At 46.7% G+C, this 144,179-nt stretch overlaps 2 protein-coding genes and 1 long non-coding RNA gene across 7 annotated transcripts; 2 read left to right on the forward strand and 1 right to left on the reverse strand.

The window, feature by feature from the left end:
* Positions 1-609: 609 nt before the first annotated feature.
* Slc41a2 (solute carrier family 41 member 2) lies at positions 610-75,227 on the reverse strand. 5 transcript variants are annotated; one of them, XM_087902103.1, is made up of 12 exons: positions 63,276-63,463; positions 54,888-55,091; positions 51,601-52,313; positions 49,454-49,561; positions 40,304-40,375; positions 37,285-37,429; positions 34,358-34,504; positions 27,716-27,863; positions 25,644-25,723; positions 10,729-10,860; positions 9,091-9,239; positions 610-4,188 (listed from the first exon to the last, which is right to left on the reverse strand). In XM_087902103.1, exons 3-12 carry the CDS (start codon positions 52,150-52,152, stop codon positions 4,003-4,005), a joined length of 1,719 nt encoding a protein of 572 aa, XP_087758229.1. In that variant the 5' UTR covers positions 52,153-52,313; positions 54,888-55,091; positions 63,276-63,463; the 3' UTR covers positions 610-4,002. The 5 variants fall into 5 exon arrangements, with proteins under 5 accessions (XP_087758229.1, XP_085539455.2, XP_048274844.3 ...); XM_085683329.2 differs by lacking the exons at positions 54,888-55,091; positions 63,276-63,463 and adding an exon at positions 75,093-75,227; XM_048418887.3 differs by lacking the exons at positions 54,888-55,091; positions 63,276-63,463 and adding an exon at positions 74,560-74,705.
* Positions 75,228-75,333: 106 nt separating this feature from the next.
* On the forward strand, positions 75,334-77,363 carry LOC148117792 (uncharacterized). The gene is made up of 2 exons (XR_015736775.1): positions 75,334-75,446; positions 76,539-77,363. It is a non-coding gene; the product is annotated as an uncharacterized LOC148117792 (long non-coding RNA).
* A 22,270-nt stretch (positions 77,364-99,633) lies between these two features.
* Positions 99,634-107,444, forward strand: Nopchap1 (NOP protein chaperone 1). Its single transcript, XM_087901941.1, has 4 exons — positions 99,634-99,786; positions 102,510-102,596; positions 105,391-105,527; positions 106,577-107,444. The coding sequence occupies exons 1-4, from the start codon at positions 99,672-99,674 to the stop codon at positions 106,793-106,795; spliced, it is 558 nt and encodes a 185-aa protein (XP_087758067.1). The 5' UTR covers positions 99,634-99,671; the 3' UTR covers positions 106,796-107,444.
* Positions 107,445-144,179: the final 36,735 nt, after the last annotated feature.

Raw genomic sequence — 144,179 nt, forward strand, 5'->3', positions numbered from 1 at the left:
GCCCAGTGGGTCTCGAACTGCTCGTGGTGGGTCCTGGGAGAGCGGGGCGGGCTGGTCCCACCATGCGGCGAGTGGGTGTGAGCAGGCGGCTAGAAGGCACATGGGCAGACACATCATACAGAATAGAATTGGATATTTATTACTTAGAGGAGAGAAAAAGAGAGAAGAGGAGAGAGACAGAAAAGGGCGAGAGAAAGAGAGAGAGAGAGAGAGAGATATGCGGGTGTGCGCCCAGAGTCCAAGATGGCGGGGCAGGGGTTTGGTGGGGGGGTCCCGGGAGTGGGCGTAGCTTGCCCCTTAAAGGGCCAAAAGAATAACAACAGCCGTATGCCATGGCTCAGGGCCAGGCAGAGACAGAGATAGAGAGTTCTGTCTAGTCAGAGCGGGGCCTCATCGAGAAGAGTGATGGCCCAGGACTCTGAGAGGGATGGTGGAGCACAGGGGAGCAGTGGGCTGGAGGTGCGGCTGCCATCAGGGCCCAGTTCCCACGTCCCATAAACACGGGGAGGGGGCAGCAGATCAGCTGGACCCTTCCGGGGGATTTCCAGACATGTTCACTGTTCTGCAGCTGACAGGGTAATTCACAAAGAAACCACCACAGCACAAGGATAGGGCTTCTCACATTTTATTCTGACTTGGGTTTACAATAGTTCCAAGGTGCCAGAGACCACTATCAGTGGGTAAATTATACCTTAGATGCAGGGAAAGAAGGGACGCCCCACCACTGAGAGACTTTGAAAGGACTCATTTGGCTACATCATGAACAGTTTATGGTGTGAGGTTGTTTGATGTCTCCACAAAGGTACATCATGTGTTTCTATTTTATTAGATTCTAAGAAACTCTGGAAATTTCAAAAAAAGGTGGATGGCCAAGAATAAAAAAATATGATTTTTTTTTAAGCTATGTGTATAATGTGCCTGGTAAATTAGTGGGAAAGGAGTTTTGGAAAGGTAGGATTTTGTGTGGTATAAAAATACTGTTTACCTAAGACTGATAATAAATTTTATGCCTAAATAAAACTTGTAAGACTTTCAAAGATCTGCAATTGTTTTTTAAAGAAATGTGTATCCCTTTTCAATTCATTTGCCCATTACGTGTGTCTTAGAGGTTCTGCTGTTCTGACAAAGGCTGAGCATCAGCCATGCACTGTCCTGTGACACCGTAGGTGGAGGAAGAGGGTTGGTGCTGAGCGGCTAGAGGAAATGAAGCATCACCAGGTGGTGGTGCATGCCTTTAATCCCAGCACTCAGGAGGCAGAGGCAGGGGGATCTCTGTGAGTGTGAGGCAGCCTGGGATACAAAATGAGTACCAGGACAGCCAGGGCTACATAGAGAGGACCCTGTCTTGAAAAATAAAAACAAAACAACAAAAAGAAAGAAACAAGGCATTATTCTTTAGTCTAAAGTCTTCATTACAAGATGGAAAATATTTTATAAGGTAAAGCATTTATTATTTCATCTGCAGTCTCTCTGACCCTAGGACCATGAATAGCTCAGAGTTGGCTGTGCTGACCACCAAGACACATAAGGTGGAGGCGTCCCTGCAAGCAGTCTGAAAGACTAGTAACACTGGCCCGGACTTTCTCCAGCCGGCTTCCTCTCTGGTACCTAGGTGGATATTCTTGGTGCATTTGGGGGTGGGGCAGAGCTGTGCATAACAAAGTCTACTGATCTAGAACAATCTGGTCACTCTGCAGCTGTGCAATCTTAAAATGTCACTCTGCACCCCCGTGACCCTGCTATAAAATATAGATGGGGACTCTAGACTCCATTTAATCCACAGCAAGACAATGCTGTCAGCATTTGCGTGTGCTTTGGAATGCATGGCACAGCAGCCTAAGACTGCTGGCCAGCACTCACACTGGGGCTTACTCTGCATGTTTTGTGAGTTAAAGATTCCCAGTAGGCTAAGGCAGGTGGAGCTCCACTTTAGGCCTCACCTGGGATACCGAGCAAGACTGTCTCGAAACAAAAGAACATACAGCCCAAATGCAAAACCCAAATTCACAAATACTTTATAATAATATGAAAGGTAGTATCGATTTCTTAAAACATAAAATAATCATTGCAACTACATATTCATCAACGTAAACTTTAAGCTTATTTTATCATAGTGTTCACTCTGTGACGTGACTCTCTAAAGGAGCAGTCCCAAAATTAGTTCAAACTATGCCTTCAAAGTTTGATAAGGCAGAAGAATTAAATGAAGTTTAAAAATGAGCAAAAATATATAACTCTAAACCACAGCCTCCGTAAAGACTGAGTAAGAATACTTGCCCAATACATAGCAAACCACCTGCTAGTTACACAACACAAACTCACCATGACGATCAACGCCATGTGAACTTTATTCCCTCAGCAGCTTAAATTATTAAATATTCAATGGTCTTAAAGATTGCACTACGGTTTCCTTAAGTGCTGAGTGATCTAAAAGAGCTTCCTACTGACTAGCCAGGTGCCAGTCCAGTGCACAGGATATTGGCCGGAGTTTCAGAAAAATGTTTGAGATGGTCTCTGCAGATGAAGCCCATGATGAGATGCTAATGAGGTCGGCCAGAACTTCTCCTTCAGAGGGACAACTAACAGGCAGGGTGCCTTACAGAGCCACAGGGCTGCCTGCTCTTCCCAAACCTTAGGTCTGCGTTACATCAAATGGTACTTATTGTAGAAAAAGCAATTACTGTGTCTCTCTGTGTCGTTTTCTCTGGTTGTTGTCTGTCTCTTTTTGCATATGCACACACACACACACACACACACATTCATACATGCTCAAACACATGCTTACACATTCTGGAATGCAGGCCTACCTACACACTCACACACGTTCACATATATGCATACATACACATGCACACATGCACACACGCACGTGCACACACACACATACTCACACATGCTCACACATGCTCAAACACATGCTTACACATTCTGGAATGCTGGCCTACCTACACACTCACACACATTCACATATATGCATACACGCACATGCACACACGCACGTGCACACACACACACACACACACGCTCACACATGCTCACACATGCTCAAACACATGCTTACACATTCTGGAATGCAGGCCTACCTACACACTCATACACGTTCACATATATGCATACATACACATGCACATGCGCTCGCAGGCACGCACGTGCACACACACACACACACGCACGTACGTGCACACACACACACACACACACACACACACACAATCTTGTGCCCACAAACACAGCTCAACTCATCTTCTGCTTTGAGGACTGTTTTCTAAATCAGATCAAAGCTTTCCAACCCACGAATGAGCGAAGGCCCAGTGCTTTAGAATCAGGAGGACGGAACCGAAGCCAGAGGACTGCAAGTCCAAGGCCTGCTGGGGCAGCGCGGTCAGCCCCTTCTCCCAAGACAGAAAGTAAAAATCGACCTCAGGGGTTACCTGTTGAGAATGGAAATGAGACGAACACTGGCAGTTTTAAACAAGAGCAGAAGTCAGTCTGTCGTTATGCTCAGCAGGACAAATGTAGTCAGCTTAGGAATCGGTGACTGCCAACCTCAGCTCCCACGGAGGAGGGCAAGCTCGGCTGGTGCCTTCAGGTCATGGTATCTTTGCAGCGGGACACAGCCGTGAGACAAAGCCCGCTAAAGCTCCCTGGCCTCTAACCTTGCATTACAACTTAATAGTAAAGTACATGTCTGCTAGGTCTGTGGTTTGAAAACAATTCATTGTAAACATCCTATATTCTTTCCTAAGTGATTTTAGAGTGTGAGCTTGTATCTCTGTCTGTGTCAAATTATTTATTCTACAAAAAGCAGCACAAATACCGTTCATTGTGGTTCCAGCACAAATTCCTTAAAAAGTACATTAAGGCCATGTATGGAGTCAGGGTAAACCGCAGACGACCCTGGCGTAAGTCACACAACTGATGAAGAGCTTTGGGGGTGGGAAGGGCAGCAGTGGCTGCCTCGTGTTCTCCTCCGGGTGACCCTGCAACAGCTTCGAGGGCCCATTAGTCCCCCACGTCACCATCGCGGTCTCCAATAAGCCAGAGAAAATGGAAACTTAAGGCCAGCAGAGCTGTCCCAAGCAGGTCACCCAGTGCCGTCAGGTAGGGGATGGAGAAACTGTCCGGGTCCTTCCCTTTCCTCCAGAAGCGATGGACCATCCAGTCGGCAATCCACAGCAGGGTGAACACCTGTAAGAGAGAACCAGGCATGACCACTGTCATCTCCCTGCATCTCCTTGCCCTTAACACGGCCATGGGTCTGAGCTGCTTGTTTCTGGGAGGAACAGCATATGTCCGGGTCAAGAACCACGCTTGAGAAGAGACAGCTAATTAACAGGAATGTAATCTTTTCCTAACAAGAAAAGCCTGGATTCCAGAGGCTAGCGCATCCCACTTGTCACAAGCAGCGTCTTGCCTCCATCCAGCTGTGGTGTGTGGCGTTTTCTTCTCTGGAAAACACATACAGCACCAACCTCTGCCTCGGGCTTCAAATGGCCAAGGACAGCCATTCTAGCTCTGGCCCCTTTACCAGGAAGGAGGGTGGCTTGTCCAAATCTGAGAGACAGGTTCTAAAGGTAAGATCCCCAGGGGTAAGAGCCAGAGACGGCACGCTCTGGGCCCTGGCACCCTTGCATGAGGCTCACTTTCCTTACTGCTCCACTGGCAAAGGTCGCCTGGCAACCACATCAAGCTAATTCAGATGCTGTTTTGAGTGTGTAGGAAGCGGAGAATATTAGAATCTTGAACTTATGTGCTCCAAGATTTGGAATTTGGCTTGTAAGTTCAGCACTTGAGAGACAAAGCAGGATTGCTATGAGTTCATAGGTCACAGAGTGAGTTCAAGGCCTGATCTATGGTACATAATGAAATTCTGTCTCAAAACCACTGGATTTGAATCTCAGTTTGTTCTTCTGGCAGGTTCCTTATTAATCTGAGTGTCTATCTTATTTGAAGAAAACAAAACAAAACAAGCCTCAAAGCAGAAAGATACAAGAATCCCAGACCAGCTGCCAGAGCCAGCGGCTTGTCCTGCCTCAGAGCACCACAAGCTTTAGACCCGGTTCCAGGAGCTGGCTGGTCTAGAAGAAACGCCTCTGCTCCAAAAAGGCACTCGCCTTGCACCTCCTCCAAACCCAGAAAATACACCATGACAGCCACTGCCAGACGCAGCCCCCGCCATCAGCCGAATGCCTGGCTTGCCGGAAGCCTTGGGTCAGTGTGGGCCTCACTTGGTGGAAGAGTCCCCTCTGGCATTCCGTAGCCTTAAGACTAGCTGCAATAGCTAAAATCCTGAGTTCACCTATGCTGGCCCCAAACGAATTAGGGAATGCCTCCTCCCCCGCACCAACACCGACCATAATGGCCACACAGCAAGCCAGGGCCCCGAAACCAAATTCAACTTATCACCTACTTCTACAAATAAAGCTTTATCGGAACTCAATTCCATTCATTCCTTTGCTTACCTCCTTATTAGTCTACTTTGTAATCCTTACATTTTGTTACTCCCAAGAGTCACTTGGAAACACTGTGGCAGAGAGTTAAAACACCTATGCAGTTGTCACAGAGGAGAGGCAACCCACAGCATTTCAGGAATTTATTATCTGGCAATTTACGGAGAAAGGTGTGGACCTATCCACAAACACGTGACACCGAAAAATAGGAAATAGCTAATCCTAGCATGCTGGAGTTCAAGGTCAGCTTGGGCTATATAAAAAGATCCTGAATCAAATGCTACCACCTCTCTCTCTCTCTCTCTCAAAAAGAAAAACTAAGAAAAGAAAGCTGGGTGGTAGTGGCACACACCTTTTATACCAGCACTTAAGAGGCAGAGGCAGGGGGATCTCTGTGAGTTTGAGGCCAGCCTGGTCTACAAGAGCGAGTTCCAGGACAGGCTCCAAAGCTACAGAAAAACCCGCCTCGAAGAAAACCAAAAACAGAAAGAAGGAAAGAAAACAGGAACTGCCGCCATTCCCCAGAACCTTGACAGAGTCTCTACAATGAGCCACTGTCACCGACCTCGTGGGGCTGGTTGCAGCAAAGAACGAGATGCTATATAGAGCTACACCTCTGCCTGACTCAAGTCTTCCATAAATGCTACCACTGTCAGTTCAGAATCCATGGCTTTTATTTAAAAGGTAATTGGAACAAATATGTGAGTACTGGCTCCTAACACCAGTGACGGCGGTGACATTTCACCTCCGAGCCTCTCTAAAATGCGTGGACTTGCCTTTGCTGTATGGACCAGCTGTGAACCACAGAGGAAGGAGCCTGCTGTCACACGTGATCACACACAACAGTCTCTTTCCCCCTCTTTGCTCTCTCTCCCACATTCTCCTTCCATTTTCTCTGCACCACAGGCCACAGAATCAAACCTACTTCTAACATGGTGTCTTTTTAAAAGTGTTCAGACAATGTTCAAACAGGTTTCAATTTTTAAAACTTTTTTCTTAAGGTTATCAAGATATATTAGTGTTTTCTTGGACCTCTGGGTGTAAATTGTGAGGATCGTGGTATCAGAGTCTTCTTATTGCAATGTGTTTTGCCTCGAAGTTAAACCACTGATCAAGGCACAGATGCTTTCCACACCAGATACCAAACCAAGGGTGCACTGTGTTCTAACATCGTCTGCTCTCTATGGAATATGCATAACTTCTCTGGGTAAATATGCCTCCTCAAAAGGCAACTTTGTAGCCCTGGTTAATTATGCAAGTTATAAACGTACTGTCTGGAATTTAAATAAATACGCAAGCACAAGATTATATATTTGCTTTGGATGCTATTGACTTTCTAGGCGGGCTCCTCCTTTGGGCCAGACCAACACTTGCATGCATTAGCATCTCTTTACTGCTGTGACTGCCAACGGCAGCCTTGTGCGCTGTGTGAAGAAGGGTGACTGCTTTGGGGGAGGGCCGCTTAGGAATATGACACAAATAAACCTCAGGAATAGAAACGAGGACAGTCCTTCCTAACCGGGCTCTGCAAAGGTTGAATTCATGTCCCTATAAGACAGCCTCCTCTAGTTCGGTCTCCAGGATGGAAAACGTTGCTGAAATCTAGTATTTAAATGTCTGGGGTAATTAAGATTATCGGTCAGCAGGAATTCAGTCTACTTCTGATCTTCAGATAAAATGTCATTCTGATCCGATTGTTTTTGTGGGGTTTGGGGGTGAGCGGTGCTAACGTTAGGCATTCTTTGCTCCTGAGGATGATAGTGAGAACTGTTATCAGAGAATTCTCCCGAGGGGAAACCTGGATGGAGAAAAGGTTGAAGGGGCTTGTCCGGTCAGACGCCGATCGAGAATGAGGTCCAGCCGAGGCTGAGAGACTCCAAAGACCACACTGTTCTCCCATCCCACCCCGCTCTGCCAAACAGAGCCTGAGAGTGACTGGGAAAAGAGAAATTTCTTCCTGTGGATTAACACACAACACAGTCGGACCCAAGCCTCAAAGAGGTGCCCCCTCCCAAACGAGGGACAAGAGGCCTAACATTTTAGCAGCGCTGCAAACACCTTGATTGTGAAGACCAACTGCAGATGCTCAGCAAATTTTGGAAGGCAGTGTCCTTTTAAAGGCATCACTGAGCAGCCAAAAATCCTCAGAGGGAGAGGGGCAGAGGCAGGCTGAGGCTACTGGCCCCTAAGCAGCCTTGAGCAGGATGCTTCACTGGGCACAAACCACACCCAGGCCTCCCCAGCGGCCTGAGGAGCCTTCTAGGTTTTTGTTTTCTGTGGAGGGAAGGGTTTATTCCGCTCACACTTCCATATCAGTATTCAGCGCTGACTGGAAGTCAGGGCAGGAACCTGGAGGCAGGAGCTGATGCAGAGGCCATGGAGGGGTGCTGCTTACTGGCTTGCTCCCCATGGCTTAAGTGCTCAGTCTTCTTATTTATTTTTTGAGCAGCACGGGGTACAAGGAACAGAAGGTAAAGACAAAGTCTTTCCCAGGTGGAGCATCTAATATAAGATTCGAAGACTAAAACTCATTCCCTCTATAAGAAGTAAACCTGTCCTCAAAGAGGGGCATTTGTCTGACTACATGGAGAGAAAAAAAAATCATACCTAAGAAAAAATCCATAACCACAACAGGGCCTTTCAAGGAACTGAATCCAGCATCAAATGACCCACGTGGCCCGAACATCCTGGGCTGAATATTTTAAAAGGGTCTCAGATTGACAGTGCCCTAAGGCTACTGGAAAAAATGAACAAAAATCTTTTCTGAAGGTCTGGAGAGATGACCTCAGTGTTTGTTAAAGCCACACAGGCGTGAGTACCTGAGTTCAAATCCCCAGAATTGCAAAGCCGGCTGCAAACCCTTTGCTCTACAGCCAGATGAAGACAGGGACCGGGCGATCCCTGGAGCACTGCTTTGGCATATGCTGTGCAAACAAGGAGAGGACCTTCTGACCCACACATGCAACATGGCACACGTGCATCTGTATCCACACACATAAAGCAATGGACCTTCCATACTGAGTTCACTCTCGAAGGAGAGGACTCTTGCAAGTAAGTACTCCTTTGATCTACACACACACACACACACACACACACACACACACACATAAATAAGTATAATTGATAAAATTTTAAAAGGCATATGTAAAAAGATTGAAGCTGAGCAGGATCGTGACCTCTGGTAACTCTGCAGGCGTTCTCGACCCTGCTCCAGTCCTTAGCTTCTAAGAGAGGCAAGCCTACAAATGTGCCCCTCGGAATTCTGCGTAGCACCAGACAGCCTAGACTGTGCCATGCTGCGCTCATGCAAGGCTTGGAAGTGTGCAAGGAGAAAGCTTTAGCTTCTCCTGTGGAAGTTCAGTGTGGTGGAGACGGAGCCAGACTCCACAGTCCTCCTCCGATTACCAAGTGCAAGACCTGGAAACAGCCGCTATGACATGTAGCTTGGACCACAAACTGAAATCCAGAGGTGACTCCTTCCCTCCTCCCACCTGCTGTTAATGCTTCTCAGCATCATACTCTGCCATTCCCATCTGCATCTCTCAGACAGATTCTAACTGTGCTGTGTGCTGTACAAGTCCACCACGACAGTTCCCAGCCATTCCCGAGCCTAAGATTTTAGGGGGTTTGTCCCTCTTACCTGTAGCACAGCAGCAAGGAGGTACACTACAACGAAGACAACAGTCAGAGAGGTGTGGCCACTCTTCATCAGGTGAATCGTGTAGAGGAAAATCAAGTGGCCGGGAACCACCAGGAGCAGAAGAACTTGGGCAGACTTATTGTTCACACCTGTAGGTGAAACGCAGACGGCATTAAAGATGGCACTGAAGGTTACCGCTGGGGATGCAGCTCAGCTGGTTGCTGGTCTAGCACTCACAAGGTTCAAGACCCAGTACTGGTGGAAAAATAAAGTGACCCTAGGAACTGGGCGTGGTAATCCAAGTCAGAGGACAAGCGTGGGTCTCTGTGACCCCAGCACTACGGAAGCTGAGGGAGCAGCAACTGAGTTCAAGCCCAGGCCAGACAGACCCTATCTCAGAAAGCCAAAACAACAAATTGGAGGTTACGTTCTCATTACTATAGCTCACAGTATTACATCAATTCAACTGCCAAGAATAAATCCCATTTACAATTCACATAATTCTTGGGAATTCCACTATTAGATGCAATTATAAAATCAAATAAAAAATGGTTGTTTAAAAACTTATTTTGAGCCAGGCATGGTGGCACATGCCTTTAATCCAGCACTTGGGAGGCAGAGGCGGGTGGATCTGAGTTTGCAGCCAGCCTGATCTACAGAGTGAGTTCCAGGACAACCAGGACTACAGAGAAACCCTGTCTTGGGGAAACAAAACAAACCTTGTTTGTGTCTATCATAGAAACAGGAGGAGAGCGGGATGCTAACTGCACGCCTTCTTTAACTTCCCATCACTGGTAATAAAAGGACAAGCTTGAGCTGCTCAGTGGTGAGGAGCACAGACTGCTCTTGCAGAGGACCCATGTCGGGCTCACCACGTTCTATAAGCCCAGCTCTCTAGGATCTGATGTTCTTTGCAGCCTCTGAGAGCACCAGGCATACCAGTGGGACACAGACACACTTACAGGCCAACACCCATACACATGAAAGAATGACCTCAGCTTTTTGGCGGTCATGTATCTGTTCATATAAATTGTGTATTGTTCCCCGTCATTGGGTTGCCTCCGAATGTCCTATTTCAGAGCAAATGCCCACATTTTAAAAGGTCAAAAGGCAATAACATAGAAAGGAAAGTCAATCTGTCTGTCCTAAGTCACAGGTGCTTTGTATTTGTATGTATGGTTCCCCTTTCTCTGTCTCTTCTTTCCTCCCTCCCTCCCTCCCTTCTTTCCTTCCTTCTTGTTTTTTGTTTTGTTTTTTCAAGACAGGGTTTCTCTGTGTATCCCTGGCTGTCCTGGAACTCGCTCTGTAGACCAGGATGTCCTCAACTCAGGGATCAGCCTGTCTCTGCCTCCCGACTGCTGGAGAGACGGCTCAGCTGTTAAAGGTTGGGCCCAACCAAAAATAGATATGGTTCCTCTTTCTTAACCAACAGAGACAGGAATAAAGAGTGCAAAGGCCCCAGCTGCACACACGTGTGCACGCACGCACGCATGCACGGGCTTGGGGAGGCAGAAGGCCTTTGTCTCCTGAGATTAGCTCAGCACAACATTCACAAAATATCAACTCAACAAATTTTGCCCCCAGATCTCAGCGGGAAGCAGTTCCTGACAAAGCCCACACAACCTACCCCACACTTACCGGAGCCGAAGAACGTCCTAAACGGGTAGGAACACCCTGTGGGCTCTTCAGGCAGCTCTCCAGGGATGCTGTGTAAATGGAGGTAGGTAGAAATCCTGCTGGCCTGAATGGCCACCAAATTGCCACCGATACCTGAGACATTGGGAAAAACAATCAGTCATATTCTTGGCCTCATCAGTCACGTTCTTGGCCGATGAAACAAAACTTTTCCTGAAGTGTTGGTTTCTTTTTCAGATAGATAAACCAAAAATCACTATTAAAAAAAAATCACCCTCATTATTTTCAAATCTGATTAGCTGTTGGAGGTGGAAGAACAGCGAAATGGGTAATTTATAAAAATCATTCTTGCAATCACTTCACAGAACTAGGTAACAAAATATTCATGTTTGTCACCTTAATGAGAGAAGAAATAAGCTAGATTTATTCAAATTGACAGGCTTGCTACCTTCTCAGCTCACGAAAGAAAACAAATGGGGAGCTGAATAAGATTACTTGGGGACATCCCACATTCAACCTAGAAGCGGCCTCTCCGTGACTCGGAGGCGGTAGAGTTGAGGTGACATGGGACCCTCAAATCCTTTCTTCACTCACAGTGAGGAACAGTAAACACACAAATTCCAAATTCTAACACCCTGCACATGGGCCAGCAAAGCATAGAGAAGCTGCTGTCCTAGACAGATTCGCTAGCTAGTGACCCTCAAAGGTTTTCAAAAGGTGTTTCATAGACACAGCGAAGAAGGATCTGAGATTAAAGCGCCACATTCCAGATCTGGAGCCACACAGATCCTCTCCTCCTGTGAGGTGGAAGAGACGCTCCATCTGCCTGGTTCCAGGCAGCGTACTGTTGCTGAAGGAGGAAGAAATGAGACAGCTGACAGCTGGAGGTTTGATTGCCAATGGAGGGGAGAGAGAAACGCTGAGAATGGCCGCCTCTCAGGACCAGGTGTGGGGATTGTGGAGATGAGGGAAGAGAGCCCTAGCCTATGTCAGTAACAGGGAGACCAGCAGCATGCTGAGGAGATGAGGGGAGAGAGCCCTAGCCTACGTCAGTATCAGGGAGACCAGCAGCGTGCTGCCACAAGAGAAGGACAAGGCCCACTTCACGCCATCCACACTCAGCCACACCAAGAGGGCGGCAAGAGCCCGCTGATGAAGAAAAGCCAAGCAAGAATACTGAGGACCCACAATGCAAGGACTGCCCTAACCTCCCTCAAACAAACAAAGATCTGCTCGTGTCTGGGCACAAATAATATTTACCTGTTTCCAGTGGTCTTTTATATACAGCGTCAAGCATTTAATAAAACTTTACAAGTTAGAAATAAAAGGCAACAAAGAAAACAGCACATTGTGGGAGTTAGGACGTCAGCCAAACCAGACCCAGGGACGCTTTGGGTGTTGAGATAATAATTATCATTATCATTTGCCGTTGGATCTCTTGCAGTTCAGACTGGCCTTGAGTGTGCTATGGCCTTGAACTCCAGCTCCACCACCCCCAAATGCTGGGATGACAGGCAATGGCCACCATGCCCAGACATGCCCAGATCCAGGGACTGAAACTATCTGACAGTGATTCTAAAATAATTATGGTTGGTGCATTAACAAATCCATCGGGGAAAGTGTGTGTCACACAACAAATATGAAACACGGGTGAATTAAAATATGAAAAAATATATACCAGACACACATAATGCTTAAGAAAACTGAAGAGGCAGCCTCAGTGTCCAGGAGAAGCATTGTGACTGGGAATATTCCTAAAAATACTGTGACACTCAGCACCACTAGACCCACCTTCCAAAGCACCGGCGAGCTGGCTGCTCACAAACACAGAACGCAGGCTACAGGACACATCTGAGTCTGGAAGGACTGAAACATGTAAGGCTGCAGCTGAGTGCTGCAGTCTGGAGACTGAGGTGTGAGGGCTACTGGAGCCGAAATCAGCCTGGGCAGCACATGCCCGACCCGTTTCAACCAATAATAAGACCGTCAAGGTTGTTGACACCAGTGGGTTACCATGTGATGTTGTGATACATGTTGTAACCTTTAACTGTATTTATCTTAAATGTTTATCATATTGACACCAAATACTAAAATCAGAAACATTAAAGATGACTTATCCTGGCTTTTTGAAATATGTGTTATGTGCAGTCATCTCTGTACAACAACGCACAGGGTTTCCCGCTCTAGCGGGACTTGGTGCCGTCCCCACCCCCTACTGCCGCTCTCTCTGGCTGCTGGGGACCACGATTCTACGGTCAGATTCTAGGACGTTAACTCTCTCAGATTCTTCTGGCTGGCATCCCATAGGTCCTGTCTATCTGTGGTTCGCTTGTTTCCTTCAACACAATAATCTCATTTCATTTACTTTGTCACAAGTGACCCGACTGTTCTCCTCTGACCCTCAACAGTGTCCCATTGTTTGTTTCTAACGCATTTTCTTTATCCGTTCACCCACTGACACGCTTAGATTGCTTCCATTCCTCAGCTATTGTGAAGAGTGTTTCAGTAGACAGGGAAGTGCGAACGTCTCCGACATCTTGATTTCATTCCCTTTGGAAATGTCCCCAGAAGCGGGACTGTTGTAGCGTGTGGTCACGTTACCTCTTTGAGAACCCTTTATACTGTTTTCCGGAGTGTGAACTACTTCACATTCACACCGACAGAACACAAGGCTCTTCCACAGTTTCACCGCTATTTTTCTTTCATCTCTCCGACAACAGCCACTTTCTGGAGTGACAACCTGGGTCACTGTGGCTTTAGTTTATGTATCTCTGACTGGTGCTGCTGGCCACGTGAACCTCTCTGAAGAACTGTCCATTTAATTCCCGTGCTAGAACTGGGATGATAACATGAATTCATCGGGTCTTCACCGGAACAATCTTACACTGGTATGTGATGGGATCACACTCTGCTGAACTCACTTCAGCAGATTAGATTTCTTCTTCTCACACAGCAAAGTGAATAGCTACACAGGCTAAGGCTGCTGTTCAAACTGGTACTGCCACCACACAGGAGGTCAGTTTGCAGTATGTGACTATTAGAGAGGGAGACTTCTGGATACAAGGAGTGAAAAACATTCTCGGAGGGTTTCCGAACCAGGTGCTAAGGGCCGGCAGCTTTGATGAAGTAAAGTCCTCTGCTGGGGACTGTCACTATGGGGGTTTGAATGGGAATGCCCCCCCCACAGAAGGATCAATGTTTGAATGATCAAAGACCCATCCTCTGAGACTGTAGGCGAGTCCCCAGTTAAACGCTCTCTTTTATGAGTTGTCCTGGTCACGGTGCTTTGTCACAGTGGCAGAAGTAACTAAGATCTGCACTCACTGGGAACCCCAGTGTCTCAGGGCTGCGGGGCTCCTTGCTTTCTGATCCGCTTCTGGGGCTGCTGCTAGAAGACAGATTCTTTTCTGGACACTTGAGGAGATGACTTGGAGGAACCAGCAACAGGCGAGTTAATGTGTGTGGGGAAAGCTAATGTAAGCAGCTTCCAGCTAAGCAGCGGGCCTTGGAATACATAACATTCACAATTACTATTTTGGAGCCAGATGTGACAGCACATGCCTTTAATCCCAGCACTCAGGAGGCAGAGGCAGGCGGATCTCTGAGTCCGAGGCCAGCCTGGTCTACAGAGCGAGTTCCAGGATGGCCAGGACTGCATGGAGAAACCCTGTCTCAAACAAACAAACAAACAAACAAGATGTCTCAAAAACTAAAATACAAGTTGAGAGACTATGTCCAACATCTAGTGAAATCTTGGTATTCAACACATTGTAATAAAGCTAATTTATTGTGGAAATAAGAATTTAATTCTTTTAATAATAACTAATTAGAAAGAACATAAATAGAAAAACAATAACAAAAGCATGAACTTGCCACTTTCCAGCAGAGAAGCTAATGAGTTGTTAATGTTACTGGACTAAAAATAAAGAAATTTGTGTTATTTTTAAAAGCTAAAACTATGGCTTGATTTTAAACTAAATTTAGCTTCATAATTTCATTTTTTCGTGTCATTTAGCAAGTAATGAATTTCACTAGAAGCAAGGGTCTGGTTTGGTAGTGTGCACCTGGAATTATAGCACCAGGGAAGCTAAGGCCAGAGAATTCTGGGTTCAGCTACATAACAAGGTCCTGCCTCAGACTGACACAAAAAACAAGATGATTTAAAATGTAGCTCTGAGGGACTGGAGAGACTGCCTGACGATTTAGGGCTTGTACTGTCTTTGCCGGGGACCCTCGTTCGATTCCAGTACAATGTCAAGTTTAGGGCTCGTACTGTCCTTGCCGGGGACCCTCGTTCGATTCCAGTACAATGTCAGGCCCCAGGGTCTCTGACACCTCCAGCTTCTGTACACACCTGCGCTCACATGCAAAGATGGTTCTGTGCACACATAAATGAAAATACAATAAATTTTTAAAAAAAAAAACATAAAGAAAATGTCATTTAGGACCGATGAGATGGTTCACCCCACCAAAGTGAGAACTTGATGACCCAAGCTTGGGCCCCTCATGTATGTGCAACCTCAGGTGTTTGAGAAAGGGTCTCTTTATTGTCATTGTTTTGTAACTGTGTACCCTAGGCTAGCTGGCTACAAGCTTCCAGAAATTCTCTTGTCTCTGCCAGAGGACAGCCAAGAACACAGGTACACTCTATGGCACCCAGCTTTTATATGGGTTCAGGGGCAAGTCGAATCCAGGTCTTCGACATGACACCCACTGAGCTCTGGCCCCAGCCCCTGCCTAAGGGCTTCTCTGTCAGGAACTTGTAACAATCATGCCTTTAAGTCTGGAGTTTCCTAGTCAGAGCTCACCTTTGAGAGCCGACAGCGAGAGCGGAGCGCCCCATAACTAGCATGAATTGTACATGTGCTACATACTACGTACACAAGGACGGTAATTCATTCCCCTAATAGTGAATTAATGTAGCCCAGCAGCTGGAAGTGGGGGTTCATTTGTCCTATAGAACTGAAGCACTGCCGCCGAGATTCTGGGGAGCAGAAAGGAAGAAACTGATTAAAAGGGGGCCTTGTGATCATTCATGGACCTCTGCTCACAGTCTCTCAAAATGCAGCAGAATCTAACAGTAAGAATGTATCTGATACAATGCAGAAGATTGCAGGTAACAGTTTTTAACAGCAGCTGCTTCCACAGAATGCATACACTGCAGTATGTTTTCCCTCCCCTTCACTCTGAGGACTCTGGGGTAATGTTCCATCTGGTGTTTTATCAGACAAGGAACAAGCTTTGGTGCAGATATAGACGGCATGCACTATTAGGCTTCAGCCGATTACCATCGCGGTGATTTTCCTGAGACTGACCTATTAACGATCACTTGTAGCTCTCTCTGAGAGCCACGGATGCCTGGATGGAAATCTACAGAAGCACCGATTACCACTGCCATGTTATCATATGCATAGGAAGTCATCTCAAAGCCGTCCTTGGTCGACATCAGAATCACACAGATGCTGCTTCTCCAGATGAAGTGGATACAATGTTGCTAGGGAAGAGACTAGTGAAATAGCAGCTTTTCATGGTCTTGTCAGGGTTGTTGTTGATATTTTTTAATTATGGGAAAATTTTAACCTTGGAATAGCTTCTTTGATGTCAAAGAATACTTCCTTGGTACTGTTTTATACACTGTTGCTTTTAAGATCTTGTTATTAACACAGCTTTTGAATTATTTAAGTTCTACAGACACTAACTGCATTATTAAAGCTAGCAGAAAGCATCTAAAGATAGTCTTGTATAAATTAAAAACATCAGTAGAAACAGCCTGTCGATATACTAACTGGTGAGACTCCTCAGTATCTGCTGAACCTAATTTTAGGTTTATTATCCTAGTATAAGCTCGCTAATGGAAAATACCTGACGCTAAGGCGGAATTATTAGCGGCTCGTTTAAGGTCTCCCCACAGCTCTTGCTCTTTCCAGTAAGGGTTTCACGCTCACATCATGGATTATATTTCAGATTCTGTCAAGAATTTTCTTTTTGCACATTTTCAAAGGAACCCAATACAAAGGTTCATTTCCTTAAAAAACAAACTACGCTCCTAATCCTAGCCTGGACAGTGATCCGGCACCTTCTGCATGAGTCCGCAAGATCACCCTCCAGGACGCCCCATCAGCGCTCATAGGTGGTTGTCTCCAGTTTCAAGAAACGCACAGGGGTGGAGAGACAGGCCCTCTGTTATCCGCTGTTTCAAGGGCAGGCAAAGCCCCTTTCATTTGGATAAGGGCAGGCACCTTCAACTCCTACTCCCCATTACCCTTTATTTATTGCTTTCTTACAAGTACACTGTGCAAAAGCTGGCTAATAACTGACCAAGTCTCTGTTTTCCACCCTAGCTCATGCATCTTCTAATGAGGGCAGAAATAGGTTCAAGTGCAGGGGAGAAATACTGTATTCCCTTAGTGTATAAAGTATAAATATTCTCTATACGTATATGTAATATAACCATGTGGTAAATATGTATAACTTTATACTATGCAATATGTATATAATGGATATAAAAAGATACATGTAATGTGTATTTATATAGCCATCTTTAGGGGAGATTATTTTAAATGGTCCTTCAGAAAGTGATAACGAAAAAAAACAAACCAGCTTAAAGAACACTGTCCTAGTGAGAACCTCCCACCCGGCATGTAGAAATGAGTAACTTACCACTGACACAACCCGCCAAATCCTTAGAATGGCCGCAAGTGGCTCCTTCACCCCAGGGCATCTTGCCAGCATTATGGCTTTCTTCTTTATACACCACGGCATGAAAAGGCTGAGAAACGCTGTCCTAGGGGAAACCTACTTGGCTCGGGACAAGTGAGGCTGTCAGCTGTAAGTCCCTTCTCCTTCATCTCCCTCCCCACCCCTTAGCCCTGTCTCTACCAGACTCTCCTCAGGGATCCTTTCTCATTTGCTCTAGCACAGCATGGCTGGCCTGTCTTCCCAAGGCTAAGTGGAACGAATTTCCACTCACGGCCTTCACCCCTCATTCTCCCCACCCTCACACAGTCCCAATCTGCGAACAACCCTGCCCATCGCTGCTCATCTTAGATAAAGGTTCCCTGCTAGACTTTTACCTAATCCTCTTTCTACCATCAGCAAGTTAATAATTTAAAACATCTACAGTCCTGCTGCTGCTTCCGAAGTTTTAAAGACTCTAATATTTAATAAATAAAAACACTTATAGAGGCAGAAGGATCTCTGTGAGTTTGAATCCAACCTGGTCTACAAAGCGAGTTCCAGAAGAGCCACAGAGAAATAAAAAAAAAAACAAAACCACTTATCAGCAAATGTGGACCATGAAGACTCACACAGTGAGCCCGCCTGTGCCCCTGACTCTCCACCCGCAGTGTCCCTACCTCCCCCACCCCACCCCACCCCTTCCTTCCCTATCACAGCTGCTCACTGCTCTCCAAACTTCTGCATCTTCCTGTTTTTCTTAAGCTGTGTGTTCCTAAACACGTCCCTTAGTTTTTCACGCTTGTGGACTTTATCTGAAGGCAGTAACACCATACATCACCTTCCCGCTCGCAATCTTTCACTGTGAATAACACTCCACTAGAAGACTCTCCCTTCCCTGACTCAGCCTGCTAGGACCAAGCTGCACTCCTAAGCCATCTCTTCATCACCAAATAAATGGCTGCTGCCTTTCTTCTAAGGATGGATGTGTAGTTCAACTCTTCTTAAGTTCTACATGTGTGTGTGTCTCTGTGTATGTGTGTATGTGTGCAGTGGTGATCAGGGGACAGCCTGCAGGAGTCCGTTCCCTTCTTCCACTATGTGGTTCCAGGCACTGGACTCAGGTTGCCGGGCTTGGTGGCAAGCGCCTTTCCCCACTGAGCCATGCCGCAGGCCTTCAGCTCTTTCTCCTGCCTGCAAATAGTTCACTCTTGAATCCTTACCTCTCTCACTTAATATCTAAAGATGCTTTGCCTAGAGACTCCTACATAAAGAGTTCGGGGAGCAGAACACACAGAAGAGCTGAGAAATTAATACTAAGCCATTTCTCTAGCTATAAACAAGAGACTTATTAAGGACAGAAATAAGTGTTGCTACCATTGCTAAAACTTTTATATAAATGGAAGGAACCATTTTTCTCCTTTCGCCTCCTTAAATATACCTTAACAGTTCCCTCTACCATCTACGGATTTGTTTTATGATCTAAGCTGTGTTATTTAACATGATAATTTCCTCTGATTCAGTGGCATGTAGTTTGCAGCAAAATGAAAATTTACCCCTTAACTCATACATTTATTCATTCACCCATCGCCACATCTCGACACTGTGGCCATTACTCAGAGTTGGAGAAAACAGAACTTATCATTCAGAATAAACACGGCTGCTCCGCAATCGCCAAAGGCATGGGGTGGGGGGAAGCACATGAAGGGGACGAACAACTCTGGCCCTCGCCTTGCAGATGTGCCACTGCTGTCATGGGTCTGGATGGGGGCAGGTCTGGAGGAATGGTCAGTGCACTGTACACGCGCACGAAGGAGAACCAGAACATGGTGTGAAAGTGGGGCGCCTGGCTGAGAGATCACAAGCCTCTCAACAAGGGGGACTTCGGTGTGGGCGGGGAGGTGGGGTGAGCCCGAGAGGCAGAGTTTAGGGTAGACCCAGCCCAGCGTGTTGGGCTAAATAACTGATGCTTTATTCTCCAGGAAACAGAAAGGGAACTCTGTTCTTAGAGCGATGGGCACACTCTAGTTTGTGAGGAAGATGATGATGATGATGATGATGATGATGATGATTATATCCTATTATTTACTTTGTCTGTGTGTGAGAGGTACATGCTATGGCATGCCTGAAAGAGTCGGAGGACCACTTGCAGGAGCTGGTTCTCTCCTTCCACCTTGTGGATCCCGGGGGATTGTACTCAGTCTTGGTGGCAAGTGCCTTACCTCCACTGACCACCTCACCAGCCAAGATTATTTTAGATAGCTAATAAATCGCAGGACAGGGATGGAGAGACGGTTCAGCCATTAAGAGCACTGGCTGCTCTTCCAGAAGTCCTGAGTTCAACTCCCAGCAACCACATGGTGGCTCACACCATCTGATCTGGTGCCCTCTTCTGGCCTGCAGGCACACATGCAGACAGAACACTGTATACATAACAAATAAATCTTTTTTTAAAAAAATGCTGGCTAAACTGAATGAGTGAAGGACCAGCCAGAGAAGTAATTTATAGAGATCTACTCAGGAAAACTACTGACCAAATGTCAGGATTAAAAAGGCAAAGCACACTTCCTCTACAGCCTTCCTTCCTGGCCCCAACTGAAGCCCCCTTTCCCTGGAAGGCCGCTGGCCATGGCAGCCTGGGAATCAGGTGGGCGATCTTCACTCCCCTTCCTGTCCTTCATTTCCAATCCTCTGTCTCATGTCCAGTAGGCACGGCCGTATCTGATGGGGATGGCAGACGTCATAAAGCCAGCACGGCTGTTTGGCAAAGATCCAGCAAAGCTGAGCCACTGGACGGCGCCGTACCACCTGTGGTCTTCATCCCCACCCCTCGCATACTTGAGAGACTTTCAATATCGGTATCATTTAGGAATTTTCTTCTGATTCACTTATGCCTTCTCCCAGGTCAGTCCTGAGCAAACTTTCTTCCCCCTCCCTGCTTTAGGGAGATGTCCTTATCTAAAGGTCTTCCTTATGCCTTGGAGGTTGTGAAATATGTAAAGAAACCAGAGTTCTCTTTACAGGGCCATGAGACATTTTTGAAACATCTGTCCCCGTACTTACTCAGGAACGAGATAACCAAAACAAAGGGAACTTGAAAAGGTCAACAAGATTCTGTGGGCTGGAGGAGCTGGCCACAGACCACACTGCAATTGCCTGGCATAGACAGCAACACAGTTAGATTAGCTGAAGTTACTTCTGTCTGACACAGAGACTTATACTGATGGGTAAAGAATGATGTAGAAAGACAATAAAAGTGTTCTATAAAGATATAAAATATAAACATTGTATTATGCCGGAATTTGATTAATAACTGCAGCAGCTTCGGCCTGAGGATACTTCTTGGGCACTCTGACCATTAAGAGTTAATAGTACACTGCTTGGGCCATGGCAGCATGCCAGGGATGGCTTGAAGATTGTTTTGGTCTAATGTCCTTGTAGCCACAAAAGCAAACGGCCTGAGAATGACTTGTCATATGCCTCCAGATTCTTAAAAATTGGATCATGTGGTTAATGAGTAAAAATGATAACTCTGTTCATCAATGGTGTCAAAACTTGAGGGAAAATGATTGGAAATGATAACTCTGTTCTGTCACAGTTTATTAATTGATGGGCAGGAGGCAATGAAACACATGTCCAAAGACAAAAATGACATGTTCTCTGTTGGAGAGCAACATGAATGTATCTATCCCTGCTTACTGAATTCTGTACAAACAGAGAAGCGCTCTGACTGCCAGTCAGCCAGGCTGCACGGTTCTCCCAACCGCCATGGCCTGGCTCGCTTCCTTCCCTCACCAGCTCCTTACGGGGATGAGCACCGGCACCCAGTCCTACAGCAGGACTCCTGCAAGGGCCCGTCTTCCCTCTCTTCCTCCATTCCCTCTGCAGATCCTCATGGCAGACCCAGATTTCTTCCCTCCTGTGGGCCCCTTCAGCCCTGTGCCCTTCTAGCCAATCACCATACCTTCCTTTGAGCTCCCCAATACCTAGTAACAAGTTCTAACTGGGTCCCCCAGTAGCCACATCCAGCAGGGACTCAGAAGCATCCCTACCAGGCCACCCACAGCCTCCACAAGCTCCTAAGATCCCAAAAAGGCAACAGAAACTGAGGAACAGAAAACCATGCCAAAAAGACAAGACCAGGTATCAACACCAAGAATTACAATCATATAGCTAGAGCAAAACCAAGGACTTAAAAATAGTCATTTAAGTTCAAGGACCTTAAAGAAGATATGAATAAATACATTAGTGAGTCTGTGAAAATGTAAACAAGAGAGAGATGGAAATAGTTTTAAGATGTGGAAGTAGAAATAGAATCTCTAAGGAAAGCCAAAACTGAGGGGAAACTGGAACTGAAAAATTTAGAAAGTCAAATAGGATCCTCAGAGGCCTTAAAGCCTCACCAACTGAACGCAAGAGCCAGGAGAGAGAATCTCAGGCACTGAAGACAAGATAGAAGATGGGTATCTCAGTTAAGATGTCAGTTAAGGAAAATGTTAAATTAAAAAAAAAATCCAGGCATAAAAGATCCAGGAAATCAGGGACACCATGAAAAGACCAAATTTAAGAATAATATGAAGGAACAGAAGAAGAAATCCAGGCATAGGAAATATTTTCAACAAAAATCATAGAAGGAAATTTCCCTAACTTAAAGAAGAAATTTTCCTAACCATCAAAGTACAAGAAGGTTACAGAACACCAAAAAGAGAATGGGAAAGAAAAGAAAGTTCCTTTACCACATAATCATCAAAACACTAAACATAAAAAGCAAAGAAGGAAATTCAAGGCTACAAGGGAAAAAGGCCAAGTAACACCCAAAGGCAGACCCACTAGAGTCACCCCGACTTCGTGATGGAGACTCTGAAAGCTGGAAGATCCTGGACGGGTGTGATGCACACTCTAAGAACATAAGGCAAGTTTCAACAAATACAGGAAAACTGAAATGATGCCTTACATCCTATCTGACCACCATGGATTCCAGCCGGATATCAACAATCCCATAAACGACAGAAAGCTCACACACTCACTGAAACTGTAACATCTCACAACTAAATGAAAAATGGATCAAGAGGGAAATTAAGGAGAAATGTAAAACTTTTTAGAATGGAATGGAAATGAAAACACAACATATTCCCACAGTTATGGGGCACAACAGAGGCAAGTTCACAGCGCTAAGTGCCTATATACACAAAACGTTGTCTTCTGAACATGGCGGATGGCTCACTCGTGAGCTCAGCGTGGCCACGGTTGGCTGAGTAAGATGTACACAACGCAATCAGCACTCTCACGCAGAGTGGGAAGGGGTTCAAGGGCCTCTACCCCTAACTGAGGAGTGACAGACGTAACAACTTCCGGAGTAAGTAAAGTCAGTTTTCTTTAAGGGTGTGTATGGTGGTTTGAAAGAAGGTGGTCCCCAAAGAGAGTGGCAGTATTGGGAGCTGTGGCTTTGGTGGAGTAGGCATGGCCTTGTTGGAGGAAGTGTGACGCCATGGAGCGGGCTTTGAGGTGAGGTCTCATGTATGCACACCCCGTGAGACTGATCACTTCCTGTTGTCTGCAAGTCAAGAGATCCAGGGTCTCAGCTCTGTGTCTAGCACCGTGTCTGCCTGCACAGCACCGTGTTGCTCCATGACGATAATGGACTGAACCTCTGAAAATGTAAGCCAGCCCCAGTTAAATGTCTTTCCTTAATAAGAGTTGCCATGGTCATGGTGTCTCTTCACAGCAATAGGAACCCTAACTAAGATAGCGTGGTAACTAATAGACTATGTTCCCATGGATGCCCCACACTCTAACACGAATTAAGAGTGAAAAGTTGTGAAAAGGAGAAAAAAAAGACATGAAGGTTGGGGGGTGGGAATGCGGAGGGCATCTGGGGATAGTTAGGGACAGGAGTAGAGACAGAATATGATCGAAACTGTGTGATGTTCTCAAAGAATTGATACAATATTTAAAAAGGAAATAGATAGTGGGTTGAGGATAAACTCAGACACAGAGTGACTACCTACAGCCAGACCAGGCCCTGGACTCATCCCTCAATTCCACTAATAAGTAAGTAAATAAATAATATATAACCCCTAGGTCAGTGGTTCATCACACATGGTCTTGGGAGGAAGGTTAGATCCAGACATCCCAATACTTCCAGCAGAATACAGCAGCACAAGAACGGCCTACAATATCCTGCTGTCAAGAACTCTGTTAATGTTTACAATGTTACAATTAATTAATTGAATTAACTACAGAGGTCACTTCTCAAATCGTACTTACTATCGTCTCACACAGAAGTCTCGTCATTTAAGTTCCCTGTGATGTTACCTATCCAATCTGGGTCAGTCCGACAACACTTCCAGCTAAAGACTGAAGAGAGCAGGAGTGGGTGGAAGGAAAAGCGTCGCTATTCTGGTAGTGAGGATCAGAGTCGAGTAAGCATGGTAAGAGTTTGGCGCCTCTGATGGGATCACTGAGTCCAACGGTCTATCAAGGGTCTTGAAAGACACTGGGATTCGGATTTGATGTGACACACCAGAGAAAGCCACCGAGAAGCTCACCTTCTGATTGACAGGACACAGACAATGCTTATGAAAGAACAATGTGACCAAAACAGAAGCAAAGGCCTCGCAGGCTAATGGGAGACCAAACAGAAAATATACCTGCAGCTTCAGGGTTCTGTCTGCAGCTAAGACAGTTGAAAAGAAGTCTCTGGACTGTGCCAAGTCCTAGCTAAGGGATAAGTCCCCGATGTCCTGTGTGTCTGCGTGTAATCAAGAGTAGGCTCCTGTTTCTCAGGTCTGGTGTAAATTGTTTGCAAGCCTATCCACTGGATGTACATCCTTGCCCCTGTCCCTTCCCTCCCCATTGTATCTGTCTACAATGTATAACCCCCAACCCTCCCACCCCTGTAAACACCTTATTTCCCCCATAAGATGGACTCTCAAATCCCAACTTAGGAAGGCAGCCGACTGGCCAGGTCTGCACGCACCCCAAAACACAGCTTATGTTAGTTGGACAATTGTGAACTTGTTTTTTCTCCTTGCAAACACCCAGTTTAACGCTAGCATCTTCGTAACAGCTGCATTGGGCAGGCAGTAACTCAGGAAAGGTATTTCCTTATTCAGATGGACGGCCTCGGTGCGACCACCTCAGCCTGAGATGGACAGACAGGCTGCTGTATACACAAGTGAACAGGCGAGTCCTACGAGGGGGCAGTGGACAAGGTTTGATGATGTTCAAGTCAAAGAGGAGAACCAGGCAGAATCGGACGGTTCTATTGTTTTCAGGACGGATGCCAGGAGGGAAATGGTGGCACCAGACAGCTGGGAGAGAGGTCTGTATGGGAAAAGTCTTTGACATTCTCAAGGTAGACAAAAATTACAATGTTCAGTAGAAATTTTAGATCTAAAATTAGACTTCTGCAGAACATGTCATTATATAAATTTTTATATAAATATAGAAAGTCAATTCTTTGTGTGTGAGGGTGGGGTGTTTAGAGACAGGATTTCTCTGGAACCGCCCTGGCTGTCCTGGAACTGACTTTGTAGACTAACTGGCCCTGAACTCACAGATAGCCACCTGCCTCTGCCTCCCAAAGGTTGCGGTGAAAAGAGTGTGCCACCATGCCCAGACACAGGAAGTTAATTCTTAAAAAGAGAAAACTATATTCTAAATGCATGGTCCGCCAAGTAGAATTACTTTTTAAATTATGTCGATCTAGTCTATCCTAAAGCTCAACTTCATGACAATTGTATGTGTACTTCATACAAGATCATACTATTTTAACATGATCCTTTAATGTATGTATTATACAGACTTAATATAAGGATTATAATTTCCATTGTAAAGGCAAGAAAATTATGAGGCCAGGTTTTCAGGAGTCACTGGAGCGGCAGCTCTTAGTGAGTGGACTGAACTTAGCCGAGAGCTAAATCTGGCTAATTCTGCTTCTTCTAAGATAACCAACAAAAGCAAATACAAGACCAGCAGTTCAGCCAAAGAGGAGAAGGACAACTCAGAACTGGAACACTGCATTCTGTTACACTGGCCTTACAGGAGCGCCTGTCTAACCAACACGTAACAAACACGACTGAGAAACAGCTCTTTTCCGAACAGGGTTCTGTGCACTGAGACCAGGGAAGAGATTTCCACTCTGAGTTACATCTGAGTTTGAGGGAGGAAACGGGTGGAGTAGGAAGACGGGTGGGTTCCTAAGGGTGATGTCATCGTGAGGCAGTACCTTCCGGTCTTACCGTTGATAACCGGCGTGTAAACGACAATCCCAACCAAGTTCGGGTCGGATACAGTTGTGTCCAGGATAAGGCCCCCAATGCTGAAAGAAAGAAAACCACGTATCAGGGAAGAAGAGAGGAAAAGAATCTCAAGCTGCTCTGACTCCCACCCTGTATAGTACAATGTTAATGCAACATAAAATTCAGGCAAAAAGAAGAATATTCAAAGTAGAAAAGTCAATGTTCTCAGTAAAAAACTGGAAATAAAACATGGCCATGGGGGCAGGAGAGGCGTTCAGTGGGTGAGGAACTGGTATTTCAGCACAAGTCCTGACTTTAAAGCCTATATAAGATCCAGGTGTGGGGAGGGGAGCCTGAAATCTCTGCAGTCAGAGGAGGACACAGGAGGATCTCAGGGGCTCACTAGCCATGCCGACCAGCCAATCAGTGATCGCCAGATTCAGTGAGTGCCTCTCCCCAAAACTAAGATAGGCAACAAAAATAGGGTGTGACAGACGAGGACACTCTGAACCTGGTGTTGACTTCTGGCCTCCACAGATGCACACACCTGGGCACATACAGCATACACCCAGGCTACACACACTAAATCAGTAATAAATACCATAATCAACAGGTAAAATGTGAGTGCATTAGTTTTTGTTTGTTTTACCTATCTTGCCCCCACCTCCTCTGGGGAACAGGGTCTTGCTATGTAGTCCAAGATGGCCCTGAACTTATAGCAATCCTCCTGTCTCAGCCTTCCAAGTGCTGGGATAATAGGCATGTGTCACAATTCCCAGGTTATAGTTTGTTAACTTCACTAACCTACCAAGAACTCCCTATAAGGCACTGTCAACTACTTCAAGGCTTAAAACAACAGGACAAATGGCCCCTTCATATTCTTCTGCACAGAGTATCTTTTGTTTTGCTTTGAGACAGGGTCTCATTATATAGGCCTAGGCTGGCCTGGAGCTTGCTAGTAGACCAGGCTAGCCTCAGACCCCTAGAAATCCACCCGCCTCGGCCCCCCAAATGCTGGATCATACTACTTTTTCATTACATCATCTACTACTCTTGCAATTTAAGAGCTAGTTTGTAAACAGCGCCTTTTCATCTGTAAGGCAAGCAGGCACTGGAGGGGCGTTTCTGAGACTAGGTGGATTACAATCGTATGACCAGAGATCTGCAGCAATGGAAAGAGCTGAGCTTGAGAAGTCTGGGAAATGAGATGCGGTTTTAATAGAACAAATGGCAAGCCACGTGCTTTCAGTGTCTCGGTGGAACGTGGAGGCTTGTTTAAGCCTTTATTAACTGTTCACCTTCAGTCTGGGGTTCATTTACTGTAAGACACATCCAGTCCCATCACCCATAGTCACCTGCTGCCTAAATCTTCCAGGGATTGCAATCTACCTACAGCAAAACGATCCACATGCTGTCATAGGACGGACAGTCCAAACAGCAGACCGAAAGTTCTGGCACCCTATGACGGTGGTTCTTAGCCCATGCCCAGACCCTCTGTGCACTAGGGATTACTTCAGTTCCCACCATAACTTCTATGCTGCTAAGTGGCATGCTCAGATGCTAGCTCTCATTTTTAGGCTAAGATCTGACTTCTGCGGTAGATCAGGATGTAATCTCACAGTTTCCACAAATGCCAGCCCACGGGGAGCCCTTCTTGATACATCCAACCCATGAGGTCACCATCAATCAACTCCACAAAGCTGTTTTCTAATTCTTAGAGAGATCTTTCCTTATGCTCGCTGTCCTCCCACACTCGGGAAAGCTGGTGTCACCAGCAGAGGCACAGCTGTTACCCTCTACCTCCTCGTAAGGGTCTCCCGTGCTGATTCTGATTTCTGTATTATCCAAATCCAAAGCTCACACAAGATTCTTAGTTTCCCATATTTTACAGGCCGCTCCTACTCTTTCCCAGATGACTTTCTTCATCCAATGCGGACTGAACATCTTTCCACAGCAGCAGAAATGTAACAGTGTTATTCTGAGTCACGGATACCCCATTCTGCAACATTGTTGAGATTCCTCTAAGGGATGCCTCACTGAGAACGCTCCCTCCTCCCACTGCCAGCACTCACCTGCTTATGACCATGGCTGTTATGACGGGCTCCCAGCCAGAGTGGAGCACAGTCCTGGTAGCTGGGTGTTTGGCAGCTATTATAACCCAGATAGGTGTCAGAGCCAAGAAAAAGGCACAAACTAGTGGAGAAATGTAATAATATGTCTCTAGAATAAAGAAAAGGAGACATTTCAACCTTCCTCTTTCCAATAAAAAATTTAAATACCAAAAGAAGCATTTTAATCAGATTTATTATTAAACATATTAAGTGTCTAACATTTTATATATAGTCAAGATTTAGAACAGTAAATAAAACTCAATGCCAAGAATGGTGGCCCATTTCCCCTACGCCAGCAATCAGGAGGCTGGAGATGGGGAACCACACATTTAAGGCCAGCCTGTGCCATACAGACGCTCTCTTAAACTATCAAATCATGTAACCGAAAGAACAACATTAATGTCCCAAACATTCATTATGAGATAGCACAGCCTACACAAGAAAAGCAAGGACACCAGGATGGACAACCAGCATCAGTTGCCAACGTGGTAGCTGCCAAGGCCCTGCTGTGCTTCTCTGTGACACGTGCCTGGGTCACAGCTGTTCGTCTGGCCTCTATTTCCCGCCTCCTTACTGACGGCAGGCTTGGCTGCCCAGCCTTCCCAAGGCATGAGTCATGCCGTTTCTAAACAAAATTTTACATGAGTTTTCAGAAATGACTGAAAGGCATGTACATGTGTGTGTGCATATGTGTGAACTATCTTCCAACACCAGACAAAAGACGCTGCAAGATCAGAGACAAGTTGCCTCGGCTTTCTGCCTAAAGGCCCAGAGAGTGAGGCTGGGGAGACACGGATCCACAGGACAGAGCAGGGGAGGACACCAGCAGGCGGAGGAGGAGCTTGGGGAGTGGATGCCGAGCATGTGTGTGCAGGGTGAGCTCTGTTAACGTGGGCCACTAAAGCAGGAAACCCTAACAGAGCCCGCAGACACAGGACCGTGAAGAACCCAGCAGCAGAGGAATGGCGCCTTGAACACTGAGAGCCACAAGCAGAGAGCTGAGAAAGGGCCGTCTGAGGAGGACGACACTGGCCTTGCAGCAAGGTCTGCTCTACACTTCCCAGCATAACTTTGAAGCAGGCCTCACGGATCTCAGGCTAAGCCACAGTAAGAAGCCCACATAATGAAGGTCCAACGCTGCATACGGAAAACAGAACTGGACACGGAACAGCCCTGTGCCCCCGGTGCTCGGCAGCCAACCAAGCCTGGAATATGTGATGGCCTGAAAATCTCTGCGACATCAAAGCTTCCAAACGGCTTACTATAACTGTGTTCTTTTCCAATCCGGGATTTACTTGATGCCATAAAATTAAGGAATCACTTTTAGAAAACCATTAATGACACAATTAGCAAAAGAAAATGGTCATTTGAAAGTCAGACAAGCTTCTACATCATTAAAATGTAAGACGATGCCTTTTTTCTAAACGAAACATGTTTAGTAGATCCTGGTTAAAGTAATACTTCACATGAAAATCTCAATAGATCATGAGTACTGTGGTAAGCCGTATATTGCCCACAAAGACACCCTGAAACTGGATGTTACCAGATATGACAAAGTCAAAGATTTTGATATGAGAAGGTTGTATGAGTTTGGGCGGGCCCTAAATGTGATCACTGGCATCCGTGTAAGAGGGGGAAACAGGACAAGACCCAGCTGCAGAGGAAAGAGCAATAGAAACAGAAGGAGGCACTGAAAACAGTAAGCGCCGGTGGCTGCCAGGCGGGAAGAGTAGGGAGCAGGTTCTCCCCCTGAACTTCCAAGAGCAGCCATCACTGCCTTGGACATCAGCCTATTCATGGCCCAATAATAAAACTTGGCACTGAAAGTCCTTACCTAAAATTAAGGGGACAGTCCCCAACCCTCGGTTTATGCCTGTAGCTGGAGTGTACAGCTTGTGGGTGGTTGGGGGTATCTACAGGCTGCAATACCTGTAGCAAGGCTGGTAGGTGAGAATGTCCAAGAATTCAACATAGACCCATCTCACACAGAACCCACGGTCCTCTTGCCTCAGCTTTCCTGATGTTTGGATGACAGGCATATCTCTAGCTCACATAAATCTTTACTGACATAAAGAAGTGCAACTAAGTTTTACATTGTTGATCCACATCCTGAAACCCTTTTAGTGGTTTTAAAACCCTGTTGGTGGAATCCTCATTTTTCTGAGGCATACATAGGACCATGTCATCTACAGATAGGGATAACTAACGCTTCCTCGGACTCCTTTGGTCCCCTTTTGTTTCTATTGCTCGTTGGAACCTCTAGTGTGATACTGATGTGAGAGTGGGCACTCCTGCCCTGCATCACCACACAAGCTGTGTTTCACTCGCGTACTTTTAACTGTTTGCTCTTGGTTTTCTGAGGCTGTGTCAGCTCTGTCCAGCACAGTTCCTGGCTGATAATTTCCTCCAGGTCTCTGGCTTTGCTCTCAGGCTGAGACACTGACCTCATGAAACAAGCTCGGATGCATTCTGTGGGGATGCTTCCTTGAAGCATTTGCTTTCTAGGGTTGATTTTTTTCAGCATTTATCTGTGTGTGTATTTGGGTTGTTGAGATAAGGTCTACTTTAACCCAGGCTGGCTTCACACTCATGCAAACCTGTTTTCCAGTCTACTTGCCTCACCAAGTCTTCTATTTCTTCCTGACTCAACTTCATGAGTGTATGCTTCTAGAAGTGTACCCACTCCCCAGAGGCTAGGTTTCCAGCATGTAATTCTTCCTAACAGCCCCTGGGATCCTTTCCTTTCTAGGGTACCGACTACAATGTCTGTGCTTTCCTTTCTGGTCGGTCTTTGAGTCTTTTCTTTCTTCGTCTAAACTAAGATGGTTGTCAGTCTTTTTCATTTAAGAAAAACCAACCCTTAATCTTGCTGGTTTGTCCCATAGCTTTCCTGCTTGGTTTAAGGACGCTCGTCCTTACTTCACGCCTGCAGACCCTGGGTTTAGTGTGTTCCTTTCCCAGTTTCCTGCTGTGTAGCCTTGGATGCTTGCGTCTTCTAGAACACAGGTGGTTACAGGTATGAGCTGGGAGTGTCCTCAGAGTTGCCTGTGCAGTATGCCATAGGTTTTGGAACATGGTTTCCATTCTCATCTGGCTTAAGATGTTTCCATTTGAGTTCTTTGAGCCACCACTATTTGAGGTATACCACTACATTTCTATACATTTACATATTTCCCACTTTTCCTCTGTCACTGCTTCCTAGTTTCACTCCATCACGGTGTTGATAAACATGACACGAGATTCCTAAACTCGTTAGGACTTGTTACATGGCTTAATATGGGGTCTATGCTAGGAAATGACCTATGTGCACGAGGAGAATGCACACCATGTGACTGTAGACTGTCAGGCTGGTGTGAACAAGTGTCCACTTCAAGTCCGGCATTTCTTTACTGTACTTCCGTCCAGATGCGCTACCCATTGTCGAAAGTGAGGTTCTGAAATCCCCACTGTGTATATTGTCTTCTACTTCTCTCCCAACCCATTAATAACTTTCCTACATCTGGGAGCTCTGATGCTGGGTACATACATATTCACAACTGCTGTGTCCTCTTCATGAACTGACCCCGGGGAATGTTCCCTGTGTCGGATTCTTGGAGCCACGGAGTTTGTAGCCTCTCTAGCCAAAGCTTACAGCTACCAAAAAGATCCTCCTGTCCTTCTCTAAACACTGCGTAGTGTTTCCAGGGTAGTACAGGGATTAACTACCGTTAATTTCCAAGGACCGGGCTTCTCAGCAAGATGAACGGGATTTTAGAACTGAAATGTGCCTACTTCTAATCTCTGTATTCAGAATGAAAAGGCCAGGTGCCTAACTGCTGATCTTCTGAGGCCCCCTAGTGCTCAGGATGCAGACATTTGGCAAGAGAAACACAATGACATTTCAGAACACCTGTAAGCTGTTAAATTAACTGCAGAATTAACCGGTAGCCCGTTTAAAAAGAAAATCCCTTGGGGGCATCAATTACACAGATGAAATAAAAAGGGTCTGAAACACTGCAAAGCCAACTTTCAGAAGATAAATGAAGGCCTGGAATATCCTAAACAATATTTAATAATACTGCGTTCTATGGTTATGGGGACTGCATTTTCTCTTACTCCTCACCCCAGTACCAGTGCAGCACAGTGCAAGGTCTCGGGGTCAACCCTCAGCTCCACAGAACAACAAAACAAACAAACAAACAAACACAAACAAAGTAATGTCAAATTGCTGGTTCACATCTATAATCCCAATACTCAGGGAGTTGAGGCAGGATGAGTTGGAGGGCCAGTCTCAGATACATAGAGGTCCTACCAAGACCCAGCATTAACCTGGGTAGCTCAAAATATTGCAAGCCTTGGATGACAACACATGAGGATCATAGCCTTTGATGTTTTACCTGTGCAGGGGCTTCATCTGCGCGCATGCGTGCACACCAGGTGCATCCCTGGGACACAAGGAGACCAGGCGCGACCATCAGATCACTCGTAACTGGAATTACAGACGGTTGTGCTATCGTGTGTCACGTTTCAGCTGCCATGTGGGTGCTGGGACTACAGGCATGCACCGCCACACCCACCCAGTTAATCGGTAGCATTTCTATTAATATTGCTGAGAAGAAATCTTCATCCTCTTGTAGATGTGTGTGTGTGTGTCCCTTCTCTCTGATTGCCTCCTCAAAGCAGGAGAAACCTTAACTTCAAAAGTTAGTCAAAGAGGCACCAAGAGCCTTGCTCGGGTTCTTATTGGCCTCCTACTGATGACAGTCTTGAGACAGGGTCTCAAACCCAGGCCCCAGATCCTCACTACTCCTTCCTCAGCTACCCTGCTGGGAAGATGAGTGCACACTCCCATGCCTGGCCAGACAACCCCCCTTCTCCAGGACAGTGAGCAGCCTGGCCCTCAGGGTAAGGAGGACAAGTTGCTCAGAAGTCTGCCCGTGGCTTGGGTGGTGAGTCTAACGGAGTGAGAGAATGAAGCACCACATTCTCTGAGACCAGATAGAAGCTAACATTTACTCCTCGAGTCTAGTGTCTGGGTCTAAATTGCATGATAATTCAGAGAAGGAAATAGAAGAATCAATGTATTATCCCAGCAACAAAAGTTAGACAAGACTTAGGGTCATTTCTTTAAAAACAACCCCCCTTTTCTGCACTTCCTGTGAGAGGAGAGGGAACTGAGCACTCCTGAGCAACCGTCACTGTACCCAAAGAGTGGCAGAGCCACAGCCAATGAGAGCTCAGTGATAGTTTACGGCACCAGCCCATCTATTGTCTCATGCACTAGTTCAGGCGGTACATCTCTATCTTCAAGTGAGGAAAGAATCTGAGCACACACGGTCTGTCTGTGCCACCCATCAAACCAAAGTCAAGGCAGTGTCCTGTACTACATGAGGCCTTTCATGCCGCTGCCAGAGTCATACGGAGCTACTACATTTGATAGGTTAAAGCCTATTTGGTTCAAAAGAACATCTGCAGTTCCTCTTCAGACTTTAAAATCGTACCATAAAGCTGTATAAAACCCTAGCAATCTGTGAATAAATATTTGCCTTGAGATTGGCTTATAGATAAGTTTATTACAGTAAAGTTGTTCTTTTGTTAAACTGGAAAGCTGGTGCTTGTGCACATACGCGCGCGCACGCACGCGCACACACACACACACACACACACACACACAAACCTGACGTGTAAATGAAAACACAGCTAACATTCTGCCTTTAACCCGTGCCCACAGAGCAGGCCACTGCCACTGGCTGCGGTCCCAGAACACATTATTCCCGCCAGAACAGCTCCCTGGACTCTGCACATTTCCTGTCATGACTCATCAGGAACACGCACAAGATGACTCGAACTTCACCTAGTAGTCAGCTAATTTTCAGATGTGTCTTTTTGTTTTGTCTCTAATTGTCTGGAAGCTATTTATTAGCATGGGGTTTTGATTGGGAAAAATAACTCACTGGTAAATAGGAAGGAAGGAGGGAGGGAGGGAGGGAAGGAAGGAAGGAAATACAAATACAAAAAAACATGATAACTCTGTATCCTCACATTCAAAACACTTAACTAAACAGTGTAGTGTGATTTCTAACTGGCTATCCAATGAGAAGAAAGCACGAAACCCATGGAGTACGGCAGGATTGTATTAAACTACAATAATAGCAACGTGTAAAGCTGGGACATATACAACTTCTATGACCCTCCAGCTTCCTGTCTGAAATTTCAAAGAATACCTAGGTGTTGTAGAGCACACACCTGTAAACACATACTTGGGAGGTGGAATTAGGAGGCAGAAATAGGATCAGGAGTTGAAGGTGAGTAAATCTGTCCACATAGCAAATCTGAGGATATCCTGGGACCACATGAACTAGCTGCCTCAAGAAAGAAGGATGGGAGTGGGGTAGAAAGGAAAGAAAAGAATTTACAGAGGATAAACATTTTCTTAAGAGTTCTGAACTCAGTAAGAGAAAAAAAGCATCCGAGAGGCCACAGCACATAAAATGCACAAGCTACAGTGTTCTAGTCAATTCATCACTAGTTCTAACAGATGAAGGTCACCATGTGTTCATGACATCTTACAACATCGCTTTCTAATGACCGAATAATTCCACCTTTAGCTTCAAGTCAACTTACCCAGGCAGGAGTACAAACCCTGACTAATCCACGCTAATATGGCGAGAGTTATCAGATCACCAAAACTAGCCGCGATGGGTGTGGCCACGTTGTCAGGGTTTATGCCTGTCTTCTTTGAGCCAACGATAACTCCGACCATTATTATTCCTAGGAGAAAGAACGCTCATTACTCTTGAGGCTGACTCAGGAAATCCATTCCCCAAATACTGAAATACCCTGCACAGAGAAACAGCACACCAGTTTCCGGTTGGAATGCTCAAATAAACTGACAGAGCAAACACAATCTCTTACTGTAACCCCTTTGGCAAAACCTTCAGCAAACTGCAAGAGATCCCAGAAGATATCATCGGCTCATTGTGGCATTTACTGTAAAATTACAGCAAAAACTAAAATTCTGAATTTAATGAGGCATATGCTTTAAATGTAATATATATATATATATATATATATATATATATATATATAACCACAGATTTTTATTTTAACCCATGAAGAATGAAAACACTAGAGGGAGGAATCCTATTTATATGCACAGCAACAAAACACACACCTATATACGGTAACTACAATGAAGTGTTGAACCCCGGAGTTCAGAGCAGGAACCACGTGTAAAAGTGACTCTTGGGAGGTGGCATGTGCAGGGGTTAAGAGCACTTACTTGTTCTCAGAGGGGACCTGGGCTCAATTCTCAACACTCATCTGACACTCCGGTACCCAGACACACATGCAAGCAAAATATACACTCATATATATCAAATAAAATAAAAACCAAAAACATTAAGAAAAAAGGGAAAATGGCAAGAATAGGTCTAAAAAGTGATGCTTTTTGATGGCTGAATTGCTCAACTATTAAGTGCTCCCACATGGTAACTTACAACAATCTGGATCTCAGGTTTCTGGGGATACTCATTCTCATAGCCTTCAAGAGCACAGGCATGCACGTGTTGCACGTACATACATGAAGGCAAGACGTTCATACATATAAAATAAAAATAACTAAATATTGAAGAGAATAAACAAGGGTTGTGGCCAGGCAGTGGTGGCGCACACCTTTACTGCCAGCACTCGGGAGGCAGAGTCCCGCAGATCCCTGAGTTCAAGGCCAGCCTAGTCTACAGAGTGTGTTCCAGGACATCCAGGGCTACACAGAGAAAGCCTGTCTTAAAAAAACAAACTAAATAAATAAATCAAGCAAGCCAGCAGTGAGAGCTATCTGGACGTGATGGTTCATGCCTTTGATCACAAACAGCATTTGGGAGGCAAAGGCAGGGATCTCTCTGAGTTTGAAGCCATCCTGGTCTACATAGAATGTTCCAGGACAGCCAGGGCTACACAGAGCTTCAGTGTACATTCTACAACATATGAGGTGCCTACATAGTGCTCATATAAATAAATATAAAGAAGATAATCCTGCAAATTCTAAGGTTATTTTTTACTGGGGAGGGGGACTATTGAGGCAGAATTTCCCTGTATGGCCCTGGTTGTCCTGGAATTCATTTTGTAGACCAGGCTGACCTCAAACTCACAGAGGTCTGCCTGCCTCTGCTTCCCTGGATTCAAAGGTGTGTACCATTAGCGCCCAGCTAAGTTAATTTTTTAACTTCTGTTTTTTCAACATACAGTCAAAAATATGCTACATTAAGCATAAGCACCAGGTTATATTTATATTGTCACAGAAACTTAGACTTTGGGGGCTTTGTTTGTTTGGGTTTCTCAGGTTGTACTTGTGCGCCTGTGAGAGAGTGGACACACGGGGGCGGGGGGGCGAGCACAGCTGCCCCCACAGGCACAGGTGTTGGATTCACCCTTCACCCTAGGCTGTAGTCACAGGTAATTGTGAGCTGCCTCAGGGGGGTCCTGGGAACTGAACGCAGGTCCTCTGGGAGTACAGGAAGTCCTCTCCACCAAGAATTTAGATGAGGGATTGCTTTTGAAACAGAATTTCTGGAATTCTTGCGACAGGCTGGAAAGTCCCCTGTGTGATTTCCGGGAAGGCCTTTCTGAACTCTTAGGGAAAGTGGGAAAGCTGGACCGTCTTACTGAAGACCGAGCCAGGGCATCTACAGCAAAGGGAACAACCTCAGAAAGCCTGCTTCCCACAGTGTTTATAAATAATTAAATAAACTGGGTGATGGTGGCACATGGCTTTAATCCCAGCACTCGGGAGGCTGAGGCAGGTGGATTTCTGCGAGTTTGAGGCCAGTCTGGTCTACAGAGCCAGGGCTACACAAAGAAACCCTGTCTTGAAAAAACCAAATAAATTAATAAAAATAAATAAGTAGTAACATAAAAATACATCTGAACTAAGATTATTTGAAGCTTATGTGGATATTTTCTGTCATTTTCATCATGAACAAATATCATTTAAAAGTCGCTGTCCTGGAGACAGATGTAGAGACCCACAGCCAAACATCAGGCAGAGAGGGGTCAAGGACACCACGGGAAGGCTCACACAGTCAGCTAACCTGGGCTCAGAGGGGCTCACAGACTGAGCCGACAACCGGGAAGCCTGCACGGGACTGACCAAGGTCGTCTGCCCATACATTACAGTTGTGTAGCTGGTCCTCTTATGGGACAGGGGCTGTCTCCGACTCTTTTACTGGCTTTTGGGACCCTACTTCTCATACTGGGTCGCTTGCCCAGCCTTAATACGTGGGGAGGTGCTTAGTCCTACCGCAACCTGATATGCCGTGTATCGCTGATATTCATAGGAGACCTGCCCTTTCCTGAATGGAGACAGAAGAGGAGGGGGTTGGGGGCTGGGGGTGGGAGAATGGGGGAGAGGGATGGAGGGGAGTATGGTGGCGGGAGGCTGCAAACAGGATGTAAAAGAAATAGAATTTAAAAGAAAAAGTCACTATCCTGGGAAATCGATCCTTTTATTAAAAGACAAAAGCTGCCAAGCGGACACTTAGAGCTGCACTCACCCTGCAGAAGAGACGCAATGAAGGCGGTGGCCACGCTGCTGGAGCACAGAAGTATGGAATGGCTGAGGTAATACTTCCCTTCTGGGATCCAGCCCAGCACGATCGCTGCCACAGCTGCTAAGAAACCAACCACTGTGGCCTGGACCTACAAGCAGTTTTTGTAAAATCCAGGTGAGTAATTCTTAAAACGTTAAATTTTCATTAGTCAGTCACTGCACACAAAACAGTCGGAAGAAGTGCTGTGTGTGGTAACTGGATTTTAGTTTTAATATCTGCTGCCCTCTTGAGGAAGAAACCTGGTCAGTCGGCTTCATCAACTTAGACCATGAAACCCAATGTGGACAAGTTCAACAGAACCGCCATACACGGGCTGCCCATGCATGCTGCAGCATTGCCAGGGCATAAACTTCACTTCAGACTGCTTAAGACAGCGGGCTTTCAAATTGCCCTGACCTACATCAAGAGGTGTGGCCTTCAGGACCACATTGTTTTTGTTTGTTTTGTTGTTGTTGAGACAGTTTCCCAATGTGGCCCTGGAACTCACTCTGCAGACCAGACTGACCTCAAACTCACAGAGATCCGCCTACCTCCACCCCCAGATGCTGAGAGATGAACCCCTGGAGCTGATGTTACAGATGGCTGTGAGCCATGTGATGTGGGTGCCGGGACCCGCACTCCAGTCCTCAGGGAGAACGGCACGAGCGCTTAACTGCTAAGCCATCGCCAGGCCCTCCAGGTCTGTCCTTAACCAGCACCTCCACATTCATCTTCTCCTCCACAAGCGTTGCTGGTGAAGCTCAGGGAGAAAATAATCGCTCCCCTAACCCAACCCACAGCCGCCATCTTCTCCTCTTCCTTAGGTCTGTGGCAACCACTGCCAACAACCACGGCCTCACTGGTGATCACCTGTGGTATCATGATGGCTCTGCCCAAGTCCCCCATTTATCACGTATCCTTGGAGGAGGAAGCCAAAGAGGCATTAAATTTTAGCAACTAGGATTGGCAAATTCCTGGCGACCTCTGGCAACCATCTTAACCAACGGTTTCAGGAAGGAGGATGGCGAGGGAGGGTAGAGACAATGGGAAGACCGTGTGCCACAGGTTGAGGCGGGGACAGTTAACGGTGACTTTCACAGACCACTCGTGACAGTCATGGCTTCAGAGGGTTCGGGGTTTAAATCAACGATTCTCAGTTTCTTGGTTTGCTGTAGCACTCTACTGATTTATAAATATTTGGAAGGTCTTGATTTTGTCTTGTTGTTACTGGGGAGGACAAACTTCTTGCATGTCAGGCAAGAAGTCTGCCACTGACTGACATCCCTACCTAGCCGTTTGCCCGTGCTTTTACCATCCTGCCTAGGTTCCTACATGGTCACGCTGAAAGGTTCTTAGACTTTTCTAACAAAATACTAGCACTGAAGAAACAAAACTGAAGCCCAGAACACTTATGTAAATTAACAAAGGCTCTACAGCTGGTTTACGTTAGAGGCGAAGTCAGGGCTCAGATTTTCTTGGTTCCAGTCCTACAAACTTAGAGGCAACTGCACAGACACGAAAAGGCCTTTATCTCAGGAACTCTTCTATCCTTGAAAGGCAACGCAGGAAATTATATTCCACAACCATACTCACTCTCACAGCCTAGCTGAGCTAACATTAGAACTAGTATATCCTCCCGCTGCTCACCGGAGCTAAAGAGTTACTCCTGGGAGCTGGAGTCATTCACTGAAGATTTAGGAGTTCTCTGATAGAAGAGACACCTTAGAGAACAAAGAGCCATAGATCTATGATTCCTGATTCCTTACATGTGTTACTAGTAAGGGAATGGATTTACTAATCGTAACAAGGGCAACATTAACTAGGGAAAATCAGCATAAACAAATGGGTGACCACAATATCCAGAAAAAAGGTCAGTATAATTAAGCAACTAATATGCTTAGAAATCCTAGAGAAGGCAGATGTTGTGTTCCTGTAGACCCGGGAGTTTGCGATCAGACTGAGGAACAGAGTGACAGTGTCTCACAGAAACAAAAAGCTAAAACTAATACAGACGAAACACAGAGCAGGGCATGGTGGCGCCTCAGAAGTTGAAGCGGGAGGGTTCTGAGCTTAAGGCCAGCCTCAGCAACAGCAGAAGTCTGGCTCGAAAATAATAAAGATGGGGCTAGAGATGGGAGTCAGCTGGAGTGATCCCTGAGGATACACAGCCAGGTATCAACACAAAAGCCAGGACTGGAGATGCACGTCTGTAATCCCAGCTCTCAGGACGCGGGAGAATAGGAAGTCCAAGGTCATCCTCACCTACATAAAAAGTTTAAGGTCAGTCTGGGATACATGAGATTCCGTCTCTCCCCAATATCAAAAAAATTAGTCGTAAGTTAAAGTAGAGAAATGGCACAGCGTTTGTGGTGGCTTAAATGAGAATGGCCTCCACAGGCTCATATACTTGAGTCCTTAATCACCAATTAGGGGAACTGTTTGGGAAGGATTAGGAAGTGGGTCTTGCTGGAGGAGGTGTGTCACTGGGAAAGGACACTGAGGTTTCAGAAGCCCTTGCCGGTTCCAGTCTCTCTCTGTCTCTGCCTTTGGATCAGGATGCAAAGTTCTCAGCTACTGCTAAAGCGCCATCCCTGTCTGCCTCCAGCCACGATGACCATGGACTCGCCACCTAAAACTGTAAGCCAGCCCCAGTTAAATGCTTACTTTATAAGAGTTGCCGTGGTCGTGATGCCGCTTCATAGCAATAGGACAGTAACTAGGACAGTACTTAAACAATGAATTCTTAAATATTTATATAAATATTTCTACTACAGCTATGGTGTACTTGCATTGCCTCTCAGTACCTGTAAACTTCTTTTACAACTTGGAAGAAGTTGATCAGTGTCTAGAAATAGAAGACTTTCAAAGGCCATGGGCATCAACTGATTCCAACACCTTTGGGGTACTAAGTCATTACTTTCGTGCATCATGAAACAAACAGTGAATTTCACCCCCAAGATCTATAAATAAGTGTGTCACATACCTGCTTTAAAGCCAGGTTGCCAATGATCAGATTCCACTTCTCAATGGGCGAGTCCATCTTCCCGACGTTCACCTGTTGAGGGGAATATCAGCATCGCTGTTATCAGTTCTATTTAAGCACAAACACACCTTTAGCAAACCTGCTGTGTGTGCCAGGAGCTGGTGGCACATGGTTTTGATCCCAGTACTCATGAGACAGACGAAGGCGGATTTCTGTGAGTTTGAAGTCAGTCCAGTTTACAGAGTGAGTTCCAGGACAGCCAGGGCTACACAGAGAAACCCTGTCTCAAAAAACAAAAACAAGGCCAGGTGGTGGTGGCTCACACCTTTAACCTCAGCACTCAAGATGCAGAGGCAGGCAAATCTCTGTGAGTTTGAGACCAGCTGGGTCTACAAGAGCTAAAGAGCTAGTTTCAGGACAGGCCCCAAAACTACAGCAAAACCTTGTCTTGTCAAGTCAAAAAACAAAACAAAACAGAAAATCTACTGTGTACAGCCTGTGTTCAGAACAATTCCAAACTTACCACCAACCTGCTATCTGGCTTGGTCAAGATGGGAAAACTGTTTTAGACAACAAAGTTATAGTCAGCCATTGTAGGGCCCTGTCCCCCCTTACTCCCTGGGGTGCATCTCTGAGGACAGTTCTGGTCAGCCAGCTAAGCTTCCTGCTAGTTTCTGTTATCTCTGCCATAGCCTGGTGATTCAGCCTAGGGCTTTGTTTTATCTTTGGTGTGGCAATTTCCCACCTGCCCAGGAGAGTTCCTACAGACTCCAGCTTCTCTCTTGCTTGGCCCACTGTCTGTCGCTGCTCTCCGCCCCCTGCCTGGGAAGATACCCACATGGCGCCAGTTCCCCTTGCCCCCCTGACTGGGAGGAAGTTCCCTTACTGGGGCCAAGGTATATTAGCCTTACATTCTGCTAAATAAAGTGGTATTCGGCTATTTCTTGACAAATGACCCAGGTCTCTTTGTGTCGTGTCTTTTGTTCAATCCCCAGGCCTTTGCCCAAGCTCGTGGCCGGTACGGAGGCACAAGGACCGTACCAGGAGGGTGGCGCAGAACCGGGTGGCTACAATCCATCTACTGGCAGATGTTATGACTACACCAATTATCTTCCTCCCATCCAAATTCGATATAATGAGGCCCAACAGAAATAATGCTATAATTTTGAGCTGTCTGTGCATAATTCCATAGCACAAAACAAATATAATTCAGAGTCACTTGCCAAAGAACAGAATATAAACAAATTGTTCAAGTGTACATAATCTATATTTGAATCATGACAATATTAGCAATAATTATTAGCATTCAATTCATAGATTTTGATGGTACCTCCAGATATTTATATATCTTTCTGGCAAATGGAAGAACACTTTCCAAAATAAGGCTAATATTCACATAGTCTACTGCTGTGTAATCTAGATAATTTTCTCAGGTTTTAAAAAATATATAGACATCCAAATTTTCCAAGTTTTGTAATGTAGTAGTTTGAAAAGCAATGGAAAAATCATTAGCAATACATAAACACACATTTACAAATATATCACACTGAGTTAGATTTTAATTATCCATCATCTGTCGTGGAAGATTTTCAAATGTTATAAAAACATCTGGAGCCAGTGAGATGGCTCAGCAGTGAAGGCGCTCACTGTCCAACCCGGCAACCAAAGCCTGGTTCCTGGAAACCACACAGTGGAAGATGAAGGAGGGGGAACAACCCCTGCAAGCTGTCCTCACCACACACACACACTCACACACACACACACGCACGCTCACACGCACACACACGCACACACACGCACACACGCATGCACACACACACACACGCACTGTAGTACATGCATGCTTACACTCACACAATACATTAAATAAATAGATTTTTAAAGCTTTTTAAAAATCTGCACAAGGGTGAGTAAAGGCAATACAGCACACACAAGACTCAATACCCAGCACCACAGAAGCATACAAAATCGTTATTTACAGGTAGTTTTAACCATGGACAGACTAGCATGGTCTCAGCGGATCAGCCGGGTAAGAGTCACATCAAGATGCCAGCTATTCAATTCTTAGACCATTTTTTTATTCTGTGATCTCTCTGGACTTTGGCCTCAAAGTATCCAGTCAATGCAAACACTGAGGTTTCTCAGTGCTTTAGAATAATTATCCACGCAGTCTTATAGATTTATGTACTAAAGCTGACAATAAAAATTGATACAACCCAGTCTGGAGTTCTACTTGAGAGAGCAACATTTAAAGGGCAAACCCGCCTCAGGTGCAGAGCCGAACAGGCCGGCAAAGACTCACGTGCGTTTTCATAACTCACTAAAAAAGATGCTCATGGCTCCAGTTAGCAATCTAAGACAGCTCCATAAAGAAGCGTCAGACACAGACTCCACAGCTGTTAGCAGAGACCACTCCAGAAGACCATCCAGCTGTTAAAAATGTGGAGAACTGGCCACAGAACACCCTCCCCCAATGGATACATCTACAGCATGAATGACACCCAAAGGCTCCGGAACCATCAAGGAGGACGTGAAAAGATTATTGGACCAGAGGAACAAGTGTCCGCTGTGAGACGGTGTCTTCTGACTGTGACAGGGAAGCTACACCCGTGAAATCTCAACAGCATGGCTGCCTAAACAAGACTGAACAATTCTAACAGCAGCTGCCGTCCCGACCTAGATGAAAAAGGTTACCTGGGACCTCACCCCTAGATGAAAAGCTACAGGCAGGTAACAGTTGCTGAGCGCGGGAGAGTCAGTCTTTCCCAGGGAGGAGGCTCCTAACCGGTTATTCAGCACCAAGTGCTCGGCCCTAGAAACACAGCCATCCGGACAACACTGAAAGGGCTTGGGGAGCTGTGTTTCTGTGTTTGTTTATGTGTATATGTCTACATGTATATGTTTGTTTAGATGTATATGTTTGCTTATGTGTGTGTGTCTATATGTATATGTTTGTTTATGTGTATATGTTTGTTTATATGTTTATGTGTGCTTATGTGTATATGCACAACAAGGGTAAAGAAGAGGGGGCCATGGGAGCTGGAGAGATGGCTCAGTGGTCGGGAAAGCTGGCTACTCTTCCAGAGGACACAGGTTTAATTCCCACCACCCACATGGCAGCTCAAGCCTAACTCCAATTCCAGGGGTCCTGACACCCTCACACACAGAGACATACATGCAGGCAACAAAACAATGCACAGAGAAAATGAGGAGACCATGGATTTGGGAGGAACTGTGGATAGGAGCAGACATGATAAAAAGAAGAAAAAGGAAAGGGGGAAATAATGTAATTGTGTTTCAATTAAATACTTTTGAACCTTAAATTATGAGAAAGAGCAAGGAAAAAAAATGAAGTCAAGTAGGAGAATAAGCAACGAAAGACGTGAGAGAGAGAGTAGCAGTGAAGAGCGGAGAGCACTGGGAGAGTCTGGAGAAGGAGAGTCTGGGGCCGTTCCTAAGACGCGACTGACGCGCAGCTACCACACCAGCAACCATCTGAGATGCGCAGACGCGTGCGCAGACTCCTCATGCGCAGACTCAGTCTCGCATACCCAAGATCAGCTTCTCTGGCTAAGGATTACGTCTCACAGCCCAGGGCTACTAGTCAGCATTTTCCATTGACCAATTTGTTGCTTTACCCTTTTCAGGTAAAGAGAATTTAGAGCCCACTCCCCAGTCTTCTCATTCTCTGACAGTTCTCGATCCCAACACCCTCACCTCATTCACTGCTGCTACCATAATCCAAACCCACACCACATTTAACCTCTAGTATCGCAACAGACTGGTCGCTTTGCTCTAGCCCCTTGGCCACCTATGCCTGAGCTTCAACCGAACAATCAATCTCTTAAAGGCACCTGTTAGGTCACATTACTCCTTCCAATGGGCCCCAGCTCACAGCGTAGCCAAAGTCCTTACAGCAGGCCACAAGACCTTCTGTCGCTGGCCCTGGCTAGCTCGCCAACCTTGCCTTCTAGGATTTCCCCTCTCACCTGGCCCCAACCGTAGGGACTCCAGTGTCGTTTAATACATGGCTTCTCAGACATTAACGGTACATTGTACAAACCTCTGGGAATTTATTTAAATGTGTGAAGGTTCTGCTGCCCACACATAGATGAGTACTCAAAGAACTCAGGGGAGGGTGTCATATTCCCCTGAAATTGGAGTTCCAAATAGTTGTAAAACACCATGTGGGCCCTGGGAATCTAACTCAGGTCCTCTGCAAGAACAGCAAATGATACATCTCTCCAGTCCCTAGAGAGTCTATTTTTTTTTAAGATTTGATTATTTATTTTGTATACAGTGTTCTGTCTGCATGTATGTCTGCAGGCCAGAAGAGGGCAGCAGATTTCATTACAGATGATTGAGAGCAGCCATGTGGTTGCTGGGAACTGAACTCAGGACCTCTGGAAGAACAATCAGTGCTCTTAACCCCCGAGCCATCTCTCCAGCCCCCTAGAGAGTCTATTTTAAAACAAATTACTAGTTTATATTGGTTCCAAAATTTATATTTCTAACAGGCTGCTGGTGCTGACATTAAAAGACCATATTTTAAGGAACACCCAACTTTAGCCAGGCTGTGGTGGTGTCATGTGCCTTTAATCCTAGCACTTGGGAGGCCGAGGCAGAAGATCTCTAAGTTCAAGGATTGTTTGGTTTACAGAGAAAATTGTAGAACAGCCAGGCCTATACAGAGAAAACCTGTTTCAAAAAGAACAGAAAAGAAGAGAAGAGAAAAGAAAAGAAAAGAAGAGAAAAGAAAAGAAAAAAGAAAAAAGGCAGGTTGAGCAAGCTGTGGAGAACAAGCTGATAGACCGCACCTGCTCCACGGCCTCCGCATCACCAGGCCTCAAGTTTCTGCTCTGGTTGAGTTCTAGGCCTTTCTTCGATGATGAGCAGTGATTTGTAAGTGTAAGGCAAATAAGCCCCTTTGTAGCACGATTAATAAAAATGCAGAGACAGATATTGGGGTTCAACCTGATCAATAATTAAGAAAAGCATCCTATAGCTGGATCTTACGAAGACATTTTCTCAATTGAGGTTCCCTTCTTTCAGATAACTCTAGCTTATGTCAAATCGACATAAAACTAGCCAGCACACTGCCTTGATACCCATCCCCCAAAGAGACTAGATTCACCTTAATGAGACAATATTAACATGTGGATTAAAGATAGAAAATCTTATTTAAAATATATTCTTTTTAAACTGGATTCCCTACAGCAGGATCTATTTAAAACAGAACAGCACAGTGAATCCATTATGAGTCTAAACAATGCTGGCCAAGGCTCAAGAACAGCAAATACTTCTAGATCAATTTCTCTGAGGTAACTGAACCAAAACGTCACTCCTGGCAAAGGGATCAAGCTGCTTCAATGCTTGTGCACGCAGCTGTATTTATCAGAACAAAGTCCGCTTTGCTCATGTGAAGCGGGAGCTGCCTCTCAGCTCCCTTCCAGTAACACAGTCTTCCTCCTCCAACCCTTTCGCCCTGGTGTCTCAAGACCTCTCCCTCAGTTTCTCCTGAAAGATGCCTCCTGGACTCAGGTCTAGGCAAGCCTCATGGTCTTCCTCAAAACCACAGTTTAAAAAAAAAAAAACACATATGTTTTCTGCTTTTCCTTCTTAAAGGCAAAGGCTGGGGATATAACCAACACACATTCCATCTGGGTGCCAGGTGATCAAGCAGCAGCACCCAAATTCAGCATGCCAGTCAAGGTCACGATTAAATAATAAGGTACTGGAATAATGAGTAAGCAGGAAATTTAAATTTTAAGCATTTATCAGAATTTCATTATTAGATTGTTTTTAAAAATCGGGTGTTGTGTGTTGTATGCATGATTTTTGTGTGTGCAGGTACACATGTGTATTGTGCATACAAGCACATGCAGATGGCACCCCAGGTGACCTCCCCTTAGTTTTCCAGCGCAGCTGTCTCACGGGGCCTGCACCCGTCTCTGCCTCCCCAGTACTGGGATTACAAACACGCACCGCCACCTCTGGTTTTTGTAAACACCCGGGTTCTGGATCACACACAGGTCCCCACCCTTGCAAGGCAACCACTCTGCCCACTGGGCTATCTTCCCAGCCCCTGTAACTTATTTTTTTGACCTTAAGAGTTTTAAATGTACTTATTATATCGTATCATCACTTGAGGAAAAACATATCCTTAAACCTTGGGTTTGAATTTATACTCATGTGTCAGCACCAGGTCAGAGCCTTTTCAAAACTGGAATAACAGACTTTAATCATCTCATACCGTGAAAGAAGCACACTTCTTTCCTCCTCTTCTAAGCACACTTTTTATTCCAGAAGTTTCCAGAAAAGTAACTGCTATCTCTGCAGATAGCAACTGGCTATTAGCAAGTCCTACTATGCCAGCACTGTTTTACAGAGTACAAGATTAAGGACCTTCTGTCCAAGTAATCCTTTTAAATAAATGTACAGTTCCTCTTGCATATTGGTTTTCTATCAGCATTGTGGTGAGGAGTGTGGAGGGGTTGGCTGGTTTTCCTTCCTTCCTTCCTTTTTTTGAGATAGGGTCTCACTATTGCTGTCCTGGAACATCTTATGTAGACCAGGCTAGCTTTGAACACATAAAATCCACCTGCTGCTGTCGCCCAAGGGCAGGTATTAAAGGTGTGTGCCACCATGACTGACTGGTTGCCAGATCTGATGATGCCACCAACCTGGGCTAGAACTTGTCATGTGCCACTGGCTGCCTTTAAATTCAATGTCCTTTCTGCTTCAGCCTCCTAGGTGCTGACAGCCACCCACCCCCACGCCTAGCTCTACCTCTCTGGGGTTTTGTTGTTGCTGTTTGTTTGTTTCTTTTGTCTTGCTTTTAGATTCATATATTTGAATGCTTAGTCACCAGGGAGTGACACTATTTGAAAAGGTTAGAAGGATTAGGAGGTGTGACCCCGTTGGAGGAAAATCATGAATTCTAAATGTTAGGTTGAACTTTCAGATCTTACGAGAAAAATAACTGCCAGGCGGTGGTGGCTCCCAGCAATCAGGGGCCAGAAGCAGGCGGATCTCTCTGAGCTTGAGGGCATCCTGGTCTACATAGTGAGTTCTAGGACAGTCAGGCAGTAGAGACCCTGTCTGAAAAACAAATTGAAACAACAGCAAATCCCTAATTAAAATGCGTCTGGAGAGCTGATATTGGGACTGGAGGGATGTCTCAGCAGTTAAGAGCACTTGCTGCGTTCGCAGAGAAAGCACGTTAAATTCCCAGCACCCATATGGCTGCTTACAATCATTTACAACTGCAGTTCCAAGGAATCTGAGGCCCTCTTCAGGCCTCTGGGAGCACTAGGCACACTCGTATACAGTCAAGCAAAATATTCATATACATAATTTTTTTATTTTATATATATTGGTGTGAAGGTGTCAGATTCCCCTGCAACTGAATCTTCAAACAGTTGTGAACTGCCATGTGGGTGCTGGGAATTGAACCCAGGTCCTCTGGAAGAGCAGTCAGTGCTCTTAACCACTGAGCCATCTCTCTAGCCCCTACATAATTTTTTAATTAAAAAAAACATTATCAATCTGATTAAATGACATTTGCAGAATGGTCTCCTCCTCTCAGATCCTGGTGTGACTCACTGCCCTTGTTCAGCTTCCAGTTTACACAGCATCTGCTCCTACTCAGAAGGATGAGCTCCATGTACGGATCAGTGATCTCCACAGATGTGATCTGAAGTCTACATAGAAAGTCAGCCTTCACCACATGACCTGAGCATGAGTCTGTGTACGAATCAGGATCTCCACAGACATGATCTGAAGCTGCCCTCCCACGTCAGCCTTCACCACATGACCTGCACTAATTCTCTCCTCCCCTGTTGGTAGCTGAAATGATGTGTTATGGGGATCTCTGGAATCAGCACTCTGGCACCCATGAGAATGAAGGGAGGCGGTGGGACTGGCAGACGGAAGCCAGGACAGTTCCTGAGAGGCTCCGGTCCCAGGTCCAGTCTGTAATCTCTCGTATTTTCGGTTGTGAGTCAAGCCTTTAACAGCTGAACCATCGTTCCGGCCTCCAGTTTGTGTTCTCATTTTACACACTAAAACCACAAGGCGGGGCGGGCAAGCAAGCAAGCTTTTGCGGAAGCACACAATGCGGTCAGCGGGTTGCTAAGAGCAATGACCCGTTGTTTCAGGTATTCGTCCAGGTCGTCCCGCTTCAGGTACCAAGTGAAGTCACGCTTGGCAAACAGGCAGTCTAAGCTGTGCTCGAAGTGAACCACTAGATAAAGCAGTTCTAATAACGTGGTCTGCTCTACCTTCCTTCTAACTCCAGATTTTTGTCCATTTTATGCCTGCCCTCTCGTTCACTTATGTTAATTGTCATGCCAGGCATGGTGGTGCTTATCTTTAATCCCAGCTCTTGGGAGCCAGAGGCAGGAAGATCTCTGAATTTAAGATCAGTTTGGGCTACATAAAGGATTCCAGGCCAGCCAGGGCTACAGAGTGACACTTATCTAAAAAAAAAAAAAAAATTACTTTTCTATTTACAAGTGTTTGCCTCGTGTATGCATGCTACATGCTTGGTGCCTGGAGTCCAGAAGAGGGCATCGGATCTCCTGGAACTGAAGTTAGGACAGCTGCAACCTGCCATGCGGTAGAAACGGAAACCTAGTCCCCCTCCAAGGAAGTGCTCTCAACAACTCAGCCATTCCCCCGGTTCCTGTCATAGTTTTACGATGACAGACCATTAGAAAGTGTTTTTATATCCAACGGGAGATGATAAATCAAATTGTGGGGTTATACAATATAAAAAGATGTAGCCCTGTGTGTTGGCACACACCTTTAATTCCAGCACTTAGGAGGCAGAGCTAGGAGGATTTCTTGAGAGTTCAGGGCCAACCTGGTCTACATAGCAAATCTGAAACCTTATCTTAAAAAAAAAAAAGAGAGCCAATAAAGTATATAATGTTGATCAACTGATATGAAAAGGTCAGCAGTATATACTTTAATGGGTCAGATTGAAGAATAGAATACACAGGATTCCAGCTCTAATTTCAACTCTACCAACCACACCCACATACAATGCATCACACACTAATAAACACGGTCAGTGTGGCCTGTCATCGACGGAGGCAATCGTTTGCTGGTCAGGGAAGACATTCTGGGACGGAGGGGAAAACTTACTGCGGTGGACAATCGAGATGCCAGCGTCATTTCCAGGTTCCCTTTGAGGCCAAGCAGCGCAGGGACTAGGATGAACACTTCCGTCACGTTCCTGAACACCTCCCAGTGCTGGGGACAAGAGGAACAGCCGCTCTTTAGAACAGGACATCTCTAAAGACTTCCAGTGTTGCTTCTCCTTTTCTGTCGCTGAGACAGGGTCTCACCCTGGTGGCCCTGGTTGGCCTGAAACTCAGTATGTAGACCAGGCTGGGCTCCTGAGTGCAGGGATCAGGGCGTGTACCACCCCATCTGGCTTTGCTTCTGTGTCTTAAAGGACAGCGCACATTATCTAATTAGTGAACACGCAACCTCCTGAGATCAGGATCTGAGTGACTTTAGGAGAATCCATTGGTGCTGCCTCAGCATCTGACATCACTACAGCCCCCTCTACAGTTAACCCTGAGGCTCCTAAGATTCACTATGTCAGTGTTCAAGATGGAGGAGTCCGCAGCCTATCACACACTGGACAAGCACTCGGCTACTGAGTCCCACACCAGCCCTTGATTTTTAAGACAGCTCAGGTTGGCCATTCACTCATTACTATAGCTAGGCCAGCCTTGAACCTGTGACCCTCATGCTCTGCACCCCAAATGCTAGATGCCAGGCCCACACCACCATTCCCAGTTACTTCATCATTTCACAGTGGCAGAGTCCACGGAGCTAACGGTTAAGAGCTCGGGCTGTGGACTGGGGCTGGGTTCCAGCACTACTTAGAACAAGAAAATCACACTGCTGTTAGTAAGTTTACAGATGAGGATGTAAAGATTCCAAAAGGTAAAGATTCCAAGAGGTACAGCAACATTTCCAGGGTAAAAAAAAGAAGAAGAAGAAGAAGAGGAGGAGGAGGAGGAGGAGGAGGAGGAGAGGGAAGGAGGGGGGAGGGGAGGGGGGAGGGGAGGGGAGGGGAGGGGAGGGGAGGGAAGGGAAGGGAAGGGAAAAGCCCTACATAACCATCATACTCATATATACACACAATAAATACAAAAGCAAAAAAAAATGTTTTAGGCACTGGGAACAGACTGGGGGCGTGAGCTGGGGGACTGAGGACCTGCCTGACATACAGGAGGCCGGCCGTGGGCACCATCTCCAGAACCACACACAAATGGAGGCAGGGGCAGAGGTGGAGGAGGGGAGGAGGGGAGGAGGGGAGGAGGGGAGGAGGGGTGGGTGTGGAGAGGAACAGAAGTCAGTCCCTATTTTAGCGCTACATTGTTTGAACACATTTCAATGAGCATATGGAAATTTTCTTTTAAAATAAACTATTTCAAAATACTGCTTGCTGACTGGGCTTTTCTTTTACTTGGCTTATTTTGGGGTTTGTAAAAGAGTTACTTTATTTGCAAGGACTACATGAAATCTAAGATAATGCTTGAATGCTGGGGATACGGCTCAGGCTCCTGCCACACGTGATGGTCCACTCTCAGCACTGCAAAGATACATGTTTGAGATGTTATCCTATGCAAAGCATTTGAATAAGAAAAAGTGAAGTCAAGCCAGATGTGTGCACACCTGTGATCCTAGCACTCGGGGGAGGGGCTAAGGCAGGAAAGACTGCAAGTTCAAAGGTAGAGAGTGAGATCCTATTGAAAGAGAGGAAAATGGAGGAAGAAGGGAAAAGAGAAAGAAGGGGAGGGGTGGGGTGGGGAGGGGAGGGGAGGGGAGGAGAGAAAGGAGGAGAGGAAGGGTGGGGTGAATAAGCTTAAGGACCCAGATTCAATACTCAGAACCTAAGAAAGTGATGTCACACACCTTTAATCCCAGCACTTGGGAGACAGAGTCAGAGGCAGCTCTGTGAGTTCAAGGCCAGCCTGGTCCACACAGTGAGTTCCAGAAGAGCCTGGATGATGTGGAAATTCCTGTTTCAAAGTAATTAACCAATCAATTAAAAACCCGGAGAGCCAAGAATGGTGGCACATGTACAATCCCAACGCTGAGGAGGCAGAGGCAAGCCGGACCCCTAGAGCACCACTGGCCGCCAGCTGAGTCCATCAGTTCCAGACAGAATTGAGACCCCACCCCACAAAACAAGGTGGAAAGCAACTAAGGAAGACGCCCACAGTTGGCCTCTGGCACACACACAGTGTGCGAAACCGAAGACAAAAGCTCACCTGTACTATGTCCAAAACCATGCCGGCAGAAACTGTTCCAAACCCAGCCAGCAAGAATGGCACGAGAATCTGCAGAGCCATGACCCCGCTGGACTCCTTCGGGAGCTTCTGGCTTGTTTCCACAATAACATCATCGCCCTCACTGGACAGATCTTCGTCCTGCAGCATGGCGGTGGTTTCTGTAGCCTCTCTCCCATCGCAGTAGCTATAGCTGGCGTAGTCGTCGTACTTGGGGCTGCAACTAGCTGGCACATGCCCACCGCCACCGTGGAAGGCCTGCTCCGAGAACTCGTGGTAGTCCAGATGTGGCTCTGACCTCTTGCTGAAGGTCTGGGCTCCGCCTGACAGCCCGTCCTGCCAGAGGCCATTGGTTTTCTTATGCCTGTCGTCCTGGTTCTTCTGGTAGATGACTGGCACCATGCTTAGAAGTAAGTTCAAAAACTTGTCAGACTGAATGGTGTTTAGATTTAAAGTCCAATTGACGAAGCCTCCTCCACTCCCGGGGCTGCCACTTGTCTTGCAGGTGACAGACCTTCCTTTGCTGTGGGTCATGTTGTCATCACAGAAAACCGTGTCCTCCAGACTCAAGTTCCCCGAGGCAGAGCAGAGCCAGCGCGGCCCCAGCACTCCCCGAAGTTAAGCCATTGGCTTTTCCGTACAGGAAACGCTCCCACTGGTAAGAAACATTCAGAAGTTCTAGAGAGGGATTCAATCTGCAATGGAAAAATAAAATTTAAAACTTAGATTAACTGCACTAATCTGATTTTCAAACACGCATAGGAGTCATACTGAGTCGAACACTGATCAGTTTTGTGACATACAAGTGCTTTTTTTTTTTAATAAAAATACAGTGCAGAAGTCAGATGTGGTGGCGCACACCTTTAACCAACCATAGCACTCAGGAGGCAGAGGCAGGCGGGTCTCTGTGAGGTTAGAGCCAACCTGCTCTACACACTGAGTTTCAAGTATGCCAGGACTACAAGGTGAGATCCTGCCTCAAAAACAAAACAAACAAGATGTAGAAACGTTTTGCAAGCTGTCTTGGATAAAAGTGTTTTTATTTTTTAGGCTCCGTGTAACGGAAGCCCATGTGAGGTCTTCGACAGCCTTTGAAGTTCTACAGTGGATATATTTATGGAATGAAGTAATGGCGTCTGTGGGACAAGGTGGTATACAGTCTCGTGGTTGCAGCACAAAGGAGGCCACGGTAGAGGATTGTGAAAAGACAGACACCAGTCTAGGCTACAGAGAGACCTCTTTCTACCAAAACCAAACAGAGAAGAGAGGCGATGGCTCCGATCGCTATGGCAAGGACTCAGAATTAAACTGTGCTTGTCTCCGAGTTTCGGCACCAAAATAAATAAATTCTCTTAGCCACTTAAACGTAACAATATAAAAGACATAGAAAGTATATACTATTATACTGAGTAAATATTAAGTAATAAGCCATAGTCCTTTACTTATAAGTTACTACACAATTTTCATTCAAATATGAAGAGGCAAGGATGACATTTGCTGTAAAAGCATTTTATAGGTTTCCTGAATACAGTACAGGGCATTTATTCCACAAAATTAGCTTAGAGTCATCTATCATTCTCACATACAAAAAAATCATTAAATTTACTTAAGAATATATTCTTTGATTATTTAGAAAATAACTCAAAAGAATGATAAATACTCAGGCTCCATTTTGTAAGCCAACCAAAGCAAAGCCAGTAACGCCCCACCATGCCCAAGTCTGCTGTGGTCTACATTCCCCAAGCAGGTCTGACTAAGCTGGCTGGTGACTGGCATCTCAAAAGAAGCACAGATAGCTATTGTAGCGAGTCACCAACTGGCACTGGGCTACAGGGGCGTAGACACCAGCCCAGGCAGTGCCACCAGACAAGGCAGCACCCAACTGCACGGTAACCGCATGGCTGCGTCTATCACAGAGGGCCTAGGTGTCTCAGATGTTCCTCAGGAACACTCGGGCGGCCTTACACTTCAGGAGAATCAAGGTCGGGAGCCTGGCACTGGTTCTGATCCTGGACGCATGGCCCCACTACCCTACTGCACAGCTCACCTACCAGGCTAGACTGGACGGCTGACTCAATGGCACTTGCGTTCTTTGGTGTCTCCTCCTGGGGTAGGGTGACTGAACCCAAAGGATGACAAGAGGTGGAAGAGATGAGGGTCTGGCTTATCTGTTTCATTGCCCCCTCTTCAATACAGGGGTGGGAGGTGGGGAGCTGATACAGAACATTATTACGATGTTGACTCAAAGACCCTAGGCCTCCTGATTTAGAATATCTATGTATGGATGGGCCCTGTATGCTTTCTAACTTCCCCAGGGGGCTATGGTACTAACTTCCTACAGAGCTGCACCAGGAAATGCAGTGACTGGATTAAGTACTTCAGTAGGGTCTCTGTCTACCAGGGTTGTTCCACACTTGCAAATTTGCCCAGTTATAGAAGGATGCATCCAGGGGCTGGTGAGACAGCTCACTGGTACCGTCCTTGCCCAAACGTGCACTATGGCCTAGGTTTAAGGCTCAGTTCCACAGAAACTGGACTTGGTGGCACACGATGCAATCCTAACACTAAAGAGGTAGAAGCAGGAGAATTGAAAGTTAAAACTCATCCTCAGAGGCACGGGGTTCGAGGCTAGCCTGGGCTACATGAGAGCCTGTCCCAAAGTGGGGAAAAGTACCTGTGCTGAATACGCACTACTGGTTGTCCTTGTTATCGGTCCCGGAACAACACAGTATATATACAATTTATATGCTCTGGTAGTCTGAACGAGAATGGCCCATATAGGCGCCTAGATCTGGAGGCTTAGTCCCCAGTTGACGAGCTGTCAGGAGGTAGGATTGGCCTTGTTGAGGAGGTGTGTCACTGGGTGGGGAGGATGAACTTTGAGATTTCAAAGGCCCATGTCAGGCCAGTGTCTCTTTGCTGCTGCCTGCAGATCAGCTGCTCCAGCACCACACCTGCCTGAGTGCTGCCACGCTCCCTGCCCTGATAATAATGGACTAACCCTTTGGAATATGAGCAAGCCCACCATTAAATGCCTTTTTTATGAGAGCTGCCTTGGTCGTGGCGTCCTTCACAGCAGCAGGACAGTGACTGGGCTCTGCGCCGTTTGTGTTTCAGGTGCAGTTTGAATGTTTTTATTTTCTGTGGCACTGAGGACTGAGCACAGGGCTTCGGACAAGCCGTGTAAGCATTCACCCTCTGAGATACCATCCCAGATGGTTTTACTTTTTCATTTTGAGGCAGAGTCTCCCTTAGTTGCCTAGACAGACCTTGAATTTGTAATCCTCCTGCCTCATTCTCCAGAATCAGGCGCAGACACAGATGACGTCAAGTAGAGAAAAGCAGGGCGGGGTGGCTCACATCTCTATTCCCATCACTCTGGAGGCAAAGGCCAGCAGATCTCTTTGACTTTGAGGCCAAGTTGGTCTACAGAGTAAGCTCCAGGACAGCCAGGGATTGGTAATGAAACCCTGCTGAGGAGGTAGGGGGAGGGACAGAAATCAGAAACTGTGCTTTTGCTAATATCCCTGGTGATTTGCATACACAATCAAGTGTGAGATGCTCTGTCTAAGACACTCGATAATCTGATCTACCCTTGGAGACCAAACATGAATGTGAACTAGTGTGTAAACAGTGAACACGCACACACTACTACCAGCCAAAGTAGAAATGGTGGTAGCGGTGGAAGACAACGTGGTGTGATTTACCAAAACAGAAGCCGTACACACACCCTACAGCCCTACCACTTAAGAATCCCACCCTAAGCACATACCCTGAAAGACCCTGTGTAAGACAAGATGACAAAAAAGAGGGGGGAGGGGAGGAGGGAGGGAGGGAAAGAGAGAGGAACAGAGGGAGGGAGAGGGGAATGGAAAGAGAGATAGAAAGAGTGTGGGAGGGAGGGAGAGAGGGAGGGAGGAAGTGAAGGAGAGAGAGGAAGGCAGGGAAGGAGGGAGGGGAAGGGAGGGAGGAAGAGAGGGAGGGGAGGAGGGAAGGAGGAAGGGAAGGAGTGGAAGGGGGAGGGGGAGAGGAATACAATGGATAGATCCATGAGAGGATTCAACTCAGTCACAAGAGAATGAATGATTCTGTGTGAAGAATGGTATAAAGCCCGGAGTCCTTCACAGGTACTGCTGACGGAGCTTAAGTTTCACGGTCTTAGCAAGCATTTACTACTGTTCTCCAAATCATGTGTATGTCTTACAAAGGTGCTTGGGGCTAGAGACCTGGCTCAATGGTTAACAGACAGCAGAGAACCCAATTCCAACAGGGCTGCTCACAACCACCTGGAACACCAGCCCCAGAGGATCCAATGTCCTCTTCTGATCCCCGGACACCAGGCACATGCACAGGGTGCATACGTGCATGTAGACAAAGGCTCAGACTCACAAGATGAAACTCCAATCTCTTTATTCTCCAGTATGAGCTGCTGTGGCAGATCTTACCACGAACCCGGACATTGCTCCCTTCCTATCAGTGGATGATGAGCTCCACCTGTTGCCATGGTTTCCGGGACACTCGGGATGACACATCTTCATCTCCGCTGACAGCAGGTCTAACCATGATTCATTTGGGCTGATGGAATAAAGGCAGCGGCCACACACACCAGGAGGAATGATTCAGCGGATCCGACCCCAAATGGCTACTTACTTTCCTTTAGGAGAGCGTCTCCCACATACTGAGAAACTAAAGGTTTCAGGCAACCATCAAGAGCTTCAAAATAACACTTCCTAAAGATCTGAATCTCAAAGCCCAGGACAATTTCTTCTGAAATTTTACCAAGTTAAAAGCACTTCCTGGGCCGATCAGATGACTCACCACCTGAGGGTGACAGTGACAGCCTGGCCGTGCAAACCCTGAAGACTAAATTCAACCCCTGGAATCCACATAAATATTAAAGGGGAGAATCAACTCCACAACTGTCCTCTGATCTACACATAAACAACAATAATAATAGCAACAACAGCAACAATGATGATGATGACGATAAAAGGTTTCGAAAGTTAAAAACATCGAGCAGTTAGGGTTACAGGAAACTCCATGAGAACTGTAGCATTAACGCCAAATTTTTAAAAAGCTGAAACTGGTGATGCACGCCTTTAATCCCAGCACTCTTGAGGTAGAGGCTGGCGGATCTCTGTGAGTTCAAGGCCAGCCTGGTCTACAAGAGCTAGTTCCAGGATAGCTAGAGCTATTACACAGACAAACCCTGTCTCAACGCCCCCCCCCCAAAATAAATAAAATAAAAGAGAAAGAAAAAAACCTGTTTACTAGAAACTACATGGTTAAACGGGGATCTTTTTTAATTTAGCAGGCATCATGGAAAAAGTCTAGTACCTATATAAGATCATAGACAAATGTAAACATTGTTTCTTTTCAAAAGGTAAAAGACTGTATTTGGGGCCTGGTGCATTCTGCTTCCTGCTACTCTGCAGGAATGCATTCTGTTCCTTCCATTTTCTCTTTATCAACTTGGCTTTCAGAAGGGTCCTGCCAAACTAAACTTGCCTGATAGCACACAAATTATCTGCTTAACCCTTTAACAATACCACTAAGTACTTAACTCTGTGGGGTTCTAAAGGACTGGCTCTGGTGAGTTTGCTTTATGCAGCACCCAAAGAGCAGAATAATGTCCTGGCTGCCCCCCTTTACCTTTAACGACCCAAATCAAAATAAATGTAAGCCGCCACCAATCAATCATTCTCTCTTCCTCCCTCCTTTCTTCTTCTCTTTCTTTGTCCCTCACTCGATCTTCCCCTCCTCCTCTTCCCAAGACAAGGTTTCACTGTTTGGCCCAGGCTAGCCAGGAACTCACTACATAGACCAGGCTATCTTAATACTTGCAGAGATCTGCCTGGGATTCATGCTGGGATTAAAAGTGTACACCACGAAGCCCAGTCCATTTATCATTTTAACCCTTTGATTTCATCATTCTTATCCATTGGACTTCCTACAATGGTTTCCTAGATGACTTAGACCAACCAAATTCTACTTTCAGTGCGCTCTCGCTCTCTCTCTCTCTCTCTCTCTCTCTCTCTGTGTGTGTGTGTGTGTGTGTGTGTGTGTGTGTGTGTGTGTGTGTGTACGCACACGCATGTTCTCCTGAACTGAACACAGGTCCTTGTCCATGCTAGGGAAGCAATCTATCAGCTGAACTGTATTCCCAGACTCCTGCAATCCAATCCCCTTTCCAAGTTCCTTCTGTACTTTCCTCCATACGGCCCCCAATACCCAGAACTTTTGCCTCAAAGCCCCTACGAAAACACGCCGCTTCAAGAAAGCCTCCTGGGTTAATGCACAGGGAGGAAAGAACAGCAAACATTACAGTGACCAAAACACGGTTAGCATCGCCCTCCACACATGTGACTAAAGCGGCTCAAGGAGGAAGGGGCTTGCCTGTCACAGTCTGGACAACATGATGGTGGTGGCGGGAGTATGGGGCGCATGCTCACACTACAGTAGCGGGAGTTGAGGCGCGTGCTCGCACGGAGCCACAGCCAAGAAGCAGACAGAGTACTCGGCCTGATTTCCTTTTTCACTTAATTTGACCCAGTCCACAAAAGTCTGCCCCCATATCCTGGGTTTATCATCTTTCTTCAGTTTAACATTTCTGGAAAGGTCTTCATAGCCACACCCCGAGATGTGTCTTCATGGTGATTACAAATCCAAGCAAAGCTGATAGTTAAAAATAGCCATTATATCATACTTACTATTTACAATTTTTATTTGTTTTTTTTTTCAAACAATATCTCATTATACAGTCGTGGCTGGCCTGGAACTCTTCACATAGACCAGGCAGACTTCCAAAGTGCAGCAACAGTCCTGCCTCTGCCTCCCAAACTGGGATTGCAGGTGAACACTAGAGGGTCCCATTTATATTTACTTTTTGGGGGTAGGGGTTCAAGACAGGGCTTCTCTGTACAACAGCCTTGGCTGTCCTGGAACTCACTCTGTAGACCAGGCTGACCTCAAACTCACAGAGATAGAGCTGATTCCTCTGCCTCCTGAGTGCTAGGATTAACGACATATGCCACCATGCCTGGATACAATTTTTTTAATAACTTGTAATAGTTAAAAGTATCCATTTAGTCTCCCACTGCCAATTATGAGACAAAAGGCAACTTGAGCTTCCTGTGTACCGGGTATGGTGGCCCCCACACCTGTAATCCAAGGCACTAAAGAGGCGAGACAAGAGTGTTGGGGAAATCACTTTTAGGTGTATTACTTTTGTTTATGCTGCCTTTGTTTAACTCTGTGAAGCTGTGATTCCTTACCTGTCTAAAACACCTGACAGTCCTAATAAAGAGTTGAACCACCAATAATGAGGCAGGAGCAAGGAAAGGCGGGACGGCAGGTAGAGAGTATAAAAGGAGGGAAGAGAAGGAGAAAGAGAAGATGAAGATCAGGTACCAGCCATTCAATCAGCCATGGAGTAAGAAGGAAAGTAAGATATACAGAAATAAGAAAGATTAAAAACCCAGAGGGAAATGGTAAACAGAATAACTTAAAGCTGGCAAGAAACAAGCCAAGCTAAGGTCAGGCACTCCTAAGAATAAGCCTCCGTGTGTGATTTATTTGGGAGCTGGGTGGTGGGTCCCCCAAAAGCCAAAAGAGTAAAACATCATACAACACAAGAGTACTAATGGTTCAAGACTAAGGTTGAGCAGTTTAGCAAGATGTCTTAAGAAATGGGGCTGGGGTGTAGCTCAGTGGTAGAGCGCCTGCCTACAATGCACAAGGTCTTTGGTCTGATCCCCAGAACGGTAGGAAAACAAACACCATGGCGGCGTGAAGAATTTCTCCGCCATTCCAAATGTGCTCTTTCTGTTGTCTCAAATGGGCCATGTTAGAAATGTACAAAGACGGGGCAGATATATGACTTTCTTTGGGTTCTGCATCTCAAGAAGAAAAAAAAAACTATTCCTGGGCAAAAATGTAAAGAATGAGGGGCTGAGTCAGCAGCTACCCTAAGAATATAGGTGAAAAACAGAAGTTACAGTAATTCACATACTTTACCCTGTCATTATTTTGTTAAGCTGATTTACAAGTACTCAGAAATATAAGAATTAATATTCCCCCAAACACTGTCCTGCCTGATTTTATAATAAGTTTATATATAAGCTTTATATAAGTTTACCTCTAAAGTGCAATTAAAAAAAAAGTGTTCTGCTCCAACACCCACATCAAGCAGCTCAAACTGCCTGTAATAATAGCTTCGGGAGAACACAATGCCTCTCTAGCTTCCAGCCCCCATGGGCATCCGCAATTACATGCACACGCAGGGCAGCCATGTGCTCACAAACACACATACACACACACTCTAAAATGCTGACCAGTGAGACTGTTTTACTTTCCAGATCCTCAGGCAAACTTTATTTATTAAAATACAATTGAAATGCCACTACAGTGCACAGAGCTGGCATCTAAGAAAAATCTTGACTTTGTTAGCGTCATCTGGAACCTTTCCACCTAAACTGCATCCAAGAACTCACAAGCTTGACTTAGGTAATTCGGAGTGATGTCAACTTTCTTGACAACTTGGGGAAAATTCCAGAAGCATGAAAGAGCAACTGGCCACCATACAATACTCTGGCATTCTGGATACTGCACAGACAGAAGCCTGACAAGGTTCAGGCACTGAGTCAGCCACTACTCAACAGCCAGCCAATGCTGGCAGACTATCGTCAAATAGCATCAAATTCTGCAGCCCTTAAGCTCTGCATAGCTGAAAGGCAAGCTAAACATTTGTAAAAACTGTGTTGAAGCCCAAAGAAATAATAGTGGGGGTAACAAAGTCTTCTTGTGCTAAATCTTTACTATATCTCATAGAAATTTTCAAATGCAGAGACTCAGAGAAGCTAATTTGATTCTCATGATCATAATCTCATTCTCTCTGTCTCTGTCTGTCTCTGTCTCTCTGTCTCTCCCCCCCCCCACACACACACACAGAGAGAGAGAGAGAGAGAGAGAGAGAGAGAGAGAGAGTTCTTAAAAAGAAAAGATGGCTCAGCCATTAAAGCAAGGCTCACAACCAAAAATATAAAAAAGAAATATACGTAGAACCTGGAGTGCAAATACACCAAAACATGTTGAAAGCTGAGGACCTGTGATCTGTTACTCTGGTGGAGAGAGACCAGAGTTCAAGGCCATCATGGGCAACATAGCAAACTCCCCCTCTTAAAGGATGGGAGGGGTGATGACAGGTGGGCCTGAAATCCCCGTACTAGGTGGAGGGGGGATGAAAACTTCAAGCCTAAACTGAGCTTCAAATAAAACCCAGCTCAAAAATAACTAAATAAAGTCAACAGATCAACTAACACAATCAACTCTTAGACCACCCCATATTTACTAAGAAAACGCTGGCAGAATAAATACATCTGTGTCCACAGAATGAGGACCGAGTGACTAGTATTCCACCCAGCACCCTCTGCTAGATTATATCTAGCCCTGTCAAAACAACCAACTGAAATGTGAAGAATCATCTAAATTATATATAAAAGCAGGTTTTTAATAAAAGAAGCAGGACTGGGTGCAGTGACAACAACCTTTAATCCTAGCACTAGGGCGGGAAAGGCAGATTTCTGTGAGTTCAAGGCCAGCTGGGATGACATAGGGAGACCCTGACTCAAAACAAAGAGGGCTGGAGAGGTGGCTCAGCAGTTAAGAACACTGCCTGCTCTTCCAGGGGAGCCAGGCTCAATTCTCAGCACTCACACGGCAGCTCACAGCTGTCTGTCACCAGCCTCAGGGCATCAGACACCATCACTCTGACATACATGCAGGCAAAACACCAAAGCACACAAATTAAAAATAGGCAAATCATCTCTTAAAAAGGCCAAAGAAAGAGAGATGAGCAAGCAAGCAATCATGAGGATTCGCACACAATTTATTACTAATACAGTGTTCTGCCTGCACATATGCCTTCAGGCCAAAAGAGGGCACCAGATCTCATTACAGATGGTTGTCAGCCACGTGGTTGCTAGGAACTGAACACAGGACCTCTGGAAGAGCAGCCAGTGTTCTTAACCTCTGAGCCATCTCTCCAGTCCCCAAAGTGTGTTATGGGAACCAAAGCTAATCTTCTGGGAGGGAGCACCCACTCTTAACAACCGAGCCTTCTACAGCCCTGTTTTGATTTTTGAGATGGGGATCTCACTATCTAGCCCTGGCTGGCCTTGAACTCAGAGATCTGCCTTCTGAGTTCCAGGATTAAAAGAATGTAACAGTAAACCTGGTGAGCTCAATTTTTGAGACAAGATCTCATGTAGCCCAAGTTGGCTTACAATCTCCATGGACGCCTTTGGCCCTCTCATTCTCCTGCCTCTGCCTCCTGAGTTAAAATTGAAGGCATGTCAGTACATCATGCTGAAAACTGGATTGTTTTGCTTTTCTATAATGAAAGTCAGAACATCTGTTTTTCACTTCAGTAGAAGGGAAACTTCCAGCCACAGCTGAAGCACAAAGCTCACAACTGACTTATTCATCTAAGAAATTGCTGTTGCTATTTTTTTTCTACTACTGATTCTATACGTCTATTTTTTGTTTGTATATATATATATATATATATATATATATATATATATAGAGAGAGAGAGAGAGAGAGAGAGAGAGAGAGCGCACCCTGGTTGCCAACTATACTACTTTTTTAAAACTAACATTTAGCCAGGTGTAATCGCTTACACCTGTAATCCCAGTACTCAAGTAGATCGCCCATAAGATTGAGGTCAGTCTGGGCCACAGAAATGAGTTCCAAGTCAACCAGAGCTACAGATCAGATAAAATATAAATAACAATAGTATGTATTGTATACATCTGTGAAACTGACTAAAAAAAAAACTTAAAATCAATAGTTCTTACAAGGTGATAACATTGCACACCTCAAGAATAACATGACTCACATTTCCTCGCCATCTCTCCAGCACCCTGAACAGACATGGGTAGAAACTAAGAGACAGCAGTTCACCAGCATTCCGGTAAGAATCGGTTGTTACTGGTAACCCATACGACACACACTTAATATGCCTTTATCACATACCAACCCCCCCCCCGGTTCATATTTATTCAGCGCAAACCCACTTCTGAAACTAACTGAAAACCTGCACTGACTCATTGTATAATTCAACTGAGAGGTAAAATAAAAGCTTCCTGAATGGCCTAGAACAGAAAAGATATCAACAAGTCAGAGTACAGAATGGGAGAGAGAGTGGGGCGGGGAGGGAGAGAGGGAGAGGGAGGGAGAGAGGTGGGGCGGGGGAGGGAGACAGGGAGAGGGAGGGAGAGAGGGAGGGAGGGAGGGAGGAAGAGGGAGGGAGGGAGGGAGGGAGGGAGGGGGAGGACAAAGCCAACATAACGAAGTTTAAACAAGAAACAAAGCTGTCTCTTTATGAAAAAATTACTTGCTCCATGTAAAGTTTTATCCTCTACTTTAAGACCTAAAATGTCCCACAGAGAATTACATAGACCTGTCTGAAAGTGTCTAGGTGAATTCCAGTGTTCTCTAGGCTAGCTGAAAAAATGAACACAGTCATGCCTGCCACTTTCATAGTCCAAACACCTATTCGGCACTTCTAGTCCACCGAGAGCCCCTTCTCATTTTCCGTCCTGAGCAAGCAGGACTCCCTCCCACGGGATGAAACCCCTGCACGGAAGTGCCTCACCTCCTTAGACAGTGGAATGAGGGACTTGGGACGGCTCCTATGCGGAGGCAGGTCTAACTCAGACAAGCAGCATCACCTTCCCAAGCGGGGACACTTTCACAGCGGCACCCTGGGAGGGGGGAGACCAGACCTCACACCACCCCAGCAGCTATGCATTCCCTCTGCCATCAGCTCTAGTGCTCAAACTCACTAGAAACGTCTACATGCTGATTAGGCCAATTATAGGGAGCCGGTGTGGTGTCTGGTTACTCAATTATCTTGGCATCAAATTGAAATAATGACCCAGCGTTTCTTATCTTTCCTCTGGCAATCAAATCTCTTCTCTACCTTTGGTCAAGGCTGAGTATTTCTTAGTTACCTATCAGTTGAAATCAGATAAAAACCAAACAAGCCAAGGAAAACAAAAATGTGACACCCTTGGTCGAAGGGTTCCCAGCACAACTCAAGATGGAAAGTAAGACCATTTCCCTTACAGGGGGCCTGCACAGGACAGGTTCAACAGTCAGTCGAGGATCGGGGAGGGGCTCATGGATCCTGCCCCTTATTGGTGAACTATTACTGACGGACAGGCTCTGGGAGGAGGAGCCATGGTCTTAGGTTGTGTACCCATTCACTGTCAAAACTCCCCCACCTCAGCTCCAATGGATATTTCCAGTCCCATGGCCACACAGACGCACTGAACAAACCCTGAGAGACGCAGATGAAACAAAAAGACATGAATGCAGAAAAGGGATTAGTAAGGAAGAGGCCGGGGGGTGACAGGGAAAGGAGGGGGCCGAGAGTGACAGCAACTGTGAAGTAGTACATACATGTATGAAACTGCCAAAGAACATATTAAAAACATCCACTCCCTATGTCTACAGCCTAGCATTCTTTATTGTCTTTCTGTTTTGACACACAGGTTATCTGCAATGCAAATAAAGAGTTACAGAGAAAGAAAACCGTTTCCCTGTGAGTGAGCTCTCAGGAGACAACCACCCTTGGCACCCTGCTCTCAGGTCCAGAGATTGCAAAAACGAGAGCAGATCCGGGGAATGCAGACCAGCCTTTACCAGAATATGTTTGTAAGCGAGACGGGAGGTTCAGTTCTGACTGGGATTGAGTCCCAAGCCTGGGAACCACCCAGCACCCAGAAGTTCAAGTCAGGAGGGTCACGAATTTGTGGGTAGCCCAGGCTGGGTACGAGGTCCGGTCACCTTGTGATACATGATCAGATGTGTCTAAAAACACAATGGGGATGTAGTACTTGCCTAGCATGTCCTGGGTTCAAACCCTGCCTGAAAAAACAAACAAAAAAACCTGGGGTGGGGGCTGTCGTACATACATCTACCGAACAGTGTTAGCCATTGAGGAACCATAGCGGTCTTTTAGACTGTTTGACTGTTTGGGGAATGTGTACATAGGAACACGCAAAGAACACGCTCTCCCACTCAGTTACACTGGGTGGAAGCCTGGGGCTCTAGAAAGAAATATTGCTAATGTAGGAAAGCTACAAAATAGAGATCTCTAACTTAGTTTTTGAAATAATTTTTAAAATTACTATAAAAATGCTTTTAAGACAGGGTCCTGCTGTGTAGCTCAAGCAATCTTGGAAATTTCCCAAGCAGGCCTCAAAATGCTCTTGCTATATATTCATAATTTACACTTGAGAAATTGAGTCACAAGGGGTCTAAGTAATATTGCCATAGTTAGCAGGTTAGTAAGGTAAGGACGGTGGACTATTCAGGGCTTTCTGACCAGTCAGCTGGTGACATGGAAGCCGGGGCAGGTGTTCCGGATAATCCTGAAGCCAGCAGATAGATAGGCCAAGGGTATGGAGTGTCCTGGTTCCCAGGTGAACTCCCTTGGTATTATCGCCTACTAAGCAATAAATGCAGAAATGTTTCCTGACAACCCAGATATGCATGCCATAGCAGGAAGACTATAGTACCTGTTCCCCACACCCGTTTGCTCAGCTCTTTCCCAGTCTATGAGCTTTTCATACAGTTCCATGTATTCCCCAGGACTTGACCACATGTGCCCGCCAAGCAGACTAAAAACTTCAAAGAACAGGTAAGACTCAAAGAAACGGGGGGTGGGAGGAGAGGAGGACGAGGAGAGGGGGGATACAGTGGCAGACAGACAGAAAGCCACTCACAGAGAGTGGAGCGGTCTAAGTCACAGGTTCCCAGGACCAAACATCAAGTGGTCATCACCATCAAGAGAAGACCTGGAACTCCCAGCCAGAAGAGACATCTAAGTGCTCAAAACATCTACCCACGTGGGAGAGGGAAGCAGACCAAATCCCTTCAAAGGCCTGCCCGTTGGAATGAATCATTTCCCTAGAGCCGACTCTCCTGACTAAATTACACTGCAAAGAAAATGAGCAAGTTTGTGCACAGTACTTTCCAACGTCTGAAATTACTTTAGGATAATTACACGGGGCCAGTGTGACGGCCCGGTGGATAAGGGCGTTTGCCACCGTGCCTGAAGAACTGAGTCTGGTTGTCAAGGCCCACAAGGTGTAAAGCGAAGACCAACACCTGCAAGTTGTCCTCAGTTCCTCCACTTGTGCCCAGGGGACACCACACACACACACACGCACACACGCACGCACACATGCACGCACGCACGCACGCACATACACACACACACACACACACACGCACACACGCACGTAGATAAGCACAATTAAAAAATCTATACATGTGCCAGGCGGTGGTGGCGTACACCTTTGCTCCCAGCACTCGGGAGGCAGAGGCAGGCGGATCTCTGTGAGTTTGAGGCCAGCCTGGTCTACAAGCGCTAGTTCCAGGACAGGCTCCAAAACTACAGAGAAACCCTGTCTCGGAAAACAAAAACAAAATCCATACATGTTCACCATTTCAATTTAGTTCAATGAATATTGTAAAGCCATTTGCATATTATGAAAGTTTGATTCTAACTGTACAGCCTGAAATATTTCTCCGTCAAAGTTACTTACAAAACTGGCCAAGTTTCAACACCTCAAAAATCTACCGATACCGAGTGTGAACTGAAATCTCTCTACTTCTCATGGAACCTTCAGAACTTCTTCCCAGTTCCCAGACCAGACAGCAAAGGAATCTTTCCTTCCAGCACGGTTTCTTGCTCCAGTTCTGTGATGTCACAGTCCTGTGACCGCAGAAACGTTCTCTGGGAACAAAGCAACATCATCCGATTCTTCCCCACACGTTCTGCGGGGCATATGAATGCCCTCATTTCACTACCTGTAAGAGGGAAACCCCTTCGGTTGACTCTGGTGATTGATACACTTTAACCCACCTCACTCCCTTTGTACCCAGCGTCTGTACAAAGCTGCCTTTGTTAGTACTCAGAATGCCTGCTCCTGCCGGCAACCTGTTCCAGTCTTCTCACTTCTAAGCAAAAATCCAGACTTACTGCTTGTATTGTTGTCTGCTGTTGCTGCTGGTGTGTTGAGACAGGCTTTGGGGGTGTACCAGGCTGGCCTGAACTCCTGCTCTGCCTGCTTCCAAAGGCTGGGCCTGCCCGAGAGCTCGCCATACCCAGCACCTTCCCCCATTCTCTCTCTACTTGTGTTTTACTGTAAGAGAAAACTTTGGCCGATTATCTTTTAAAGAAGTGAATTTAGTTCTAACCCTAGTATTTCATCTGAGAAAAAAAATCTAATAAAACCGTTTTTTTCCAAGACAGTATAACCAGAAACAGCAAAGCCGTTCCTGCTACTGGGAAATGGTCCCCTCTTTTGTCTTTTGTTGTTGTTGCTTTACATTTGTTTGTTTGAGACAGCATCTTAGCATGTAGCCCAGGCTAGCCTGGAACTTCCTGAAAACACAAGGCCAACCTGGAGTCTGGAGCCATTCTACCTCCTCTGCCTTCTGTGCCGGAATTCTAGGTCTGTGACGCTTTTGGTTCCATTGTGTTTTTTTTGTTGTTGTTGTTTTTTTTTGGTTTGATATTTATTTGTGTGTGTGTATATATATGTGTGTGTGTATGTCTCTGAATGCGTGTGTATCCCATCACGAGTGTGGAGGTCAGGGAACTACTTACAAGGGGTCAGTTCTCTCTAGCCACTGTTAGGTTCTGGGGATCTAACTCAGGTTGTCAGGCTTGGTGGCAGAGACTTTACCTGTGGAGATATTCCCTGGCCCCCTTTATTTTGTTTCTGTTTTTGAGAAAAGGTCTCACTCTGTAGCCCAGGCTGCCCTCAAACTCATGACAAGCCTCCTGCCTCAGTCTCTCCAAGTTCTGGACTTACAGAAACGAGCCAGCGTAGTAGGCTCACTGTGTATATTTCAAATAACAGGGTAATAAACGTCTAACACGAAACTCGATGAACATGTGTTCATTCCTACTGTGCACCAGGCACTGACTGCTTACAAACGTGTGTTCAGTCCCTACTGTGCACCAGGTACTGAATGGTTACAAACATGTGTTCAGTCCCTACTGTGCACCAGGCATTATACTGGTTACCAGATGCCATCTGAGAAGGCAGAAGCGAGTCTGTGCTCAGACCTTCCCCATCTTGGATCAGAGAGGGGAAGGCAAACAAGGAACTTTATGAAACGGGCTCTAGTGGCAAAAACAATGGGAACCGGATGCTGGAAGACCTGGATCACCAGCCAGAAATTGGAGGTGGACGAGTGAGTTGAGAAGGACAAAGGACGACAGGACCTGATTAGATTCAGTGCCATCCTATTTCCTCGAAGATAAACCCGAATTCCTTCAGAAGGCTGACTAAATCCCCATAACCCCTGAACCCTTAGGGTCTGGCAGTGTCTGTGTACAACACAGTCTTGTCTTCTGCTTTTCTATACGGAAACATAATGTCAGTGTAGCCCTGACTGGCCTGGAGCCTGCTGCTGGCTGGCCTCAAACTCAGAGAGGGATGTCTGCCTGCCTCTCCCTCCTTTCCACCCGACTCCCATCAGTTAAGCTCAGGAGAGCCCAGGGCTTTTCTTCCTCAAGTTTTTCAGACACTACAATTTCATCCGAGTAAGTAGACGTGACCCGGGACTGGAGAAACAGTTCCCTGAGCAAAAGGACACATTTCTTACGCAAGCGTGAGGCCCTGAGTTTGAATCCCAGGTACCCATGTCAAAAAGTCAGATGTGGCCACATCTGTCCCTGTAACCCCAGTCCTGTGGAGGGCAGGAGAGGATGATGGCCAGGGCTTGCTACCTGCCGGCTGGTGTGTGATATTTTATTTATGTTCTGACAAATAAAGCTTGCCTGGAGATCAGAGGGCAGAGCTAGCCACTAGTTAACCACAGAAGCCAGGAGGTGGTGGCGCACACCTTAAACCCAGCACTCAGGAAGTGGAGACAGGTGATGAGGTGGGGTGGAAACAGGATCTCAGCCGTTTTTTTTTAATTGAGGAACAAGAGAAGAAGGGAGCAACTGGTGGCTGCCCCCTGGTTCTCTGACCTTCCAGGTTTATCTCCCAATATTTGACTCCTGACTCTTTATTGATTAAGATTATTTAGACTAACACTTCAGTCGGCTGATGCTGGGGTTCAATGAGAGACCCTCTTTCAAGGGATATAAGGTAATGAGCAACAGAGCAAGACACCTGTTGTACAACCGCACCGGCACATGCTCAAACCACATGCACATATACACCAAAAATAAAAAAAAAATTAAAAAAGGAAGAAGAAACCAAGTGTGGATTTAAGCTTAGTTCTCTAGTCTGGCTTTACCAGAAATGAATCTTAGATTATTTTTATCAGATTTTAAGTCTCATCTGACTCCTTGAGCCCAATCACAATTGTTCTCCCTGGATGGGATGGTGAACTCAGGAACCGTAAGCCTCAGCCTCCAGAGCAGCTGCGACTGTAGGCATCTCCACCATGCCCTGCTTGACCTCAGCTTCTGCTGCTGCTGCTGCTGAAGATCTGGTGTCAATCCCAGGTGCTGGGACCTGTGCCTTCAAGCTGGCAAACACATTACCACTGCATCATACTCTCGGGCCTGGCCTCCACTTCACTAGGTTCTCGAGAGAGAGTGGTACGTTGCATATTGAAAAACCCCACCATGAAGGAGAGCAACCCTAGACTTACTGTGGGTCTTAGGAGAGCTCACTGTGAAGAAGTGAGGTGAGAGAAAGAAGGCCTGGACCCTGCGTAGCCACACACACCCTTAGTCCTGGCACTAGGAAGACAGAGGCTGTCTCACAAAGAAGTCTCTTTCTCATGGCACTTCCTAGGCAGTCAGCCACGTCTTGACTGAGGTGCCTACCCCCTTCCCAACCACAAAACCGTTAGAAACCCATTGAGTTGGATGAGAAATCACGCACCCACAGAAGTCATGGTTGATGCTGGGTGAAGAGTGTTAGGGGTATATGGTCCGTTATCAGCGGCAGGAATGACAGACGAGGTTTTCCCATTGAGCAAGGTGTCCGCACCCATGGCAAAGGGTGCCTGCTGTTCAGCGGGGGGTGTTCTTGTTACAGACCAAAGAGCACTGGAGAGAAGAAGCACAGTGGATTCAAGGATGCATTGTGGATGGCAAGCTAAGTACTCTCAACTTGGTTGTTGCAAGAAGAGAAGAATACTCCTGGACCTCGCCTCTATGTTGGGGCTCAGAAGAGCCGGCAAGATCTAAAAGCCTTTAGTCTCTCTGAAGATGATGTCTGCCAATATGTTGTCAGGAAGCCCTTAAATGAAGAAGGTAAGAAGCCCAGGTTATGGCACCCAAGACTCAGGGTTCTGTTTCTTCCAGTATCCTGCAACACAAACACTGACATATTGCTCTGGAGAAGCAACACACTAAGAAAAACAAGCGGGAAGCTGAAGAATACACTAAACTTATGGCCAAGAGAATGAAGGAAAGCCAGACAGTGGTGGCGCATGCCTTTAATCCCCAGCACACTTAGGAAGCAGAGGCAGGTGGATCTCTGTGAGTCTGAGGTCAGCCTGGTCTACAGAGTGAGTTCCGGGAGAGCCAGGGCTACATAGAGAAACCCTGTATTGAAGAAAAAAAGAAAAAAAAGACAAGAGAGAGAACGAATATGAAGTCAAAGACAAACGCCAGGAACAGATTGCCAGGAGACATAGGCTGCCCTCACTGGGCTCTTCTATGTCTAAGTCTAGTCAAAAGTAAGTCTTTAAGAATATATATTAAAAAGTAGCAACTAATGACTAGACCTTGGGGAAAAGAACGAGAACTGAATTAGGAAAGAAGAGACTCCCATTTCTCTACTTAAACATTTTTTTCAGCGTCAAATCTCTGTACTTACTACAATCTTACGTTCTACTCATTCCTGCTTCTCTCTTCATCTTCCAAACTATGATTCCTGAAATATAGCAGGCTTTACCCAAATCTCTAGAACATTCTTTCTGTAATTTTAATTTTCTTTTCTTTGTTTCTTGTTTGAGACAGGATCTCTCCACATAGCCTGGCTATCCTTGAACTCACTATACAGACCAGGCTGACCTCAAATTCAGAGTGATCCTTCTGCCTCTGCTTCCCAAGCCTGGCTAAGACAGTCTTCAAAACTTACCTGTCCTGTCCCTCCTTAACTCAGAGTTTCTATTTCCTTAGTAACTGGTCATGAAGAAAGGAATGTGACTAAATCCACGCACATTAAAGTTAAAATAGATGGAGCCAGAGAGACGGCTTGGTGGTTAGTAGCTCTTTCTGACCTGTACGGCCGCTCACAACCACTAGGGGGTGTGGTTCCTGCAGGAACCAGGCATGCATGTGATGCATACACACCTGCAGGCAAAACACTCTTAAATATGAACATTTAAAAATCAAAATAGACCGTTCTACCCATTCCTATGTGCATATCTATACACACACCACACATTATACATGTATACAGAGATTATCTATGTTCATTGTTATGTATATTTAAGGTAAATAAGCTTAACTACAGTAATTTCACAGAGATGAGAGGCTCCCTAGAAGTCCACTACATAAAAAGTCAACTCAGACCATCATTTCCCAGGGGCTGAGGTATAAGTGGTGGTGTGTACCTTTAATCCCAGCATTAGGAAGAAGGCAGGTGAATCTTTGGGGGTTCAAGGCCAGCCTGGTCTACAAGATGAGTTCTAGGAGCCCTTGTCTACACACCCAGTTCCAGGACAGCCAGAGTAATATAAGAGAGACCTGTCTCAAAAACAAAACAAAAAACAAAAACAACCAGGGATCGATTCCCCCAAACCTGTCAGTTTTCAATGTCATCTACTTCCAGACAATTTGGTTTGGGGGTTTTCTTTGTAACCAGTTTCACTAGATAACTCTGGCTGACCTTAAACTCACAAGCGATCCAATGCTGAAGTCACAGGCATGTACCACCATGCCCAGCCTACGGAGAACCTTTCTCAGCAAGTGGTACTAGAACTGCAGGGAGCAAAGAGGGGAGCATCTACGGGGCGTGTGGGGAACAATCAATAACAGATCGATGCTTATACGTCCAGTGTTAAAGCTCGTTAGGTCAATCAAGCGAAGACACGGAGGTTACATATTGACATTGTCAGCTGGTTTCTCCCAAAGGCAGTGAAGCATAAAACAGTTCAAGATTATTTGCTCTGTAAGTTATAGGTTGAAAAGTGGGATCTGGCTGTCCTCATGCCCTTTCTGTCCGTGACTCTCCGCTATTCTGCCTCGGAAATCTTAACCTTCTCTAGAAAGCTCCTGAAATGGGGTAGCGTCTGTTTCAGCAGTAACAGATCCCTTGTATGACCAAACTATTCGGTTTCCTGAGTCTCCCAGACAGCTCACAAATTTCATCGTTAGCAAAGAACCTTGCCAAGCCAGTTTGATTAGAATGCCCTCCCAGGTACGAGATGGAGGTGGGTCCATGTCCACAGTGTCCTTCCCCACGGTGTCCCAGAGCCCAGGCTTGTCTTTAAGATGACTTACCCAGCCCCCTCGCTGGACCCTCTTCCTCTTACTACTAATCTATACACTGCCCTGCCCCTGCTCTTTCCCTATAAATTCTTGTTTAGCCACAGCCCATTCAGGATTAATCCCAATCTTTCTCCTCAGTGCCAAACCCATTGTTATGGCTGCAATGGTCTTGAATATAGTTCTTCTTCACCATACAGCAAGTTTCATTAATTTTTTTTTCTTTAGCAGTAATTGGATCAATAGGAAACAAAAGAACTTGAGTTTGGAGAAATGTCATCTCTTTTAGGAACTTTTGAAAGAAAGACCTGAGGCTGGATCTGTACACTCAGCCAGCAATCAACCATGCAGAAAGCACAGCTGCCGTCATTCAGCTCCAGGTGGCTCTTAACCTCCAGGCCAGTGCACGCCTGGAATCCCGGCACTTGGGAAGCAGAGGCAGGAGGATTGCTGTACATTCAAGGCCAGCTTGGTCTACACACTGAGTTCCAGGCCAGCCAGGGCTACAGAATGAGAGAGACTTTACCTCAAAAAGCAAACAAGTTATCTAGCATTCACATGTATTATAACTGCAAAAGAAACTATACAGACTGAACGTGAAAAAAAGACCTTTCACTGTACTGAGACACACATGAAATTCTGTTTGAGTAACTTGATCATTATTCAGCATAAATTACTTGTAGTTAGTGAAACTTTCTCATGTTAACACAGGATATAGGAAAACAGCAGCTAAAATCTCATCAGAACCCAGTACCACACCTCCTATGACTTTTCTCAAGAAAGCCAAAAACTAAAAACAAAAAAAGGACAATAAAATGCCCAAGAATTACCAGGTAATGGGTTTTCTGAAAGATTCACATGCCACTTGATCAATTTTTACACAAGTTTAACCAGTACCAATCTAAAATCTAGAATTTTTCCTATATATGAATAAACATTTAATTGTGGCTGGCTTAGCCACAACCATAGCAACAAAAAGAAAATAACAAAAGCAAAACTAGGGGCAGAGGCACTCATCAAGCATTTCTCTAAAACAGGTACACACTTGGCCAATAAGCATAGCAAAGACTTTTTTTTTTTTTGAGTCAGGGTTTCTCTGTAGCTTTGGTGCCTGTCCTGGAACTAGCTCTTGTAGACCAGGTGGCCTCAGACTCACAGAGATCCACCTGCTTCTGCCTCCCAAGTGCTGGGGTTAAAGGCAGGTGCCACCACCGCCTGGAGGAAAAACAGTTCTTAATTCCTGGTGTGAAAAGCAAATTAAAACCACAATGAGATATAGCTGGGCAGTGGTGGTGTGTCTTTAAAAGCAGAGTTCAAGGCCAGCCTGGTCTATAAGTGGCAGTTTCAGGACAGGCTCCAAAGCTAGGAAAAAGCCTATCTCGAAGACAAAAACAACAACAACAACAACAAAAAAAAAACAAACAAAAAAACCCACAATGAGATATCACATCCACTATGGTGGCTAAAAAAAAAAATAAAAAAATAAAAATAAACAAAAATGACAAGTGTTGTTATTTAAGGCAATTGCAACTTTCACACAGTGTTTGGTGGGAGTATAAAACGCGGCAACAGCTTTGATTAAAGCTTAAAAGTTTCTTTAAAAAGTTAAGCGCTGAGCAATTCCACACCTAGGTATTGAAAACACACATCCACAAATGTTCTAGCAGCATTATATCTAATGGCTAAAAAGTTGAAAACATGCAATTTCATTAACTAGTGAATGAATTGGTAGTGACCATATCCAAATATTCATTCAACTAAAAGAAAGTACAGAACACACACACACACTAGCTACAACATGAATGAGCTTTGAAAACATGAGGCTAAGTGAGGAAGTCAGACAAAACATACACACACACACACACACACACTAGCTGGGTGTGGCAAAAGCCTGTGATCTCACCACTTGGGAAGTTGAGGCAAGACGAGCGCAAATTCAGATTAGCCTGAACTATACAGCAAGACTGCTCCCCTAAGGGAAGAGCCAAAATCTTGTCTTTAAACGGAGGAGGTGGGGAACCACAAATACCGTATGATTTCATTAGCGTCCCCAAAGGGGAATGCATAGGAACAGAAAGGCTAGTGGTTGCCAATGGGCTGATATAGCGAGGGTATGGATTGCAACTAACAGGTACAGGTAAGGGGTTTCTTTTGGAGATTACAGGGGAAAAAAATCTAGATAGTGGTGGCACTTGCAAATCTAGAAAAAGCCACTTGATGTATAGGTCAACCTAAATGCCCATTTACAAAAAAGAGGACATAGGTGTATTATACCTAATGTAAGTAACACATACAAACATGCAGGCTCTCGCCATAAATGGACCCCGAGGCTTCTCAAATTGAGACATATTGTACTCTCGTATAGCCAAGAACGGGGTGGGACGCTGCGGAGCCCAGCAGCAGGCTCCAGGGGTGAGCATAGCCGCCTCCCAGCATCTGCATCCGAGCTCACCTTCCTCCATCCCCGGGCGCGCGCCGCCGGTCACCGTGGCCTGCGGAGCCGGGCGCAGAGCCCGAGGGCAGCGGCGAGCAGGGCTGGGCAGAGTCGGGGCGGCCTCGGGTCCCACCGGCCTGGGTTCCAACGCCCGGCAGGCAGCTCGGCCGCCCTTCCGACACCTAGCCACGGCTCCCTCCTTGGCCGCCCGCACCGAGCCCCAGAGCGGCGACGCCCCCGGAGTCAGTCCTCCCGGCCCAGCCCCGCGGACCCGCCGCGCCTCCTCGCCGCCGCTGACAGCCGCCCGACGCCCGCGGCCACTCGCGCGCCGCGCCCCGCCCCACCCCGCGCACGCGCGCAGCCGGCCGAGCCCGCCGAACGCCGCTGATGTGGCCGCCCGGCCGCTACCCGGATCCGCGGCCGCGCCCCGGCGGCCACTGTCCCGCTACCGGCTCGCCCGCCCACCCACTCCGGATCCCGCTGACAGCGTAGGCTCAGGCTGCCCCGCGCATCCTCCGGGCCGCATCCCAACCCGCACATCCTTGGCTCACCGCTCCGTCCGCCCCGGGGCCTCTGCGGGGTCCGGTTCGCGTTCCTTGCCGATCAGGATTCGACCGAAATCCAACCGAATACGAGGGAGTCGTTGCGCGATTCTCGGAGGCCAAAGGACGGGGAGGAGACGTGCGGGCAGCGTCACGCCCTCCTAGCGCCTGGCGGGGTCAGAGCCAAGTGCACGGGCGCTGCCCAGCCGAGCCTTTCGGTTTGCCCACGCTCGTGTCTGGTAGTCGAGGTAGACTTGAGCCAGGATCTGCCAAGGGAAACCGGGAGCTGCTTCAATGACTGCTTGTTAGATACCTATTATATGCGATTCAGCTGGTGGGACTCCACCACCCCACCCCACAAAGGTGTGTGAGCCCAGGACACTACAGGGGAAAGCTGCTCAGTTTGATCCTGGGACAGCGGTGCTTTAGCGGCTTTTTAGGTGAACACTGGCCGATTTATCCTTGTTTTTCTTCTGAGTTAACTCAGACCTTGAACTTAACTTTGACCCCTAAGGGAGCTTCTGAATGATTCTTGGCCATCTGCAGAGTCGCAGTCTCTCTCTCTCTCTCTCTCTCTCTCTCTCTCTCTCTCTCTCTCTCTCCCTCTCTCCCTCCCTCCCTCCCTCTCCCTCCCTCCCTCTCTCCCTCCTTTCCTCCCTCTCCTACTCCCCCCCACCTCAGGCTTGGGTATGGTGGCACCTGCCTTTATCCCAGAAGCAGGTGGTTTTCAGTGAGTTCAAGTCCAGTCTTCTCTATTTAGCAGGTTCCAGTAAAGCCAGGGAGCCAGGGTTACTTAGTGAGACCTTGTCTTAAATGGTTGCACTCGGGAGGCAGAGGCAGCCGGATCTCAGTCAAGCTCACATTCGAGGCCAGCCTGGTCTACAGAGTTCCAGGACAGGCTCCGAAGCTACACAGGGAAACCCTGTCTCAACGAACAAAAAAAAAAAAAAAAAAGGGAAACAAAACCAAAGTCGACAAAGTCTCCGTGCAGCCCAGACTGTCCTTAAACTTATTTTTGTCTTTTGAGACAGTCTCATTGTGTAGCTCTGACTGGCCTGGAACTCAGCGTGATCCGCCTCCCTCTGCCTCTCAATGCTGGGATTAAAAGCGGAGACCACCATTCTCCAACCTGGCCTCAAACCCTTCCTGTTCCAGAATGACAAGTATGTGCCACTGTGCCTGCTCTAGAATGCCTTCTGAGGATTTTAGAGTACTGGTGGTGGGATTTAAGGCTAGAAAATGGATTCCCCGTTAAGAGTGGGCACTGCTCCTGTAGAGCACTCAAGATCAATTCCCGGCATCCACCTCCACAGCCCCTCCCACAACACACCTACAACTCCAGTTCCTCTGGACCCAAAGCCCTCTTCTGGCTTCCATAGGCATCTGCACCCACAAGCGCATACCCAACTCCTACACACATATACGATAATTTAAAATAAAATTTTAAATCTTCAGAAAATGTTAAAATACCGTCAGGAGTGGAAGCATCACTGCGAAGAATATGGGCGCTGAGGAGACGTCAACAGGAAGTCATTATTTTGGTTTACGGTTCTGTGCTAAACCCCAAAATGGAGTCGCTTACCACAAACTGAAGCTGTTGGTGGCGCTTTCCCAGAAACAGCTGTTTGAACTGCTTATGAAGCCGCCTCGGCCTCACCCCTTAGGCGCGCGCACCCACAGGCGACCTGATGTCGATTCTTCTGTTGTTTCCCCATCTGCCTTACCGGGGAAAGGCTTCTTGCTTCCCCTTTCTTCAGCCCCTTGTGTCTGAGAGAGACACGTCCACCTACCCCGCTGGAGTGCTCACTCTGTTCTGTGGCATAACACACGGCCCCGTTTTACACTCAGAAGCCAATTAAAACCCTTAAATGGTTGTAGTTCTGCCCTTGGACATGGTAAAGTCAGCGATTCTCCGGCGTTTCCAGATGTCTTTGTTTTAACTACAGTCTTAAGTCAGGGTTTTATTGCTGTGAAGAGACACCATGACCACCGCAACTCTAATAAAGGAAAACATTTAAGTGAGGCTGCTTACAGTTCAGAGGTTTAGTCCATTATCACCACGTCAGGAAGCAGGTGTGCAGGCAGAAATGGTGTTAATAAAAGAGCTGAGATTTCTACATCCAGATCACGTTGGGCGTGGTTTGAGCTTCTGAGACCCCAAAGCCGGCCCCCACTGACACTTGCTCCAAGAGGGCCACACCCCCAATAGTGCCACTCCCTGTGGGCCTATGGGGGCCATTTTTATTCAGACCACCACAACTATGTCTTACCAGAAGGTAATTAGCTCCTCCAAAAACTGTCAGAAAGTCTAAGAGCTAAGTGTGTCTCCCTGGCTCACAAAATCTCTTAAAAAAGTTTCCACTCAAAAAACACCTCTAGGGAGCAGGACCGTGGTGGCACGCTCCATTAATCCCAGGACAGAGGAGGAGGAGGCAGAAGAACAGAAGAAACGCTGTGAGTTCAAGGACAGCCTGGTCTATACACAGTGAGTTCCACGATAGCCAGGGCTGTTACAGAGAAACCCTGTCTCAAAAAAATAAAAAAAACCAACCAAACAGAAACACTGCCTTTTTTTCCCCCGAGAAAGCTGGAGGTTTCAAGGGTGCCCACAGCTGACTGTGGACGGCAGCTTCTGCTTGTACTCTCGGTTCTGTATGCCGTGTCTGGTGGGGATGTTTTAAGTTAAGTGTGTGAGCTTCAACTTGGAACTTCCAGCTCAAGTGGAAATCAAGTTCTCATCCTGAAAATAACTCACTGAACTCTGGGGTCATCTGTCAGACAGTCTGTGTCTGTCCGTCCATCCCGTGTCCCCTACTCCCCATAGCTCCCAGCGCACAAAGGCAGGGACATTCCCATCTCATCCTTTGCCTAACTCCTGGTAACTCTGGATGCAAAGCAGAAGCAAGTAGCATGGAGCTGCAGGTCAGCAGTGATGATGATGGCAGAGCGTGGTGGACACCGGACACGGGCCATCTCCTGTGGGGTAAGGGAGCGCTCCTTGAAGAAATGGCATTTAATCTGAGCCCAGGGAATGAAAAGTTCGGACAGACAATGACTGTGGGATGAGGCTCTTGTACGCTGTAAAGACCTGTCACTCGTATTAGTTTAATAAATGCTGATTGGCCAGCAGCCAGGCAGGAAGTCTAGGCAGGACAATCAGAATTCTGGGGAGAGGAAAGGCAGAGAATCAGTCACCAATCAGATGCAGAGGAAGCAAGATGAGAATGCCTTACTGAGAAAAGGTACCAAGAAACGTGGCTAAACACATAAGAATTATGGGTTAATTTAAGTTAAAAGAGTTAATAATCTCGAAATAATAGGCCAAACAATTTATAATTAACATAAGCCTCTGTGTGTTTATTTGGAACTGAATGACTGTGGGACCGGGCAGGACAGAAACTTCCATCCACAGACAACAAAGAGTCAAATATGAGTTACCATGACCTAGTGAGCACCCATCTATTTCCTTAAACAGCATGTTCAACCCTAGAAGGGGTTCCATAAATTTCTGTAGTCAATAAGGAACAGAAACTCACAAAGCAATGTGTTTACCAATAAATGTGGACCATCAGAGCACTGGGCTCCAGCACAGCAGGTAAATCCCTCTCAGATATAATCTCAGAGCATTCCCAGCTGTATAGTTAGCTGTCCAGGGGGCTAGAGGTCGGCTAAGCCTTGTGGTAGATTCTGAGAAGTTTGTGTACACACACGAGCACATCTTTGTACACACACATCTGTGACATACAGATCTCATTTGAGCTAAAGCATGCAGGATTTGGTCTATTTTATTTGGTGTTAACGCGTGATTTAAAGTAGCATTCACCTTCTACAAATGTCACGACTTATTTTTTCTTTATGTATTGCATGTGTGTGCACGGGCACATGGGCATAAGTGGCCCTTTACAGCCTATTTTCTGAGACAGGGCCTCTGAACAAACCTGAAGCCTGCTGTTCTAGCTAGTCTGGTATGCTTGTTAGTTGTTGGGTGTTAGGTCAGCTTGACACAAACTAGGGTCATCCGAGGAGAGGGAACCACAAGATGTCTCCATCAGGTTTACCTCTTGACAAAACTGTGAGGGATTTTCCGGATTAAGGATCGATGGGGGTAGGCCCTGCCCACTGGGTGAGCTGCCACCCCGAAGCAGGTGGTCCTGGACTGATAAAGAAAGCAAGCTGAGTCACAGGGAGCAAATGATTAAGCAGGGTTCTTCCATGGCCTCTACTTCAGGCCCAGTCCCCCAGGTCCCAACCATGGTTGAGTTCCTTCCTCAATGGCGGACTGTGATTAAGATCTGTCAGCCTAATAAAGCCCATTCCTCCCAAGCTGCTTTTGTCCACACCCCCCCCCATAGCTACAGAAAGTGAACTAGAACACCTAGCTAATCATGGGGTGCTGAGATCCGGTCGAGATCTGTCTGCTGCCCGAGTGTTGGGATGTTGGGAAGTCTGGAACAGACCCAAAGCACCTTGTCCAAAATGCTGTCATTTTGACTTCAGACTCCATTTTACCTGTAGGGTGAAAGTTCAGGTTCCCAAGCCCCAGGGGAGTCAGGATCTTTCCAGTAGCTGACCCACCTTCTCCTTAGACCACAGAAATAACCATTGTGCACCTTTGGTTCTCTGGAAACATTATGGCTGTTCCTAACAGAACAAATGAATCTGATTGGTTGGACTGAAAAGCTTGCATTGTATGTCTATTGACAGCGAGGAAACACTTTAGGAAAGCCCCCAATCTTTGAATTCTGACGGGTGAAAAATTGTAACTGAAACTTGGCAACACACGTTTACGATTCTTTTAAATTTATTTATTATGTCTATAGTGTTCTGGGCACCAGATCTCATTATAGATGGGTGTGAGCCATCATGTGGTTGCTGGGAATTGAACTCAGGACCTCCGGGACAGCAGTCAGTTCTCCTAACCTCTGAGCCATCTCTCCAGCCCCATTTATGATTTTTTTCTTTAAGCTCAAATACTTGCTTCAACGGGCATTCGGGGTCACAGTTCAACTTCCAAATCTGTTCTGTGACCCTGATTGATCGATCAATCCCTTCTCCCCAGTCCCTCTTCTGTGCTTCCCTGTATTAAATCTTGCTTTTCGGTAACCTTGTGTGTCTGCTTGGGTTGATTCAGAGCCTGGGACCCCAACAGGGACATACTGCAATGGCTGGCTGGCTTTTATGTGGGTGCTGAGGATTTGAACATGGGTCCTTTTGCTTTCACAGGAAGCACGCTTAACCTAGTGAGCCATCTCCTTAGCCCCTTGTTTTGTCATTTTGGGGTAGGGTTTCTATATGTATCGATATACTACACTGGCCTTAAACTTGTGGCAATCCTCCTGCTTCAACCTCCCAGATCCTGGGATCACAGATGAGAACTACCATGGCTGGCCCCTGAAAAGTTTGGTAATCAGAATGTTAGATGAGATACAGAGTTAAGATCAGTGGCTACTGGGGCTGGAGAGATGGCTCAGCAGTTAAGAGCATTGTCTAAACCTGGGCTCCGCTCTCAGCAACCACATGGGAGCTTACAGCTGTCTGTAACTCCAGTTCTAGGGCATCTGATACCTTCGCACCAATTCATATAAAATAAAGTGGCATAAATAAAAAGAGATAATTGCCTATTAAAAGGCTGAGACATCTCAAGATAAGTTTGACTTTTGACTAACAATGTTGCTTCTCTTTGGAATCACAGGACTCGTTCCCTGCTAGTAACCAAGGCCAAGCCCTCTGCAGGAATGTTACTTTGGAGATAGCCTCTTCAGAGAACTTTTGTTCCCTAGGAAGTCAGAAGGACAATTTGAGTGGCTTTGGGTGTGCTGAGTTTAATGTCACTAAAGTCCAGATGTTGAATATGTGTTTGCATGGTGAGCGTGGGACTCAAAGGCTTCATGACACTAGCTAGTGATCTGCTGAGTTCAACTCCCAGAACAGAGATTCAGCCTGAGATGGGCAGGTACGGGGACTTGCTTGTGAAGATATGACTTCTAAACTTTAGCGAAGGTCTGAGCAAGGGAGCACCGAGACTCACAGAATTAGATACTTGGAAGAAATTGTTTTACCTACCCTGTGAAGATGACGTTATAATTAAGGAAAGAGAAGAGCTAGGAGTAAATGCTTGCACAAAGACAAAATCTTTTTTTCTTTTTTCTTTTTTTTTTTGGTTTTTCGACACAAGGCTTTTCTGTAGCTTTGGAGCCTGTCCTGGAACCAGCTCTTGTAGACCAGATTGACCTTGAACTCACAGAGACCTGCCTGCCTCTGCTCCTGAGTGCTGAGATTAAAGGCGCTCGCCACCACTGCCCAGCATTCAAAGATTAAGATTATTCTTAATCTTCCCCCTGAGATGTCTGTGAATAGCTCCGACGCTCACTGAGTCTAGAACTATAACGTGCAGCAGGGGAAACGGACGGCTCAGCTGGCCCCATGATTCCCACTCAAGTGTCAGGACCTGAGCCAGAATACCCAAAACCCAAGTGAAAAGCTGGGCATAGAGCTGGAGAGGTGGGTCAGTGACTCAGATTGCTTGGTCCTCTCGGAGAGGCCCTGGCTTGATTCCCAACATTCACATGGCAGCTCACACTGTATGTAACTTCAGTTCCAAAGGATCGAATACCCTGTTCCAGTCTACTTGAGCACTGTACACAGTGGTACATATACATACATGTTGGCCAAACATTCAGACACATATATTAAGTAAATCTTTTTTTTCCTTTTTTAAAAGAAAGCTGGACACCTGTAGCATGCACTTCTGCTTCCAGTGTCCGTGAGCTGGGAGGTAGAGAGAGGTAGAGCGCCAAAAACACACCTGGCAGGCAGTTTAGCCTACTTGGCAAAGCGCCAAGCCCATGTGAGACTCTGACTCATACAAAAAGTGGAAGGTGCCCAAGACATGTCACCTGAGGCTGGACTCTGCCCTCCGCGTGCACACATGTGCCATGTGCTTGTACACAAAGAACCGGGGTGAACTGCTTGAGAGTGATCCCCAAACCATGCAAAAATACCCCCAAAGCAGAAACGTTAGGGAGCAGTATCATTCGAATGTCACACAGCCCGTGCAGCAAAGGACCCAAACTTTCTGACCCCATTATCACTACTGTTCCTGGAGCTTTCGAGCATTTACGTGGGTGTTTGAATGAAAAAGTGATAAGAAAAGGGCAGCTCCGCCAGCACTAGGAATCCAAATAGGTCGAATCAAACCAAATCAAAATGACCATCGTTTTATTAAGACGCTCTCGGGTGGCTGAGCACATGGCGGGGAGACAAGGCAGCAGGTAGCCAAGCAGCCCCGAAAACCATGTGTTTCTTCTCTGGGAGCCCACTTAAATACCCTGTGGGAGTGGTCCTGACCCACCCCCAGGAAAGGGTCAGGACCTGGCATGCTGGGATTTGGAGTCCAGAGCAAAGCAACTCCCAGGCCAGGGGCTGGGGTTTTACGCTCCCAACTTAACAAAAAGAAATCCGAAAAGGAAGGACATGATTGCTCCTCGATGAGGTGGAGAAGGTTTATTGTGGATGAAAAAGAGAGCCTGATCAGAGGCAGGGACATCTGGGAGAGTCCGGAGTGGACGTGGCCAGACTGAGCTGGGCCATGGCTAGAAAAGGGGGAGGAGAGAGGAACCCCTGACCAAGAGGGGTGTATACCAAAAGGGTCAGGTAACCAAAATGGCTGGGTATATAAGTAAGGGCGGCTGGGGTAAGGGCAGCCCAGTCACTGGGCTGGAGAAATTTAGGGTAGGGGCCAGCCATACCTGTCACATGTAGGGACTGAGGGATGCTGGGAGAACTTGGTGGCCAGCATCTGCTTTGACATGTCAATGGGCACCTCAGCCATTTGTCCCCAGTTTGAGACCTAACATCCCAGCCTTCTGGTTGATAATAAAGGATATGGGGTGAGGATGGCTTTTCTATAACCACTTTCTGCCGACACTGGAGTGTCGTTATTGGGAGATACAAGAAAGCCGGAATGCTGGCCAAGGCTGGAAAGAGAGAGGGAGGAGCGGAGGCTCCTTTGCTTGCTGTCCAGGCTCTGCAGGACTGTCTGGGCTAGGGAAGTGCAGGCGGTGTTGGAGCAGTTTGTGAGGCTGGACTGACTCCCTGGGGCTAGAACACGGAGAACTGGCAAGTGGCTGGTACGGTCTGCGGTTGATCTGAAATCTGCTAGGACACGTGACCACGAACAGGCCGTAAAGTTAAGGAAGTTAGTGGAAATTTTTTGTCTTGAATATACATTTGAAACGTTGTTGGGGGAGGGGAGTGCCAAGACCAAGGAAAAGAAGAGCGATCGATGCTACCCTCAAGAATAGGCTGTAGGTAAGGAAACTTAGTTCTTATCTGGAGTCCATCTGACCTGTGAGAGTTGGATCCAAGTTGACTCCCTGAAGTTTATGCGATAAACAGACTTACATGTTTAATTCCTAGCTGGGCGGTGGTGGCGTACGCCTTTAATCCCAGCACTCGGGAGGCAGAGGCAGGAGGATCTCTGTGAATTCGAGGCCAGCCTGGTCTACAAGAGCTAGTTCAGGACAGGCATCAAAGCTACAGAGAAACCCTGTCTCGAAAAACAAAACAAAACAAGAAAGGCTAGTGACGTCATGGCATGCTCATTTTGGCCTTGTACTCACAGGGAAGCACCGAGAAATCCAGGAATGCTAATGTCAATAGAGGAGATAAAATCAAATGCCTGCTGTATTCCGTCCAGAAAGCTAGAGTGGAGGTTGTTAAGGACCTGGTGTTCTTTTCGCTTCCTGAAGGGACAGACCTCACCCTAATTCCCCAGGATGATTATCCCAGACTCTTCCCTCCCTAGACCATTGTCCATCCTTAGGGGAGACGTCCTGTACTCTGCTGACCTCTGTGACCTCTGTGCTATCCTCGGAGACCACAGTAGAGTCTAGGTCTTTTAACTGTGGAGCCCACCCTCACGGTCACATGTACTTTGTAAAAGAGTTTCTGTGTAGTCGCATCTGAAGCCGTATTGTTCACCTGGAGTCGGGATTATGGGAAATTTGTTGCGTGGAGGCCCTTTTCTAAATTATATTGCGTTTAAATATGCCTACAATAAACTGCCTGGTATTAGGCTCCCCCAAATCTGATCAAGATTGGTAAAGACAATCTGCACAGGGTTTTCATTCTTATCTCTTGTGAGAAGTCCACTTCCCTGCCTGACACCTGTGGAAGCCCCTCACTCTTTGACCTTCGTAAAGATGGCTGCCAGTTACATGGTTGCTTCCATATTGATGAGGTCGTCAGCCAAAATGCTGGTGAGCCACATGGTTGCTGTTTAAAAACATCTGATTTCCTAAACAGGAGTAGAATCTAAGTTATATACACAGTGTATTCCAGACAAGAGTTGAATCACATATATACACAAGTATAGATTTTATTTTATCTATCTATCTATCTATCTATCTATCTGTCTATCTATCTATTTATTTAGGTTTTCGAGACAGGATTTCTCTATAGCTTTGGAACCTGTCCTGGAACTAGCTCTTGTAGACCAGGTTGACTGTGAACTCACAGAGATCTGCCTGCCTCTGCCTCCCGAGTGCTGGGATTAAAGGCATGTGCCACTACCGCCCAGTTTTAGATTTTTAATTATAAACCTTTTGTTATGAGTTTAAATCCAAATTTTGTTACAGATTTTGTAGATTTTAAACCATTCCAAAAGAATTTGAAAATGCTGAGATAGAGTTTACACATAATCTTAAGAATTTTTTTGATGTTGGGCGGTGGTGGCACATGCCTTTAATTCCAGCACTTGGGAGGCAGAGGCAGGTGGATCTCTGAGTTTGAGGCCAGCCTGGTCTACAGAGAGAGTTCCAGGACAGCCAGGGCTACACAGAGAAACCCTGTATCAATCAATCAATCAAACAAACAAACAAACAGTAGGAAGCAGAACCTTAGCAACATGAGACTTTTGGAAGGGCAGAGCAGAATAAGTTTAGATATAATAAATTTGGAGCTCGTTTATGCTGTTGTTATGAGTTGTGAGAACTCAGAAATCAAGTCTGCCAGTTTTTGGCCACTAATCTGTACTGAGGCCAAGATGTAGTAATAAAACCCGAGTCAGTGGAGGAAGAGAGAAACTGGAGGAGATTCTTGTATAAGCTCCGAGAGGGAGCTAAGAATAGAAGCTGCCTGGGTGGGGAGTGGGGGAAAGATGGGAGGGGTGAGCTAGGAAGGAATCAAGGAAGCTCTAAAGGGGTAGAGGAAGCTTTAGGAGAGAGTTGAGAAGATGTGGGCCTGCAGTACCTAGAGGGAAGAGATAAGGAACCTCGTGAATGTAAGGGCCCAGGAAGGCACACAGAGAGGAAGAGCAAGGAGCTCTGAGTGGGAGGAAGCAAGGAAAAGGGTCCCAGGCTACTGCAGGCCGAACATAGCTCCTGGAGAAGAGCTGAAGTGGATAGAGTTGTGACAAAAGTTTTCATCAGGGGGCTGGAGAGATGGCTCAGAGGTTAAGGGATTTGGCTGCTCTTCCAGAGGTCCTGAGTTCAATTCCCCCGCAACCACAAGGTGACCCACAACCATCTGTGATGGCATTTGGTGCCCTCTTCTGGTGTGTAGGCAAACATGCCAGAACACTGTATACATAATAAATAATTTAAAAAAAAATAAAGAAAGAAAGGAAGGAAAGGAAAAGAAAAGAAAAGAAAAGAAGAGAAAAGAAAAAAAGAATTTCAGGGCATCCCCAAGCAGAATGGGGAACTTGTCAGAAAGAAAAATGTTCCAAATCACAGAGGAAAAGCATCCCTTTTCCTTGTGACCGGAGCCTGGTGAGAACCAGAGCTTTCTGCCACACTGAGGTGGCTTTTGTAGTAACAGTAAGCCAAGGCAGCTTGGGGTGACATTTATCCAGACGAGAAGAGGGGTAGAGCGGGAGAAAAGGGAGATGCCCATGTGGGCGCAGCGGATCGGACGAGTAGCAGGCTGCAGGAGCCAGAGAAACGTATAGAGTGTAGCGGTGCCCACGAGGAGGGCAGCAGGCCAGAGGCCTGAGACACTTTCAAGGAGCAGACTTGAGATAAATGGTTAGAAAATAGGTGGAAGGAAGCAGAAGCTTCGGACACTGGAATCTGGGATCCAGTCTTGTGGGTGGCAGAAACAAATGATCTGTTTATATCCTCAGAGAAGTCAGATGAACAGCTTTGTTTGGAATAGCCGGGCTCCTTGGGAGGGAACTCGTTTATGACACTCCCCCAGGTTACAGCACCAGATTAATGGGGTAAAAAGGAAGAGGAGGAGGAGGAGGAGGAGGAGGAAGAGGAGGAGGAGGAGGAGGAGGGAAGAGGAGGAGGAGAAAGAAAAGAAGAAGAAGGAGGAGGAGGAGGAGAAGGAGACATAAAAAAGTAAAGGACATGACTGATCCTAGGTACAGTAGAGCAGAAAGTTTATTGTAGACAAAGGGACAGCATAATCAGAAGCAGGGACATCTGGGAGAGTCCAGAGTAGACATGGCTACACTGACCCAGGCCATGCTAGGAGAGGGGAAAGGAGCTGATGACCAAGAGGGTGGCCTGGGCCAAGAGGGTAAAAGGTAGACCAAAGGGCCAGGTAACCAAAATGGCTAGATTATATAGTGAAAGACAGCTGGGGAAGGGCAGTCCAGCCCCTGGGCTGGAGAAGTTTAGGGTAGGGAGCAGGGTGTGCCAGCCATACCCTGTCACAGGTAGAGACTGGGAGATGCTGAATGAACTTGGTGGCCATCATCTGCTTTGGTATGTTAACAGGCATCTCATTCAGTCATCTGTCCAGGGCTTAAGACCTAACAGTGTTCAACAAGTATACAACAGGTTGGAATCACAAGACTCCTGTTTGCCAAACACATGCCATCATTCATCCATCTACAGATCTTTATTAAGTTCTTAATTAAATGTGATTTTCCATCCTCTGCTCTGGGACTACAGCCCTGGCTTCACTCATGGAAAAACAAGTGAGTGTCTGCCTCACAGGATTCCTGTTCAAGTGAGAAAAGACAAGCAATTAAAAAATATTTACCTGTGGGATGGCCAGTAAAGATGCTCGTCACCAAGTCTGACAACCTGAGTTCAGTCCCCAGGACATACTTGGTAGAAAGAGAGAACCAAGCTGTCCTCTGATCTCCACGCATGCTCTATGGCACATCCACACCCCTGCACACACAATAGATGTAATACGAATTTTAATTATTGTAACATGAGGGGGCCGACTTGTCGGGGTTTCCGTCCTGCCCGGTACCCCCCAGCCGGCAAACCCCAAAGAAAATCACATACAGGACTCCATAAGATTATAAACTGATTGGCTCATTAGGTCAGGCTTCTTGTTAACTCTTATAACTTATATTAACCCATTATTCTCATCTATGTTAGCCATAATGGCTCAGTACCTTTTCCAGTGTGACAGCTTACATGTTGCTTCTTCAGTGATCTGCGCAGGAGTGCCAGAGGGACCTTCCTCCTCCATAACCTTATTATATTCTCTTTGCCCCGCCTCTACTTCCTGTCTGGTTGACCCGCCTATACTGCCTGCCTGGCCAATCAGCGTTTTATTAAAATATGATTGACAGAATACAGATAATTCTCCCGCACCATTTCCCTCTCTTTTTTTTTTTAAACAAAGGAAAATACCCATAATCCATTTGTTGGGAATGTGGGCGTAGTATTTCAGGCTACTTCCTGCTGGTTGGGGGCGCTGATAGTCTTAAGGGGACCTAAAGAAAATTTAGAGTTATAATCAAGTCATGACTGGAGTATCCTGTGAGTCTCGATCATCTCAGGCAGCAGTCTTGGATCAGTTCTGGATGTAGACCTCTGTCATCTGGGCCATCTGTTCCTATCGGAGATTTTTCAGGCGGCCTCCCTTGGTCAAAGGTGATTATTCTTAACTCTGAATAAATCCAGAGTCTCTCGTTTTCTGTGGAAACAAAAGCAAAATCTCTTCTCCAAAGTAACATACCTTTTGACTTCAGTTTTGAAGCCAAGGTATTTTCAAAATTCCTATCTTGGGTTAGTTCAGCAGCATTTATAAACAAAAGTCTTTTAGCAGTTGTTGCTCCTTCCTCAGCAATCAAACAATTTAAAGAGAGCATAATAGCATACAGTATGAAGATTCTCTGTGCATTTTCCATCTTTATGTGGCTTTATTTTAACCTCTATTTCTTTTATTTTTACTTTTACTTTTTGAGACAGGATCTTTGTATATCTTTGTCCTGGAATAACACTGTAGACCAGGCTGTCTTTGAACTCACAGAGATCCTCCTGTCTCTGCCTCCCCAGTGCTGGGATTAAAGGTGTATGCTACCACACCTTGAACTCACAGAGATCTGTCTCTGCCTCCCAGGCATTGGGATTAAAGGCGTGTACTACCACACCTTGAGGTCACAGGTCAATCTACCTCTACCCCTTGAAGTCACAGAGGTCAATATGCCTCTGCCTCCCAGGCATTGGGATTAAAGGTGTGTACCACCACACCCAACTACTCTCTTTCTTTCCTTTTAACTTTAAGAACTTTAACTTTTAACCTGCATATACACACTGTAAACCATTTAGAGGTTTTCTTCCTCTTTGAATCTCTCTTTACTGTATATTTTTCTTTTTCTGACCATATGAGTCTTTAATTTACTAAGCAATATGGAGAGCCGTGGCTTTGACAGCTAGATCCAGCTCATTCCTTAGCATTTCAGCCTCAAGGCTGAGGTACCAGCCAGAGCTGTGTTCACTGCCACAACTCTATGGCGTTTCAAAGTCCTTGCCAGCAAGCAAGCTGCAGCATTCTGCTCACAGACCACACTCAGTCGGACTGCCTGCCTGAAAGAGTCAGAGTTTGCTCTGGCAGGACAGCCCAGAAAGCCGACATTTTAAAACAGCACAACTTTTTTCCTGCTACAGCTTAAAACCGAAAAGCATGCATTCAGCTTTTCGTCAACACTATTTAAGTGTTTTGTGGCAGGACCTCTTAAAAGAGCTGCAGGGTTTTGCAGCTAAAGCTGAGTCAGGAAGCCTCTCTTAGATGAGAGCATTTGCTTGCCTCTAGCAAGCAAAGTAGACCCGAGAAATTGCTGCTATCAACAAAACATGCTTTACTCTATTCGATCCCAAGCTTTCTCAAGCTTTCTGTGGATTCATTTATCCACGTCTGGGCGCCATATGTAACATGAGGGGGCCGACTTGTCGGGGTTTCCGTCCTGCCCGGTACCCCCCAGCCGGCAAACCCCAAAGAAAATCACATACAGGACTCCATAAGATTATAAACTGATTGGCTCATTAGGTCAGGCTTCTTGTTAACTCTTATAACTTATATTAACCCATTATTCTCATCTATGTTAGCCATAATGGCTCAGTACCTTTTCCAGTGTGACAGCTTACATGTTGCTTCTTCAGTGATCTGCGCAGGAGTGCCAGAGGGACCTTCCTCCTCCACAACCTTATTCTATTCTCTTTGCCCCGCCTCTACTTCCTGTCTGGTTGACCCGCCTATACTGCCTGCCTGGCCAATCAGCGTTTTATTAAAATATGATTGACAGAATACAGATAATTCTCCCGCACCAAATTATGTTTAGCTGGATAGTGATAATGGCTAAGAAATTAGTAATTAGTTCGCCAGGTGTGGTGATGAATATCTTTATTTCCAGCACTCAGAAGGCAGGCGGATCTCTGGGAGGTCCAGACCAGCCTGGTCTACAGAGTGAGTTCCAGGACTGCACAGTGAGACCTTGTCACCTCCCCACCCCCAAAAGAAGAGTTTGGAGTCGGGATAGGGAGGGCATAGAAGGGGAGGGGGCTTTGTTTCATTTGGAATAAACATCCTCCGCAGTTATAATATAACCATAGAAAATTTAAGATTTTGAGCGGTAAGAAATAGGAAAGCAGTTATGATATGTGGGGGGAGATCCAGCAAATACAGACGTCCTGAGACGGAAATGAATGCATTGTATTCTGGAGGTGTCAATAGGCTAGGGATGTAACTGGGAGGATAGAATGATTTCCCAGCCTGCAGACAGCGTGGTGCTGAGGGTGGGGGCAGAAACAGAGACCGGGGTGCAATCCTGTGCCTAGAATGATTGCCCAGCATGCAGATGGCATGGTGCGGGAGGCAAGGGTAGAAACAGGAACGTGAGCACAATCTTGTATCTAGAATGGTTGTCCCACCTGCAGAGGGCGTGGTGCTGAGGGCAGGGGCAGAAACAAAGACAGGGGTGCAATCCTGTGTCTAGAATGATTGTCCTACCTGCAGACAGCATGGTGCTGGGGGCGGGGAGAGAAACAGAGACAGGGACGCAATCCTGTGTCTAGAATGATTGTCCCACCTGCAGAAGGTGTGGTGCTGGGGTAAGGGGGGGGGGAGAGAAACAGAGACGGGTCGCAATCCTGTGTCTAGAATGATTGTCCCATCTGCAGATGGCGTGGTGCTGTGGGCAGGGGCAGAAACAAAGACAGGGGTGCAACCCTGTGTCGAGAATGAAGTGAGAAAGAGCCCCTGCAAGAATTTGAGAAGTAGCCCACTATCTGTTTAGTTTCAGTGGATTGTTGTGGAGAACACAGGTAGACCACCTCTAACCCCTCAGGTAAGAGATGATGGCCCAGCCCTGAGTGGTCAAACAGGAAATGGTAAGAAGGTGCTGAACTCTGGACGTGTCTGTCTGGGCGCAGAGGCGAAAGACAGGATTTGCTCATGGAAATGAGGGAAAGGAGATAAAGGGAGCACCTGGAAGAGCGGAATTCTGTGGCTGCAGTGGAGATGGATCTGGGGGTTCATGAGAACCAATGAGACAGCCATGTTGGTCTTGCGGTAGAGGTGACGTTTTGAGTCATACTTTATGAATGATAAGTGTTATGCCCAGATCACTGAGTTCCCCCAAAACCAGGTAGGAGACCGAGTCCTGTATGTAAAAGCAAAGAGCCTTTATTCTTGTACAAGTTCGCAAACTCAGACACTCCGTGCCTCCAATGTATTGGCGTGATCAGAGAGCCCTGTGCTCAACTGGGGTTGGGTTTTCAAAGTAGCAAAGATGGGGCGCAAGGGATTTCTAAGGTGCAGGACCCCTGATTGGCTGATGTTTGTCCTGGTGAAAAGCGCTGGATGTGTGCTGGCAGGTGATCCTATCTACGATGATTGAAGCTTTAGGAATTTCCTTAGGATGGTCTGTTCCCGGGTGCCTGGGTGGTCCCAGTTCCTGGTCTTTCTTGGAACCACGCATTGCTTTAGGGAAAACTACTGAGAAGTTATTGAGCTTGTCATGGCTGGGACCTGAAATAAACTGAGAATTTACTCTCATTCTCCACATCCCTGAAACAGATTCTTAACCTCCTGAGTTTAGAACTGGCGTGTAGAGTGCTAACAGAACAGGAGCTTAGTGAACTTGAGGTTCTGGGCTTCTTCCCTAGCAACCTCCCCCTCCAAAAAACACCACAATGAAAAACACTCCAAGTTTACTACTGCCTTAATATCAGAGAAGACAAACAATTTAACACACGATACAATGCCTGCAGCTACGAAGCAAGGGAAATTTGAGAGGTCATAGTGTACAGAGCAGAAGCATCCTCCAAACCTTTGGAAGTTGGGGGTGGGGGCAGAGTCAATGAAGACTTTTAAGAGGATATAATATTAGATTGAAATGGGAAGCATCGATAGTCATGGAAAGATAAATTTTAGGAATGGGGCATAAGAGAGGAAGGAAAGGGGCTAGAGAGATGGCCTGGGGGCAAAAGCGGTTGCTTTGCATGCCTGAGAACTTGTGTTCTGCTCTCCCAGAACCCACACAAAGCTGGGTGTGGTAGCTTGTGTTTGTAATCCCGACACTCCTGCTTCGCGATGGGGGATGAGAAGGGACAACTCCCACAGACTCGAAGACTCGAAGACCAGCTAGTCCTTCATCCACAGTGGTGAACAAGAGACCCTCTCTCAGATAAGATAGAATATGACACCCAACACCAAGGTTGTCCTTTGACCTCTACTACATGGGTTGTGAGGCACCCGTACTGTAGTAAGGAGGCCCACTTGTTGGTTCCCAGCCGCTTATCTCCGAAATAACCACACAGAAACTGTATTATTTAAATCACTGCTTGGGTCATTAGCCCTAGCTTCTTATTGGCTAACTCTTACATCTTAATTTAACCCATCTCCCTTAATCTGTGCATCACCACGAGGTCGTGGCCTACCAGGAAAGTTTCAGCACATCTGTCTTGGGGAGGGCAGCTCCATGGCTTCTCTCTGACTCCACCTCCTCTCTCCCAGCATTCCATTTAGTTTTCCCCACCTAGCTCTGTTCCCCTATGGCCCTGCTATAGACCCAAAGCAGTTCCTTTATTAACCAATAGTATTCACAGCATACAGAGCGAACTCCCACATCACCACACTTGTATCTGCACACAGACAAATGCACGCACACACAACCAGGGAAAAGCAAAATGGACTCCTGTAGTGAGTGGTGGCAAGGCACCCAGAGTGGCCAGGGGCATTTCTGTTTGGCAGCTGGGAGCGTGCTCTGAGCTGTCCCTGCCCCCAGTGTCTTTAGAAGGTGCTCTGCCCTATTAGATTTCTATCAACCTTGACCACTGAGTTCTTGGCCTCCAGGCCTTTAAGCTTCTTGTTCTTTTTAACGAGGAAGACTCCATTCTACCAGAAATCTGCCCTGATCTACACCCACCAGACAGACAGAATGTCTCTTTGTTGTCTCCACAGTAACCATTCCTTAATACTTAAATAGCACCCAAACCCACCCAATCGTGAAGATTTACCACTTGTCCACTTCTCGGAGTTCATTAAGTATTATCTCATCCTCACTTTGACTTTGCCAACCCTAAGCGAATATTCTATAATTATCCACTTGAAATGATTGAATGAACACGTCTAGAATTCTTCTATTTTATTTGCATTTTGCGTTTTGATTCTGGTTCCATTTCTAGCCGAATAATTTATTTAAAAAATGAGCTCGGTGGCCCCAGCTGGCTTCAAACTTGAAATCTGTCTGTTTGACCTTGAAGTATTCTGTTTGACCTTGAAGTATTCTGGGTTACAGGCTTACACCATCATGCTGGATATTACTTAATGTAGAATTTAACTATAGGAGGCTGGAGAGGTGGCCTAGTGGTTAAGAGCACTGGTTGCTCTCACAGAGGACACAGATTCATATTCCCAGCACCCACACAGTGGCTCACAACTGCTTACTTCCAGTTTCAGGGGATCTGATTCCCTCTTTTAAGGGACCAGACACATGGCAAACAGACATACTTGCAGGCAAAACATTCATACAATATAAATAAAAATATTTATTTTTTTTTAAAAAAGAAGTTAACTGCATACTGTATGCTTTAAGATGCCTTGGTGGCGTTTTTTTTTGCCAGGACACAGACTTTTGGTAATCGCCCTGTTTCTCTGTAACTGGAATTGCAAACTGGGTGCCACCAGACCCAGAACCTCTGACCTATCTGCAAAAATATATCAAAATCTGGGGACTGAAGGAATGGCTCAGTAGTTAAGGACGCAAGGCTTACTGTTTTTCCAGAGGATCTGAGTTCATTTCCAGGCACCACAGGGTGTAACACCCATGAGTACCTGTAACTCTAGGGGATGCAACACTCTCTTCTGGCCTCTGTGGACACTACAATCAAGTGCACACACCCACATAGTACACCCTTATATACATGTAATTAAAAATGAAATCTTACAAAAAAATCCTAATAAAGAAGCCAGAGCTGGGCGATGGTGGAACACATCTTTAATCCCAGCAACTCATGAGGCAGAGGCAGGCGGATCTATGTGAGTTTGACGCCAGCCTGGTCTACAGAGTGAGTTCAAGGACAGCAGGACAGCCAAAGCTACACAAAGAAACCCTGTCTTTGGAAAAGCCACACCTGGTGACACAGGCCCATATCCCGGCAACTCAGGAGACTTGATTCATGAGGATTGCAAGGCTTCCTAAGCTAGTGAGTGAGTGAACTAACCTAGAGTTCAGGTTAGACTGAAAAATTAAATTAAATGTTTTGTTTTAAAAAGCAAAAAAGAAGGTGGGCAGTGGTGGTACACACTCGGGAAGCAGAGGCAGGAGGATCTCGAAGGAGTTCTAGGCCAGCCTGGTCTACAGAGGGAGTTCTAGGACAGCCAGGGCCACACAGAGAGACTCTACCTTAGGGAAAACAAAATCAAAAATAGAGGTGGGGCTGGAAAGATGACTCAGCAGATAAGAGCACCAGCTACTCTTGCAGAGGGAGGACCCATCTGGCAGCACATAAAGATAAAATCTTAAAGAAAAAAAAAAGAGGTGGGGGGGCTGGAGAGATGGCTCAGTGGTTAAGAGCACTGACTATTCTTCCAGAGATCCTGAGTTCAATTCCCAGCAACCACATGGTGGCTCACAACCATCTGTAATGAGATCTGGTACCCTCTTCTGACCTGCAGTATACAATGCAGGCAAAACACTGTATACATAATTAATCTTTTTTTTTTAAGAGGCATGTGTAGCAGAACAGGCCTTTAAGCCCAATATTCAGGAGGCAGAGGCGAGTGTATCTCTGTGAGTTCAAGGCCAGCTTGTTCTACACTGTGGTTTTTTTTTAATATTTATTTATTTAAATATTATGTATACAATATTCTGTCTGTATGTATGCCTTCATGCCAGAAGAGGAAACCCCATTACATATGGTTGTGAGCCACCATGTGGTTGCTGGGAATTGAACTCAGGACCTTTGGAAGAGCAGGCAATGCTCTTAACCTCTGAGCCATCTCTCCAGCCCTACGCTGTGGTTTTTGACTAATCTCAACTGTTCAATTTTACAGCTATAGGCTTGGGAACCAGATGCCGGGGTGAATATCTGCTAGTTTAGAGAGGAAGATTGGGCACCCAGTTGACCCTCCTCCCTGATGTCCTGGAAAAAAGACCTTTCTCCTGTGTCATCTCAAACCAAACTCCTCAAACTAAATGTCCCACCTGTCTACCTCTTGTATGCCTCTCTATCCTCCTGACTCCCCCTTACTCTTTATAGTTTTTTTTTTCCTGTCAACTGATTGGTTGTTCTGCCTCTTGACCTACGGGATTGGCTTCATTTACTCCTGTTTACAACATTCAAGTAGAAAGCTCTTGGATTAAAGGTATGTGCTAGGGCTGAGCCATACCGCAGTTAGAAACAGGTTTTTTTCAGTAAATAACTAGTCTTGGGGTTCTCAGTGTCATGAAATATCCTACAACTCTACGTAGTGAGTTCAAGGCTAGCCAGGGCAACACAGTGAGACTCCATCTAAAAAAAAAAATCCTGTTGAGTCCCTAGTACACTCCTCCTGCCTCATCAAGAAAGAAAAATTAAGCCAGGGGGGTGGTGGTGCACGCCTTTAATCCCAGCACTCGGTCTGCAGAGGCAGGCAGATCTTTGTGAGTTTGAGTAAACCTTGTCTCAAAAAAACAAAAAAAAAAAATTAAAAAAAGAGAGGCAAAATATACTCGTCTTGGAAACCGCATAATAGGAATACAGCATTGCTTTTACAACTTATCTACAAGAGAAATCATAGCAAAACAACAGCAAAAACAAGAATGGGAGACCAGGGACTTAGCCAGAACTCTGCACTCTGCCGAGTTCCTGCAAGCAAAGAGATACAAAGATGTATGTATGTGTCCACATCAGGTCCTGTCGCCATCTCTGACCTCGTCCTTCCCATGTTCTCTGATAAACACATCTGAAGTTCATGCCCACTGTGTAGTGTTCTGTTTGGGCCATTTCAAAGGGAATAGCGGTTATTATGACCACATGAACGTATTTATTTTATGATAACGGAGACCTCTCTGTCCTGGATAGGGCCTGTAACGGGGAGCGCCTATCCCCGTTTGTAATCAGAATGTGTAAACTTGCAAAACATTCTCAACAGGAAATAGATTGAAGAAGATTGCAGCTGCAGGATGAGGAAAGGAAACAGTACAAGCTGTACAAGGTTTGCCAACCTGGGAGAACAAGTGTTTCTTTGGCTGGTCCTCTCCCATGGTTTAGCTCTTGACTCTGCCCGCTCTTGAGCTCTGTGTTGTATTGATGCCATCTAGAGTCGCGGGAACAGGTTCGTCTTCTGTCAGTAGAACTAAAGGACAGGAAAGGACCTTTACTGAAACCTTGGGGAACCCCGCAGAGCTGTCATAGAATACCTGAGAAATCAGGGACCTTTCTTGAGGTCCTTAGTTTCACTAGTAAAATAAGTTACCTTTCTTGAGGTCCTTAGTTTTGTTAGTAAAATAATTTAAGAATGGACACAAACAGAAGCGTGGGGACAATTTATTAGGTTTAAAAGGAAAACTCCAGGCAAACTCCTAAGCCTGCAATGGGAGGAGGAGAATGGAGAAGAGAAGGAACAAACCCCAGTTGGCCTGAGATAAGGCCTCCTGAAGGTCGGTCACACAGAGGCACACAGCTCCGAGCCCTGGAGGGAAGCTTTGTAAAAGATAAGGAAGCTTGAAGAATTAGTTATGGAGTCTGAAAAACATCCTCAGGTCAGCATCTGAAAGAAAAAGACTAGAAGAAATAGGTCTAAGAAAGGCAGGCTGACTTGGAGGACAATGCTAGGGGCTGGGAATTCAGAACAGGAAAAGCAAAATATCTTAAGATGAACTCAACCTTCCTAGGGGTCAGCTAAGCAAGTCCTCACTTGCCCCATTGGATTAACCCTTTAAGGAGGAGACAAGGGCATGTCTCCACCTAGAGGTCGGTTCCATCCTCTATAGTAAACATTTCTACCAGAAAGCAGAGCTAGCTAGTGTCCTAATTCTGAATGTATTTTTTAAGTACTTTAGAGCAGAGGCTGAAAAGCTAGTGTTAAACACATTGTTGCTCTAGAACAAGATCCTAGAAACTTAACCCAGGAGAAAGATTTAAAAGGTATGGAAATAACTACCATTGTTTTGACTTAAAAAAAACAATGCAGTGTTTGGGGATGTAGCTCAGTTGGCAGAGTACTTGCCTAGCACACACACACAAAGCGTGTGTCTGATCCCCAGAACTGCTTGTGTAGCACAGACGCACAAGGCATGTGTTTGATCCCCAGAACTACATAAACCAGGTGTGATGAGGAGACACAGTAGTATCTGGTCATCTTTGGCTACAGGGTGAGTGTGAGGCCAGCCTGGGTTATTTGGTGGCAAAAGCCTGGAATCCCATCAACCACGAGGCAGAAGCCGGGAGCTGACACAAGCTGGAGGTCAGCTCGGTCTAGAGTCATGGCTCCTCCTCCCCCTTCCACTTCCCCGCTGGATCAGAGGTCGCTGTAGGGGAGCAGCCACGTCTTTCCTGGTGCAGTTCTCGGCAGACGGCTCAGCCGCATTGGTTGCCTCTTTCGCTGCAGCACAGGTCAGACAGCTGCCCTCACGGCCCACTTAGAAGCCGATCCTATGTGTACTCCTTTCAGGGACTGTAACATATTCTCCAGTCCCTCAGTCAGTTAGGAGATGGTCCTGGACTTGCGTGTGACTGTGTACAGTGCGTGTGAGCTCAGATGTGATCGAGGACGAATGTTCAAGCGACTGGTTGCAGTTCTGGAGTGACAAAGGATGGGACAAATAACTTCGGGCTAAAGATGCCACTGAAGGGCACTTCGAATGCAAGACGTGTCCAACGAAAGCTTGTTCGCTTTTAAAAGAGAAGAAATATATATTCAAGCCCTTGGACCATATTTTATGTTATTTGGGTTGGTTGATAACTCATCAGGTAAAAGTTGTCTGCAGTTATAATTTTTTGATTCATAGAATCAGCAAAGTGGAAGGAAAGAACTGACTCCCCAAAGTTATCCTGGCTTCCACACCCATGCCATGGCATGTGGTCCCCGACCCCCAAACACACAAAGTGTTTTTGAAATGGAGATTTACTGTGTAGTTCTTACTGGCTTACATCTTGCTTTGTGGACTGGGCTGGCCTTGAACTCACAAAGAACCACTGGCCTTCTGAGTACTGGCACTAAGGGTTTGTGTTACTTAGGTTGAAGCAACATTTGCAGCAGCTCCTTGTTCACAGCAGCCACGAGGTGGAAGGAACTCAAATATCTAAGATTCAAGAAAATGTGCTGTTGAACTGGCCCTGGTACAAAGCCTGTCTGTAATCTCAACGCTTTGGGACTGTTTGAGGATAGCCTGGAGTTAACTACATAGCCTGGGCTATACAGGTTTGGGGAGACCCTGTCCTCCCAAACAAATCCCTTGTCCCACAAAAGCAGATGTGGTATGTAATCCAATGACATCTTATTCAGCATCAAAATAGAAAGGAATCCTTTCTGGCAAACCTTGAAGGTATTATTTTCAGTGAAATAAAGTAGTCACAAAAACAAGTGGCTTATGGTTCTGTTTCTATGAAAAGAGACACAGAAAATGGGTGCCAGGGGTAAGAAGAAAGGAGGATGATCCTCCTCCTCCTCCTCCTCTTCCTCCTCCTTTATTTTATTTATTTTTTTTTAAGATTTGTTTATTTATTATGTATGCAGTGTTTTTGTTTGTCTGTATGCTTGCTGGTCAGAAGAGGGCACCAGATCTCATTACAGATGGCCGTGAGCCACCATGTGGTTGCTGGGAATTGAACTCAGGACCTCTGGAAGAGCAGTCAGTGCTCTTAACCTCCGAGCCATCTCTCCAGCCCTCCTCCTTTATTTTTTGAGACAGGGTTTCTCTGTGTAACTGCCCTGGCTGTCCCGGAACTTGCTCTTTAGACCAGGTTAGCCTCGAACTCACAGAGATCCACCTGCTTCTGCCTCAGGAGTGCTGGGATTAAAGGCGTGCACCACCAGTTTCAGCTTTCTTAAACATTGTTTTGGTGCTGGAGACCAACCTCAGGGTCCCCCTTCATATTTTATCATTTAACGATCACCTGGAACAATCTTGTAGGAAGTCGAGACGGAAAATGTTCGAAAGGTTTGATGCATGGCAAATGTAAAAATTGTACTTGAGATGCTGAATTTTGTGTTTGCAATTCTATAGTAAATTTAGCTGGGTCTGCTAGTCCAGGTCTGTAATCTAAGCTATTTAGGAGGCTGAGTGGCATAGGGAGGCCTTGATTACCAGATCTGCGCTGGTAGATTTTAAGTACACAGGAACTGAAGCGGGAAAATGGTTAGTTTGACACCAACCTAGGCCAGGATGACAAAATTATAAATATATATAGTTTAAGAATAGAATAGAGAAGCTGGGCGTGGTGTCTCCCACCTATAATTCTGGCCTTTGGGAGTCTAAAGCGGGATTGCCGCAAACTCAAGACCACAGAAACCTGCTCCCCAAACAACAAAAATAGAAAAACAAAGGCCTCACACTAAGCTGTTCAGTTTGAGTTTGTTTGGCTAAACCAAGCGGCTGAGTCTTTACCAACAATAACAAGAAAGACTGTTTTTGCCAGACCCCCTCGGTGGGGGCGGACCAGGCCCAACGCGTGCTTCCGCGCGCTCCGCCCACGCTGTCTTCCCCTCCTCCCCCCCCCCCCCGCTTCCGGTCCCCCGCTGCCCACGCTTCAGCCCCGCCTCCTGCACGAGGTCTCGCCCCGCTCCTCCCACTGTCCCCGCCCAACGACCGATTTCCGCCAATTGCCGCCTTGGCTCCGCCTCTCGCCCCGCCCCGCGACCCGCGCCTTTCTCTATCCGGGTTTATTTCTCTCGTGCTGTCTTGCAAGCATGGAGATGCACGGTGAGCGCGTATCCGGTCCTACAGCTTCGTCGTCTTCTGGGGACCGCTCGCAGGTCACGGTGTCCAGGGAACTGCTGACCGCGGGGAGCGCGGGTTCGGGAGGTGAGCGGCGGCGGAGGGACGGCTGGGCTGGCGGAGCCGGGGATTCAGCGGGGCCCGGGACGCTCCGAAGGGTGGGTTACTGCGGAGCCCGGGGGACCGGAGATGCCTGAGAGACTGGGGCGCTCCGAGGGACCGAGAATTCTCCGGGAGGCGGGGATGCTGCGGAGCCAGGTACGCTCCGGAGGGCGGGGTACTGCGGAGCCCGGGGAACCGGGGCCCGGGATGCCTAGGAGCCCGGTACGCTGTGGGGCCGGCAATGCCTAGGAGACTGGGGCGCTCCGGCGGCCCGGGAATGCTTCGGGGGGGTGGGGAGGCGGGAATGCTGCGAAGCCCGGGACGCTCCGGAGGCCGTGTTACTGCGGAGCCCACGGCTCCGGGGCCAGGGATGCTTAGGAGGCCGGGGCGCTCCGGGGGACCGGGAATGCTTCGGGAGGAGGGGATGCTGCGCAGCACTCGATGCTGAGGTGCCCTGGGGATACTGTGGAGCCCGGGACAGTGAAGCGGGGGCGGGCATGCTGAGGCTCACGGAGCGCTCTGGGAGACCGGGAATACTGTGGAGCCCTGGATGTTGGGGGGCGGGGATGCTGAGGAGCCCGGGATGCTCCGGGGGCGGGGGCACTTCGTAGGGAGGGGATGCCAGGGTGAGCGGAACACTGTTGGGGGTCGCGGGGGTTGGGCCGGGCAGTTCTTAGGGAATGCTACAGGGCTAGCTTGGCCAAGATGGTAGGTACCATTTTTTTTTTTTTTGATTTTTTTGAGCCAGGGTTTCTCTGTAGTTTTTGGTGCCTGTCCTGGAACTAGCTCTTGTAGACCAGGCTGGGTAGGTACCATTTTTAATAACATTTGTGTTAGGCACGCCCTCCTCATTGTCACCTTGGTGGAGGGAGATGTGTGTGCGGAAAATCCACTCAGCATTTCAGATGATAGTGTGGTACAGAAGAGAAAAGCATGGGCTCAGCCAGGCGTGGGGGCTCACGCCAAAAACCAGCATTTGCGAGCGAGAGGCAGGCGGAGGGAGACAGAATGGAAATTGTAGGTTCAAATCCCTGCTCCGCCATGGGACTGTTAGAAAGTAGTCTTCTCTAGGCCTCCGTTTTCACATTTTGATTCAAACAGATGGGGCTACCCGTAGAATTTTAACGAACGCATAAAAGTTCTTGTGTCCGCGTATTAAGCACCGTGGGAACCATTTGAGAACGAAATGTATCTGAGGGGGTTGCACTACTGATTGCCAAAGTAGTGAGTGTGTAGTGAGTGGTAGTGTCAGAAATAAACAAGCTCAAGCCTCCCTGCATCCCCGAAGCCTGCGGAAGTATCCTGAGGACCCCGTTTTACGAAGAAAAAAAACAAACAAAAAAACTGCGTGGTGGTAGACACTGGCGGGGAACAGCAGAGCTGGATATTGTCCCCCCAGCTCTGGCTTAGCTCCGAACGTAACGATAATCAAAGCACTAGGCTTTAAGGAGCATTCGAAGTCTCTAAGGTCATCTCTACATTGAGAGTGACGGGATTTTTGATTTAGAAAGTAAAGAGATTTTTTTTTCTGTCCGTGAAAAGGCTTGAGCGGTCAGTGTATGGGCTGGACAATTGCTGGACAGTTGGTTTGTTTGGATTCTTTGGCATGGGTAAGCGGGAAAGGTGCAAGCGTGGACAAAATTCCCTCTTAGGGTATTTTTCGTTTAGATTAAATGCTTTCTAGCAGACAGGTATGTTCTGTAAAAGAAACCTGTTTAGTGTTGCTCATTTATTTGCTCAATTTTGCGTAGTACCGGTTTCTGGTCGTCTGTGTGCTACAACACCCACATACAGAGGAGGCTGTTTTCTCTTTCCTAGTGAGGAGAGTTAAGGTCTTCAGGTTTGGGAGGGAAGCCCCTGTGTCCATCAAGCCGTCTTTGTTGGGCCAATTTTTGACCTTGGTTTTTCTTTTTTCTTTTTAAAATTTTGTTTTTTATTTGAGATGTTTGCTCTGTGTAACAGTCTTGTCTGTCCTGGAACTCACTTTGTAGACCAGACTGGCTTTCAACTCCTAGAGACCTACCTGTCTCTGCCTCCCGAGTCCTGGGATTAAAAGGCATGAGTGACTTTGGTTTTTCGAAACAGGGTTTCTCTGGTTCTGGCTGTGCTGAAACTTGTTCTGAAGACCATGCTGGCCTTGAACTCAGAAATCTGCCTGCCTGCCTATTAAAGGCCCGTACCACCACCTCCTGGCATTTCTGACTATATAAACTGGGAAGTCTATTGTTACAGGTCTACATTGCGTTAAGTTTATTATTTAAACTTTCATGTGTATTGTACATGCCTGGTGCATGAGGAAATCCTAAGGTGTCACCCCCTGGAACTGAAATTAGAGACCAATGTGAGCCCCCATGTGGGGGTTGGGAATCGAGCATTGCTGCTTGGCTCAAGGTCACTGTGTGGCCCTGGCTGTCCACCTGCCTTTTTGAGGGCCAGAATTAAAGGTTTGCTCAATTCTGCCGACTTATTACTATTGTATTACTATTGATCCAGAAGGTGGGACCTGATGTACATTTGTTACAGATGAGAAATGGAGATGAGGGAAATGGATGTACATAAAGAATCAATGTTCTAGAGAGTGTGTTTGTCCCTTCTCCCTCAGGGTGTGGAATGGTCCCCTGTCTTCTGAAGTACTAGGGTCATCCCATGACTGAGTTGCACTCCTGGCTGGGCTGCATTTATGGTGTAAATTGTGTGTGTATTTTCAGGTATCTGGGACCAGTTGCTCATCAGCGCTAAGCCCCATCCCAGGAAGACCTCTACTGTTCAAACAGTTCGGATACAGAGGAGCCCTTGTAAGTACTGCCTTTCTACTCTAGGGGGCGCTCCCCCAGTTTAGTCCAATTAATCCCTTATCTGATGTTATAGACTGTCTACTTGGCTCATATCAGACCACAGAGTCAGATACTGCAAGTCTTGTATTGTGTAAATCCTTGTCTAAGGAGTAAGGTTTCTCATCGTAATCTCCTGCCTGAAGATTTTTCAGAATACATTCCTTTTTCTTTTTGAAACTGAAAGTACTGTTGGTGGCTGAGATGCAGTTGGAAGGCTGAGGCCAGAGATGGGCAGCATGTTGGAGATAAGTGGGAACAGTTAACAGGACTAATTGTTTGGAAAAGCACTATCACGTGCTCTGAAATATTAATATTAAATACGGTTTTGGGGAACACTATTGTCGTTTAACTGTTTGGCTTTGATACAGCCGGTGTAGCTCCTCTGAAGTCGGTTTTATAGAAGTGTCCTCAGAATTGAAGCATTCCCGCCTAAAAGAAAACATTTTCTTAAGTGGTGTAAGGCTCTTAAGATAAAGAAAGTAAACCAGGCGGTGGTGGCACATGCCTTTTATCCCAGCCTGGTCTGGAACTCAGTCTGTGGACCAGGCTGGCCTTGATTGAACTTGAGATCTTTCTGCCTCCTGAGTGCAGGGATTAAAGGTGTGCAACACCACCACCCAGAAGAATTCTTTGAGTCAGGGTCTCTAAGTTGTTCAGGTTGGCCCTGAACTCCCTCTATAGCCCAGGCAGAACTGGCGATCTTCCTCCTGCCACATGGTGTGGTGTGGGGGCCTTCACCGAAAGGCCCGGCTAGTTATTTACTCTTTCTTTCTTTTTTCTTTTTCTTTTTTTTTTGAGACAGGGTCTTGCACAGTCCAGGTTAGACTCAAACTTCACTGTGTAGAACGACCCTGGACTGCAGATTCTTCTACCTCTCCCAGTTCTAGGATTACAGTATCTAACTTTATTCTTTTCTCTGCTCCTGCACAACTCACTGTTCATCCTTGGCTGGTCTAGAACATTCTGTGTAGATCATGCTAGTCTCAAACTGGTAGCTATTTCTGCCTCTGCCTACACTGGTGTGGGCCACTACCCCTGGCAGTTACTTACTCTAGGAGGATGCTCAGAGCAAGAGTGCTTGCTGAGCAAACATGAGGAACAGAGTTCAAATCCCTAGAGCCCACTTAAACTGTGGCCACATGAGCCTGGAACCCCTATGCTGTGGGAGCAGAGGCAGAAGAGTCTTTAAGGGACTCTTAAAGTGGCCTGAAATTTACAAGCCAGCGTGTGTCATTTGCATTATCTCCCACTGACTAGCTCAGCAAGCTTTGACTACTTCATGGTTTTAACAGCCCTGAGGGTCAAAGTGCTTCCGCAGTCCTCCCACAAACTCATGGTGAGGTCTGGCTTAGCCGCTCCCCAGTTTCTGTCCTCATTAGGGTTTCTCTTGTGTGACGGACACCATGACCAAAGCCACCTGGGAAGGAAGGGGCCTTATGCTTCCAGAGCACTCTTCATCACCGGAGGAAGTCAGGACAAGCACTCAAGCAGGGCAGGGACCTAGAGGCAGGAGCTGATGCAGAGGCTGTGGTGGATGCTGCTTACTGGCTTGTTCCTCATGCTCTGGACCATCAACCCAGGATGGCACCATCCACAGTGGGCTGGGCCCTCCCCTGTTGGTTACTAATTAGGAAAAAGTCCTGCAACGGGATCTTCCAGAGGCATTTTCTCAGTTGCAGGTCCCGTCTCTCAGGTGACTCTAGCTGGTATCTAGGTGACTAAAGTAGCCAGCATGGTAGTGGAATTAGAAGCATTAATTAGAATTTTGAATTGCAAAGAGTGAAAACTTGGATCGCCTTAAGAGAAAGCTAGGAGAACTTGGCTTGTTTTTTGGCGTGAAAGAACCCAGAGTCAGAAGCTGAAAGTTTATCTGGATGGAGGTGCCCACGGTCCTCAACTGTGGTCCGTCTCTTGGCTCGGCTCTCTTGGTGTCGGATTGACCTAAAGATGGCTACCTCACAGCTGTGGTGAGTTGGCTGGTTTACGAGAAGTTCCAGGTCAACATTCATCACTTGGTTTTTCTGGTCTTCGGCTCCCACGTTGACTACTTCCTGTCTTGGCTAGGGCACCATGCCATCCTGTGCCACAGAGCAGATAGTAGGGGCAGACAACAGACTTGTTCAGGATGAGGAACAGTAATGACCCAAGCTGAAAAGAACGGGCAGCGCTCGGTGCTGTGCAGGATGATGGGAGGTTGGAAGCTAGCCCAACTTACGAACTTTGTGAATTCTAGCCTGGGCCACATAGCAAACCTATTTCTAAAAAGAAGGTGGCTGGTGTTACTGTGTTCAGCTGGAAGGCGGACAAATATTGGGCAGGGGATACACTCCTGGTAACTGAAATAGTCAGAAATAGACACGGGACACTTCTGTAAGGATCAGGCACACTTGGTTCAGTAGGTTATTCTGCCTGTTTTCTCAGTCCCTTGGTTAAAGGCCAACCTTCTAGAATTTATACTTTCACGGTGGAAGAGAAACATTACATTTGAATAATAATTGCTGAATCGTGTGGGCTTGTTGCTCGGGGAGTCCCAAAGGAGCTGGGACTGTGACTGGTTGGTAGAGCCCTTGGCCTGGCAAAAGGCCCTGGTTCAGTCCGCAGCCATCTCTGCTGACCCCTCGGACCCTCCCACCCGAGGCAGCTCAGAAGCTGGGCCCGAAGAGCTGATGGGTTCGTTGTTGCTCTCTGAAGTGGTCACCAGTTGTGGAGTCTATACTTCACTAACATGGCTGCATTCTGTGTTTGCGCTCCACAGTGTTAGACCAAGTGCAGGCGTTTCTCCCACAGCTGGCCCAGGCCAATGAAAAGCTTCGGAAGGAAATGGCAGTTGCTCCAGCAGATCGCTTCAATATTGAAAACACCGACGGGACATCTGGGAACATCATACAGATGGTAACTGTGCCCTGCGCTTCACGTGATGGAATTAGTGTACTTACCATGAAATGGGAAAGATAATTTGAAATTTTACTTTAAAATGTTATTTTTAAATTGTCGAACATTTCTCGTAGGCTGTGCTGTCTCTGTTGCCCTGTTTCAGGCACTGTTCAGTGCTGGGCACAGCATTATAGGTGGTTGTGAGCCACCACGTGGTTGCTGGGACTTGAACTTAGGAATGATGAGCATCCAGTTACCCTAACCTCTGAGCCATTTCTCCAGCCCCCATGTTACGATTCTAACAATGGCTGGGGGTCACTACAGCATGTGGAACTATAGTAAAGCTCGCAGCGTTAGGAAGGTTGAGAACCTCTGCTCTAGTCTGTTTTTATTGAGAGCATGGTGTTGGGTGTGTACTAGGCCGGAGGAATCTCTTTATTTATTTATTTTTTATTTTAATTTCATGTGCATTGGTGTCTTCCCGGTATGTCTTTCCGTATGAGTGTGTGATATCCCCTGGAGTTAAAGACAGTTGTGAGCCCGATGGTTGCTGGGAATTGAACCCAGGTCCTCTGAAAAAGCAGCCAGTGCACTGGAGCGCTGAGCCATCTCTCCTGCCCAGGACGAGCCTTTTTAACGATATAAGTAAAATAAATCCTTCAAACCGACACTGACTGCTCTGATGTCTTCTGGGAACCAGAAACATTGACGTGCCACTGGTGTTAATCTTACAGCCCCACCTGTGCTCAAGAGTCTATGATAAATATTAGTACTTTCTTCTTCTGCTTTTATTTAAGAATTACTATTTTTTGTGTGCATGTCTGTGTGTGTGTGTGTGTGTGTGTGTGTGTGTGTGTGTGTGTGTTACCTATGGGTGGCTGTGAGGGTCAGAAGAACTAGAAGAAAGGGTTAGATTTTCTGAAGCTTGGTAATGGGTGCTGGGAACTGAACTGAATCCTCTGGAAAATTAGTAAGCACCCTTATCCACTGAGCCAAACCTGCCACTTTATTAGAAAATGTGGCAGAACTGGCCTGAAGTAGAGTTCTCAACCTGACACTTCTTACAGGATGTGGCCTTATTTGAGATGAATCGGGCAGCTTCAAAGGAAGAGGACAGCTCAGAAGAGAGCTCCCCTGACAGCTCCACGGACGGCTCAGAGTCCGAAGACGAAGACTGCACCCCCTCCGAAGTCACAGTGGACAACATAAAGCTTCCGAGTGCAGAAGGTGGCAGAGGCAAGATTGAAGTGTTAGACAGCCCGGCAAGTAAGAAAAAGAAGCAGTGAGGTAGAGGAATGGAAGGAGGCAGGAGCCGCACCTGCGACCTGTGGGGGAGAGCGGCTCCCAAGGTGTGGCGCCTTCAGTGTCAAAAAGGAAAATTCACAAATTTGGGGGTGTTCTAAATAGAAAGTGTTCAGACTACAGGGAGGGTGGTGCCCTTGGAAACTGAGAAGGGAAATATGGAAGAAATAACTTGATTGGCTACGTGCAGACATTTGCCCAAGTTGGCATGGTCTGAACTGGGAGGTCTGTGACTCATTGAAGCTCATTTATGCTAAAATTGGGCTATTGGTTACAAAATTCCCACTTCTAAATTGGAGTTTGGTTGGTTTGTGAACCAAAGGCGGGTTACAGTTTGTTATATAGGAACTGGGTACTAGAACCAGTCCAGGATAATGACCCCCTGCCATTTAAGGTGTTCTTATTTTATCTTATTGAAAAAAACCAAAACTGCCTTTTAAATTTTGTAATGGGCAGCATTTGATTGACATCCTGTGAGGGTAGACTGACCTTTGCTCTTGCTGTGAAGAGGTTTAATGTTTACAAATATCTGCTATATCACTGTGTACATACATGTTGGTGTATGAGTTAATGTAAACATTGTCTTCAAACTGTAATGGCACCACAGCCTAAAAAATGACTCAGGTTCTGTTAGCGTTCTGTGTGGTGGTGACTTGGGTAGCTGTTCTGACTCAGCGGCATTGATTGTTTTATGAGGACTAGTGCTTGAGGTGAGAGGAGGAGGCGTCCTCCCTGGAGGCTACTTGAGTGTAGGACCCACCATGCCCCGGCTACCTGGAGGGTGTGGCAGCAGCTCTCACCTACTGTGGTGGCTTGACGTTCTGTGTGCTGATGCCTCCTCGGACCCTGTAAAGACAGGTTAGGGTATCAGCCCTGAACCCAGTTTCCCACCCTCCAGCTCTTAGTGCCTTCATTCACCTCCTTCTTCTCTTGTCCCTGAGCCTTAGAGATACTATATTCATTTCCCTTGAGAACTGAGCCATTGGGCTGCTGTACCATCCAGGAGCAGACAATTGTGGAGGCTTCCTCTGAAAGGGATCCAGGTTGTCAGAAGGGCACACTCCCCTGAGCCAGTGGTCAAAAGCATCCTACACGACCAAGTATTGTGTCTTAATTGGGTTCTCTGGTATCCAGTGACTGCACACACACATCCTGACCACAGCTGTGTGAATACCCAGTCTAGCCTGGTTTTCCAATTACAGATTTTTAAACTGAAGAGACATCTGATAGGTGTAGTTCTGAGTTGGGTAATAAACTTAGCCAGGACTTTGCTTATGTTGCAAACATAAAGCCCCTGCTTCGGGACGAAATACAGTAACTGGGTATTCCTGTGACTGACAGTGGCTTCACACCTTGGTGAGTTCCATGCTGCAGAGCCACAGTACAGGCGTAAAAGAGTAAAGCGTTCTTTTTACCATGTGCAGCAGAACAGAGATTGTATAGTTTTCAAACTGTAATGCTCCCCAACAAATGCTGGACTCTCTATTTGGGAAGCTTGTGCATAATTACAAAGGGAAGACGTGTTGGAGGCTGATCCATTTCCCTTCGCATATTCGGTTACAGTTGTATCTCAGAAAGGTGGCAGGAACATCCTTAGGGATCGCCTACATTGTAAAGATGGGTGGGGAAGGTTGTCATAGAACTCGGCGGGTGGTCAGCGGCTGACCTGGGATGTCTAGGTTATAGGAGGTGACTGACAGCTCAGAGAGGCCTTGGAGTGGCTCTAGGTGTGTCGCTCTGCGCGGGAATAGAAAGCCCCACACATGTTCGGTTTGTTTACCTGGTACCCTTTTGCAACTTGAAGGAGGCAGCCACTACGCGCCCACCGGAAGTAGTGTCTCACTCCTTCTGGGCACAGTGGATCAGAATCATATAATGCCCATTTCAGTTCAGTTTCATTATGCCCAGAAGCATGGTCCATGGGACACCTACCTGACTAGGGAGTCCATCGTGTGCAGTAGTCTGTCGTCACGGTTTATAGTGGTTGCCGCCCAGTGCAGGAGGAGGCAGCAGCAGTCTGACTCCAGTGCACAAATATTCAGAGAGTGATTGTCTTAGTACTTCCCTATTTCTGTGAAGGGACACCATGACCAAGGCAACTTGTAAAACCGAGACTTGAGTTTCTTCCTGACAGTTTCAGAGGGTGAGTGTGAACCTCGTGGGGAGGGTGGTGGCGGGCAGAGCTCTCCTTAGCTGCTTACATCTGTTTCACAAGCAGGAGGCAGAGAATGAGACTGGGCATGGCTGAGCTTCTAAAACTTCAAAGCCCACCCCTAGTGACACACCTTTTCCAACAAGCCCCACCTCCTAATCTTTCTTTAAAAGGTCCACCAACTAGGACCATTCTCACTTAAACCACCACGATAATTGGGTATGTGTTTAGCAAAGTGGCGGTAGTCTCTGGATGTACATTTCTGTTTCTGACCTGACGAGAGTTCTCACAGGGAGGGGCCTGGACATAGAGCTGGAAGATGACTGTACCTGTGCTGATGGCACCACAGCTGAACCTACTGTTACCTATGTAACAAGCAGGTAGTGGGGTACTTGAGGTCCATAGCCAAATGAGGCTGTGTGGCCTGAATGGCGCCCAATGATGCTGACAGCTAACCACTGAGGATGTACAGTGTACCCTGGTTTAGTCCCAGGTTGGAGTTCTAGTCCTGAAGGCAGGGCCTATGTTGTCGGTAGCAGTGGGTAGATAACCACTTTTCTCATCTACACACCCAGGTCTAGTGTGGGAACCTCTGGGATCCATCTCCCTGGCAAGCAATAACTAGGAAGGTAGATCACCCCTGAAATTGGAGTATTTATTTAACAACCTTGTGGTTGCTGGAAGCTCCATTTATGCACGCGTGGTGTCTTTCTTTAAACGTCAGCTGTCATTTAAGCATCCGAGCCATTTCTGTAGTCTGATTTTGTGATACCTTAGAGATTTGGCGAAAAGCCCTCCAACATTCCTTTTCGGATATGCAGATATCATTGTCAGTGAAGTGGACCCTGCTGGACCCACCTGCTTCAGGCTTTCCCTCTTTGGCTAGCAGTTGCTCCAGTATTATGGATATTGGGCTTAACACCCTGTCTGCCAGTGAAATGAAGCCCACTAAAACAGTTGAGGGAGGGGTAGGCCTTAGGGACCGGTTCTCTAAGGTAAACATCAGGGCACTGGGCACATAGTCATTTAAACTGTCTCACAAGAATCTAAGTTCATTCAAAGCTTGGGAGGGAGAGGGTTTTGTTGGGGGAGATGGGTGGGGGTTGGAGTGCAGATGATCAGGACGGATTGTTTACATGTATGAAACTGTCAAAAAATGAATAAATTATATTTTGAAAAAATTGTTTAAAGCATTTGGTGGCACATTCTTGTAGTTCTTACCCTCAGGCAGGAGACTGAGAATTTGAGGTCAGTCTGGGTTGAACATCAAGACCTGACCACCCCCCCCCCACCCCCGTGTCCTAATGACACTTTCCCATCAGGTTATGCAGGGAAGGGCAGCTGGAAACGGCTGATGTGGGAAGTGGACCAGATCCAGAGCAGTCCATTGCCTCAAGGGCTGTGGGACTTCTCAGCGACAGTCACGTCAGTTACTATGTCTGTCAACAGAGCCACAGGCTTTCAAGTTAACATCATTCTTGCTATATTTGAATAAATTTGTCCTCCACCTTCCCCATCCTCAGTACCCTGATCTCGTGTGCCCGATCCTTCAAACTCCTTTCCGCTCCCTTGTCCTTTTGTCCCATCTGTCTGTCCTCACCACCGGTTATTAACTGGTTTCTTCCCGAGACTTTTAAGACCACACCAGTTTGCTTATGTTACACATTATAGATTGGGATCGCTACATGAGGGAAAATGGGTAGATTTTCTTTTTTCTGAGTCACTGTACTTAATATGCCTTTTAGATATGCCCATTTTTTTGCAAATTTTTCATCTCCTTTTTCTTCACAACTAAAGTGCATGGATGTGCAAATGTCTATATATGGAGCCCTTTGGTCTAGACCCAGGAGTGGGATAGCTGGGTTGTGGTAGATCTGATTTTAAATTTTTGAAATACCTCCATGATTTCCATAATGGATAAATTTCATTTGAACTCTTCATCAGCAGTGAATGAGGATTTCTCTCTCCACAACTGTCCAGATTTCCTGATGGCCATTTTGACTGAGGTGTTACCTGAAAGTAGCTTAGGTTACACTTTTCCTGATGGCTAGGATAATGATCTCTCTCTCTCTCTCTCTCTCTCTCTCTCTCTCTCTCTCTCTCTCTCTCTCTCACGCACACATGCATACACAGGTTTCTCTGTAGCTCTGACTATCCTGGAACTCTGTAGACTAGACTGGTCTGGAACTCAGAGATCCAACTCCTCTGCATCCTGGATAGTGGGATCACCACTGCCCATCTGAACATTTCACAAAAAATACTTGGAGGACATGTGTTTCTGCTTTAAAGAACTCATTGTATTAGCCCATTCATTTGTCAGAATTGCTTTTAATTTGTTTTAGTTGTTTATAAATTCTATGTATTAGCCTTCTGAGTATACTTGGTAAAGATTTTCTCCCATTCTGTGGGCTATTGTTTTCGTTTGATATAAAGAACATTTAGTTTCATGTAGTTCCTGCTGTTTTTTTTATCAAGGCTGGTTTTTGTGGTTTTGGAATAACGCTGAGGAAGTTCTTCCATACACTAAACATACTAAAGACGTGTTTTCCTGTAGCAGCTTCAGGTTTTAAATTAAGGTCTTTGATTTGCTGTGAGTTGATTTCTTAATTACTTTTGGGCACAGGTCCTTCACTGTAGCTGAGGGTTATCTAGAGATAACTGTAGATTAGGCTGGCCGTGATCTCACATACACTCCGCTTTCTAAGTGCCGGGACTAAAGGCATGCATCACTGTACCTAGCCGTGTGTTAATTTTGTACAGGACGAAAGATGGGGGTGGAATGATCTGATGCGAGTGAGAAGAGTGCACAAGACGCGAACAAACTCTTAAGGACTTCATTAGAAGGGAACGTGCACACAGGCCTGGGAAACGGTGTACAGGGAGCAAAAATGGTGCGTCTAGCTTTTAAAAGCTGCCTAGCACATGCGCACGGGGTTGGTGTGACTGTCACATGCTGATGACACATGACTGGTGGCCCACGCCTAGCACGTGCACAGGGGGTTGGTATGACCACATCACGCTGATGACACACGACGGGCAACCCGTGCGTGCGCACAAGGGTTTTGAGTCACACGTGGAGGTAACTGCACGTGCGCACGTGGGTCACACGCGCATGACCAAGGGTCCACCCACATGTGCATGCCTTTAGAACCTGGAAGTGCAGCCTTATGCATGGCTGAAGATTACAGGGAGTCTATTTTCATTCTTGGCAGGTGGATATCTAGTTTTCTAGCAGAATTTTGAATTGTTAATTAATGGCGAATCAATCCCACACCAGTTATGTTTTAAGGGGTTATTTAGTTTGGGGGGGTAAAACTTACATACACCATAAACCGTCAGGAAGGGAGCTTAGTCCCTGGAGCAGGAGCCGGGACCAAGCGCCGGAACCAAGAGGCCCGAGCGGAGATCTGTGGCTCTTTTTAAAAGAGAAATATACCACGCCCCAGTGGGCTGGTATTTCAGCGGCTATTGGCTGACGGAGCGGAAGACCCTCCCGCAGCACCGTGGGCTCATGCTTCAGCAACTATTGGCTGAAGCAGCGGAAGGTACTCCCGCAGCAGTTAATATGGTTGACCTTGCCAATAAATAATCGGGAGTCAGATTTAGGGGTAGGAATGTGAAAGATCAGAGAACAGAGCAACACTGGTTTCTGCCCTCCCTCCTTCCTAAAGAGGGGACTCCATTCTCTGCTGCTTTACCACTTCCTGTTTCGTGTGTACAGTCCTCCAAACCTGTGGTCAACTAGTGGCTAGATCCCCGCCCTCTGACTCCAAGGAAGCTTTGTCAGAACACAAAATATGTCACATATCCCCCTTTTTATCTAAATAAAAGTGAAGGTTTTCAGTAATGTAGAATAATCGATGCAATATATACAATAACTATTCAAGTATATAAGGCAAGAATTAATTCGCAATGTCCAATCCATTTGGATCCAACAAATTAAGATCAGATATTCTTATTTATTCTGTCGTGGTGAGTCCTTCCCAGGGTTCCTTTGTAGACCTAGAATATCACTTTTGTGAAGCAGGATTTTTGAAGAACAGTCCCACCTTGCTTCGGCAAAGTTTGGAAGTTGTTGTTCTCTGTCCTTCTTGTCCAGTTTGGACAAAAACTTTCAGCAGTCAAGGCACAGGCAGTTTCTTGCCTAGTGAGTAACTTTTGCCACAGAGTAAACTCCATAGGGAGTTGATAGGATCACCACCTTCTCTGCAGTAGATGGGTGCTGCAAGGAGCGGACGTGTCTCGTTGTCATAACATTTGTTGGATAAGCTTTTTGTATTGCTTGTTTCTGGTGCTTTCGTTATAAATGGCTATAACTTTGTCAGTTGTTTGTCAGGTCTTGTTTGATTGGTTTCCCTGTTTATGTCCCAATACCACACTGTCCTTGTCACTGTAACTGTGATACAATTTGTCATTTACTTCTTACCATGTCTGTAATTATTATACTTATAGCTTTCCCACTTTACCTACGCTACAGATTCCTCTTTTTTTTTTTTTAAACTCATTCAGAGGGATCTGTTTCATGTTCATTATACCTCCTCAAAGCACTAAATAGACTTCACAGATTCTTCATCCTGAAGCGTTTTAGAGTTGAGCTTTTACCTGCTTCTAACCAGGAATATTAAAGCTCACTGATTAATAGTGATTTCTTGTTTGTTGAAAGAACTATCAATTGGTAAGTCAGTACTTGAACTGACTAGAATCCACCTTCAGTTCCCCCTTACCATCAATATCTTACCTGCTCGCCAGCCTTCTGAGGGCCACCTCTCTGGGGTCCCTACTTCCTGATCTCGCTGTGGGCCTCCACCTGTAGCACCTGTGGGACAGCTTGCGAGTCGGGCCAGGCACTGGAGATTGAAGAGCGCTAGAGGCGTGGGTCGTTCGTGAGTAGAGAATGCCGTTTATTTGAACTTAGAGAAAGTGTTGTACACCTGACTGCTGCACAGTGGAAATTCCCCAGGCAGGCGAAGACGGAACAAACACCACCCCTGTAGATAACCACCAGGGTGGGCAGAGTGAGCGCAGAGGAGAAAAGAAGATGTTTTGCCAGAAACTGCAAGCTGTCCTCAATGAGGAGAGATCGGCCTGTGGGCCCTACAAAGAGACCGAGAGGTGTGTCTGCTGGGGAAGAAAGGCTGGAATTGCAAAAAGCTGCCGCACAGATCTGACTAATTATGGTGGCTTCTAGCAGTGGCAGGGATACACTACAAGGATTGGGAGTGAGGAAAAGAGTATTTTGAGGTGTGTGGGGAAGGGGCTGCTCAGCAAAAGGGAAAGTGCCACCAGGTGACGCCGGCAGAGCGTTTAAGAGATGGGTGGCTTAATAGTTTGAGAAACAGCGGAGCCAGTGGGACACTGGCAGAGCACTCACAGGTGAGGGGCTTGTAGTTTGAGGCTTTATATTCCGTAGCTGAAAACGTGAAAGCCTACGAAAACCACGACACCGCAAGGCCTATAGGAGAATGTCTTCTTTATACAGGCCTGGTGTTAATGAAGCCAACTGTCACCCGTTTGGATGACTTGAAGCCAGAGGCGAGAGGTGGCCCTGGATGCTCTCTCATTGCAGGGACCACTTAGGAGTGGTCTGAAAGGAGATAAAACAGGACAATCCAAAGCACCCTGGGGTCCACAGCAAAAGCACTGCTCAGTGTATGTGGGCTAACGCGGGACCACTACCCTGGGTTGTCCAATCACAGTTTTAGCTATGGCAATCAACTAGAGATGAATGTCAGCACAGGGCTTTACTGTACCAGTGAAGGCTGTGGTTGGGGCTGGTCCCCCCCTCCCCGTTTGTGGAAACACCATAGGATTGCTGGGAGCTCAACCTCAGTTCCTTGGGTCCAGAGAAACAGTTTAGCTGACTGGAAGGGAAAAACTCGCCACCAAAGCGGCAGGTGTGCATAGAGGTCAGCGCTCAGGTGACCCCCAGATTCCATGTGTCCTCATCTGGCCCGCCTGTATTCGGGAAGGAATGTGGAGAGAGTCTGGCCGAGTCACAGAACTCCAATGTTATGGTTAAACGGCTCATTTCCCAGAGGCTCGCTGCAGGCCGCTGCTGGTGATTTAGGGAATTGGTGGGTGGGACAGTTACACCAGCTGAAAGGCGGCTGCCTCAGACCAGGAAAGCCCCATCTCATCCAGATGTCTGTGGTGTGCCCTGGCGGGAGGCAAACTTTACAGTGCGTGGGGATTTGAAGCCAATCCGAGGTGTGTGAAGAGAAAATACAACGAACTGCAGCTGATTCTTGGCAAGAAAGGCCGCTGTGCTCTATTGAACTGCTGGCACCATGCACAGGACACAGGCTGCTGAGGAAGGGCTCGCCGCCAAGCTGGGCACACTCAGAGCTGGCTGGGGGATTCTATGATAAAATGTTGAGTGTGGCAAACATTCCACACCCGAGTCTGCATCACCACCCACCTGGTATGGACCGCGGCTCCATACCTTCCACGAGCTGAGGAAGGTCCTAGGGGCTAAAATAGAGACGCACACACATACAGAGCGTTCGAGTCATTCGCCAAGAGGAGAATGCCCATTTATTCAGCTTAATCCCGCGTTAAAATACCCTTTGGCCCCAGTAAAGGTAATCCCTCCCAGCCAGAAGGCGATGGGGAAGCTGGCGCCAAGTGAGCTTCTCCGCAGGCAGGTGGCCGAGGGGTGCAGGGCAGTGTCAGACAGGGCAGAGGGACCTTGGCACCTGGGCTCTCCCGGGCAGGATGAGAAATTACCATTTCAAAGTAATAAAGAGCCCTAGGCTATTGTACGGGGCTAGAGCAGAACAAGCACAGAACTAGCAGGAAGCTTAGCTGGTTAGCCAAAACAGTCCTTGATTTGCACCCTGAGAGGCAGGGGAAAACCTGGAATCCCAACAGTTGGGCACCAATTGATGCCGTGAAACAATCTCACACCAGTTCAGAATTAGGATAATGAAAGGGTTATTTAAGGGGGAAACGTACAGATTACCATCCTAAACTTCAGCACATCTGTCTGTTGAATGACTTTGTCTAAGCACTGTCTGCAGCCTAGAGCTTTTAGAAGTGGTAGCTCGCTACAGTGCTGGTTCGTGGCTGTTGTGATGGGCTAGATAGGAGGGCTTGAGTGGGGGGTGATGGGTGCTGGTGTTGTAGTGGGTTGCAGCTATGCTGCATGGACTGGAGCCAGGGCAAGCTGTAGTTGATCTCAGGTGGGGAGCTTTTAGAGGGACAGCCAGCTACAGTGATGGCACTTGACTGGTGGGGCAGTGCAGTGCCCAGGCAGGAGGGCTTGCATTGTGGGTACTAGTGTTGCAACGGGCACTGAATGCACTGGAGTGAGGATAAACTGCAGTTGGCCTCGTGCAGCAGGACTGAGGTCCCAGGGGGGTGTGCACTGGGTTAGCAATGCTGCTGCTGCATTGTGTGTACACGAATGGAGAATTAGAAGCATTAGATTCCCTGTTCCGAGTGTGACAAATGAGTTTACTGTGGGGTGTGATTTCTTTCGACCCATACTACTGGGGGGAAAAGCCAGTGACCTGAGGCAGTTCTGAGAAATGGTCCTCTGACAGCTGCAGCATGGCAGTGTGTCACATGTCGGACATCATGAAGCATTTACACGTATCTATTACTGATCAGTCTTGGTAGTCAGTCAGGTATTGGGGTACACACCTGATAGGCTAAGAAAGCAACAGAGCATCAACCCTGGCTCCATCTTCCCAGATGGAAAAGGCTGTGAATCTCTGCAAGCCTTCCTCTGTTCTCTTCCTATACCTCTCTGTCTGGGTCCTCTGCGAGTAACTCATGTGGACTGCCGTTGATTTAAGACTTAACTTTAGTAACCGTCTCAGCGTTGCTACTGTTCATTCGATGCACTGAGGACAAATCACACTGTACAAAAAACTCTCTTGTTGGAGGTTTAGTGTTGAAAAGGGGAGGGGGGGGCTGGAGAGATGGCTCGGAGGTTAAAAGCACTGACTGCTCTTCTAGTGGTCTTGAGTTCAATTCCTAGCATCTACATGGTGGCTCACAAGCAGATGTAATGAGATTGGGTGCCCTCTTCTGATTTGAAGATATCCATGCAGGAAAAACCCTGTATACATAATAAAGATTTTTTTTTTTTAAGGGAGGAAGTTGAAAGGGAGAGGAACTAAGGATTTTCTGCCTCTTTGGAGGAGTGGTGGAAAAGGGAAGGGGGAATGGGTGGAGCTCACTTTTAATGAGGACTAGGTGCATACTCACAGACTACACTAATGTAGTATGTTTGAACAGACTGATGTAGTGGCAGTAGGACCTTGGACTGGCCAGGTATCTGCCTGAATGTTGACAATGCCTGTCCGAAGGGATGATGCCAGTGGCTATAGGTGTGTCCCATGGGGCACACTCGAATTATGCCTTAAATGCTAAGAACCACCTGTTTGTAGGGAGTGGTTTTGACTGGTAACATTCTGCTAGATCCACAAGCGCACAGGACAGCATAATTCTGACCGATAGCCTTCCTCCCTGTTGCTGGTTATAATTAGGTGAGGAAATTCGAGTCGCAGGTTAGGTGGAATGAGGGTGCCGAGTCCTGAAGACCCATTCTTGTCTTCTTAGGGCCTTGAGAAAGCTGAGATAGCTGGCTGTCTCACTCCGCTGTCCAGGCTTTGTGGGACCGTCCAGTGTCACTGGGACCTGGAAAGATGTTGAGAGCAGATGATAGAGTTAACTTTAGGGAGAAAAGTTTTCTTAGGTTCTGATAGTTGAGGAAGGGGAGTCCCAAGACCTGGGAAGAGGTGTGAAACTTGGTCTGTCAATTGCCAGTACTTACCTGGGGGTGCATCTTGAGATTGCATCTGACCTCTTTCAGGTGGATCTAAGTTGTCTCCCCAGAACTCAGAGGAGAGTTTTTTAGTTTACAAAAAGATAATCCTGTTTGATAATGGGATTCCCAATCCAGTCGAGTTCAGCATGGCTTTTGGGTGAAGCTCATTGTTCCAGAAATCGGGACAGCAGTTGATTTCAGAATCCTCTGAAAGTTAATGAATGATGGAGTCTGCTGGATTATGCAGTAGATTATAGCTGAGATTTAGAAGGGGGGACAGTCACATATGGTTTCGGGACTCTCCAGAGAGAACATCATCTTTGAGAGCCTTCTGACCTTTGACTTCCAAAAGCATTCAAGGACTGATCTGAAAGTGTACTGAAATCATGGACCCAAGTCTGAGCATCAAGAAGGTCACAAAACCAAAAATTGGAATCTTGTTAAAGAAAAAAAACTAACCCGGCTTTTCTCTTGTGGAGCTTACTTCCTTGGGCCCAAATTGGTCATCAAAAGAACATATAATCAAATAAAAAATGTAGTACCGACCTAAACAGAGAACTCTGAACAGAAGAATCTAAAATGGTTGAAAGACAGTTAAGGAAATGTTCAACATCCTTAGCCATCAGAGAAATGCAAACCAAAACAGCTCTGTGATTCCATCTTATACCTGTAAGAATGGCCAAGATCAAAAACACAGATGACAACTTATGCTGGAGAGGCTGTGGGGAAAAGGGAACACTTTTGCATTGCAGGTGGGAATGCAAGCTGGTGCAGCCCTTTTGGATGTCAGTGTGGCAATTTCTCAGGAAATTAGGAAACAGCCTACCTCAAGACCCAGTAATATCACTTTTGGGTATATATCCAAAGGATGCTCAATTGTGCCACGAGGACATCTGCTCAACTATGTTCACAGCAGCATTGTTTGTCATAGCCAGAACTTGGAAAAAACCTAAATGCCCTTCAATTGAATGGGTAAGAAAAATGTGATACATTTACACAGTGGAGTACTACACAGTAGAAAAAAATAACGACATCTTGAATTTTGCAGGAAAATGGATAGAGCTAGAAAACATTCTTTTGAGTGAGGTGACCCAGACACAGAAAGACATTTATCACATGTATTCACTCATAGGTGATTTTAAACATGAAGAAAACCAGCCTATAAACCACAATCCCAGAGAGCTTAGACAACAGTGAGGGCACTAAGAGAGAAATACATAGATCTAATCTACATGGGAAGTAGAAAAAGTCAAGGTGTCCTGAATAAATTGGGAGCATTGGGGACCTTGGAGGATTGAAGATGGGGGAGGGGAGCAGGGAAAAATTTAGAGCTCAATAATAATCAATAAAAAAAACCCAGCCAACCACACACCTCCTGAGACAACACTGGGAACGATTCAGTGGGCGCAGAGTGCGTGGAGGATAGAGGAGGAAAGTGAAACCAAAGAAACAAGCCCAGCAGAAAAACCAGGCGCTGAGTCCCAAGAAGCCGGTCAAAAAACCGTTAATGGACACTCTGTGGGCAAAATTTCCATGAAGAAAAAGCCCTCCATTGCAAAGCTGTTTCTCACTGTCATTTGAATCTAGCATGTCAGAGAAGCAGACCTTCCAGTGCTTCTGTGAGAAAAGGAAAAGGTACAGGGAAAGGAAGAGGGATGGGGCTCTGCAGACCTGAGGGAAGAGCGCACGGGAGTAATGATGTCACGTCTGATGTCATAGAGACCAGTGAGCCTAGTTAGAATTAGCCAAAGGGCCTGGCGGTGGTGGTACACACATTTAATTCCACCACTGAGGGAGGCAGAGGCAGGTGGATTTCTGTGAGTTCAAGTCTAACCTAGACTACAGAGTGAGTTCCAGGAAGGCTCCTGATCTCGGGTGGGGGGGATTTGACCCTCAATTGGTGATGATGAAGCAGTCACTATGCTCCAGTTACCAATTCAGCAGACCAGATACTGAGCACTCCTTCCCAGACCAAGGGAGGACTCTCACCGCCTGAAAGTCGGCAAAGATCTTCACCATGCCTGTCTCCAGAAGTGGAAGCCAATTTCACCCCTTGTTACTTAGTAGTGGTGTCAAAAACTGAAATACAACCAAGTCCCCAAATGGAGTCACCTAGGCAGAGTTGGTTTGCCCTGCAGCAGCCAGACCAGAGCCATCAAGTATGTGGACTCCTCCCTGGAGTCACAATGGACGATGTAATACCAGGTGCCATGTCACTCATGTCTAGGTGGAGCAAAAGGAGGCTGCCCTGAGCCTCCCAGAAGAAAAGATCTTCCAAGCCAAGAATGTAAGATGACAGCATGCCCTGCCTGCTCTTTATCCTTCCACAGTGTTGCAAACCCAGGAGGGACTATTCCTTGGGGCACCTGGGACTGCTTTTCCCAGCATTGATTGCTCTGAATAAGGAAGCTCAGCTGCTGGGTGATAGTGTGATTTGACCATGAAGGAACAAGTCCCAAGTGACCGAGTCTGACTTTGTACTATTTTTACTCAAATTCTAAAGCTTTTTGCTTTTACTTCAAACATGAATAATACTATTGTCCCGTGCTACCATCTCGCCCGCAAGAACGACGCGGGACACTTAGGATCCTTCTGCAGAAAAGCTTTAATGTTTCTTGAGAGGGAGAGCATAAGCTTACATGTCGGAGACCCAGAATGAGGGGAACCCAGCCCTTATAAAGGAAACAGTCCTCGCTTCTGACGTGTCACTCTTGGATTGGTCCGCTGCCCATTATCCCAGATGATGCCTCGGAAGTAGGCAGGGACGCAGCAGTAGTAAGTTACCAAGCACATGCGCTGGGATTAAAGGCGTGTGCTACAACATCTTGAACTCATAGAGATCTGCCTGTCTCTGCCTCCCAGGCATTGGGACCAAAGGCGTATACTACCACACCTTGAGGTCACAGAGGTCAATCTGCCTCTGCCTCCCAGGCCTCAGGACTAAAGGCGTGTACCATCACATCTTAAGGTCATAGAGGTCAATCTCTACCTTTGTCCCTTAAAACAATAAAAAATATGGTTGCGGCCCTCCACATACTATATTCATTTGTTTGTTTAAAAAATTTAGAAGGGTGACCCTTGTGAAATACAAGTGTCTGTTGGGGGACTGTGCTCACACAGCACGGCCTGTGAGGGATATCATTGAGTATCTGACTGTCTCTCACTGCAGTTCTGTGTAATTGCATGCTCCCTGTTAGGAATTTTCCTAACGCCAGAGACTCAAAAATCCCAATCAAGCCGAATCACAAACAAGACAAATTAAAGAATATCCAGATTTAATGAGGAACCGAAAAGCTGCAAATGCAACCTCTGGGGGAGGGGGGGAAGAGACCCTAAAAGGGGCTTTCCAGGGAGCAGTTTAAATAGACTGGTGAAGGGTCATGGTTTGGCGTGCACAGGGGCGGGGTCTCAAGAGATGGAGGCCAGAGACAGGGACTTAAGTTCCAGTCTGTTTATATAAGGGTTGACAGGAACCTGAGGTGATATCTTGACTAACATGTAGACTCTCTGAAGGCATAAGTCACAAAACAATCCCACACTAGTTTGGAATTATGATTAATAAAAGGGTTATTTATTTAAGAGGAAAAACTTTCAGATCTCTGTCCTAGACAGTAGCCCTAGGTGTGACAAGGGACAGAGTCTGGCAGCCGGAAGCAGAGCTGGAAGGAAGAGAGCGAGCGCTTGGCTACCTCTGCTTTCTAAAGCAAAAGAGACCACGCACAAGTGGGCTGGTTGGTATCTTAAAGGCTATTGGCAGAAGGGGCGCCCACAGTAGCTCTCTTAGGAAAAAGGGGCGTTGTCTCAAGTCTGGCTACTTCCTGCACTCATGGGGTAACGTGGGAAAGGGGAGAGCTGGGTGTTTGTGGGTTTACACTCAGCGAGAGGTATGGCTGGAAAGACATCTTGTGTACTATCATCCCAGAAAAGCAAGACATGTGTTCCTTAGGGGAGGTGAGAACTCAGGTGTCCTGTGAGGTCCTGTCCATCGAGGTTCAGGAGACCTAGGAGTTAGCTAAGGATATCTTGACCCAGTAAAGGTGCTGGACAAGCAGGTATCACTAAGATAAAATGAGAACAATTGTCCTGCAAGAAAGCATGGCAGTGACAAAGTGTTAAGTGGGGAGGATCGGGTCTCCTCTACTCCCATCATCAAAATTGGTGAGAGGAATGTAAGGTCTAAGTGAGATGTTAGGACAGGTAGCTCCTGTGTTTGATAGAAAAATAATGGACTTACAGCTACCTTCAGCTTTACCCTAGGCTCACATAGGGTTACAGGATACACCAAGTCTGGGCATGTCACGTCCGCCTCGACCAGCAAGGAAGATGCAACACTTGACTCTTCTTTCTGCAGTTTATTCAGGAACCTTGAACAATCTTCTGACCCCAGGGAAAGCCAGCCCACAGCTTAAATAGCCTCTGGGTAGCCAACCCCAGCGTGCTATGTGGGAAATGCAGCTAGGTCCAGATCCGCGGAAGCAAGCCCCATCCTTAGCCTTAGCCGTATATGGTTGTTTGTGACCGAGAGCACTCACCATCGGGGAGGTGGAAGGCGGAAAACAGCGCCATCTTTAAGGCGCGGCACTACGCAGCCCTCTACATGGGTATTGTCAGTGCTCTGCAAGGCTGAGAAGTTCAAAGGCTGGCAGAGTTTCACTTGTCGATGTTGGTGAGGCCGGACCTCTGTGGCGTGTCATAGAGCACAAGCCCGCAGAGGGACATTGTGATTTCCAGTGTCCAAGTTGCTGGCAGATAGGGGAAAGCTTCATGGAAGGTTAGTGCAATACCGTGCTACATGGCCACTTAGGCCACACTTGTAACAGCCTGCCTGTGAGGTTGGCTTAGGCTGGGCTTCATCAGTGTAGAGTCTTATGTTTGGCTTCCCTTGTCCCCCTTCCCGTGGCCTTAGGGCGGCTACTAAGGCCTGGGCTTATGGATTAACTGCTTGTTGTAGCCTTGTCTGGCAGGGAGATTTAGCTGTTTCTTCTCAGGTATTAAAAACTTTAAAGGCCATTTTCACCAACTCCCGCATTTTTGGGGTTGGGAGTAATTGGTAAACCTTCATAGGATTGAATGGAGTAGGCGATCAGAGTGAAGTGAGGTTACAGAGGAGAGACCACAGGTATGACGTCACATAACATGAGTTCAAGGGACACTAATGCGTGAAACAATGACACACCAGTTTGGATTTACAGGGGTATTTATTTTAGAGGAAGCTTACAGAATACTGACAGCCAGGAAAGGAGGATAGTTGCTGAAGCAAGAGCCGGAACCAAGACAGCGAGCAGAGGATTGCCGCTTTTCTTTAAAGAGAAATAGACCGCACCCAGTGGGATGGTATTTCAGCGCCTATTGGCTGAAGGCGCTCCTGCAGCACAAATTTATTTCTTAATAAATGTAGCATCTGTTACTATATTAACTCACTTGAGTTGTAGTTTTCTGAAGATTTGTGACAGGTGTAATAATGTTGATTGGCCAGCAGGTGGAGGCAGTGTTTGGGTAGCTGGTTCAGGTGGTTGTGGAGAGTTATAGTGTAATAAGGATGTTGGCCAGCAGATGTCACAGTTGTGGCACTAAGGGAGGTCCCAGATCAAGACCTGAATTATCTACACCATTTAAAACAGTTGCTAACAAATTTCATTAGAGTGGTTAAAAACAGTATTTTGACACTTGGAGCGGATTTGGTTGGGCAAAAGCTCAGGGGACCGAGAACTTTCCTGAACCGTGTGCCGCAAGGTTACTAGCTAAAGCTGGGGCCAGTGGATCCTGTCACTTGCGGATTAGAGTCAGGAGTGCAAGCCTATGTTCCAGACGCAGGCTTAGAGCTCTCTGGGTTAGAGCTTGGCCTGATGCGAGCAGGCCTGGTGGTAGCCGAACCTAAACAACAGATCCTTGGTTGGGTGGCGATAATGGTCCTCAGTGGAATACAGGCCAGAGTAGCCTCAGAGGATTGTGTGGTTGTCTGTGATGGCGTATGAGAGGTGGGGTCCTGCAGCAGGGAGGGCACACCAGTAGCTGGACTTTGTCCATGTGGGCACTAACGTACAGGCATGTTAAAGCGGTCCACAATGGAGCATGTGAAAGGTTTGTTTATTTGGGAATTAAACTCACAGTAAGGACAGAAATCTGCTATTCTCTGTTTGCACTGGAAGCTTGAAAACAAAGCCAACTAAAAGATCTATTCATACTTTTTATGTGTTCTTACAGTACCTCAGATCATGCCCCCAAAGGGCCAGAGGTACGAACTTTACCCAATTGAGGTACAGTTCCTGTGACATTTTAGGGTGTTTTTAAAGGAGCGGTTAGTTCGTTCTGTCTTTCTTTATGACTGGGATGGTATTGGATGTGAAAATGGTAAGGAATGTGCCGCACCCGTGCGGGCTGGAACCACAAGTCTTTGGCGGAGGGTGTCCAGGTTGAATGAATCCACAGAGCACGAGGTTGAGGCGGAACAGCTTCTTTATTGTTCTACTGGGGCTAGCTTTTATACCACGGCACCAAATGAGGAGGGGTCTGCGAAGGGACTGTCACCTGACCCAAGCGGACTGTTACCTGACTCCAGCATGGATCAATGATCACGTGCACTCAAACTTCCTTACTCAACTCCAGGAGCAGAGGAAAGTTAGGATTTCTTTGCAGATAAGCACCTCAAATGGGGGCAGGGAAATGTAACTCGGGGCTACAATTCCCACAGCAATGCTATTTTACATAAGGTTAGAGAAATTAGGGAGTTGAATTTAGGACCATTGTCTGACTGGAGGGAGGTAGATATTCCAAATTAGGGAGGAATCTCCCACAGAAGGAGCTCAAATAGTGACTTGTTGCTTCCTACTGGTCCTGCGCCCAGTCCCGGGAGTGCAAAGACATAGAGACAATGACAGAGACTCCGGGAGATCTCAATTCAGAAGCTACTTATTACAGTTGAGCAAGGCCAGTTAGGCTGCCAGAAGGACATTGTTGGTTGGTCCTTTTTAGTACTGGTTGTGTTCTAGTTGGCTTACGCTGTTGCGCATTTGGTTTCTTTGTAAGTGACTCACTATCAGGATACTGAGGCCCAAGCTGCTTGTTCCTGTGTGTTTGCATGCACTTGCTTGCGCTTGCACTGTTACTCAACCTGGTCTCACCATTTTGATGTTGCCTGGAGGCCTGGTAGGACTCGTTACCTTGCTGTGCTGTGTTTCTGCCTGGGAAACACATCAGAATTTTGGATTATGCCTGTCTTAGGTTGACCAGCTCTTAGCCGTCATTGATTCTAGCACTAGAAGGCTTAGGTCCCCAGGAGGTCCTCACAAAATGAAGCAGAGACATACTACGAGGTTTAGGGTCTCTTATAGACTCCTGTATTTGTATTATCCACTCATGGACCACCTCTCTTGGATGTTTTGGCCCTGTGTGCTCTAAAGCCATTGGTATTTGAAGGGTTGCCTTGTTTTTTGTTGTCGTGATCTTACTGTAGGAGACACTCAAGCAGAAGCATTAGGGCCCCCACCACCCCTTTCGTAAGGCACCATGCAACAAGTTTAGACGAGTCTAACAGGAATTTTTATGTGAGTGCACATTTGAAGAAATGACATGGCACACAAACCCAACGGCTCAACTCATGTCTAGTTAAGTTGCACGATGTCACTTGTAAGTGTTCACATCAGTCTAATAAACTTAGATGCCATGGTTCCAATTCGCTGTCTCGTAATGGTCGTCTGTACAAGGACATAATGGATGTTTGATGTGGACTTAAACTGAAAGACTGAAATGATGGTCACTGTTGGCCCTCACTAGGTAACGCAATATTTGTAATTCTTCATTCAGTAAATCAGTCTGTTGTTTTAAATTCATAATAGACGTATGAACGCGAGCATTAACTAACTGTTGTGTACTGAGGGCCACAGGTAATGTTCTATGGGCTGTTTCTACTGCATTAACCATGGCTCTTGTCTGAATAAGAGAGGGCAGGATGATCGCTGATGTAGTTGCTTTGGGCATGACTCTGTTTTTGGTTGCACGTAGCCCAAGCTCTTTCCTGATGGCACTATGGGACAGGAGGCTATGAAAAGCATTTTTGGGTGGGGTGCTGGTGGCGCATGCATTTAATTCCAGGCAGTTGCAGTTGGATCTCTGTGAATTCAAGGCCAGCCTGATCTGTTAGAGGTATTTCCAGGACAGGCTGCAAAGTTAAAGAGAAACCCAGTTTCTGTGAAAAACAAAACATATTTGGAGTTTGCTTAGGGATTTTTGTAGCATGAATAATCAAAAAGCAAAGCAGCCAGACTGAAATGGGCAGTCCTACCTCAACAAGTCTTCAGACTAAGACTACACTGTGTTTCCACCAAACCTCAGACTCCACATTACAGTGAGCTCCTGTGTCTTCTCCTTTATATTCCTCTCTTTGCTCAGCTGTGTTTTGCCTGTCTCCACCTCCCCACTCCTGGGATTAAAGGTGTGTGGCTCTGAAACACGGTAATTATAGGTGTGAGCCAGCACCACCTGGATGTTTATCTGGATAGACATTGTATGCCCTAGGGTAACCCCGAACACAGAAAGATTCATCTACGTCTGTCTCCTGTGTCCTGGGAGGAAAGGTGTGTTTCTCTGAAACACAGGAATTACAGCTGTGAGCCAGGACCACCTGGATGTATTTCTGGATAAACGTTGTATGCCCTAGGGTAACCCTGAACTCAGAAAGATTCATCTACGTCTGTCTCCTGTGTCCTGGGAGGAAAGGTGTGTGCTACCACTCCCTAGTGCCTGTCTTTGCACTCTGTTTCTCAGTCTTTAATTCTTAAAATAGAAATAAAACATCACTATAGATTTTCTAGTGACAATTTAAGGCACGGGGTGAGCTATGATCCCAGCCTGCTGGTTAGTGGTGTGGGTGGGGAGTGCTGTGCCTAAACCACCCCAGTTTCTGGCACTATGGCATAACTTGCTTTTTGGTTCCCTCATATAAAAAGCAGTTGCTTGTCTGTTTATCAGGTATAGATGGCTTAAGGCAATGTGTCTTCCTGTATGTGTGAGGCATGGGGCAGTAGCTCTTCTAAGGTTTAACATGTTTAACTCTAATGTATGACTTAATCTTTTTGTTGTTGTTGCTCCTGAATCTTTTTCAAGCATTCAAAGCTGCTGGGATACATAGGGACAAGATGTGTTCATCTTAAAGAGCCTGATTGTGGGAGTCAGAGTAATGTCCCTCACCAAGAATTTGATCTTGGGAAATCTTAAGTCTTTTCCTTGTTGTAAAATTTTTGCCTCTTCTGTTCAATATCAACTTCAAAGCAGCTGAGGTCCATGAGATTATTTGACGCCAATTGTGTGGGGTAGCCTGAGGCTAGGGGTAGCTAGAATGGCTGTAGTAGATGTCTAGCCTCACAAATCAATCTCAGCTGGATGGACGGCAAGTGGGGTCCCCCAATAATAAGAATGCTGTCTAATCTCTTGATCGGGAATGGCAATAGTTATTCCCCATAATTGTTGGAATTCTGAGGATACAATTTTATTTCCAATTGAAGGTCTTTTGAATGGACCTGATGAGTGGTAAACTTTGACTCTTCTTGGCTTCCTCATCCACTAATGGTAGGTGAGGCCTAACTTTCCTGTGGGGTAACTGGAGTGCCTCCCTTTCTGTTAATATGGCAATGTCCTCCCTTGTGTCTAAGGTAACCCAGACACAGAAAAACAGTTATCACATATACTCACTCATAAGTGAATTTTATACATAAACAAAGAAAACTCGCCTACAAATCCCAATCCCAGAGAATTTAGACAACAATAAGGACTCTAAGAAAGACATACATGAATCTAATCTACATGGGAAGTAGAAAAAGACAAAGATCTCCTGAGTAAATTGGGAGCATGGGTACCTTGGGGGTAGGTTGAGGCGGGAGGGAAGAGGCAGGGAGAGGAGTGTCACGACTGCCTGTACCAGCAAGGAAGACACAACGCAGGCTCTTCTTTCTGTTGTTTATTCAGGAACCTTGAACAATCTTCTGACCCCGGGGAAGGCCAGCCCACAGCTTAAATAGCCTCTGGGTAGCCAACCCCAGCATGCCACATGGGAGATGCAGATAGGTCCAGATACGTGGAAGCAAGCCAGATCCTTAGCCTTAGCCATATATGGAGTTGTTTGCGACCGAGAGCACTCACCGATCGGGGAGTGGAAGGCGGAAGCCGGCGCCATCTTTAATGAGCGGCACTAGGCAGTTCTCTACAGTTCCCCCTTTTTGTTTTTTGACGCCACAGGTAAGAGTAGAGGCCTGCTCTCCGTGAAACAAGAGCTCTCTACTGATCCTCCTTAGGTGTCTTCCACGCAAAGAGTACCAGACTGGCTTGATGCCATTTTCCAGAGGTGGTATCTTGGGCATCAACCCACATGCAGTCAGGTGTGCTCTTCTCAAGGTCAGCAAATAGCTGTCCTTGAGTGCAGTGCCTTCCCTCGCACCCTGAATGCGTCAAATTACCTTTTCATGGTGGCTAACCATGCATGGGGGGGGGGCTGTCCTGCTTCAATGGCCGTAAAGGCTTGAATAATCATGGCCGCATTGTGTTGTTGAGAAAACCTGGTCTTGCATATACACCACAGGCAAATAAGGGAGACCAACACTAAGAGGCCAGCTAATGCTCCCAAACCCGCCCACTCCTTGGCAGCAGTAATCCACGATAACACTCCTGTGACTAGTCCTGCATCCTCTCGGGTAGAGTTCACCGTAACAGTGGCGACCCTCAGCTGTTCCATCATGGTGTCAAATTCTACAGTCCAATTACCTAAAAGATATCTAGACAATTGCTTAGACAAGTTTGCAGCATGGGTAAAGTAGCCAAGTTGAGCGATTTGCGATAGGGTAACAAAGTCATGGCATGGGGAGCATCAACAGGCACAGGCACCCAGCGAGGCATGCGAGTACTAGCATTCCAGCATTGGGCATAAAAGCAAGTGACAATCATGATGCTCCTCATGTTGAACTCTTCTAGTCAAACACTCTGGCACCCACACCGGATCTTGTTGGTCCTGTGGGAAAATACAAACAGGGCCTCGCACCCATGTCAACACGGAATCGGGCCCACACCAGAGCCCTGTCAGAATATCCTTCCACTTGACCATCCCTTTAACATGGCCATGGGGGTCCTGATCTCTATAAACGTTGGCCATCAGGCTTTTGTGGTTCACCTCCTCTTTCTGGACACTGTCGTTTTAAGTGTCCCACTTTGCTGCACTTAAAGCAGGCACCTGAAGCTGCTCTTTTTGTGTGTGTGTGTGTGTCAGCTGAACTACTGCTGCCGCTAGGTCTGCATTCATAAGCGGCCCTCCCAATTCTCTACAAACCTTCATCCACGCCTCAAGGCCTCGGATTTTGTAAGGGGTTATAGCATTTCTGCATTCCTTTGTGCAGTGTTTATATACCAGCTGTTTTATCAGTGGCATAGCCTGATCTGGATCCCCGAAACGTCTGTCTGCAGCCTCAACCATGCGAGCGACAATATCTGAGAATGGCTCAGTGGGGCCCTGCAGGATCTTAGTAAGATTGCTGCTCACTTCCCCCTGGTTGGGCAATGCCTTCTAGGTTCTAATGCCAGTTCTATTAACCTGTTCACAGACTTGAACTGGGTACCCGGTCTGCTGATTGGCAAAGCGACCCCGGCCAAGTAGCATGTCCCTGTCCCAAGCATGGTTTTCTGCTGCTTGATTGGCAGCCGCTTCCTCGTTTGCAAACTCTATCAAAAAGGATCTCCAGTCTAGATATTGTCCTGGGCTTAAACATGCACAAGCAAGCCCACTCCAATCACTGGGCGTCATGCAACATCGATTCAGGGCTTTTACCTGTGCCACCGTGAAGGAAACGCTAGTCGCATAAGTTCTTACAGACTCAGCCAGAGATTTAACGATCTTAAAATCTAAAGGTTCCTCATATCTGTTCCCCTGTGGATCCTGAAACACTGGAAAAGCCAAGCGTAGTTTTTTCTTTACTGTACTCCAGACTCCTGGGCAAAAAGAGCACCCCGAGCTGCCATTCCCTCCTTTCACATAAAGAGGGGGTATCCACGGCATTACTTGGCATGAGGAAGGCTCACAGCACTCCTCCCTCTTAGGGTCCCCCTTCTTTCTCCCTTTTTCTCTCTTTCTTTTTCTTGTTCTCTCCATCTGTTCTATGAGCACCTGTAGCTTTTCTTCTGAAACTATAGACTCTGAATTATCTATGTCTGAAAGATCTGGGTACAGTTTATTCTTATTCTTCCCTTCTCACTGTCCCCTTGTTCTGACCTCTCCTGTAACATCTCCAAATAGGCCTGTCCATTCTCTACTGCCTCACTGTATACATCGTTGGTCCTCAAGACAGCCCCTTACGAGTTTCCAGATGGGTCTCACGCCACTTTTAAGAGTCCCCTGTTCAAAAGCAAAACCTAGATCTTTTCCTAGTTTCTCCCACGACGGGATCGTCAGACTCCCGGAGACTGCAAACCATTGTGCAATGGCATCACACTCCTCTAAAAATCTTTCTAAGGTACTCCTTTTAATCTTTCAATTCTTAGAACGAAGCAGCTCGTTAAGAGTCAAAAAAATTGGGTGCGCATGAGACGCGCCCTTAATCAAGCTATCTCTCCTTTTACTTTCGGTTCGTCAACTTGGAAACCGCTCTTCACTCTCTCTCTACCTACAGAGTAGAGCGATTTTCCCCACTCTGATCGCGGATTTCCATCTTACCTGGGAACTCACCAGTGCACTACCCTGACCGCAGGAAGTTCTGAGTCCTTGACGAGAGGCCTCTCTGTACGGGCCACCGCTTGTCGCGACTGCCTCGACCAACAAGGAAGATGCAACGCAGGCTCTTCTTTCTGCAGTTTATTCAGGAACCTTGAACAATCTTCTGACCCTGGGGAAAGGCAGCCCACAGCTTAAGTAGCCTCTGGATAGCCGACCACAGCATGCCACATGGGAGATGCATATAGGTCCAGATACGTGGAAGCAAGCCAGATCCTTAGCCTTAGCCATATATGAAGTTGTTTGCGACCGAGAGCACTCACCGATCGGGGGGTAGAAGGTGGAAGCTGGCGCCATCTTTAATGTGCGGCACTACACTGCTCTCTACAGAGGAGCAGAGAAAAATTTAGAGTTCAATAAGAATCAACAAAAACGCCCAAAGCCAAAAGTTGCAGGCTCGGTGTATAAAAAAGACCTCGATCAGCCAAACTCTAAACATGTGGCCAGAATTCTCTGTTCGCCAGATGTCGTTCGGTCCCATCAACTCCTACAAGGGAGGGCCTGAGAAAGTTCATATACACCACTGCAGACACGGGGAGTCAAGTGAATGGCAAATGGAAGACTTGTTCAGCAATGGGGAGAGCCTTATATAGCTACCTCCCAGCACCCAGGCTTCCTCAGCAATGGGGAGAGACTTATATACCTACCTCCAGCACCCAGGCTTCCTCAGGAACGGGGAGAGCCTTATATACCTACCTCCAGCACCCAGGCTTTGTCAGCAACGGGGATTGCCTTATATTCCTACCTCCCAGCACCCAAGCTTCATCACCAATGGGACAGCATGGTGTGGTTACCCTCATTGTGTAGCCACAATTAGGACCTCTGACAGTGGCTGTTGCTTAGCCTTCAGACAGAACCTAGGTTGGATTATCTTGGCCTCAGGGCTTCATCTTCCTACAATTACTGGGAGGCAAGTTGTAAACTGACTTCTTACTAGAATTTTCCCTTATTTATTATAGTACCACTGGGATTTAGTAGGCGGCTGCTTTCTTCTTGGTCAGGGGTGCTGTGGGTTTTTTTTTTTTTTTTGGCGTGTGTGTGTGTGGATTTCATCTGTTTGTGATCTAGAGTGCTCCCAAACTCACCTGTGTTACCCAGGAAGTAAAATGTTAGGTATACATATTGAGGCTACACGATTGAGTTAAATGTAGTGGTGCTTTAATGAAGGAAGACGAGGTAGTTATATATGATCTCAGTCTTTAACTGTTTAATAGTGTTCACCTAACAAAAGGGGAAGTAGTTTAAGCAGTCCATCCACCCCAGTGACCTCTTGGAAAGGCAGAACGGTGGCTCCGTTGCCCTGGGTAGAAAGAGATGAACAGGGTCCCGTAGCGAACTGGAATCCACTCACAGGACAAGTGAAAGTAGGTGTCAGAGTTGAGCAGTTAGAACCATCCTTTCTGGAGGGGAGTAAGTGCTGGAGGCACAGAAGTATGTTGAGGTCAGAACGTGGTATGTTCATTACCTCACTCCAGAGTAGAGGAGGGTTCCTCTGGTTGAGATTGCAATGGGTGCCCAGAGCAGCCGGTCCCAGGCAGGAACAACGCAGTTCCGCGACTGGCTATAGCAGCCCCAAGTTTCAGACAGGGAGCTGTGTGGTGGGTGAGAGACCTCAATGGGGCCACCAGTTTCCTGAGGAGAGACAGACAGATGGGCACGCCTCGAGACCATGCCACAGGTCTCTTTAAGTGTCTGGTTCCGGGCAGGGAGCAGCGGGGCGGGTGAGAGACAGAGACATGCATAGGCATGCCATGCAGAGTTGCTGTGCACCGAGCCCTGAATGCCTGCCCTTCCCCGTCTGCGCACTATGGGTCTTTCTTCCCATAGCTTTCATCACCGAGGTGACTTGCTGGGGGCACAGCTTTGTAGCCTTCCGCTATTCACCCTTTTTGCTTTTGTAGAAGTTCCTTGATGGAGCGATGAGCTTGCTCATTCACTCCTTGGCCTTGAGGATTATAAGGTAGGCCTGTAATATGTTGCACCTGCATCTTTCGGCAGAAAGTTTGAAAACCCTTAGAAGTATATCCAGGGCCATTATCGGTTTTCAATGTTCGGGGCTTCCCCAGTCTGCCCAGGCCTCCAAGCAATGAGAGATAACATTGACAGTTTTTTCTCCAGAGAGAGGAGAGGCATAAATAATGCCAGAGCAAATGTCTATGGAGACATACACATATTGAAGTTTCCCAAAGCTGGGGATGTGAGTAACATCCATCTGCCAGAGGTCGCTAGGGCATAATCCCTGGGGGTTGACCCCCGTGTGGGTTGGATGCAGAAACTGTACACAGAAAGGGCAAGAGGTCACGATATCCCTTGCTGCCTGGCAGGAGATATGGAATTTAAGGCGCAATGTGGTAGCTGGAACATGATACAGACAATGAAAGTCTTTTGCGGCCTCAGTATTATCAAGGGCAGACAAAGCCAGCGCCCTAACCGCTCTTTCAGCCAGACCATTATTGGCCACCATAGGGCCTGGAAGCATGGTATGAGCCTGTATATGTCCTATATAGAATGGGGCGGTCCGACACCGAATCAAGTTGCATAATTCACTTAAAAATGTGACACAAGGCTTTTAACCTTAATATCTGCCGCAATTTCGAGACTTTTAACAGCATTAACAACATAATGTGAATCGGAAATCAAATTAAAAGGTTCTGAGAAGGCATTAAACACTTGGCAAACTATGTGGCATTCCACAATTTGGGGGTTCTGGTTCAAATTGAAAAGTCACAGGATCTTTTACCTGAATAAGCACAAAGCAAAATGACCCATTCATCTACCGTGGCTCCTAAAACCTGAATCTGCACTAGAGTATATGGTTGGACCAAAAGATATGGAGCGGTGGCAAAATTCGTAGTTGCCACTTTTATGTCCTGCAGGGCTATACTGGCCACTGCTGTTGGGTAATGTTCTATTGTTTTACTTGGGGAAGCATGAGCATGGACCCAAAATAAGGGGCCCTTCTGCCATGTAAGTGCAGTAGGTTGTCGAAAGGTGGGGAGCACACACAGACAAAAGGGTGCACACGAATCAATGCGTGTCAGTCGCACAGTGTTAATGGCTGGTTCTACTCTAGTAATTACGCTGCGTGCCGCCGGCGTGAGAGTGCGATAAGTAATCCTGGGTTCTTCTTCAAAGATATTAAAGGCTTTAACTCTGCCGTTGTGACTGGCAGATACAACCTGAGCCAATTTATGTCCTCTAACAGTTTTTGAAAGTCATTTAAGGTCTTTAAATAATCGACCCTGATCTGAATTTTCTGAGGTTGAGCATGCATTGGGGAAAGAATGGCTCCCAGGAATTTACCCACGGCTCCCTTTTGAACATTTTCTGGAGCTATAAACAAACCCTTTCCTTCCAGAACCTTGTTTGTGCAAAGGCGTCTTCTAACATCGCCTGCGTGGGTGCAGCCAACAGTATATCATCCATGTAATGTCATATCCAAACACAAGGATGATCCTTGCGTGCTGGGTAGAGGGCCTTGGCAACAAAGAGTTGATACTTAGTGGGACTGTTGGCCATCCCTTGTGGTAAGACGCACCATTGAAATCATGCATCTGGTTGTTCATGATTAACAGATGGCAATGTAAAGGCAAAACGGCAACAATCCTCCTTTCCCAAGGGTATAGAGAAAAAAATAGTCCCTAATGTCAAGTATGATTACCGGCCAATCAGCTGGGATACTAGAAAGCATCAGCAAGCCCCGCTGTACGGGGCTAATGAGCTGCATCTGCTGATTGACCGCCCTAAGGTCATGCAACAACCTCCACTTGCCTGATTTCTTTTTGATCACAAATATAGGAGTATTCCACGGTGATTTAGAGGGTTCAAGGTGACCTGCAGCTAGCTGTTCTCGGCCTAATTCTTGGGCAGCAATCAATTTTTCCTGGGAGAGAGGCCACTGAGGGACCCAGACTGGGGTGGAGTTAGTCCAAGGTATAGGAATTCCATCCCCAGTGGCCCCTACGAAAAACCCAGCCCTCTACGATCTATGTTTGTTTGTGCCTCGATAGGCTTCGTTATGCCTTGGAGACATTTTCCAAGCCCTTTTCCTGGTACAAATCCTGAATTCATCATAATATTTTTGCTAGCCGAAGAGTATTCAATAGTCAGCTTCATTTCTATTTGGCTTAGCACATCTCTTCCCCAGAGGGTAATGGGAAGATCCATCACAAAGGCTCAGAATCTCCCTTTTTGTCCTTCATGAAAAGACCAGGTTAATTTTTTTTGCACTTATTTCTGGAGCCTGGGCATAGCCCAAGCCTAGTAATGTTTGGGAGGATGACTGCAGCGGCCAGCGTTTTGGCCAAGAGCCTCTGGCTACAATGGTGCGGTCGGCTCCAGTATCCAACAGTCCAGAAAATGTCCTCACTTCTATCTTTAAATCTATTATCAGACGGTTGTCAAGCATTAACGAAAAACATGCCAGATCAACCCTGGTGGAACCAAAACCCTTGTCACCTCTATACTTATCCTTAGCGGGGATGCTAGCATGCAGACTGAGTAAAATTATTAATTGGGCTATCCGATCCCCTGGAGAGATTGCTGTTATGCCTCAAGGGGAAGCACATAATGTTTTTACAACTCCTTCATAATCAGGATCTGTGACTCCTGGAGTAATGACCAATCCCTTCAAGGTAGATGAGGAACTGCCAAGGAGCAGACCCACTGTATCCTTGGGTAGTGGGCCCTTAAAATCTGACTCTACTGGTTGCATTCCCATTCGTGGTGTTAATACCACTCTGGAGGTGGCACAGATGTCCAGCCTTGCGGAGCATGAGTTTTCTCGCCTGGCTGCAACGGGGGGGCGGGGCGCGAAATGACGGGTTCTGCAGTGCCCCATATATTCATGGACCCTGGGGATGGGGGCCCCTGTTCTTCCCGTTTTTTGGCTCTTGAGGTGCTGTAATTGGCTGCCCATACATGTTTTTAACCAACTGGCACTCATTGGCCTATGTTTCCCTTTCTTACACCTGGGGCAAACACCCGGTTTGCGGTTTCCTGTTTTGCTCTCTCCTCCACTTTTAGGACATTGTTTCTTGTAATGTCCTTCCTGTCCACACCTAAAATAGCCGCCACGCAATTTGCCAACTGTTTTTGCAGCCGCCAACACGGCCTCGGCTAAACCTGAATTGGACAAGGGCCCTCCGACTTCTCTGCACGCTTTCATCCATGCCTACAATCCTTTTGCCTTCCATGGGGCGATGGCACGCCTGCAGTCCTTTGTACATTGCTCGTACACTAGTTACTCTACGAGGGGCATGGTGTGTTCTATGTCCCCAAACGTGCGGCCTGCAGCCTCCATCATTCACGCCACGAAATCAGAAAACGGTTCCGTGGCGCCTTGGATTATTTTTGTAAGGTTACCGGCCACTTCTCCTTTGTTTGGGATTGCTTTACATGCCCGTGTGGCTAGTGTGTTAATTTGTGTATAGACTTCCACTGGGAAGGCTGTTTGATTATTAAGCCACTGCCCTTGTCCCAGTAACATGTCTGCTGTCGAAAACTGATTCCCATTTATCTCATTTGTTCTGGCCTGGGAATAGGCCAAGTCAGTATAAATTGATTTAAACTCCAAGTACTGCCCTAAGGTTAAGCATGCTTTGGTCACGCCAAACCATTCGTAGGGAGTCATGGCATTCTGGGCTAGACGCTCCATGAGGGCCAGGGTAAAACTATCACTCACCCCATAAGTCCTGACCGACTTGGCCAGATTTTTCAGTTGCTTATACCCTCCTGGCTCATGATATCTATTTTGCGTAGCTGGGTCTTCAAACACTGGAAATGCACTGGCCAGCCGACTTCATGTGCTGGGTTTTATAAAATATGCGTCTGAGGCAACTGGCACGGATAGGATCCCTGTCAGCTGCCCCTTTCGCGGGCAATATGGCGGTGGATCGGAGTTGTTCGCACTATACCGTCCCTGCTCATACTCCGCGGCAGCTTCTTCTAATTCTTCCTTTTCCTCTAGACCCAACTCCTCCTTAGGGTTACCTTAGAGAGTCAGGTGTGCAAACTCATCCAGGATTGAATACAGCCCAGAGGGTTTTTGTCCCATTTTCACATGATCTGTCTTTTCTTTATTTCCTTTTGAGCTCTGTTTATTATCCCTAGGTTTCGTTTCTTTTAGTTCTCCTTTTTTTTTACTATCTGATTCTGACATGCTATCCTGGTGGGCAGAGAGAGCTCTGTGACTCTCGCGGATGAAATCGATACACTTGCCATCCTTAAGGCATGAGCGTATCAACATCCCTAGGGGCTGTGTTCCTGGCCATAATTTCCCCTCAGCCTTAGCTTTTTCAAGATCTCGTCCTAGCTTCTCCCAACAAGGGAGATTAATATCCCCTGTCGCCCCGAACCTCTGGACCGCCTGGTCAAGGTCATCAAAAAATGCCCTTTTAGAGTGATCAGATATCTTTAGATCTCGCTGTTTCAATAATCGCTGAAGTGGGCGGAGAAAACTCTCTGCGACTCGCGGGTTTGAAATGTTATTCCCCGTGATGTCAAACCGATTACGGCCACTACCCACAATAAGTCTATTCCTCCCACCAGCACATCACTGTTACCTTCGGGAAACCGCCACTCCGTATGCCTAAGTTCTGAATCCTTCCCGGTGAGCCGGGCGTCCTTGTGCGGTGCCCAGATTTCAGGTTCCGGGTTTCGGCACCACTTGTGGCACGCCACGTCAGCCAGCAAAAGAGACGACCACAACAGAATTCTTTTTAGAACACACTTTAATGGGAGCACACAACTTGAGAATGATGGCGAAGGACCCAGATCCCAGGCGCGCACTGCTTATAAGCAGTGGAGAACAAAAGCCATGACGTATCCATGTCCGATTGGTCTAGGTCCCTCCTGAGCCTGCGGGTCGGCTCATGATTTGAGGCTGGATCGCGCCACTGGGGGGGACACGCAAAATGCCTCGGCGAGGCGAAGGCTTGATGCCAAACGGTGGCGGCAAGCAGGCAAGCGAGAACATGGCGGCACCGTAGCGCCCTACAGACCATCAAGGACGACGCAATGTTGGAGCTCTTCTTGTAAGCAGTTTATTCAGGACCTTGTTACAATGGCTTTTTTTTTTCGCTTTCCTTTCTGGGCAAGCTCCTCCCCACCCTTAAGTAGGCCTGGGCCACCAATCCTGGATTGCCGCGTGGGCACTGTCCATAGGTCCACTTCCTCGCAAGCAGCTTAAGATCATCGTGTGATTCCGGTATTAGCCAAATATGGTGTTGTTTACCACGGAGAGCACTCGCTTTCAGGGTTGGGGGGGGGGGCGGAAGCCTGTGCCATTTTTAAGGTGCGACTCCTCGCAGGTCTCCACAAGACAGGTAGTAAGTGGGCTGACTCAGAGATGGGAGATCAAATTACCTTTCCTAGAAGCTAGAGATTGGGAGTAGGCATGTCTTGTCTTTAAAGGAATAGGGTATCCAGGTGACAGGCCAGGCCAGCACTGATGAGGAATTACCTTTACTAATGGGGATTTACCTTTACTGAGGTCTTGATGGGGATGCCTTATTAGCCAATTATCTTTCAGAGGTGGGTCCAAGCTAAAGCATGACTTTCTGGGTCCCAGAGAATACGTGTGCAAGGCCCAGGTGGGCTCTCTTATGTGTGATTACCATGTGGCACAGGTGAGCTTGTTCCTGTTTCATGAATTTTCCCCTAATAACAAATAAAAATATAATTGTTTTATCATTTAGCTAGCTGGATTATTTCTTGAATCGAGCTCATTTCTATAGTGCCTTCTATTTACCAGATGACTGGCACAAGTTGTAATGGTTCTGTATAATATTTTGATTATCTAAGGGGTATTTGGTCCGTGCCTTACAGCAAAGGCAGATTAGTCTAGCTGTTAGGATTCCTGCATTGTACTGGTCCAGTGACTGCTGCCTGCCAGTAGATGGCGGGGTGAATCTGATTCCATGTGGCAGGCGAGTCAGAATTGGAAAAAATACACTCAAATCCAGATGTTAAACTCACAGATTGTGTGCTGTGTTGATTACTTAAAAGGCACAGGCCGGACTCAGCCAGGACGGCGGGGAAGACATTGCCCGAGGGGGTAGGACCACCTCGGGGGCGCACTCAAGCAGAGTCATGCTTCCCGAGCTTTGCAGCGTCAGGGCTAGCTGCATGAGCTATGAGCTCTGTTTGCTAGCTCGTTCGCAGCTGCTGCAGAAGTCCCGGCCGGCCGCTCGGATGCGGGTCTCACTCATGCCCAGTTGCAGCAAAAGCGCTGGGAAGTTCAAGTGGGGCTGGGGCTGGCTTGTTATGGTGCAGGGGTGGCTCAGAAGGCTGTGGGGCTGTGCGTGCCGGGCCGGAGGCAGCGGGGCTGCGGACGGGCTCCGGACGCAGTGTGGGCTAGTCAGGGTTCGGCGCAGCGTGTGAGAAGCACGCCGGCCAGCGGAACACGCAGGCTGGTGCCTGCACTCACTGTGGAAGGGTGGGGAAGCCACACTTCCGGGCGTGGTCAATCAGTAATTAAGCTTTAACAAGACTAGCTTAATATTAAAGATATATCTTTAATAAACAGAATAAAAGAAAACTTATACCAGAGTACCAATGATCCGTCCGATCCAAGGGGCCAAGACAAGACGGGGAAGCGCATCCGCCAGGCTTTTAGGTAAATTTTTGCCTTAGGGCAACATGCCCCATGGACAGAATGTGATTGGCTGAACTTCCCTATCAGGCTGGCAGTGGTGGTCAAATTGTGTCCGCTCAGTGCTCCTGTTCCCCTGTAGTGTCTATGCTTCATTGCATTCATGTCTCCTGTCCCCTCACCTGTATCCTTCACCAAAGCTGCCTTGCGCACTTTTGAGCCTGTGCATTGGGCCACATGCTTAGAATCACTAACATTTTCCACAGGCTTCAAGGGACTCAACAGCCAGGTGGCCGCTTACAGCACAGCAGCTTGACACCTGCTGGTGGCACAGTGACTCACAGCCACTGACCACGGGCACACCAAGTCTATAGTGAAGTAGTGACTATGCTCTCCGAGGTCCTGATTATACCTAAGCCAATCAGATGAGCATGATATGCCACTGTAAACAGATGGGTGTCCCGCGCTACTGTCTCGCCAGCAAGAACGACGCAGGGCACGTAGGATCCTTCTGCAGAACAGCTTTTTAATGCATCTTGAGAGCGAGAGCATAAGCCAACATGGCGGAGACCCAGAGCGAGGCGAACCCAGCCCTTATATAGGAAACAGTCCCCGCCTCGGACGTGTCACTCTCAGATTGGTCAGCTACCCATCATCCCAGATGACGCCTCGGGAGAGGCAGGGACTACAGCGTTGGAAATTTACCAACACATGCGCGTTATCCTGTTCACCGGGCGGGGGAACCGGATGTCAGCGCCATCTTGGAATGGCGAATGTGGTTGCGGTCCTCTACATCTCCCCCTTTTTTTTACTTCTTTGCAGAAAGGCAACTCCCTCAGAAGGCAGAGATAGAGGTCGCACTTCCCAAAGTGGAAAACATTATAATGGGCTTGCATGGAATCTGCCCCTAGGTTCATGACACCTGGAACTTATCCGGCCTGCCCTCTGCCATCTTTCTGGGAAAGGGAATATACGGCAGGAAACCCTTATGCAGGGCGACATATCTCTCAGAGAGGGCCATTCTCTGTGCGATGCTCTTTAGCTCGACAACCTTCAGGGCTAGCTAAGCCAAGCACTCCACCCTGTGCAATGGACAGAGGTGTCCTAGGGGTGCAGGAGCTGGTTGGCATAAACTTACTGCTTCAGCATAGATAACCACACATCAGTAGAGGTTCCCTGTTCCAGGGCAGCCAGCGCTTGTGCAATAACCACACTTTGTCCCTACGATTTTGGGATTTGAGTCAGCAGACCATCCAGAGGAGAAACACTGATCCACAGCATAGGGCTGTTCCAAACATTCCCACCCCCACCCAATAAGCTTATAAATAGAAGGTAGGGGAGCCCCAGAGTCTTATTGGTTGTAAAATTAAGAACAAAAACAAAAAAAAACGAGGAAACACTGCCACTCTATGGCTGACTGGTGTCGGCTTCAGGAAGGCTGAGAGTATCCCCCATCGCTGCTCCTTCGTAACCGTTGTCATCCATCCGCAAAATGGTAGGAGGAACAGAAGCCAAATCTTCAGGCGAGTCAGCGTGTCGTGGGTCACCCCTCACCGTTCGGGTCAGTCTTTCTGGCACCCAGAATGGATTTTCCTGGTCCTGTGGGAACACACAAACAGCTCCCCTGGGTCTCAATAGGATGGGATCCGGGCCTTTCCATTCATTAGAAAACACATCTTTCCATATAACCAAATCCTTGGGCCGCTGCGGATCCGAACTATGTCGTGTTGCAGCATTCTGGCCATTATCATCCAGATTTAAAAAATTTATAGTGAACAGAGCCATGGCAATGGCTACTCTTGGTGTCGGGGGTAATTCCTTCAATATTTTCCCTTTTTGTTTAAGTAGATAAGATTTGAGTGTGCGATGTGCTCGCTCTACAATACCTTGCCCCTGGGGGTTATAAGGCAGGCCTGTAATGTGTGTGACTTGCATCTGTGCACAAAATTGTTTAAACTTTTGAGAAGTATAGGCAGGCCCATTATCCGTCTTTAAAGATGTGGGCTTGCCCCAAGCACTCCATGCCTCAAGACAATGTTGAATGACATAAGAGGTTTTTTCTCCTGTAAGTGGTGTGGCATGAATAACGCCAGAGCATGTGTCAATTGACACATGCACATACTGAAGTTTTCCAAAGGCAGTGATATGAGTCACATCCATCTGCCATATTTGCAAAGGCCCAATCCCTCTGGGGTTTACGCCAGTGTGTCTGACAGGGAGAAACTGGCAACAATTGTGACATTGGGTCACAATATCACGAGCCTCCTTTCTGGTAAGAGAAAAACGTTTATGCAGGATTTCAGCTGTAACATGAAAATTATCATGAGAGGTTTTAGCGGTCTGTAACGGGGAGGCAAGAGCTACCGCAGCAAGCTGCGTAGCACGATCAGCCAGATCATTACCTAAACTCATGGGGCCCGGGAGTCCCGAATGTGCTCTTATGTGTGTGATAAAAAATGGAGCTCTCCTATTTAGTAAACAGTCCTGTATCCTTTGGAAAAGAGCTGCCACTGTACTAGTAGGTTTTATAATTCCAGCGGTCTCTAATAATTTAACAGCATTAACCACATAGGCAGAATCAGAAACAATATTAAGAGGACAATGAAATTTTTGAAGAACCTGTAAACCCACCATACATTCCACCACCTGGGATGAGGTGGCAGAAAAGTTCTTTGTATATATTTTAGAATCCACAACATAGGCTCCCACACCATTTTTGGAGCCATCTGTATACACCATCACCCCGTCTTTTAGCGGGGCAGAAGACGTAACTCGGGGAAACACAATGGGATGACATGCAGCAAACTGCAGCAGAGGGTGTTTGGCATAATGATTATCAATTTTTCCTGAAAAGGTGGTAACCAAAATTGCCCAATCGTCAGAGGTGGCGGCCAAAGTTTGTATCTGAAAGGAGGTATAGGGAACTATCATACCAAAATGACGAACAGACATTTTAAGGCCTTTAAGGGCAATTTGAGCTATAGCAGCTGGATTATTTTTCCTGGGGGCTATGGCCGCACGGCACTCCTGCGTAGCTTGCTCAAAAATGAGCTGCTCGATGAGTGGCGTGGCCATATCAGTGTCGCCAAAAATGCGTCCTGCTGCCTCAGTCATTCTAGCCACAAAATCTGAAAAAGGCTCCTGAGTCCCTTGTATAATCTTGGTGAGCAGGATGCTTCCTTCTCCCTTTTTAGACAAAGCTTTCCATGCTCTTATAGCTGTATTGGCTACCTGGCGGTAGGCGTCATAAGGGTAGTCTATCTGGGCAGCGGTGAAGCGCCCTTGCCCGGTCAGGAGGTCAAAAGTCCATTGTTGTTGTTCTGGAGTTAAGGCTTGAGCGTTAGCTCTGGCCTGTTCCTGGGCCGCCTCATGCCACAGAGCTTTCCCCTCCAAATAATGACCCATGCTGACAAGCGACGCTTTTGCAACTGTCTCCCAGTCTGCCGGAGTCATGGCACTCAAGGCTAATCTGTCCAATTGGGCTAATGTGAAATTAGCGGTCACTCCATATTTTCTAACTGACTCTGCTAATTTTTTTATTTGGTTGTACTCCACAGGCGTATACACCCGTCCATTTTCCCCTTCGTAAATGGGGAAGGCCAGGTGCAGCTTTCTCTTGACCTTGTCAGGGATAAATGAAAAAGTCTTTGGCCCAAGGTTTTCCTCATAAGGGGGCGCCGAAGGGGTAGTCGGGCAAGGGCGCAGCTCGTAAGGAGGCGGATGGACCCTTTGGGATGACCTCATGGCCCTACCGCTGGTTAATTCTGCCTCCTCCTCTGTATCTAGTTCTTCTACCTCTTCTCCTGAGCCAGAACTTTCATGCTCACTTTCATGGTCACTTTCAATTTGCAGAGCTTCAAGCTCCTGCAGAGGATATAAACTACTGTCCTCTACTTTTTTCTTATTGTTGGTTCCAGAAATCTTTCAACCTTGTAAGTCAGTCCTCTCCCCCATTCTTATTTTCTTAAAACCACTGGAGGGTCCTTTTTTCTTATTTGAGACTGTGCGCGCACCTAACCTCTCACTGTACTCAGTTTCTGAAATGCTATCCTGGACTTCCTCCGTTGCAGCAACCGCCTGGCAGGATTCGTCTTTTAAGCAGTCTTTGGCGAAAAATAAGAGGACTACTAAAAGAGGTAGCAAGGCCCCTATGAAACCTTCCCAATGCGGAAACAAGTCAAGCTCAAAACCCAAAAATCCAGGAAAAGCCATACCTCTCTGAGCATACAGACCTGCAGTTCTGAATCCTCCTTGTGTCCAAGGGGTCTCCGGCGGTGCGAGCAGTTGTCAGGGTCAGGGTCCCTCAGCGTCCCGGGTTTCGGCACCAGATGTCCCGCGCTACTGTCTCGCCAGCAAGAACGACGCAGGGCACGTAGGATCCTTCTGCAGAACAGCTTTTTAATGCATCTTGAGAGCGAGAGCATAAGCCAACATGGCGGAGACCCAGAGCGAGGCGAACCCAGCCCTTATATAGGAAACAGTCCCCGCCTCGGACGTGTCACTCTCAGATTGGTCAGCTACCCATCATCCCAGATGACGCCTCGGGAGAGGCAGGGACTACAGCGTTGGAAATTTACCAACACATGCGCGTTATCCTGTTCACCGGGCGGGGGAACCGGATGTCAGCGCCATCTTGCAATGGCGAATGTGGTTGCGGTCCTCTACAGATGGGAACACCTTAGTGCTGGGAGTGTATATAACTTTTCCTTATGGTTAAATAAGTTTGCTGAAGCATCCTTTGTAAAGTATCTGTATTTGAATCAGGTAACAAAATTTTATCCATTTAATGGTAAATTATACTTAGCAAATTGCTTATGAATTGTATTTTAGTTGTTTTCTTAATCACTCTTGTTCGAGCTGCTTTCAAGCCTGCAACGTTTTCCTCAGCTAAGGACCATTGCTTAACCTATATTGGTTTCTCAGTCAACCATTTTAAAGGTAGGACTGTTGGTACATCTGAAGGGTTATTAATTGCTTTCTGTTCTTATCCAGCCCAAATGGCCGGTGTTTGTCATCTGTAATATCTTCTAATATTTCCCTCAGAAACATAAGTTTTTGGGGCTGCAGTTACGTTAATTTGGGTATTTTATTGCTGCAATGGG

This window comes from Myodes glareolus, chromosome 26, assembly GCF_982192425.1.
Source record: "Myodes glareolus chromosome 26, mMyoGla1.1, whole genome shotgun sequence".
NCBI classification, from domain to species: domain Eukaryota; kingdom Metazoa; phylum Chordata; class Mammalia; order Rodentia; family Cricetidae; genus Myodes; species Myodes glareolus.

Bases quoted from the DNA above. Each gene is read 5' to 3' on its own strand.
- Slc41a2 (XM_085683329.2), bottom strand. From the start codon at position 52,152: ATGACCCACAGCAAAGGAAGGTCTGTCACCTGCAAGACAAGTGGCAGC. The intron at 40,376-49,453 runs GTAAGTTTTCCC...TCCCCTCAACAG, and splicing joins CATCTCGATTGTCCACCGCA to GTGAACGTCGGGAAGATGGA. The intron at 10,861-25,643 runs GTAAGACCGGAA...CCAATGTCTCAG, and splicing joins TTACACGCCGGTTATCAACG to GTATCGGTGGCAATTTGGTG.
- Nopchap1 (XM_087901941.1), top strand. From the start codon at position 99,672: ATGGAGATGCACGGTGAGCGCGTATCCGGTCCTACAGCTTCGTCGTCT. The intron at 102,597-105,390 runs GTAAGTACTGCC...TGCGCTCCACAG, and splicing joins TCGGATACAGAGGAGCCCTT to TGTTAGACCAAGTGCAGGCG. The intron at 105,528-106,576 runs GTAACTGTGCCC...CACTTCTTACAG, and splicing joins CTGGGAACATCATACAGATG to GATGTGGCCTTATTTGAGAT.